The sequence below is a fragment of the Prionailurus bengalensis genome, chromosome B1, assembly GCF_016509475.1.
Source record: "Prionailurus bengalensis isolate Pbe53 chromosome B1, Fcat_Pben_1.1_paternal_pri, whole genome shotgun sequence".
Lineage (NCBI taxonomy): Eukaryota > Metazoa > Chordata > Mammalia > Carnivora > Felidae > Prionailurus > Prionailurus bengalensis.
Genome location: NC_057344.1, coordinates 52,833,229 through 52,946,520, shown reverse-complemented (window position 1 = coordinate 52,946,520; position 113,292 = coordinate 52,833,229). Strand labels below are relative to the sequence as shown.

The 113,292-nt window shown below is 45.4% G+C and overlaps 1 protein-coding gene across 3 annotated transcripts; it reads right to left on the bottom strand.

Moving 5' to 3' along the window:
* Positions 1 to 1,859: 1,859 nt before the first annotated feature.
* GATA4 (GATA binding protein 4) lies at positions 1,860 to 82,339 on the bottom strand. 3 transcript variants are annotated; one of them, XM_043565258.1, is made up of 7 exons: positions 82,144 to 82,339; positions 50,547 to 51,683; positions 12,054 to 12,223; positions 10,190 to 10,315; positions 6,953 to 7,040; positions 4,932 to 5,080; positions 1,860 to 3,697 (listed from the first exon to the last, which is right to left on the bottom strand). In XM_043565258.1, exons 2-7 carry the CDS (start codon positions 51,160 to 51,162, stop codon positions 3,515 to 3,517), a joined length of 1,332 nt encoding a protein of 443 aa, XP_043421193.1. In that variant the 5' UTR covers positions 51,163 to 51,683; positions 82,144 to 82,339; the 3' UTR covers positions 1,860 to 3,514. The 3 variants fall into 3 exon arrangements, with proteins under 3 accessions (XP_043421193.1, XP_043421187.1, XP_043421201.1); XM_043565252.1 differs by lacking the exon at positions 82,144 to 82,339 and adding an exon at positions 55,399 to 55,518; XM_043565266.1 differs by lacking the exon at positions 82,144 to 82,339 and adding an exon at positions 55,399 to 55,518 and having other exon boundaries at positions 12,054 to 12,220.
* Positions 82,340 to 113,292: the final 30,953 nt, after the last annotated feature.

The following is a 113,292-nucleotide window of genomic DNA, read 5'->3' as shown; positions in this document are numbered from 1 at the left end:
CAACTCTTGATGTTGGCTCAGGTCATGATCTCAGGGGCGTGAGACTGAGCCCCACATCAGGCTCTGTGCTGAGCATGGAGCTTGCTTGAGATTCTCTCTCTCCCTCTACCCTTGCTCACACTGTCTCTCAAAAAAAAATTTTTTTAAGTCAAATATTAAGGATTAATGCTCTCCCACCATTAATTTAAACTGTGCTTCAAAAGGTTTTATCATAAGGCCCCCTGGGTGGCTCAGTGGGTCAAACATTTAACCCTTGATTTCGGCTCAGGTTGTGATCCCAGAGTCATGGGATTGAGCCCCATGTAGGGCTCTTAGCTGGCAGTGTGGAGCCTGCTTGGGATTCTCTCTCTTGCTTCCTCTCTCTCTGCCCATCCTCCATTCACGTGCATACACACTCTCTCTCAAAATAAATACACTTAAAAAATAATAACATAAAAAATAATTAAAAATTACAAGACTGTTTTGCCATAGCAAGAGGTGAGACTCTAGGGGAATGTGAAGGATTTTGTAACCTGGACACATGCATTGTTGCTTCACTCACCACACCAGGCCAGACACTTATTCTAATGACACCATCATTGCTAGTGACCAACCCCCCGCCCCCCACCCACCCCAATCCTTCCACACCAGCCACTTTCCGACCCTCTGGGAATTGCATCCTTTAGAATATCCTGATTGGTAATAACCTGACCTCCTTGGTTGGGGAAGCAACCAAGTCCAGTGAGCAAGGAGGCTGAATCTAGCTTGATTATACCAACTAGGATGAAGCCCAAGTTATGACTATACAAGGAATGAGGTTGATCTGGTGTTGTATATAATTCTGTTCTGAAAGCCATTCCTAAAGAGAAGTGGCAAATGTCTTCAACAGAGACTTCATCGTCAGAAAACATGTGCTTCCCAGCATAAATCCTGGTAGGTTTTATTTATGGTTTTGAATCTCTTTTGTTACTCTTAATTGTTAGTTATCTGCTCCTTGTCTTTCTGAATGGTAGCTACATTTAATAGGTTTGGCTATTCCTTAGCAAATTTCAGAGCTTTTTCTGATTTTATGTAAAATAATGGTTGTTTCCATTTTTTTCTTACCTGCTCAAAAATAACAGGGGTGCTGTGAAAGGTCAAAGGCCACCAGTTGCCCAGTGGGCTTGGCATAAGCCAGTTGAGAGAAGGCAGAAGGCACCATGAACAGTTCTGAATGCGGGCAGGTTTGCTTGTCTGGGTCCCATTCCACAGGTGCTGCGTCAGAGGGTGGCCTCAGGACCACTGCCCCCACTCCCACCCCGCTTTTAAGATGAAGCAATGAAGCAATTCTGTAGCTGAAGATGGTGAAGACAAATGGAAAAAGGAGAAGATTTCCTCTCCTCTCTAGAAGCTTGCTTGGATCAAACCATAAAGGAGAAGTGGAAGATGGCAAGAACAACTCAGGTTGACCCCCCAGGATATGTCTTAAACCAGGTGGGCTGGACAGACCACTGCCCTGCACTCTGCTCCATGCCCCAGCCCCTGCTGGCCCCGAGGAAAGCCCTAGAAATGGCTCCCTTCATTGGGCAACAACTGTTGGGCCATAGGAACTTTAATTATTGAGGGCTGGTTGGCCCAACCCTCTCTTGGGAAACCAAAGCCTAGAGGTTACCTGTCAAAGTCGCAAACTAGTCAGTAGCAGGGCTGGGATGAGTGTTCTTTTCACTAGCCACCATCACATACAGAGGAAGTCTTGGCCAACTGCCATAAATGACTGAAGGGAGAAAACGATTTTATGCGGCCTGTGAGCAGATCGGCGAAGGGGCCTCCGTGGCTCAAGATTGCCTGGCAAAGGGCAGCATCGAACCTCCCAGTAATGACTTCTGAGGGAGGAGAAGGAAAAGAGGAGTACAGATAAATTTATTAGTTAAATACTGATTTTACAGCCATTTCACCTTAAGACAATGTTAACAGGTTTGTGGGTCAGGGAAGGTATATGAGGGTGGCCTTCATGGAAGAAAGCAACGTAATGATGATTAAAACAGAATCTTGGTTTAAAAATATTCTCTGCTACAGCCAGTAGGATTTGGGGGTTGGGAGCTGGGGATCTGGGGGGAAGATGTGGTAAGGCCACAGTCAGCTACAGGTCTGTTGACGATGAGGACGAGGAAGGAGAAGTCTTTGCGAGGAGCTCCAGCATCTCGGGCAGAAACGGCAATATGAAGAGGAGAAGAAGGCCAATTCCAGGACAATACAAGGGCCGGACACTCCCTCAAGGCCCACCCTCAGTGTCTTCTCTTATCGGTTGTTGTCTTTCCATTAAGTTTTTGTCATGTTGTGTTTGTTTGCTTTGAACGTATGTTGCAAGATCTCTAGCTTTTTGCCTCCTGGACAGAAGATGTCTTCTGGGGAAAGGATGTAGGTAGGTGCAGGGGCTCCGCATCCCTTGGATGAACTTGGCCTGCTGTCTGAACAAGAGACACAGCTCCGCAGAACTAGAGGGTCGTCCACGAGATCCAAGCACAAGAATTCACGGAAACCCCCTGCCCACCCCCGGGGCTGGTGTCCACCAGACACGCTCTTCTGAAGGATCTCAAGTCTTAGGTGAGTGTTTGTCAAACTCGCTTTAGCAGCAGAACTTTTTTTGTACTTACTTGGGACCCACCTGTGTGTGAAGGGGTGGATGAAGGATTTGGGGGGACAGGCGTGGGGGAGGCTGCTGTGTGGCTAAGCTGCCAAGCTCTTGTTTTGTGGAGGGAGAGACATGTTCAAGCTGAAGGCAGAGCTGAATCACTCAGCAGTGGAAGGGATTTTTATTTTCAGAGGCTTTGGGGGTGAGGAGAAGGAGCGGAGGCTTGAGCCTTGGGTCAGGGAAAGGAACTTGGGGGAGGCGAAGTTCCAAGTTGCAATTTTGCCCAAGCCACACGTGGCAGTGGGTGAAGTGGCCCTCTCCTCAATCTCCCCCACGAAGCCCTCAGTAGCATGGGCGCTATACGCAACGTTTCAGGAGCCAAGATTCGGTATTGAGGAAAGCAGGAGTATGCCAAACCTGAAGGGGGAGTGCTGGACAAGGGCAGCAGCTGCCCGGAGGGGCTTGTCGCATCCAAATTCAGGCTGGACCAGGGGTCCCAGAGCCTTCACCCACCCTCAGAGCCCCGGTGCTAGGAACACCATGGAAAAGCCACCATCTTAGGTCATGGTGGTGGAAAGGCAGAGGAGAAAGATATCTCGTCTCTTGTAGGGGAGGGGTAGGGTGGAAAATAAGAAAGAAGTCTCTTACTCCACACAAGGGACTTAAATGTGCTTGTAGTGAAGGGTGGGTTCTTCCAGATCAGAGTCTGGGTTCTTTCCAGTTGCCTACCCTTGAAAAGACATCCGATAAAATCCAATACCCACTTCCCCTAAGCCAAATTGTCAACTTCAAGTTTCTTCCCGGTTGTTCTTCTGGAGTTATTCCCCAACAGAGCAGGCTGGCCCCTGGGAGCCCAGAGCCTCATCTCTGCTGTCCTCCAAGTCCCAAGTCTGTGCCGAAATCTGAGGAGGGAAGGAGGTGACATTATGCAGTGATTATGTCCCCATGACTGTCAGCCAAGGCCAGGCTGTTCCAAGGGTCCTGCTTGGAGCTGGCCTGCGGTGACTGGCTGACAGAAGATGCGTAGCCTTGTGGGGAGAGCTTCAGGGCCGAGAGGACTGGGTGGATGGAGGGCCCGTGGCCAGACATCGCACTGACTGAGAACGTCTGAAAACAAAAAGCGCAAGATGAGCTCAACAGAATCACTCCTGAGGGCTCAGGAGGGGAGGTCCGGGCTGGAGAGGGGAGCCCTGGTACACAGATGTCCCCCAGCTGGCTCCCACCCCAGGAAAGGGATGAGGGGAGAGGGCCCTAGGACAAGGGCAGGACAAGACACCAAGCAACATTTCTCTCTGTTTTTCCTAACCCCTGTGCTGTGGGACCCAAAGGGTCTGTGTGATTCACCAGCTTCTGAGCACTGTGACCCAGTAGAGGTTTGTAGATATTCTGGTTTCTCAGATGGCTCGCATAGTTACATGAGACATCTTCCACAATCTTATCACCGTCAGAAGAGGTGATCCAGATCCACGCCAATCTTATCCATGCCCAGAAGAGGTTCCTGGCTCTCCTGGTCCTATGGGACCCGGGTTCTTTACCCTGACAGTAAAAAGCTCTTTAGGACACAGACTCCCTCAAGTGCATGCAGACGACAGATCAGAGTTAACGGTAACCAAGCTTGGTTACTGCTTAGAAACTGTAACCAAGCTCAGAACTTCCCTAATCCCAAATAGGGGAACCAAAGAGGGAAGGGGTTGGGGAGTAGGAATGCCATCATATTTGAAAGAGGGAAAGGACAGGACCAGACTCATCTTCTGGACACACGTGAAGCTGGACCTGTAGCCGACCCTCATTAAATGGCAGCCTGCCTGTGACCTCCTCACCAACCCCCTGCCCACCCACCCTGCCCTCCCCACAGTTTCCACACCTCTGCCCACGCCAGGAGGGTCCTCTTCCATCCCTTCCCAAACTTCAAAGAGAAGGTCACACCACCTCTCACTTAGGAGACAGACTTGCTCAGAAAGCCCATGCGCCACCTCCTAGAACCTTCTACAGTTGTACCTCCCTCCCCCAAAGCATGCAGTCTGATTCACGTTGTGGCTGTGCCATAATGTGTCCCTCCCCACTCCTGGTCTCTGAAGGTCCTGGCACAGAGAAGCTGCTAATCATCTGTCTGTTGTAGTTGTACGTCCAAATCACTGTAATGTGATCAGATGTGCTGAAATAGACCCTTGTGCAGATAGCCCCTATAGGCCCTCAGGTGGGACCCCAAAGGCACCAGGCGGCTCCTGCTGCCACCTGCTGGGGCCCTGCTGAAGCGCGTGTTCCAGCGCTGACCCAGCCACCTGGTGGTCTGAGGTGTACTATCGCACAGGCAGCCCTATCTCCCCGCCCAGGGACATACCTGGGCCATGGAGCTGCTGTGTCCATGGTAGGCTGATAGCCCGGGCTCTGTCTTGATGGGGCGCATCTCTTCGCTGCTGCTGGTGGCTGCGTTGCTGGAGTTGCTGGAAGCACTGGTGACGGGAGGAAGGCTCTCACTACCCGAGGGACCTAAAATAAGGCAGAGTCAGGACACCTAGACCAGGGACAGGGGCGAATGGATGGTGGTCCTTTGAGACAGCTAGGGTAGGTCTGTGCTAACAGCTTTATTTCTATTTGCTGGGGAATGAAGCAGGGCCCTTCATCAGGGCAGGGCGACAATTCTCAAAACGGGACAACTGAAAATATCAGAATTTAAGCGACGGGCTCACCACCCCTTATTCAAACCCTTGAGACTACATGTTTCAGGACTCAGAAGTTTTTGGATTTTAATACTGTATATTATAGAATACTCCCAGCGGAGTTTGAGACAATACTCCGTAACTAAGCACATTAATTGTTCTACAGCAAAACATGTGAATATTCACACATGGGATAAATAAAGACTATAAATAGCCTGAGTCTGTTCAGATTAGGTTTTGCTGCCCAATCTAGCTCCCTACACTGGGAATTTTGGATAGGGGGGCCCTGCTCACCTGAACCAAATGCTTGCTCTATCACTGCAACATGTAAAGAGGTGAAGTTACCTAGGGGAATGTGCTGTGCTTCTAAAACAGTGTGGACACAGGGAGAAAGGCTGAAGACCACTGGCATGAGACACAGAAAATAAGATGTAATAATAAATAAGATCTAAAATAAAATACCTAATCAGATATACTGCCAGAAGGGGTAAGCCATGGTTGAATCTGGGAAAGGAGGACTTGGGTCATGTTCTCAGTAGTGGACAAGGAAAATTTATCTGTTTTTCATGCCTTAGATTAGAAGATAAACTTTGCACTGGATCAGCCGATTTATTTTTTCTGCAACTGCAGCATTTCCCAGTGAAATCTTTGATTTGGTAGCAGTACTGAAGAGGGAATGCTCTTAATAGGAGCATAAGTAGTCCTCATTCTTAATCTAGAAACTGAAAAGGCAAAGTGGCATACTAGACAGGATATGGAGCTTGAAGTGGAAAAACCTGGGTTTTAAGTCCAAGTCTATCCACTCACAGCTGTATGACTCCGGTTAAGTCACTGCCTTCTCTGAGCCCCGGTTTGCTCATTAGTAAAATGCAGGTAATTGGTCTCAAGGGGGTCTTTAAGGACCAGGGAGATACTAACTGTAGAGCAGCTTTCTAGAATGCTAAGTACTACGTGATGTTAACTATACTTTGGCTTACAAATCAATTTGTGGATTGAAATTAATGGAATCCTGTCCTCCTAGATCCCTGTTATCTCAAAGAGAACATAATGGAGCTGAGTTCTTGAGTGGCCGCAGTACCAAAGATGGAGGGACCAGTAATGTTCTTTTTCTCTCTGGCCCACAACTGGTCCAGCTGGCCCAGTGCAGCCTTTGCAACTGGAAAGAATTGTGCAACTTGATTTGAGCCTGCTTCAAAAGCTCCCAAAATTTTGCGTGGTGATGTTACTTTTCATTGGGTTATCATTCTCTCCTGAATAGCTGGGATGACGCTTTTTGTGTGTCTCGCGTCCATGAAATACAGCCAGACCAACACTAAACCATCCTACACACCCAGAAAACTGATTGGGAGATTAACACAACAATCTGCACAACCTGAACCACAGGATTCAGCAGGTACGCGACACGAAGAGCTGAACTTGGGGAGCAAGAAGCCCTGAAAGGTAGGGAACCCCTTTTGCAGGCGGAGAGAGGACGGAGACTGGGGAGGGGAGGAGCATACGGGAAAAGCACCCCTCCCCAAAAGCAGCTGGAGAGAAAGTGGAAAATTGGAAACAGCCGCAGGGACTAAACTGAATAGCTGGGATGGACAATGCTATCATTATGCCTTGGTAGCCTGAGCTGACGCACTAAGAATACATGATTTTTACATATTCCAAGGGCCACTGAGTTCTTAATATAATTACACACAATGCTTTTACTCACCTGCTGGTGTCTTAGATTTATTAAGGTTCTTGGGCTTCCGTTTTCTGGTTTGAATCCCCTCTTTCCGCATTGCAAGAGGCCTGGGGACCTAGAGAGTTACAAATCAATATATATGGTTTTCTACTTGCACGTGATCTGCTACCTTATTTAAACACGCACTCACACTATGAGAAGGCAACATCTAAGCAATTCCTCTACAAACCTTAGGGCTGGGACTAAGTGAATCAGCCCCTGGAGCTCTTGCTGAGAAAGAAACCAATGCTGTTCAAATATACTAGCATACTGTACTATATGCTGTGTACTATACTAGCTCTGGAGAAATGGAAGCTTAAAGACACCATTCCTTTCTTCCAGAGCTTCACAGTTTACTGGGAAAGACAGACAAGTAGGAAACAACCAGACTCATAGATGATGTGGGTGAACAGAAAAGAAACACTAAGCTCTGTCCTCGGCCCGGGAGGAGGGGAAGAGGCACATGACCACATCAAGGAAGGCTTCGCTGAGGAGGTGATGCCTAAGTTGTGGGAGGCTGTCGAGTAGACAAGAGGCAGGCATTTCAGGCAGCAGGAGCAGTATGTGCAAAAGCCTTTAGTTTATCAGCAGTATCAGGACACTGTGAAAGTGAAAACGGGGTGCTATTAATAATTATGCCAAGAAAATAGGCAGAAACTGGTGCAGCTCAGTGAATTGAGATGTGAAGTCACTCTAAATAGAGCAGCTCTGCACTGCACTGAGTCTGGTTGGAGCAAATCGTAGTGTTTCCATGGGTGGTGGGGAGCAACCAGAGATTATGTTGGGGAGATGGCCCTGAGGCCAGGTCCTGAGATAAACTATCCATCGGGAACACTTTTACGGCACTGACTTCTCATAAACAAGCAGTGACTGTCAAGCATCATGCTCCTGAACCGTTCACAGATGCCTAAATAAGTGTCTGGGGAGCAGGCTTGCTGGGTCATCTATCTAGTATTTTTAAACATGTGCCCTCCTCACAGCTGGTTTCTCTTAGGCCAGGCCAACCCAAATCTTTTAGTTCCTGGTCCGTGCTTTTCTCCTGTATGGGACTAATAAAGGCCATCCCTGAAATACTGAAGGAAAGCAATTGCCACTTGAGAGATTAAACATGGAATGGTTAAGAGAGAAGGGTATCAGATTACGTGAACTTGAACCTGCCTTCTAGTCAACTGAGAGGTCAGTGTTCCCACCTTTGGAGGGAAGTAGCCTCTCCTCCCTCCAGCACCCAGCCCCACACTTTGGCCCACTTGAAGCCATCCTGACTTCAGAAAAATACAGCCCTCATGTTTATCCCCATCAACCTCAGTACTTGTTTTAAAACAATCATGGTAAAATACACATAGCATAAAATTTACCATCTTAACCATTTCCAGTTGCGTTAAGTATATTCACATTGTTGTGCGGTCATCACCACCATCCACGTCCAGAACACTTCTCATCTTGCAAAACTAACACTCTGTACCCGTTAAACACTAACTTCCCATTTCCCCCTCCCCTTGGTCCACGGCAGCCTCCATTCTACTTTCTGTCTCTATGAGTTTGACAGCTCTGGGTACCTCATATGAGTAGAATCGTACAAGATTTGTCCTTTTGTGACTGGCTTCTTTCACTTATCATAATGACTTCAAGGTTCATCCATCTGGTACTATGTGTCAGAATTTACTTCCTTTTAAAGGCTGGATAATATTCCCTTGTGTGGACAGACCACATTTTACTTATCCATCCATGGACCCTTGGGTTACATTCACACTTGGCTCTTATGAATACTGCTGCTGTGGACATGAGGGTACAAGCATCTGTTCAAGACTCTGCTTTCAATTCTTTTTTGGATATACACCCAGAAGTGGGATTGCTGGGTCATATGGTAATTCTGTTTTTAATTTTTTTGAGGACACAATCTGTTTAACACCTGCATAATATTCCTTTATCAGTTTCTTTTACCATTCCCCTACTGAAGAACAAGAATTTCTTTATCCGTTTTCCTCCTGAAGGTTGTTTTTCCCCTCAATTTGCACTATTACAGTGATTCAACAAACATCCTTGATACACTTCTTTGCAGAAGGAAGTGTATTTTCTTATGAATGTTCTTAAGTATACTTTTGGCTATTTTTTTCTCACTATAATAAGAAAACATGGTACACTTCTTGCAATGAGCAGTGAATAATGTATAGAACTGTTGAATCGCTATATTGTACACCTAAACTGAATATAACATTGTATGTTAACTACACTGGAATTCAAACTAAACACCTAATTTAAAAAAAAAAAAAGAAAGGAAACATGAAAAAATTCATGTTCATGAAGAATCTTTTCTTAGATTCATGAGACGAAGTTAGTAACAACCCCTCCCACTCCACTACCATCAATCCTGTCCCCATGGGGCGATTGAAATACCAGCCTGTTATGTTTCTTACATTTTAAAACATTCTCAAACAGGTGTGCACATGTACATATCTATACATGTATGTATGTGTGTATTCATTCACCCACCCATCTGTATCCGTGTGTGTGTTTCACTCACCCTTACTCCCACAGTAAGGGGTCATAGTATGGGGTCATACTATGTACATTACTTTGCAAATGTGTTTTGTTACTCCAGGTCAAGATACAGGGCTTTGACTTAATTATTTTTTAAACTTCTGCACAATATTTCACACTATAGTTTGTGCCATAGTTTAGTCAACCATTCCTTTAGGAGGCTTTATGACTGTTTCTTGTTTTTGCCACTACAAATACCGCAGCAATAAACAGTTCACACATCATTAGGTACTGATTCTTTTATTGTTTTATAGACTACTTTCCCCAAAGCAGAGCTGCCAAAATCAAAAGATACGTGTGTTTCTTGTCCTTAATAAAAACTACTAGGTTAATTTCCTAATGAATACTTGCAGTAATTCACATGCAAACCAATGACATAGGAGAGTATTTCCCCAAATCCATACCAGCATTTGACTATGCTGGCACCTGATCTTGGACTTCCAGCCTCTAGGAATGTGGAAATAAATTTCCGTTGTTTATAAGCCATCCAGTCTGTGGTGTTTTGTTACAGCAGCCCCAATGGACTAACGCAGCCTGGAAGGTCCCTTCTAAATCTAGGTTTCTTTGCTAAGAAGGGAAAAATGGATTATGATCTGAAAGTTGGAAGACAAGTAAGAAGTGAATAACGGAAACAAACGTGTGGCCGCTGGTAGGCTGCTCACCCCGCCTGGCGGTGGGGTTACTTACGCCATGGAGCTTCATGTAGAGGCCGCAGGCATTGCACACGGGCTCGCCCTCGGCGTTGCGGCGCCACAGGGTGGTGGTGGTGGTCTGGCAGTTGGCACAGGAGAGGCCCACTCGGCGGGAGGCAGACTGCAACAGAGAAGGCAAACCCTTCAAGTCCAAGTAAAAGGCAAGTGCTGCTGCTTCTACTTCTCAGGGAGCACCGAGGGGCTGGCCCTAAGTGGGTGGCAGGGTCAGCCATCGTAGCCCTGTATAAGAATCCCAGAGCACGGCGGGGGGGGGGGGGGGGGTCCTGGATGGCTCAGTTGGTTGTGTCCACCTTCAGCTCAGGTCATGATCTCACGGTTCGTGGGTTCGGGCCCCACATCAGGCTCTATGCAGACAGCTCATAGCCTGAAGCCTGCTTCAGATTCTGTGTCTCCCTCTCTCTCTCTGACCCTCAAGTTCTGTTTCTCCTCTAAAAATAAACCAACATTTAAAAAAAAAAAAAAAAAAGAGAGAATCCCAGAGCACGAGGCGCCTGGGTGACTCAGTCAACTTTGGCTCAGGTCATGACCTCACGGTTTGTGAGTTCGAGCCCCGCATCAGGCTCTGTGCTGACAGCTCAGAGCCTGGAGCCTGCTTCAGATTCTGTGTCTCCTACTCTCTCTTCTGTTCCTCTCTCCCAAAAATAAAAAAACATTAAAAAAAAAGGAAAAAAAAAAGAAAAAAAAGAGCCTAAGGGTGGGGTGGTGAATGAGAACAAGGACTTCAGCTGTAGGAGAAGTAGAGTGAATTCTTTTCCTAACTGTAGCATTAGTGGCATTATCAGTCATTCATCAAAGACCCCAGCAAGCACTGGGCACTGGAGGCAGAAAAGCTTTTCTCAAAAGTAGAATAAATGTGGGCTTCCAGTACCAGCCATGGGTGGTGGGTGAACAATTACTGTATTTGAATACATCAAAGACTGAATGGGCCTTGTGACCAGAGAGAAAGGGAAGCATCAGGACTTAACCCCTCTATTTCTCCCTTCCTAATATACATGAAAGCTAGTTTGTGTTGGTCAAAAGAAAATTCTACTAGAAAAGACCATGGAGGCACGAGCCAAAAACCCCATTACAAACACTTTTCCAGCCAGAGGGCCTGATACACCCTGCTTAATCTCCCTGGGCTTTGGGTTTTATCAACTGATCAGTTGAAACAGGGTAAGGAAGAGTCCACCTTGTTCATGGGATAGATGAGAAAACAGGAGATGTAGGAGGCAAGGCTGGACTGGGAACAAGGAAACCTGGGCCCTGGTTCCAGATAGGAGACTCAGTAGCCATGTGACCGTGGGCAAGGCTGTTAGCTTTTCTGAGCCTCACTTTTCACTTCTGCATAATTAAGGTGTTAAAGTAGATGGTCTGGAACATCCTCGTAGCTCAAGCGCACTCTAAAGGGATGAGACATTACTATGTTGCCAACCACCCACCCAACTCCTCAACCCGCTTCCTTTTCAAGAGGACTTGAAAGGGGCTCCTGGGTGGCTCAGTCAGTTGGGCGCCTGACTCCTGGTTTCAGCTCAGGTCATGACCTCACCCTTACGTGAGTTCCAGCCCTGCATCAGCTCTGTTGCGGACAGAGCAAAGCCTGCTTAGGATTCTCTCTCTCCCTCCTTCCTTCCCTCCCTCTCACTCCCTCTCACTCACTCTCTCTCTCTCTCTCTGCCCCTCCCCCACTCCTGCTGTCTCTGTCACCCTCAAAAATAAATAAATAAACTTAAACAAACAAACACGACTCGAAGTCCAGAATTCAAAACCTAGGCATTTCCCACCTAAGTGTGAGCCCGAAAGCTGGGGGCCAAGAGGAGGAGGGAAGGGCAGACTCGAGGAGCCGGGCATTTGCTTACCAGCCGGCGCTGGGGCTTGATAAGGGGCCGGTTGATGCCGTTCATCTTGTGGTAGAGGCCGCAGGCGTTGCACAGGTAATGCCCCGTCCCGTCGCGCCTCCAGAGCGGGGTGGACATGGCCCCACAGTTGACACACTCTCTGCCTTCTGAGAAGTCATCAAACATGTCTACTGGGTGGAGAGTAACACAGAGGATTCATTCTTTGTTGGGGCCCAGAAATCTTACATTGGGAAATCTAGAAATAATGTCTTTTCCTTGCAAGAAGTAAAGAGATGGATCACTTCAGGCTGCCTCCCATTTCCTGACTCTGGCCTCAACCCCTGGAGTGGACAGTTTTACTCCCGGGCATCCCAGACATCACAAGGCTCTCCCCAGTCACGAGAAAAAGAAAAGTCGGGCCGCGACCACCAGCAGCCTGGATTTTCATCCCTATCTCTCTTTCAGAGCCTGTATCCCTGAAGGTCTCACCCAACACTGAATTCTGCCCAGACCTTTTTCCTCCCTTTTCCCTTCAAAATGGAGATCCCTTTCCATTTCAATTAAAAAAAAAATTTATTCTGGGAAGTTAGAAAATAAAATGTGTAAAGAAAATACAAATCATATGTAATCCTATGACTGCAAGATCACCAGTGTTATTAACATTTTGTTCTATTATATCCTTTGCAGTACTTTATACATTGACGTATATTTGTGCCCAGTCAAGGTCAAGCTATATAATTTTGAGCCAACTGTTTTCACTTAATACCAAGGCATTTCCCACATTAGACATTCTTCATAAACTTGGGGTGCCTGGGTGGCTCAGTAAGTTAAGCATCCAACTATTGGTTTCAGCTCAGGTCATGATCCAGGGTCATGGAACTGAGCCCCTCGTTGGGCTCTGTGCTGGGTGTGAGCCTGCTTGGGATTCTCTCTCTCTCTCTCTCTCTCTCTCTCTCTCTCTCTCTCTCTCTCCTCTCTTCTTTCTCTCTCTCCCTCTGCCCCTCTCCCCTGCTCTTGCTCTCTCTCTCTCAAATAAAATAAAACACATGAAAATTTTTAAAAATTCTTTGTAAACTCATTTAGCACAGTATATTATCCATCATACAAATGTGCCATCCTTTATTATTATTATTATTATTAAACTTTTACTCAATCACTATCCAGCTTCCGATTTTTGTTTTGTAAACACAGCTCATTTGGTGCACAAATCTTAGCATTTCTGCTTATTCTTTTAGGGTGCTCCCCTAGAAGTAGAATTACTGAACCAAAGGGACTACATTTTTTGAAATTTTGAAATCATTTTCATCATTTCATCATTTCAGTATCTGTTTGATATGCTGTATCCTGGTCTGACATGTTTTCCTGCCTACTGCATAAAATGAAGGCCCGCACTGCAAGCAACTGTGACTTAGTGTTGCTCACAGTCCCACGGGCACGTTGCCATCATGGTCAGTCTCCCGCAGTCGTTGACAAACCCGCTACATCACCATCTTTACCGTCCAGGTCTACAGAATTTGACAATCGACAAATTTCACTCTGCCCATTTCAGTTGCCCTGGTGAGATAGGCTGGGGTGGGCTTCTTATTCCCTATGATCTGTATAAAGCCTGGCTCAGAACTTCCAGAAGTCTCTCTGACTCCATGCACCTGCTTCCTATTTTGAAAAATATTTTACATCCTATCCCGATTTTTCATCCCTAAGTACAGCTACCCTGGTATTAGGGTAGTTCTTGTTCTACCTCCAGAGTGGGAGTGGGATCTTCTCTAGTAACAGGGGGATATTTGGAAGGGAGGGTTTTTAAGAGCTCTCCCTCCACGAGGACCTAGCACTGAGGTTTAAGATCCCACATTCTCTAGCTCTGTGGCCCAGCTACTTGCTCTAAGGGAATGCGGGCTGAAGAAGAGCATGGTGGGGGGCCCTCTCCTCAAGTCTGGGTATACAAACAGTCATTTGCACCTGCAAACAAGTAGCTGTGTGTCCACAACGAGTCAACAATGTGCAGGTGTGAGGGGCTATTTGCTCAAGCCAGGGAGCTGAGCACACACAGTCACGAGAGGCTATTTTTGTACCTGGGTCACACTGAGAACCCTCCAGGAAGGTCACCTGCTTTCAGAGCCACACACAAAACGGCAACTGTTGTCCACAGTTTGCTTCCCCATGCCTGGGGGAGGCAAGCAATGAGCCCGCACACCACCCTCACTACCATCACCGCCATCACAGCCACCACCACCTGCAAACTGGCATGTGCTGACCTTGCCCTGAGCCAGTAAACCCTGTTCCCTTGGCCCAGGCCTTCCCACAAGGGAACTGGGAAGGCCAAGGGAGTTCACAGAAGGACCTTCGAACAAGTAGGGGCTTTGGCAATGTCATCCTTTTGGTGGGGATCTGCTGTAAACACTAGATGGCGCTACAGCCTCACAATTGAACCAAGACAGTCGTCTAGCCTAAACCATGCCTTGGGAGTGGAGGACTTTTCTAGATCATTTTTCCAGTCCAAACCTAATGCAACCCTCTTACTCTATTTTTTTTTTTTTTTTATCACAGAAAGAGCTAAACATACTCAAAAGTGGACAGAACGAACTCTTATTTAATTATCAGCCAGCTTCCAACAAGCTGTGGCCAGTCTGGTCTCATGTATCTCTCTACTGACTTTCCTCTGTCTTGTATAACTAAAGAAAATCCCAGACATTCTACCATTTCGCTCATAAATATTCCAGTATGCAGCTCTCACAGATAAAGATGCACTCTCCTCCTTTTAAAGATAGGCAAACCAGCTTCTTTCCTATGTTTTAGTTTATCTAAAGAAGCCTCTACAGACAAAAATCTCATAATCTGTTCTCTCTTTTGGAGGGGAGATGTCCTCTTCTCATCACACTTAAGGTATTACATGCAGGGACAGAATCTCATTGAAGGAACCATCCTTGAAATTATAGGTCTCTTGGGTGGTGGTTACTGGCCTTATGCTGCATTGAGACCCCAACACAAAAGTTTGCCTTAGAAATTCCTTCACATTTGCCTCACAGAATTGGTTACACACTTGAGCAACTATTTTACTAGCCAGGGAAAGGCACTGGAGGTTGGAAAATAACGTATTTACCACCAACAAATGTTTACTGAGCATCGGCTTTTTAAGCCTTCTGATAGATGTCACAGATGCTAAGAGGGAAGCTTATTCTCAGAATGCTAATAACCTAGTTGGCAAATTGAGCCAAAATATCAATAATGGGTAACAGTATTATTCAACTCATATTCAGAACATACCTTAACCTAATTGGGGATTTGGATGGCAAATACTTCTTGCCTAGGGTAGGAAATGCAGAAGTCAGACCCAGATTGAAGGGTCAGGTGTTAACAACGGTAGCCAAAGGAAGAGAATGGATAGGAGGTCAAGGCCATGCTTCCTAAAGATATGCTCTCAGACATCCCATGTCTCTCTACAATCCACTACACCTCCAAATCTACAGAGATTTCCATATTTTCTACCAGAAAGTCTTGTACCATCCAACCTACTCAATAAGATGTTATACAATTTTAGATGATTATTGCAAAGACAATGTAACAATAAAGGAAAAGGCTTACCCTGCATGTTAAATGAAAAATGCAATACACAAAATGCCATATCCATTGTGATGGCAGCTAAGCCCACCAGGAAGGAAGTTTTTCTTGGGCCAGTTATTATGATATGGGCTTTTCTTTCTTTCTTTTTTTTATTTTATTTTATTTTTAAAAAATTTTTTAGGGGCGCCTGGGTGGCGCAGTCGGTTAAGCGTCCGACTTCAGCCAGGTCACGATCTCGCGGTCCGGGAGTTCGAGCCCCGCGTCAGGCTCTGGGCTGATGGCTCAGAGCCTGGAGCCTGTTTCCGATTCTGTGTCTCCTCTCTCTCTGCCCCTCCCCCATTCATGCTCTGTCTCTCTCTGTCCCAAAAATAAATAAACGTTGAAAAAAAAAAATTAAAAAAAAATTTTTTTTTAAATATATGAAATTTATTGTCAAATTGGTTTCCATACAACACCCAGTGCTCATCCCAAAAGATGCCCTCTTCAATACCCATCACCCACCCTCCCCTCCCTCCCCTGCTCCATCAGCCCTCAGTTTGTTCTCAGTTTTTAAGAGTCTCTTATGCTTTGGCTCTCTCCCACTCTAACCTCTCTCTGGGCTTCTCTTTCTTAAAAATGCCATTCTGGGTGGCTCAGTTGGTTAAGTGCCCAACTCTTGGATTCAGTTCAGGTCATGATCTCATGGTTTCATGAGTTCAAGCCCTGCATCAGGCTCTGTGCTGGTAGCACAGAGCCTGCTTGGGATTCTCTCTCTCTCTCTCTCTCTCTCTCTCTCTCTCTTTCTCTCTCTCCACCCCTCCACACTCACACTATCTCTGTCTCTCTCCAAATGAATAAACTTAAAAATTAAAAAAACCCACCATTCTGTAATGTCATATTGCCTATTTTTAAAAACCTGATTTAGGGGCGCCTGGGTGGCGCAGTCGGTTAAGCGTCCGACTTCAGCCAGGTCACGATCTTGCGGTCCGTGAGTTCGAGCCCCACGTCAGGCTCTGGGCTGATGGCTCAGAGCCTGGAGCCTGTTTCCGATTCTGTGTCTCCCTCTCTCTCTGCCCCTCCCCCGTTCATGCTCTGTCTCTCTCTGTCCCAAAAATAAACGTTGAAAAAAAAAATTTTTTTTTAATAAAATAAAATAAAATAAAATAATAAAAAATAAAAACCTGATTTAAAATAAACAAAAACAGGGGTGCCTGGGTGGCTCAGTTGGTTAAACCTCCGACTTAGGCTCAGGTCATGACCTCACAGTTCATGAGTTCAAGCCCCAAGTAGGGCTGTGTGCTGACAGTTCAGAGCCTGGAGCCTGCTTCAGATGCTGTGTCTCCCTCTTTCTCTCCCCCACTTACTCTCTCTCTTTCTCAAAAAATAAAATAAACATTAAAAACAGAAAACATAAAACAAAACCAGAAAAATTTTTGATCACGTTAAGCAGCTCCCAGTCCACTATGGGGGTGGGGTGGAGGTGGGGACTATTCTCTCTTGCATCTGACACACACACACACACACACACACACACACACACACACACCCTACCTGGGACAGAAGGAAGGAGAGAATGGAGTTCAAACCTTGCTGCTTAGCAGCCAGGCTGCCATAAATAGGAGGTAATAGGCAGTGAGGGAGCCCCACACCAGCCTGAACATCTGGCAGCATGGACCCTGGTAACAACCATCTCTTATTCCTTCATTAGAAGTGCACTGGGGGGTGGGGTGCCTGGCTGACTCAGCCAGCAAAGCCTGCAACTCTTGATCTCAGGGTTGTGAGTTGAGCGGAGAGATTACTTTAAAAATCTTGGGAAAAAAATTAAGAAATGCACTGGGTGAAACTTCCCAAAGGGCCAGCAGGCGGTGGTCTGAAGCCAGTTTATAAGCCAGATTTCCAGGGGCATAGCTATGACCTTCACTTATGAAAGCCCCACCTACCCAGTGCTGAGCATCATGGGAATGGGTCCAATCACTTAGAGGGCAGTGGGAATTCAACTCTCTCGGAAGTGGGTCAGCATTACCCCACTTAGAGAAAAGACTTGTAATAATAGTTGTAAAGTACTTTGCAAATGAGAGGCAAAACTCACAACAATGGCTGTAAAGTGATTTGTAAACACCAAATGAGATAACAATGATGGATGATTGTTAGGTTTGGAGGGGTGGAGAAGGAGTGGGAAGGCCAGGGACAAATCTTCAGAAGGGATTTTTGCAGGAGGGAGGGGATAGATAAAAGAGCTAGGAGATTTGGGAATCTGACCTTTTCTCAAACCACTGGGGCCATGCTCAGAATTGTAAACTGTGTATCACTCCCAGACTTGACCAAGTTGGAGGCTGGTGGGCAGGGAACAAACTGGCAACGTGGTTCACAGGGGACACTTATGAGGTCACAAGGCTGCTGTTCATAGGCAATAGTAATTAATGACTCTTAGCAATCAGAAACACAAAATGAATTGGGTCCTAACCCCGAGAAAGGGGATCTAACTCCTCACCTCCATCCATGACCCACTTCAGAAAACATGGTTTTTAAAGAGGGCAACAAACTCAGCCTGATTTCGTAGACATCCAATTTATTACGGGTGTTCCTAGGAATCACTTCTCCCCAAGTGCCTGAAAGAAAAATGTGGGCCAGGAGGTTGAAGGATCCCACCCCTGACTTCCCCACAGAGAACTGACACAATCAAAGGCAAAGGCTTCGACCTCTCCCCTGACCTGCTCCATCCATCTTGGGGAACCCACCCACAGGCAGGGCTAAGCAAGCCAGGGCTGGTGAGAGAGGGTTTCGGCGGCCTCCATTTTGACCTCAAACTTTTTAGTTGGATTCTTCTTTCCAGCTTGTCTCTAGACGCAGGCAGAAGACCCTGAGGGTAACGCCTCCCTGCTGGGAACTCAAAGGACCCCCTCATCAGGGACTACCCTCAGCCAGCAAGACCCTGCCCAGGACTGACTCCAAGACAGCGATCGGTCTGACTTTCACTGCCCACCTGCACAGACCCACAGACCTTTGCCCCACGTTTTCCTTATATAAACCTGGAAGTGTTTTCAGCACTTTGGAGACCGCCTTTCAGATGCTAGTCCACTGTCTTCCCGGGTTGGCCTCACCGAAAGAAATTCCTTTCTGGTTTTGCCACCATTGGTCTCTCTGCCTCTGGATTTTGTCAGTGGGGAGTGGCCAAACCTGGTCTGTTTGGGGCCCCCAGACTCAGGTGAACTTGCACCCCCGTGCCCTAGATACACTGGGAGAAAGAAAAAAGGAAGAGGGGGAGGGGCAAAGTACGAGGAACAAGGAAAAGGAATCAGAGGTCGGGGTCATGGTTGGCAGCACTAGGTAAGCACTGCCCGAAAGCTGGCTTTGTCCCCCAACTGCCGGAGGTCAAGCTCAGGCCGGTGGGCACTGCCACATGAGTGCCAGCCCACTGGGTTGGTGCCACAGAGCCTGGTTCTGCTCTGCTGTAGAGGTGCCCCTCAGGCTTCCATCTTTTGAGGGATTTCTCTTGCTAAAGAAAGCTGGGTCTTGAGCCAGAGCCCATGTTGAGCCCCTTCCTTCACCCTCAGATGCGGAGACTATCTGACCTCAGGCCCTCCACTGTTTCCGTGGGGGGCACTGAAGCCCCAAACATTTGCCATCTGTCTACTCTGCTGACCCCTGTAGCAAGTGCTGGACATGGAGATCTAGCAGACACAACTGGGGCAAGACCCCTGCCCAAAGTTGTTTTCGTCTGGCTGGGGATACACAATTCAAAACAAGGAATTCTATTAAATGTGACAAACTGCAATGGCACCTAGGCTTTTTCACTCACCCCACCTCTCTGGGCACATCTTTAGCTGTCCTAGATCACTCCACAATCTGAGGAGAGAAGACACATAAACACAATGGAAATTGCCCATGCTCTGGGCAGCCATTCAATGCTATAAAACTACATCCAGAGGGGATCCAAGGCCTGGGTGATGCCAGAGGAGGTACCTGTCCAGAGACTTCTCCAAGAGCCAAAGGGGCTTCAAGAACAAAGTCCCTAGCCCCACCCATATGTCCCTTGCTGAACCGCAGCCCTGCTGTCCCATCCAAAGTTCACCAGAGATTGTGTATGGATTTCCTGACAGGCCTGGATCTGTCCCCGGGACTGGCGCCTGGGTCTGGGGCACAAGGAGCAAACAGATCCTGAGGTTTTTCTGGCAGCCTGAGCCTTTGGTCTTCTGGGCTTCGTCAGGCTTGGCCTGTGACAGGAGGCTGCCAAGGGGAAGGCGGACACAGCTCCAGCAGCATCCAGGCTGGCAGGGATTAGGTCACCTATTCTGAAAGCTGAACAGAAACGGTTCCCGCCAGGCCTGGCAAGAGTGGGCCATTAGCGTCTGCGGCCTCTGCTTCTGAGCGCTGAAGGACAAAGACGCCAGAGATTCACAGAGATAATCAACTACATTCTGACTGCGGTTTCATGAGATGCGTAACATCGTTAGAATCTTACAAACAAGGAAATGGAAAATAATCTATATGAAACATTTAGCATGCTACATTTCTTAATAGTGGCTGAATAATAGGAGAGAGAGACCTTTAAACTTTTCTCCAGGCGAATATTGTAATTGCACTGGAAATAAACTTTCACCTTTACACACACACATACACACAAACAAAAAAACACTGTTGTTCTTCTAGGAGCCTGGCTTCAGGTTTAGAAGGAAAGTTAAAGAACGTGACTCAGGTTAAAAAAAAAAAAAAAGGAGAAAGAACATTCTGAGAGGAAGGAAAAAGCATCAAAAACAAGAAGGGAGGAAGAGAGAAGGAAAGAGAAAGCAAAAGGAAGGGGCTAAAGAACAAACGAGACTGAAGAAAAATATTTAGAGCATGTTGCCAAGAGTTAATACCTCCCTCATACGCTAAGAGAAATTGCAAATTACAAACAGAAGGACGAGAAGAAGGCTCTACTCGGTGATTGGTGCCCCATCACTGAAGGGATTATATGGAAAGAGTCAAACATTTGTCCTCCTTTCTGTGACCAACTGGCCCTCCCCTGACATCTAAAAGCCCCCAAATATCCACCTCCAGGTCTACCTGGTGTGTGTTCCTAGTAGGGGCAGAGTGGAAGGTTGGCCCAGGAGGGCAGGCAATAGAAGAATGTTAACGTGGTTCATGTGGTTCGGAAAAGATCTTACTGAATCAATAGCAGAACTGGCATTACAAACCCACGCTGACTGACCAGCTGGCTCTTAACCGTGGGCCTAGAATCCCATGAGCTCCAGCTCCGGACTTCACCATCCTGCTGGGGACCCAATCCTTTCCCCAGAACCAGACGGTGTCAACCTAAACAGTTCAAAAATCGGTACATGAAAGATCGTTTAGGGTCACAATATAACACGTCAGCAGCAAGGGCTCTAAGAAGTCCAGGACCCACATATGCTCTGTCTTCCTGACTCATATGATCACAGAAGCATCTGAAGGCGCATCTGATTCAATGCTCTTTGGCATACCAATTGAGAAATGCTCCCTAGCCTTCATCTTTGGGAAGATTAGATGTTGAGACCTTCAAGAATCCCCACATGGGAGACTGTAATTACAGTATTAAAGATTTCCCCATGAAATGCAGGGTCACTCACTAGCTCCAGGAGAAATTTCTTGGTGCTTTACAATTCAAAGTTAATCCTCAGCGATGACTAGGTCCTGGGCCTTCAGCATTGTACACAGTTAGGTCCATTAATGATGTAGATTGCCACAATGCTAGGAAAAGTTCTATGGTGTTAGGTGCTGAGAATATGACTTCCTTTGCCACATCTGGAAATTAAACATACACACGTAGACTCCCAGGAGAGGGTCCCCACAGCCCCTTCCCACCTACAGGTGATCTACAGGCTGGAATAGCATCTTTAAAGTAGGCAAATAGGGGGCGCCCGGGTGTCTCAGTCAGTTAAGTGTCCAGCTCTTGATTTCAGTTCTGGTCATAGATCTCACGGTTTGCGCTCTGACATCGCAGAGCCTGCTTGGGATTCTCTCTCTCCCTTTCTCTTCCTGCCCCTCCCCGCTGGTGCTTTCTCTTTCTCTCAAAAATGGTAAACATTAAAAAAAAAAAAAAAAGAAAGCAGGCAAATGGACAAAGCAAAGAAGGGAATGCTCAAAGGCAGGGTTGTGTTATCATTTCTATTTATAAAACTTAACCAAATGTTGATATTTTGTCCTTCTAACAGTAAATGCTTTTGCAAACGCTGTTTTGCCCAGTTGTCTCCTCGCGTTATCTGGGTTCCCTCTCTGGGCTTCCCTCTCCCTGCCTCCTGTCCATTACCCCTCAGTGAAGGAGAAGTCTAGGTTCTTCCCTTTGGGTCCTCAGAAAGAAGCCCACGGAGCGTGAGCTCACGCTACTTAGCATGCAGAAGCCTGAGTCTCTACAGGCTGCTGTGTCCAGTGGACTCCCCGTCCTGAAGCACACCCCCCATACCGACCCTCTTAAACCTGGAACCACTGGTGCTCCTCTCTTCTGCCAGGTCTGACCAGGATGCCACATAATTCATCCTCCAGGATGGGGCGCTTCTGAGGGAAAGGGGCATATTGCTAATTACTCCGGAACAACAGATTTAAAATCAGGATGTGTGGCCACTCTAGGCAGAACTCTGGCTGTGAGACCTGCATCACTGATCCTTATGCCCTCTGCGGTCCCCTACAGCCATTTTTCTCCAGTGTCATCAAGTGACTTGAACTGGGCTGATTTACCACCTCCCAGACAGGGTGCATGCAGGATGCAAGGAGAGGAGTGTGTAAAATCACTCTAAAGGCTGGGTTTTCTAGTTGGCCACTGCTATCTCACAGCTCCCTGGCTTCCGCCTTTGGCTCAGTGACAGCCACGGGAGCCCTGACCAGGCACCAGCAATTGAAAATGTTTGCCACTTTCTGGACTCTGGGTACTGAGTCCAAACTGTACCCTCCCTTCTCTGGACCCTGCCTTATATAGTGACTATAGCCACTGCTTAGCTCTGGACATCCCCTAATCATTGGTCCCCTGTGTGCTGACTTGTCTCAGTTAAGACTCTAAGTCTCCTGGAGGGTAGGTGGCACACAGTCATCTTAAAGACTGGAAGCGATGTTTGGGTGATTCCATGAACATTCAGGAGAAGAAACCAAGGTCCAGAGAAGGTGAGTGACTCATGTAAGATTCCAGAACATTCTGTGACTTGATCCTTGCCCTCCCCAGCACCACGCTGCTCTTAGGCTGAATCACTCTATCGTGCTGGGCATACAACGGAAACTCAATGCACATTCATGATCAGATTTCAACAAAATGCAGAGCCCTAAAGTGTCTAACAAGGCAGCAATAGTGCCCATGGAATGGTATTAATCTGAGCGCTCTGCCTGACAGCCTGGCCACCGAGATGCCATGTTCCTGGACACATATAATTCACCTGAGAGTTAACTATGCAGGGCCAGAGGCTTCTCATATGTGTACCGTGTGTGTGTGTATAATTATATATAACAGATGGATGAGATATGGAAAACTACTCCATGATTCAGTGACAAAACTGCTCTAATAATACCCTGGAACACATCAAAAGGACACCCCCATCCCCCCCAGAAAGAAAGAAAGAAAGAAAGAAAGAAAGAAAGAAAGAAAGAAAGAAAGAAAATATTCATTGTTAAGATGTTCATGGCAAAATACTGGTAACAAGCCAAATGTCCATAGATAGGGAAATGACTAAGAAAACTGAGCTGCAGTAAAAAAAATATAGGAAAATTTGAGTTGATTTTAAATAATGACAATTATATGAACTATGTTAAGATCTCCCCCTCCTTTAACACAGCTTAAGTTCATTAATTAAGCATTTAATTAAACAAGCATCTCTGTATCTGGGGAATATGTAGGAGACACTGGGAACAGCAGTGCAAAGGCACTAAACTTGGGGGGAAACGAATGGTTAAAAATAACGTCGGAGTTAACAAAACAAAACAAAACAACTAAAACAAAACAAAACAAAAAAAGCCCGCCTGGGTAGCTCAGTCAGTTGAGGATCCAACTCTTGATTTCAGCTCAGCTCTTGACTCCAGGGTTGTGGGATGGAGCCCTGTGTCAGGCTCCAAGCTGAGTGTGGAGCCTGCTTAAGATTCTCTTTCTCTCTTCTCTCTCTGCCCTTCCCACACTCACTCAGGAGTGTGCGCCCTCTCTCTCTCCCTTGCTAAAAAAACAAATAACAAAAAAAGTTATAAAAATAATACCATGCACCCCGAAAGGCGGCAGTCCAAGAAACCACTGAGCATGTGGTTCCATTTATATGAAATATCCAGAATGGGCAAATCCATAGACAGGAAGGACACAGACGGTGGTTGCCAAGGGCAGGAGGAAAGGGAATTGGGAGACTGTTCCTAGGCAGAGGTTCTCTTTGGAATGATGAAAATGCTCTCAAGGGTTCAGGAGATGCACGCACAACTGAGTACACTAAAATCCACTGCATAGTACACTTTTTATTTTCTAAGTAGGCTCCACGCCCAAATGTGGTGCTTTAACCCACGACCCCCAGATCAAGAGTCACATGCTCTCCCGACTCAGCCAGTCAGGCACCCCTGAAGAAGTTCACTTTAAATCAGTGAACTTTACAGAATGTGAAGTATATATTAATAAAGGTGTTACAAAATAGTAAAAAATTAAGTTAAATTTTGAAAAGCCATCTCTGCCTAAGAGTCAGAGGAATGGAGAGGTCTACTTAATTTCTTCCACTTCCTGGGATCCTCTCATTCCAAAAAACAAAGTGCCTTCTCTATCTTGGGCCCAACTGCCTCCCCTTCCACAGGGGAGCCTCCTCTAAGCTCAGGTATCCAGCCTGGCACCGACTATTCTTTCTACCCCACAGAAGGAAAGAGAAGGCTCTTTCCAGGGTGGAGGACCAGAAAGTGTGAGGATGTACACGATGAGCTAATCAAAAGCTGTCTGCCAGTCACACTGTGGGCAAAGTCCAACGCTGGTCCTGCATCCTCCCTCTGAGTCAGGAGTCACGGAGGGGAGGGGTGAGTCAATGTCCCTCTCTAGGCCTCCTGCCAACCTGCCTCTGTCATTTAAATGTCAGTCCCCACATTGTGGGTGAGGGTGACATGGTTCAGCCCGGGGCTGGGGCTGGGGGGGCAATCTGACCATATCTTAGCGAAAGCGTGGGCCATTCGATCTAGAAATTCCACTCCCAGGAATTTATCCTACAGATTCACTGGCACTTGTGTAAAATGGCTCACATATAAGAATATTCATTGTGGGTTTTTTTGTTTTTTTTGTTTTTTTTTTTTACAATAGCAGAAGATTGAAAACAACTTGTACGTTCATCGGTATGGAACTGGTTAACTCAATTAAAGTACACTATGTAGCCATGAAGAATAAAGATCTTTCATATACTAATATGGAATTTTTCCCAAATATGCTGTGAAATATTAGAAGCAAGGTACAGAACGGTACATATGATATTCTCTTACAAAAAGAAGGGGAGAAGAGTCTGTACACACATTTATTTGTATATACAATAAATATCTCTAGAAGGACAGACAAAAAACAGATAATATTGATTGCTGCCAGGGAAACATCCTGGTGGCTCAGGGATGCTTTTGACCACATGTTCATATGAATCTTTTTAAGACTGAACTATGTTAATTTATTTCCTATTTGCAATAAATAATTATTTTGTATGTAAAATAAATAAACAAATATGCCCTAACATCACCACTGTTTCATATACACTATTATTTTTTTGTTGCTGTTATTTTATTTTTTATTGGGGGGGGGCAGCAGGGAAGATGAGCTGAGGGAGAGAGAGAATCTTAAGCAGGCTCCACACTCAGGGCTCAATCCCATGACCCCAGGTTCATGACCTGGGCCAAAATCAAGGGTCGGGTGCTCAACTACACCAGCTATGCAAGTGGCCCTGTAGTACTATATTTAATTTAGAGAAGGTTCCATTTTCTGATTTCCCACAAAGGCATCTTATGGCCTCCCATTTTCCAAGTGGGTTCTCAGCCTCACTGACCCACGGTCTTCTCTCACAGTGCCTTAGCTCCTGTCTCAAGGGGTCCCCAGACAGGCTTTCACAGGCAGGCTCAGGCTCCAGCCTCCACTGCATCTGGCTTGGTTTCTAATACACAGTTACACACACACACACACACACACACACACACACACACAGCCTGTTTAAACTTCATTCTTTTTATTGTAATTAGGAAGACTGAGCGGGAGCTTTGGCCAGACCCTCTATCGGGGCCATTTGAGAAGACTTAACCCAGGTCAGTCTGGGCCTGTTGGACTCTGAAACCCCTCTCCAGCTTGTTATAAGCTGGCGGGATAGAAAGGAAACACTGAACAAATTGCCAGACCAGCTCCCTCAGGGACCAAGACAATGGGTCTGGAGGGAAAAGGCTTTTTCCTTCCAGCCCAGTGGCTGTCAAGAGGAAACAACTTCCCTTTCGCCTCCTGGAATGGCAGCAGCCAGCCAGCCAGTCAGCCAGGGAGATTTATGGAGTTATAATGTGACCTCTTTATTGCTCTGAATGCTAGGGAGGCATTTCAGGGGAGATTTACGCCTTTTAGAAGGGGAGGGGAGCAAAGGTATAGAAACATATACACGGGGACTATTTTCCCCTCTGGGGGTTTCTTGAGGATTACTTAATCAATCCACGGTTAAATTCAATCACCACCACTTTACATCTTCTGCTAATCCACCTAGTTTTCCTGCAAGCTTTTTGCATGAAGTGTGAAGTCTAAGGAGAATCAGAAGGGCTCTGCTTTGAATCCAGTTAAGACAAAACAACACGGAAAACCAGGGTAAAGACCACATAGAGCAGGGCTAGGAGACTATCCCTCCCTACAACGGACCCTGGGCTATACACATTTTACCTGCCCGTGCCTAGGATCTTCTTTGTAAATGAGGGTGTTAGACCAGATAATCTAGGTCCTTCCTACTTTGAAAATTATCCAGATTAATTTCAGATCAAATGTATGAATTACTCTGCACTGGTGATTTTTCTGTCATTTGCTGTTTTGAGCAGTCTTCAAAGAAAATTTATTTGAGGAAGCCAGACATAGAAAGGCAGAAGAGTGCAGCTAATTAGGTGAAAAGATATCCCAGACTCTTCCCAAATCCCCCTCTATGGGCTGACATCCATACCCTGTGGTCTCGAGGAAGGTCCTCCAGCCACTAGAGGGAGCTGGAGCATAGCTGTAGGAGTGTTAAGGGTCCATCCATTGCTTCAATATCACAAACCTACATTTACCAAACTTAAAGGCTGGGAGCAATAAGAAACAATTTCACAAGCTATCAGGAATGGAAATGTTTACCAAAGTAATGCTACCTCTCTTGCTCTGGTCTCCACAATTCAAAAATGGAGTATTTGAACAAGATGATTTCGAGCTCCCTCCTTTCAAAATCATCCAATTTGGCACTACATTGTAATTCTTCCCATTTATGTATGTTAAGAAATTTCCCCCCTAGTTTAAGTTGTATAATTCATAACTGCTATAAAAATTCAAACACTACCGGAGGATGTCACATGAAGAATAAAGTCTCCACCATTACCGATACCATGCTCTCTAGAGGCAATGATGGCTAGCAAATTTTCTACATTTTTAGACATTTTGTATCTTGTTAATTATGATTTTTAGAAATTTAGAAATTACATAAAATACCAAGAATAATATAATAATCCCTTGTATTCCTTGTCACGATCTCTTACCCAATCACTATTTTGAATTTAGAAGATACCCTTCCAATTCATTCTTGTATTTTTACACACATGTATATGCACCTCTGAACTTTATTAAGTCTGGTTTTGTGTTTTTTTAGTTTACTTGAATGCCTTCACACTGTAAATCACATGAACAAATTTACTTTATTACAAATACGAAGTATTTCAGTAACTGAGAAAAAAAGAATATAACAACACTCTTAGACTCACCACCTAGCTTTGTCAAATCTTAATATCTTACCATATTTGCTTCAGATATTTTTTAAAGAAAAAGACATTGCAAATACAGTTGATTCCTCTGTGGAATTCTCTCTCTGCCCCTTCCCCTGCACAAAATAAATAAATGAACATTTCTTTTTAAAAAAAAAATTCATGAATAGAGAGTAAACTATAAAAATTCTCTCTCCTCAAGACCACATTCTGTAGCCTTCTCTGAAGGTGTAAGCAGTATTAATGTAATATCTGCTAGTACTGTCCCTCCTGAGTTTATTGTTTAAGATTGTTTTCCTGCAGCAGCTTTACACTTTTCCTAAGATGTCTGCCAAGTAAGTGAAAGCTGTAAACAGATGCATTGAACTACGAGACCTTTGTTATCAAATATGCTCGAGAAGTGCGGGGACTCAACCGTGGTATTGTGCGTGGATGGGAGGAAGACAGGCTGAGAGCCAGGCTCTGTACAGTCTTCGATGCAGGGAAATCTCCACTCCTAGACTAGAGTGAAAAAGGACAGAGAAAATAAAACTAACTGAATAAACAAGGTGTGAAATGTACCCTTATCTCTATGTGCTTATAGTTTGGCTTAGGAGCAAAATGGAGTTTGGTAGGAAAGAATAAAAAAACACTGAATGATCTAAATGATATTCCATGACAAGGATAAAGTAGATAAAATTTGGTACTGCTGTGATTAATTTCCAAGTATACCCATGGAAACACTGGGTTAGGCTAGAAAGGCTAGTGAGAGGAAGAGGGACAGGTGGTGACAGGATTTGAGAAGGGTGTATGGTGAAGAAGGGGGTGGACACTTCCTGTGAAAGCAGAGGAAAGGGATGCTTTCTCCTGGACCTCCCTGAACACCAGTCAATCAAATTAAGAAGAAAGAAACAAAAATAAAAACCAAACTCCCAAAAATAAAAGTTTCATCTCCAGTGAAACAAGGAAACAATTCTTACCCTCATCTACAGAGATACTGTCCAATGCGATGGAAATTCAGATCACATTGAAGAGCCATACCTCTCAGACCTCCAGCAGGTTGTAAATTTCCCAGGTAAGAAAATAAATGGGATTGGAAAGAAACAGGCAACGTTTTCATTATTTGCAGATGAAAGAATATAAATTTGTTTTGGTAAACAAATTTGTAAGACCACTATGGAAAAGTTATCAAAACTTTGCTAAAGTATGTATAAGATGACATGACTAAATGGGAAAAGATACTCTATTCTTGGATTGGAAAATAGAGTAGTATTCTTTCTTCCAAACATCCCGAGCAAATCTCTCATTTTAATACAGTCCCAGCAAACTTCCCAACAGGATTTCTTAAATGCAACTGGTCAGGCTGAGTGGCAAATTTATAAGGAAGAGTTATTGTATAAGAATATCCAAGTTAATTTTTATAGAAAAAGACAGAGGAGATGTTGCCCTGTCAGAAATCAGAACAAATGAAAGTAAGCAGGTAATGGCACAGAAATTAATGTAATGATGTTCATTACAGCCTTCTCATGCGCAGTAGTGAAAAACTACCTGCAGAAATACAGCCAAGGCATAAGAAACGGGGAAGCTGTAGTATAAAAAGACTGGCATTAAGCATTAAATCCTTTCAAATATCAAAGTACAGCTAAACAACTGTAGGAATTATGAAATAGAATGTAAGTATCACATGCTTTTTTTTTTTTAAACAAACTCTACGCCCAACATGGGACTCTAACTCACAACTCTAAGATCAAAAGTCACATGCTCTACCAATTGAGCCAACCAGGTGCCCCATAAGTGTCATGTACCTTTAAAATGTAGAACTAATAAATCTTCTTAAGAGAGTGAGGTAGATCTGTACTGATATGGGAGAATATCCAAACAGATGTGCTTCCACGGAGAAACTAAGCTGCAGAAGAGTTCTTATGGTATGATCCCATTTGTGTGCAGGCAAATGGCAATGTTCTTCCTGGGAGGCCCTTCCTGGGGGAGGATCCTATCATAAACTTAAACATAAGCTTGCCTGTGATACTTGCTTTGATTAATGACATGTGACTAGAAGTGTATAAGCTACTTACACAGCTTCCAAGCATAGGCTTCAAAGGCCACCATGTGGTTCTGACCTAGCTTTTTGCCCCTGCCATGAGGCTGGCATGACCCAGGTAGAGGTTACACATTTAGCCTGGATCCCAGAGCGAAGCACACACATATGACAGACTTGCAGCTGACACGTAATGTGCAAGGGCAAAAAATACATCTCTAAGATAGTAAGCCACTGAGATTTGGTGATATGGAGCAAAAGCTGACTGTAACATTGTTAAACAGAACCAAAAGCAAACATCAGTGTTTTATAAATATATCTTTGAACGTATCGATAACATGTCTAATATATCCTAGAAAAACTTTTCTTATGTATATAAACAGATATGTACAAGGATGCCTATTGCAACATTGATTATAGCAAAAATTGAAAACAACCTGAATATATATCAATAAGGAAATTAAAAATTGAATATGATATATTAGGGTAATTGGAAAGTTATAAAAGTAACTCAAAGTACCTCCATATTTATCAACATAATTAAAACTCAGAAACATATCAATAGTCAAAAATAAAACTTGGAGAAAATTACATAGCATGTTGTTTCTTCTTTTTCAAGTTTTTTTTTAAAGCTTATTTATTTATTTTGAGAGAGAGCAAGCAAGCGAGCATGTGAGCTTGACTGGGGGAGAAGTAGAGAAAAGGGGGGAGAGAGAGAGAGACAGAGAGAATCCCAAGCAGGCTCTGTGCTGTCAGCGTGAGCCCGATATGGGGCTCGAACTCACGAACCGTGAGATCATGACCTGAGTCAAAATCAAGAGTCAGAAGCTCAACTGACTGAGCCACCCACGTGCCCCTGGCAAAGCTTCTGCATGGTCTCTTTCTTTATTTTTATTTTCAGCTGCAGTAAAATATATGTGACATAAAATTACCATTTAATCTTTTGTAAATGTACAGTCCAATAGTGTTAAGTATATTCATACTGCTGTGTAACCATCTCCAGACCTCTTTAATCTTCCTAAACTGAAGCCCTGTTCACATTAAACAACTCCCTTCTCCCTGTAGCCCCTCGTTACCCCCATTCTACTTCCTGTCTCTGTGGCTCTGACCACTCTAGGTATCTCACACAAGTGGAATCATACAGAATTTATCTTTGTGACAGGCTTATGTCACTTAGCATAATGTTCTCAAGGTTCATCCATGTTGTAGAATAGAATACGTCAGCATTTCCTTCCTTTCTGAACAAATACTCCATTCTATATACATATATACCTCATTTTATTCATCCATGGGTCTGTCTATGGACGCCTGAGTTGCTTCCACCTTTTAGCTACTGTCTCTGTCTCTCTCTTTTTAATCAATAATGTATTCATCTTTACAAAAAAAATAAAAAATCAAGAACAAACGCAGAGCTGTGCATTAAATAGCAAAACAAAACAATCAGATCTTGATCCCTATGGCTGCTATTTATTGACCCAGCTGGGGAGATTCCTCATGGCATAGTCTTTGTAAGACTCAGTCTTCTAGGAAGAAGCTCAGAGGTAGCAGTAGCTGCAGAAAAGCCAGGCTGAAAGGAAAATCCTGCGGCAGCAAGGTCCTGAGGGAAAGAAGACTACCCAAGCAGCCCAGACCTGACAGAGCTGTTCAGGAGCATGTCTGGTGGCCTCCGTGCATACAATTCCTTGAAATGGGAGGACTCGTACCATCGTACCATCGGTGATACGGGGAATGGGAAGGGCACCGGCCCAGGCAGTCAGGCTGACCTGAGTCCCACCAGCCTCAGCCCCTTTGTGGCCTTGCACATCCCACAGCCTCAGTTTCTCCACCTGCTAATGGACATTGCAACCCCTTCCTGCAGGACAGTTCTGGGAATAAATAACAAAACAATGCCAGAAGACAGCAGAGAGTGTTTGCTGGGCCATGATGCTACCACAAATCTCTCCAAACTGCCCAATAGCTGGGCAGCCTGGACAAAGCTGTGAATGGAGACCTAGGCTTCATTTTCTGCCTATATTTCTAACCAGCTGCCATCCTCAGCCCCTAATTGAGGACCAAACAAAGGTCCCTGCTCCTGATAATAATAGCACAAGTAATTCCCTTGTTTCTGTTTTTCACATTCTATTCCTATTTTTGGTAGAGTCATTAAAACAACCTCACGAGTCTTCACCCTCCCTGACTCTCACAGATGGGCAGAGCTGGAAGGGCCCATAGATATAAGAGGTGTCCTATTCCCAATTCATTCATTTTCACGAAAGAACTGGAAGCCCAAAAAGCCCATATGGACAGTGCAGCTTCCACCAGTACTCCTGAAAAGACAGCCTGATCACTTCTGCTAAGACGGGCACCAAGTCCACGCCACTCCTCCAGGAGAGACAGAGGCATAAAGAAACCTAGATCTGTCTCCAGAGCATAACACACGCCAGAGAGGAACGCCCAGGAATATGTTGGGTTATTACAACAACAACAAAACAAACTAATAAGCAACTCCTCCTTTTCTTCATAGCTTTCGCCAAACCCTCTCACACTGTGGCAGCCACCAAGGATTAGATACCTTTTCTGGCAGAAACCCACAATGCAATCGACTTGCCCCCTGGTTCTCAGCAAACACGATATAGCACCATGAGAATGTTAACCATTTGGTTAACAGTCGGACCCTAGGAAAGACCCTAGGAAGCAATTCATGGTGAAAGGGGGGTGTCCCTCATTCTCAGAGATTCCCAGGCACAGACCTTGACTGTCAGGGCTTTCTCAGAACATGCACGCCCTCCCCAACAGCAGCCATACCACAACCATTTCTTTCTGAGCACAACCCAGTGGTTATTTTTCCTTTTGTTTAGGTCTCACTGGATGCAGACAGCTGGTTCCAACTCCCTTAGAACGAGTTTTAAAATGTTCTAAAGCTATAACAAAAGTCACTCTTGAGGTAGCTACAACCCTAATTAGCCTCTGCTTATGTAAAGGGCCCCCCTATATAGAAGGAATTATAGACACTAAGTTGGATGTAGAGTCTATGTTCCTGAATGTAGATGAATACTGAGAATGAGAGCAAATTCTAATACAAAAACCCTCATTTAATTCAACTTGGCAGCCACCTAACCCTCTATTAGTGGAACCAACAAGATCCTATTTGAATGATCCCTTTAATGATAACACCAAGCGTTTACTAATGAATGACTAATGGCTAACATTTAAAAGATACTCCCTGAATGTCAAATACGACGGTTTATGAACATTATTTCCTATTTCTCACAGTAACACTATGAAGTATCTTCTATTCAATCATATGGACATGAAAACTGGGGAACACAGCAAGAAGAATGGCTAGAATTTTAAATCAGGTGCTGACTCTCGATCTTAAATACAAGATTCTTCTGCCCCTCCTACTATCAGCTGCCAAACGGTAAAAAGTTGGAGGTCCCAACAAGGAACATAAGCAATAGTTCTGGGGTGCCTGGGTGGCTCAGTCGGTTGGGCGTCCAACTTTGGCTCAGTTCAAGATCTCACGGTTTGGGAGTTCGAGCCCCGCATCAGGCTCTGTGCCGACAGCTCAGACCCTGGAGCCTGCTTCGGATTCTGTGTCTCCCTCTCTCTCTGCCCCTCCTCCGCTCATGCCCTGTCTCTCAGAAATAAATAAAAATGAAAAAAAAAAGTATTAGTATTATAAGCAATAGTTCTGAAAATGATGGAAGTAAGCCTGGCTAATGGGCTCTGCCTTCACCACGAACAGCTGGTTAGATGGTCATCTCTCCCCTCCCCTGCAGATCTGTCTTCTTTGTCCTTTTCCCCCCTCACTGCCCCTTCTGTTTTGTCCTGGGGAAAGGGTCCCCTTTATTAATGCCATTCCTGGAGATGTGTTTACACAGGGCAGGAAACTTAATATCAACATTCCCCGAAGGAAAGTGTCTTGTCACTTCTGTGAAGCACTTCAGGCAGGGAGAGACCAACCTCCTGCCCAAATCAAAAGGCACTTACACCCTTTAAACAGAGTCTGACGGGAGAGTTTGTTTCTACAGAGACTCTTTGAGTTCCTGAGCTTGTGTGTTAGGGTGAGGTTGAGAGGCAGTTACTCATATACACAAAACTCTCCCTGGTGCCTCAAGAGGCTCTTTAAGAAGGATCTTAGGAATCTATGTAAAGTGGGGAGGAGGGAAAACAGTGGATTCAGGACAAACTCGATGACCAAAATTCTACAAGTGTCTGTAAACTGGCAGGGAAAGATTATAATCGGTCTGGCTCTGAGGCCAGAACACTGATAGGGTGTGAAGACTTTGGGGGGTCCTTAGGAAGCCCAAGGGGGCACCATCAGGGCCCAGCAGAGCACCACAGGATCAAGGAAACAAGCCCAGGTGGCTTTTACAAAGTAAAACATGGAGGGCACCTAACCATGTTTTTAGCTTCCTTTCTTGGCATCTGTTACGCTGTACTGCCCCTCACTCCCCTCCTGCCTTCAGTAGAGCTTCTCTGCCTCTATCACTCTCCCTAATACCCCAAGGGCTCTCTCCTGTTCCCAAGGCTTCAGTAAGAGTGATGACCCCATAGATTTGAGCTCATACAACCTGCCTCCTGGAAATCTCACCTGTATGTCCCTCACTCAGGCTTCAGACCCACCATATCCAAAATGATAGTCGCACCTCTATGTGCTCTGTTTCCTTGTTGTTAGCTCCGAGAAAACCATTGGGGTCTTCTGTGCTCTTCTCTCTCCTGGCCTTCTAGGTTTTGGCTGCCTTTGCAAGATTCTTACAACCCCTCAATCTCCTCAGTTCCCCTCCAACCCATCCCGGGTCCCTCTCCCTATAAAATTGGACATGCTCATTCCTAGACTTCTGTCTCTCAGATTCCTTTTACAGGGATGCCTCCTCTCCTCCTACTCTAAGTCTCCATAGGGCCAGCCTGCAGGTATGAGTATGTGAGCCTGAGGGCCCACACATCTAATTTTTGATGAATTCCAGGCTTTGTCTTTTCAGATAATGAACATTTATTATCTACCATGTCATTGTAACTTGGGCCCCAAAATGAATGACGTATATCCTGAAAACACTTCCAGGCTACTGAACTATAATCCAAATAAAAAGATAGTACCATAAGATACAGGGAGAACACTGGCCCTGTTTGAACACTGACAGTTCTGCCCAGAGACATATCAAAGGCTGCCTGCAGAGATAAGCCCACTGCAGAGATTCCAAAGAGAGATCCCACTCCAGATTTCACACATTCACAAGATCGACCTTCTGCTCCCTCTTTGCTTCCAACAGGCAGTACGAACCTACATTCTTGTTTGTTTCCAGTTCTTCCACAGGCAAGTGAGTGAGAACAGGAGAAAAAAAGTTGTCTGCATAAAAAGCCATTATGGAATTATTAGGGTAGGAAGAAAAAAATTAGCCCACCAGATAACTACATGGTTGCCAAGGTGCTGAGTAAGAATCACTAGCCATCGTGACACTCCCAGTGTGCCAGGGCTCCGGTGTCTATGCTCCTCATCACCATTACAGAGAACAGCAAGGCTGCCCCTCCAGAGTCAAGAGCTCGATTCAAATGTTCCAATTATCCTGGCCTTCCCATCAAACACCAAGACCTACTGAGCCTAAGCGGTAAAACCCAAGGGACTTTCCAGAAAGACAGAATTTGCTCTTCTCTTCATAGGAAAGCAATCAAATAAGAGACTCCCAGTTCCTGCCCAGTGCCCTTCCTAGAAGTGCCATTTATTTTCCAGGCTGACCCAGCAGTCAGAGGCTGCCAGGCAGAAGGGGAAAGTGATGAATCAGATTCCCCAGTCCCTGGGCCACGAAGGAGGCTTAAATGGGACTATGGGGTGAGGAATTGTACTCAACAGTTTACTGACTTTTTCAATCCAGCAAATCAAGGTACTGGGCAAACAACAACAACAGCAACAACAACAGCAACAAAATGGTATGTGTTTCTGATGGGAAGTAGACCCCAAAGAAATAAAGGAATGACTAGACTTGGTCCACATGACTGGTCAGTGATGTGAGACCTCAAATCCAGGATTTCTGCCTTGATCTTGTGTCCCATATGCTACTATGTGTCCCCTCCTTCCCACCCCCACCCCCCACCCCCAGCAGGAGATTATCAGCTAAGCAGAAAGGATATACAGCAGGAGTGACCCTCTATGACAACAACATGGAAGAACAGCTCAAAATCCCAAAGAAATGAGGCAAACTCAAATTCAATTTCCAGGTGGGTTCAAGATGACCACCCCCGAGGTACATGGAAGTAGGTTTACGCATACTTCTCACACCTCTTTCTCCTTGAACTATGGCTATAGAGACTCAAAAGAAAGGTAATGACCACTGTTTTCCCCTATACCCTTCTTCGGCCAATTCGGCCTGGTGATTTCCTCTTGCCTTTCTTTCCATGTCTTTTGCCTCTACTCACTCATTCTCCAGGCTAGAGAGTACTTCTGACAGCTTCTCACCGAGTCACCTGCTTTTTGTCTCCATACTAGCCAGCCAACACACACACACACACACACACACACACACACACACACACACACGTGTACGCACACACACGCACATACACACACCCCTCTGTGTGTATTCTCAATTTACTGATTCAATATATTTGCCCTCTATTCATAAAGCCCCAAACTCCTCTGCCTAGATTTCAAGGCCCTGCATATCTGGTCCCAACTGTGTCAACCTTATCAATCCCTAAAATGGAAGCAGGCTGCCAGAGTGCTGGGAAAAGTTTTGAAATATGGGTGATAACATCCAAATGTTTAACATGGCCATCTAGGGTGGAGCCCTGTATCAAGAGGCAAGAGGAAGGGGGAGTCTACCAGGAGTAACACAGCTCATGTAGTTGAAGAGAAGCACAAAGCCTAAAGCTAGAAACACTGGAGGTAACCCTGAAGTCAAAAGGCAAGGAATGACCAAACAGACAAAACTGGTTTCGGTAACAGATTGCCAGTCAAAGTGTCGATGTTCTTTTTCTGAGACTCTGTGGATGTCGTGGCATAAATAAAGCAAATGTGAAATGATGTTGGGTTATTGAGAATGTAATTTTTGGTGTGGATGAAAAGATTTACAGCTAGAAAGATGCATGAAAGATGTAAAAAGCTACAGCTTCCAGGGAAAACAGTATGGTGGTTCCCCAAACCATAAGGAATTACCATATGATCCAGAAATTCCACTGCTGCGTATATGCCCAAAAGAACTAAAAACAGGGACTCGAACAGATATTTGTGTGCCATGCTCACAGCAGCATTGGTTCACAATGGCCAAAAGGCAGAAGCAACCCACGCGTCCATCACAGAGGAATGGATAAACAAAATGTGGTATATACATACAATAGGATATGATTCAGCCATTAAAGGAAGGAAATTCTGACACAGGCGACAGCGAGGATGAACCTGGAGAACATTATGCAAAGTGAAATAAACCAGACGCAAAAGGACAAATATTGGATGAGTCCACTTACATGAGGTAACTAGTATCAAATTCATAGGGAAGAGAGAATAGTGGCTCACAGGGGCTGGAGATGGGGAACGGATACACAGATTCAGATGGGGAAGAAGTTCTGGAGATGGTTGGTGATGATAGCTGCACAACAATGCGGATGCACTTAATGCCGCTGAACTGTATGTACACTTGAAAATGGTTAAAAGGGTCAATTTCATGGTGTGTATATTTTAGCACAGGTTAAAAAAAAGATGCACAAAAGGAAGTGAAAACTTTTTTTTTAGTCCTTAATTTCAATCCGAAGTATGGTATCGACACGTGACTTTTTTATCTTATCTTTGGGTGGGATGAGGGAAGTTTTTCCAAACTTTCTACTGAATGACTAACCCAATAACAAAGAGCACAACTAGCAGAGCTGGCTCTAGGAGTGGTGTCCAAATTAAAAGGAGCCAGGGCTTCCTAGAGAAATGGCTACAGCAAGGTCTAGGGGGAGAAAACGCTAAGAAGAGCTTGGAGTATTTTGTGTTATGGAAAGCACGAAAGGATTAAACTACGATTTTGTCAAAAGAACTCAGGAGCCCAATTTAGACAGGTCCCACTGGCAAAGACGGAAAAATCTGAGCATCAATTAGGACACTAGCTAACACGGATTACAACACATCATATACATTTAAATCTCTGAATTCTTAACAATACTAAAAAAAAAAAAAGTCACTGGTCAGGGAACTAATTCATTATTTTGAACACTGAAAAGTAAAGTGAAAGAAACAAGCATTCATCCTGCCTTTCCGACACAAGCTGTATCTCAGGGTGACCAAATAATTGGGAAACTGAAGTATTCTTTAGTTGTTACAGATATATTCCAGCTAGTAAATGAAGAAGGAATGAGAGCATTAGAATGTTACCATTTGCAAGCACTAATGGAATCATGGACTTAGGCACTGTCCATCAATGGCTGCTGAATGTGATCAAGCCTATTTTTCCAATTACAGATTTACATGAAAAACAGGGCAGAGGGGTGCCTGGCTGGCTCAGTCGGTTAAGCATCCAACTTCAGCTCAGGTCATGATCTCGAGGTTCATGAGTTCGAGCCCTGCTTCCGGCTCCACATTGGCAGTGGAATTCTTCCTCTCTCTCTCTGCCCCTCCCCAACTTACGCACGGGCTCTCTCAACATTAAAAAAAAAACAAAAAGACAAAAAAACCAGGACAGAGGAACATGTTAAATGTCGTGAAGGAAATGCAATCAACAGAATCTAGGCTGGAGAGTGGGAAAACTCTACGGGAAGAGCCTAGTTTCTTTAGCGAATATACCATAAGAAAAAGAAGAAAGGATGAAAGGAGAACGTACAGATTGAAAGAATTTGACAGACATATCAACAGAGGCAACATATGGACCGGATCTGAGCAAACAATCTAAGAAAGTTAGACAAGCGGAAAATCTGAACACTGGATAGTTAATGATATTAAGGAGTGACAGTTAATTCAAATCAGAGTGATACTGCCATTGGAGCTACATATATTTTTAAGTTTTATCATATCTTTTAGAGACACATACAGAAGTACTTATAGATGAAGTGGTAAGTTATCTGGAATTTCCTTCAAAATAACATAGTATGGAGGGAAGGGGGGGCATACAGATGAAATACAGCTTGTCATGAGGTGATATTGTTGAAGCTGAGGGCTGAACAGTGACCCTCTACTTCTGCATACACTTGAAACTTTACAAAATTTGTTTAAAAGGCAAGAATTGAAGTTAAAATCTTCATCATCTTCACCTCTAAACTTCCTGGGAGGTAGGTGCTCTGGCTAATCCATCCTATGGGGTCTAGTGATGCATACCTGCATAAACAGTGTTGTTCTGTGGAATTACCCATATTCTTATTGGAGGCCACTCCTGGCACCGACTTCTCTAGGGATAATACCAGAAGCAGGCAGGAGGGATTACAAAAGAGGGTGGGGATCCCGCCTCCAGGGGCAGAGTAGCCTAGTCCCTCTTCTTCCCAGGGCAGGGAGGGATCTGGCTTAGGAACTAGAGCTGGCCTGGCGTTTTGCCCTTCTTTCCACCTCAGCCCAGACACAAACCACACAGCCACGCTGTGCCCTGCTGCTAACGCACATACACGTAACTCCTCCAAACCATCCTGCTAGCATGTACCTCCTTCCCATCAGAGTTCCTTCTCTAACTGGGAATGCGTGCAAAAACACAGAGGGAAGGCAGCCATCACCTTGCCACAGTGAGGCAAAAACAAAACTAAGAGCCACTATTTTCAACCTTTCTACACTATAACCGAAGCGATACATCCAAGATGCTACTCGGGTCCTGCCTCTGTGCTGCTTTCCTTTCAAGTCTGCTCTCACCCAGGCCAAGTTCGAACTCTACACGCCTCAGCTACTTCCTGGCCTCCTGGCCTCCTGGCCTCCTGGCCTCCCACCTACATGGCTGAATAGCCAGACTCCAGACACATCCTCAGCTTGTACTATCCTTCCCTGCTATGTAGCACCCCCCTAATCACTGTTTAGGACACAACACAGGAGTTCCCTCCACCAGGAAGCCTGGTCTGAGGTGACAGGGCCAGTTTTGGTACCCTAAGGGCTCCCAGGGAACCCAGATTTACTCCACTAGAGCTCTCCCTACACTGAAGGGGCACAGTCACTTCTTACCTCTCCCTACCACACTGTAAGTGGCTGGAATGCAGAGACCATCTTGTTCATTTTTGATCTCCAATGCCTAACGAGTGCCCTGCTCTCAGGAGGCAGGCAAAAATATCGGCTGGCTGGTTCACTGGTGTTTGAAATGGAGCCCTACCTTCTGTGGATCTCCACAGGCTCCTAGAAACTCAGACACAGGCATGGGTTTAGTAATAACAGAAAAGCAAAACCAAAGGAACAATAAACTAAGACCAACTCTGAGGTAACTTAACCCATGGTTTCCAAAAGTTGTTTTTACATCTTAGTAGTTAAGTATTTTATTATGTATAATAAAAAATAAAACTGCCCATCAAACCCCAAATGTCATAGATACTGTTGCTTAAAATGAGACAGGTAACCACGGAAACCTATGTTACAGAGACTGCATGCATTTGAGTTTGATGCCCAGGCAAGCTCGGGAAGGTTACGAGTTACTATGATAGCTTTGGTATGACAAAGACAAAGTCAACATGAGCTATTATCCTGGGGGCTGCTGTAATACCCAGGATTTTAAATACCCCAAAGGGCGCCAGAGGAAGCCCTTCTCACCACTCCTTCCCCTGGCCTGATATCTTAGTCTTATAATGCAGGTACTCAAGCGGAGAGAGGCACAGTAAGCTGTTCACAGTTGTACAGCAGGAAAAGAGAGCACAGGACAGAGTCCTAGGGGCCCTTGGTGCCAGACTCATGTGCTTTCAGCTCGTTGACTTCCCTTTCTAAAAAATGGGTTGAAAGCTACTGCTCACATTTATTATACACAAAAATCAGAAGACTGAAAAACTAAGTTTTTACACACAGCTCTCCCATTTGATTGGCTAGCGGTTCTTTTTACCAGTTTCCCATTGTTGCTCTACTTCAGGGGTCTGACTTGAGGAGTCAGTCTGGATCACTGATCTTTAAAAACTTTCTTCAATGCTGGAATAACTAAACACTAACTTTTATGACTGTTTAAGTATATACGTATACACATGCCTGCATACGTATGGTAACTAAGAAGTCAAGGATTAATGCCTAACAGTGGTTATCTCTGGGTGCTAAGATTACAAACTATTTGTGCACTGGTTTATATGAGTTTTTCATTTTTCCATATTACATGGAGTTTAATAAAAGAAGGATAATTTTTACTGATACTATTTGAAAAAAAAAAAAAAAACTATTTGCTTTTCTGAGGCCAACTTTGACCTGGAAAACAATTTGCTTTTCTCAAATCAGCTGTATTTTCCTATTAAGTGTGTATTCCGTGAGAACCACATTCTTTATTTAGGGTCAAGTTAAGTTCTTTCTATATGCTAGGGAAAGGTTTTATTTGTTGTTTGTTTTCTCCCCGCCTAGTCAATTTCGAGGGGTAACTTGTATTATTGCCTCTCTTTACCAGGTTTGATTTATGATCTTGGAAGTCAGGTCATTCTTTGCTAGGTCGAAGAGAGAAAGAAAGAAAAAAAAAAAAGGTTCCTCCACCTAATACCTGATAAAATATCTGAAAAGGTCATTGCAGACCTTGACAGAAACATACAATTTCAACCTGATCTGATAAAACAACAACCAGAAAACTTTTATCAGAAGAAAACATAACTTGCCATTTCCCAGCTCAATTGACTGAACTTTTTTTTATCTGCAATGACAGACCTCGTAAGATAGGAAAAGCTGCAGATAAGAAACCAAATTGAGTTGTCTTGAATCAGATCCGATTGTCTGCCCCTGGTTCAAACTCCCACACCTGCTCTGAATGGGTCAATGAGAGTCTCTTGGCACGGTCCCCGAGGGGTTTGGAAACATTGCAAAAGTGGTGAACTTTGAGACTTCAGCGTTTATTCTGCGATTATAATTAACCTGCTCACCAGTGGCTATTGATCAATTCTGAATGGAGGTGATAAAGTTTGACTGGATTTCTAGAAGTAAAAATGGAGCTTTAAACCGGGAGGAAAAAGGGAAGATTCCAAAATAATTTAAGGACCAAATTCAGCTTTAAGATCTGCAATTAGGAAATCCCAACGCTTATGGTTTAAGAATCCACCGAATTCTGGTGGTATCTCCTTGATTTCTCATCCACCAAAATAAAGTATGTCTGGGACAATTCAACAGAGTGAAAAACTCACAATCCACTTGGAACAGCTCTTCAATGACTTTAAAAGAATGGAATGGCTTACCTGTCTGGATTATATTCCTCCTTAGGCAGAAAAAAAGATACTCTGAGCCATGAGGTCAATTTTGGGATTCCTGCAAAATGCTGAAGACCAGAAAACCAAATTCCCTTCATTCAGATAAGAGGCTTGAATATCCTGGCTCAATTCTGATTACAGAGCAGTAATAGATAAAACCATAGGCCCCCTGCCAGAAATGAGAAAGCTTCCACTGGCGGCTTCTGTGTTCAGCTCAGCCCAACTCCATGGGGCTCTTCCAGCCTGAGGTTTTATTCACTGTCCTCATCCATCCCCCTATCCCCTATTCTCATCTTCACTAAAAGCATAATTACTATAGTGCTTTTCTCCTGTCCTTTCTCTGCTCCTACCACAAATACATTTGAATCTTCAGAGAAAAGGGAATATGGAGATGGTTCTGGAGATGGTTCCCCTAAAAGGGGAAGGATTTTTGAGAAAGCCATATGGTTTTGCTCTTCTTTTGCAGCCAGCAATCCCCACTCCTGCCCCAGAATAGGAGAATCCTCTAGTTTGGAGGGTCTGAATTCTGGGAAATGTCTCTTCAATTCTCTGCACAAGAGAATCAGGAGCCTGAAAAGGAAGTTGATGCAAGGCAGGGGTTCCTAACACTCCCCAAGTGCAAGGTGGGCTGTATCAGAATGAGATGGAAAGCCACTAGAGAAGATGTTGTACCTGGAGAAGCACTGAGGAAAAACTACACTGGGGAGAGGGAGCAGGGGGAGACCAAGTAACAGAAAATACTAACATCTGAGTCCTTCAAACACAACACACCTTCTCATCCTGAAGGGATAAGCGCCCTCATCTTGGCAAATGCAAGAGGTAAATGAAAGGAAAACATGGAAGTCCTGGAAGTGGGACTTACCTGAATTCTAAGCCAGAACTCTTGCTTACTACCACGGGGAACTTGGGCAGATTACTTCATTTTTCTGAGGATCAGTTACCTCTTCTGCAAAATGGAGATTATGTCTGCCCTCTCAAGGACTTAAAAGTCCCTATCACAACTTCCCCATTTACCCTTGATAAAGGGTCCAACTCACTATCCATAAATTGCATTTATATAGTGCAAGATTACAGGCATATATGTAGCACAAGACATAAGCTACTGTCCCTAAAAAGTTAACTAGTTTCCAAACATTAATGTACCCAAACTTGTAAATTTATTTTGTACAAATTAAAAGAGATCAGAGGCCATTCCTATTATAATCCCACTCATATTATCTTCTCTACTTTCTTTAGAAGGAGACAAAGAAATAGCTATATAGATAGCCAATAAAATGTTGAAATGATCCTTCATGGAATGTGTTACAGGAGCCCAGGTCATGGTCCATGGAAGGTCAATAGAACAGAGTGATACCTATTCTCAAACCACGAGAGGTCTTTATCACCTGCACCTTATTCAGGATGAGCAGACCAAAAAAGTCACCAGCAGACAAATACTTTCAGGTGTCAAAAAGGCCCCTTCAAGTTCTTAAAGCAGCAGTATCCAGAGGCCTGCAAGAATTGCCCTTTGCTAAGAGCAAGGCAATGGAAAAACCAGCACACCTTCCTCTTCCGTATGCAAACAAAAGCAGCATACATTTGCAACTGGCTTCAGCTCTAAATTCAGAACAACTCAATCGCCTTAAAAGGACAGGCAGAAAAGAATTGGTTAAAAGACTTACCTTGCCTGGGGGGAAGGTAATTTATTTTTCTAACATAATCCCTATCACTGCCAAGGTGGTTTCTGGTTCTAGTCCCAAGATAACCTGAGGGAGAACTACCATACCAGCCAAGAGCACCTATGTATGTGCCCCCAAGGCCAGCAACCTGACAATTGCTGAGATTTGCTACCGAGAGACATTACTGAGAGTGGAATAAGCTTTTTTTTTTGTCCCTTCAGTAAAACAATCTCCTGTTGGATGAGCAAAAACCAAAAGCTAAATGCAATAAACAACAATTTATATTATAAAGTACTTTTCCTGGACATCCATAACTCTAAATATAGAACCCTGTTTTAGACAAAAAGAGGGAGAGAGACTCTCAGGAAGTTAATTCATGAATGCTGTATGTCTCTTTAATAGCTGGTTTAATATGTTTTAATTGGTAATATATTCACATGGCTCAAAATTCAAAAGGTTCATTTTCACATCAATATTCACAGCAACATTATTCACAAGTGAGGGAAACAACTCAAGTGTCCATGGTGGATGAATGGATTGAAAAATGTGATATATACATCATTCAGTGTTAGGAAGGAAACCATATGACATGTTACAACATGGATGAACCTTGAGGACATTATGTCAAGTGTAATCAACCCTGAAAAGATGAATACTATATTATTTCACTTATATGAGGTACCTAAAGTAGTCAAATTCATACAGACAAAAACTAAAATGGCAGTTACCAGGGGCTGGGGAAGAGGAAATAGAAAGCTGTTGTTTAATTGGTTTAGAGTTTCAGTTTTGCAAAATGAAAAGTGTTTTCACTGAAAACCTGTTTCACAATGATGTGAATATACTTAACGCTGCTGAACTGTATACTTAAAAATGGCTAAGACGGTAAAGAATAAAATGAAATAAAACTAGGGGTGCCTAGGTGGCTCAGTCCATTAAGCGTCTGACTTTGGCTCAGGTGATGATCTCACAGTTCATGGGTTCGAGCCTCACATAGATAGGGCCGTGTGCTGGCAGCCCAGAGCCTGGAGCCTGCTTCGGATTCTGTCTCCCTCTCTCTCTGCTCCTCCCCCACTTGTGTTCTGTCTCTCTATCTCTCCAAAAATAAACATTAAAACATTTTTTTAATAATAAAAAATAAAATGAAACTTAACCTTAACCTCCATATATTTTTTTAATTTCCCTATATTTTAAATATATTTTCTTATTATTTAAGTGGCTAATTAAGAAGCATAGAAGTGACTATTAAAAAGTGGTTAAGTTGGTTAAAAATTCAAAAGGGTCTAAGGCATATGTGGTAAAAATGTTTTCCCCACCCTTATCTTTCACCTACCCAGTTATCCCTTCCATGGGCAATTGACGTTACAAATTCCTTGCAAATATTTCCAAAGATAAATTAAATATGTTCAAATGCATACACTCCTTTCTTCTCTTTTTAATGTTTATTTATTTTTGAGAGAGAGGGGTGGGGGAGGGGTAGAGTGAGAGGGAGACAGAGAATATGAAACAGGCTCAGGCACTGAGCTGTCAGCACAGAGCCCAGTGTGGGGCTCAAACCCACAAACCATGAGATCATGACCTGAGCCAAAGTCAGACACTTAACTGAATAAGCCACTCAGGCACCTCTTCCCCCGCCCTCTTTTTTTTTTTTTTTTTACACAAGTAACATGCAATATAGATATCCTGTACTTCTCTTGGAGACAACTCTATTACCATTACATAATGAATTTCCTAATTTTTAAAGCCTACGTGATATCCTATCGTTTGCACATACAGTATGTATACAAACACTCCCCTGATAATGCACATTTAGGTTATTTCCAATTTCTGTTATTACAGACAGGGCTATAACTGTGCCGGTACATTTGCAGAATAAATTCCTAGAAATTAAATTTCTGGGTCAAGGGTATCTACTTTGTAATTTGTTGGATACCATCAAGGGCTCTCCAGAAAGGTTGTACCAATTTACACTCCCACCCACAGGTATCAGAGTTCCTGTTTCCCTACACCTCTGAGTATGTTTGTTTTCTTAGCTCATTAGAGTTTAAAAAAAAAAAAAGGAAAGGATACAGAAGAAAGTGTTATCTAAAACTGTCTCCTGTGCATCATTCCACCTGAGTGCTTAGAAAGAAAGTGCCTAGCAAATGTGGCCTGACCTTTTGATGGGACACAATTGGGCAGGTGGCAGATCTCACTGGAAGCAGTGACACACCCCTGGCCACCCCACACACACCTTCCCTATTTAATTGGTTCTCAATCTAGCACCACAGACCAGCCCCAACTCGGACTGACCTGCTCAGGGTGGTAACCGGAAAGTTAAACAACTTTGGTTTTCTCAAAGACTGACAAATCATTCTGTGGCCAAACAAGCTACTTAAGAGTTGATCTCACAAAGTTCCCTACATAAATGAACTGGCTCTGAAAGAAACTGGCTTAATTGATAAGCAGTCCCCAGAAGATCCAGAAAACACTTTAGAATTTCCTACCAACCTATATCATAAACAAACTCTCGAAACACCACAAATGAGGCAAAGCTTTTAAAGAAACCATTCGGGTAACACTGGGTGATATACATGTTTTCACTGTGTTATTTTTTTAACCCTTAAAATTATTTAACAATTTTGAGATCCTTTGATAATATTATAATTGCTTGTTTATTACCCAAAGGAATTATTTCATAATAAAACATTTTCACAGCTTTCCAGTAACATCTACCACAATGCTATTTACTTCATCGCATATTTACACATAATTCCCATTGTCTCCTTTCTGCCTTAGATACTTGCAAGCATTATTATAAAAGTCAACTTTATTGTTGTATAATGTACATACAAAAAAGTACTCCTGCTTTTTTATTTTAAAGATTTTATTTTTAAGCAACCTCTGCATTGCACATGGGGCTCAAACCCACAACCCCGAGATCAAGAGTCACAGACTCTTCCCACTGAGCCAGCTGGGTGCCCTCATGCTCCTTTTAATAGTACGTTTCCATCATGAGTTTTGAAAAATTGATACACCTGCGTAACTACCCTCATTGGGTTCTTTAAAAGGAGACAGTCATCTTACCTGCTCTAGCCATTTCATGTGCACACAAACAATGGACCCTAGCCCTTGAAATGCAAGAAATTCCCTGCCCAGCTCCACTGGCAGATGGCAACACCATACCTCCTTAAGCCCTTTCAGTGTCCAGGGGGTGTTATTAAGATAAGTCATATTCCAGATTCCAGATTCCATTTCAACAACTACAATCACGTGTGAAACAGTGTTCTTGCCAAACCTAATGTCCGCTCGCCTGGAGGAACACAACGTTAAATAAAAGGCCTTTAAACGTTAAAGTACCTTTTAGGTATTTTTACACGGTCCTTCTCTCTCTCTCAACCACCCTGTGACTTCTCCTCCCTAAACAGTTCTGGGGGGGGGGAGCACGTAGATGGTCACAAGGGTTGCAGAACCCTCTCCCACCCTGCTCACTGTACCCAGAGGCTCTCCAATGGACCTCTGAAGCAGCCACTGTGTGTGTGTGTGTGTGTGTGTGTGTGTGTGTGTGTGTGTGTCTGTGTGTGTGTGTGTGTGTGTTGACCTGGGCCGAGTACTGTGGTGAGTACCTCCTAGATCTCTACTCAAATAAATATTTGCCAAGTGCTCAGCATGTGCCTGGCACTTAAATATGAGTAAGACTCTGTACCTGCCCTCAGTAAGGTCACATAATTCCATTAATGCAGCCTCATTAATGATTTCAACAGTTGTTTCAGGGTCAGGTTCATATTGAACTTGGAATGAATTGAAGTTCATATACATTGCCATCAAGGCAGAATAATTCTTTTCAACCTAAGTGCAGGTCTTTATTGAGGCCCTTGGTAGCTTTCATCACTTTGATTTTTGTCTTTTCCAGTAACCAACATAAGATACTAACTCTTGTTAAAACTGAGGCAATTAATACCTCATGAAAAAAATAAAGCTGTTCTCTTAGTTCTCTTCATTGAAATTGAAAGCAGTTTCTGAGGTGAAGAGTGAGTTAGCCTCTGTGGTTTTACCTCTGGTCGTAAATATATTATTTACACAAAAACCAAGCTGTGGTGGGTCATTTCATGGTACCACAAAATGTGATGGCAAATGAGGGTATAACTTTTTTCCTTTTTTTCAAAAAGCAAGTGCCTGGCTTTTCCTGGCAAACTCCTACTTACCCTTCCAGACCAAATGCAGATGACACCACTTGGGTGAAGACTTCCAGATTCCTAGACAGAAGAAAGAACCACTTCTGTCTTCTCTCCTTTTCTCTCAGCTCATTCCTGCAGCATGATACTGGGTCATTTACCCATTTTCATGTCTTTAGGGTGACCAACCATCCCCATTTATTGGGGACTGTCCTAGGTTTAGCACTAAAAATCCCAAGTCCTGGGAAACCCCTCAGTCCTAAGAAAATCAGAAAAATACATCCCTCTACATGATAGTGAGTAGCTATTTAATAAAATAGCCATCACTTATGAGGAGCCAAAACCAACTACTTCACAAACACTGCCTTATTTTTCGAATTTAAGACAACACTGAAAGCAGTTATGATTATCACATTTTACAGAACAAGAGAGGAAACTGAGAGGTAAGGAACTTGCCCAGGATCACAAGGGTACCTGGAATGGAATCCAGGCTTGCCTGTCCCATACCACCACACTGTATTACCGTTTGAGAGTCCAATGGCAGCTCCATACAGCAAGCTCTCGATAAATCTCATGGAATCAGTAATCACTTATCACCATGCTCCTATCACTCAGCATCAGCTAATGTGCCGGTGTTGGTCCTTGAGACAGCTACCAGGCATTTACAGGAGGGTCCATGTGATAGGAGGGGCATATATAAAAAGCATATTTATTTACATGCACTGCTTTTAACTTAGCTGGCTTTTATGTAAGTGCCACCTGCAGAACACGCGAAAGACGTGCATGCCAACATGCTCTGCATGCCTCATGTTCCCTCACAAAGATAACAGGGAAGCTTTCCTGACTTGACCATTTAACACACTTGGCTCTGTCCAGGCAAGCCAATCCAGCTGCTAGGCCAGACCCAAGGGCTGTCTTCAGGTGGGACCTCCTGAACCAATGGCACAGAGCAGAGTACTGGGAAGACAGGCCACACTTCTCCATGATGAAGTGCTCCGTGGAGGTCAGCTTACCATTTGTTGACCCTTTAATTTGGGAAACATTACTGACTTCAGCACCCTCCTAGCTGGTATGGGTTACATTTTAGAATTTAAGTACTGTGTGCATTCACACAGTGTGTGTGTGTGTGTGTGTGTGTTTAACATTGTTGCGGTTGTAACTCTCCCGATCAGAAAAGCATCCTCCATTTTTGTCTTTTGACTCCAGGTGATAGGGGTTAGAAAGCAACCTCTCCACTCCCTCCCACAAGTTCAAAAAGCAGAACTATGGGGAGGGACCATTTCTCCCTGTTTTAAAACATAAGTTCTAAAGAAAGTTTTATTTATTTCTAATATAATGTATTGTCAAACTGGCTAGCATACAGTGGGTACAATGCGCTCTTAGAGTTTCAGAGAGAACGCAAGAGTTCCGAGAACGCGGGGCCACAGCGCCCCACCCCCTCCCCAACACGCCCACCTCGAGCTGCCATTGTATGGAGATACTTCAGGCCAGCTATCTCACTCCGGGCCTCCCGAAAGGCTCCGGAGCCAGTTGCCCCTCCTCCCCCAGGGGGTGCCGTCTGGCTCCCCTGAGAGGGGGAGGGGGAAACTAGGAGCTATAGACCCAGCCCCGGCGCCACTTCCACGGTTAATCAGTTTACCTGGGATGTGTATTTGGCTGCACCCCCCTGGGGACCTTCCCTGGCCACCCAGGGTCAGAGGATAATTTAAAAAACTCTTCAAAGCCGGGACCCTTCTCGGAGCCAGCTTAAGACTGGAAACCTGGGAGGGACAGGCTTTACTCTTCAAAGTGAGAACAAATGCGAAAAGATTTAGCACTTAGTAGGTAGTCAGTAAACGTTAACTTTGTTTCTCGGGTCTGGACTTCACCTCCCCCCCAGAAGCCATCTCCAACCAACCCGATCCTGTCCCTTCCTGAAATTCGACAAGACCAGAGGTGTTTTTTGTTTTGTTTTGTTTTGTTTCCATTTTGAACTAGTGGTTGCCACTTCCTTTTCTCTCCCAGCGCAAAGCACCCGGACCCTTTCTCAGGCTTCATTTTGTTCAACTGTAAATCGGAGCGGGGTAGCACAGGCTTGCCGTCCTTGCCGGGTCTGACATTCACAGGCAATATTCAGTCGTGCCCGTTAGATTATTTCTAACCCCGGCCCTCCGAACAAGAGGACGCTCCACTTATGGAAGCTGCTGCAAAGTGTCCATTTAAGTCAGGTCTTACAAAGAAGCCCCTCTGCGCTTCCCGAGTTCCTGGACGCTGACCAGGCATGCGCTTTCAATGCACCCCTCACAAGTGCGGCGGCATACCAGCGCAGTGCACAATATGTGCACAGAACGCCGTGGCCCCGAGGCACCCACAAGGTGCTAGCCTCCGTTCAACCCATCTCCGCTGCTCCAGTCCCTCCTTTGTTCCAGGTGTGAAATCCCGACAGGAAAATCATCTGCCACTCCGAAGGATCTTCCAACTGGGCCGCCAAATGGCCCAGAAGATCTTGGGCCCTAGCCAATGTAATCAGTTCCCTGCTGAGGACCCTAAGGGAGGGCCCAGAGGAAATGCGAACAGAAACGCCGCGACCGCTAGTGCTGTCCATCAAGGGCTGCCGGTGCTGCTCCTCCCAGCTCTTCGTGGAGCCGGTCGGCTTCCAGCGCTCACCTACGGCGCACAGACATACCCGACGTCGGGGGCTGCTTGGGGACACACTCAGACCCTGCACCCTGCAGTCCTCTCTCGTTCAGAAAAGCATTTAGGAAGCAGGCCTGCCCTCACCTAACAGAATATGGGCTTCTTGGGGCTGTGACCTTCACCACCACCAACGTGCCGCGGCCGCCAGCTTGTTTTCCAGTTTGCTTTCCTTGGAAACTCACGCATCCTGCCCCCTCCCCACCGCTCCCCACCATACGCACACTTGCGGAAAATTAAACGCCCCCAAGCAGTGTTCGGGACAGCCTGTTCCGGGATCCAACGGGCCCGGGTACTCGCGCTCAGTACTCACCGAGGTTGGGGTGTCGAGCGGCGGGGTTGGCCCTGCCGGGCAGGCTGTGCAGCACCGGGCTGTCGAAGGGACCGGCGGAGGCGGCGGCGGCCGCGGCCCAGGACGCGCCCACGTCGGCCATGTAGGCTGGGTAGGGGCTGGAGTAGGAGCCTGCGAAGCCCGCACGCCCGTACTGCTCGCGGCCGGGGAGGCCCGCGCCCGCCGCTCCGCCACCACTGCTGTAGGCCGCGGCTTCCCGGGCGGCGGCGGCGGCGGCGGCGGCAGCCAGGGACCCGGTGGTTCCCGGGAAGGAGAAGCGCGGGGACACAGGCGGGGGCGTGTAGGCCGCTCCCTCGGCCCCCGCCTGGCTCCAGCCCGGGCTGCTCTGCTGGGTTCCGGGCCCGGCGCCCGCCGGGGCCCCGCCGGAGCTGCCGCCAGAGGTGGCTCCGGACGCGGCGCTCCCGCCTCCGCCCTGGAGATAGGACAGGCCCAGCACCGAGGAGGGCACCCGCGGCGTGGGCACGTAGACGGGAGAGGAGGCAGCGCCCGCGCTGTGCATGAAGGCGCCAGGGCCGCCCGCCTCGTAGGCCCCGGGAGGGGGGCCGTGGTTGGCGGCCATGGCCAAGCTCTGGTACATGGCCTCTGGGAGCTCTCCGCCTCCGAGTCCTCTCTCTCACTCGCGAGTCAAGGCGCAAGGCAGGGAGAGAGTAATATAATAATAATAATAATAATAATAATAATAATAATAATAATAATAATGTACAGGTGACGGCTGTCACGTAAATGAAGGTCCAAAATCAAAAGTAAAAATGCAAATCCCTCAAAAATATATACGTATTAAATCCAGCATCGAGCAAAAACACTCTAGGCTCTTGTTTACAGGAAAATCCCAAATTGAACTTTTGGTTCTTCCTGGAGGTGCTGGAGAAGGGGCGGGATCTACCCCAGGGACTAGAGGTCCTGAGCGCCTACACGAGTGGCAGAAGACACGGGGTAGTGCCTGGGCGCCGGTATGGGGCACGGGCCTTCGGGTCACGCCGGTGGCCGTGGCTGCGCACCCTCTTCAGGACACCCGCAGACTCCGGCTCTGGGTGCCGTAGGCTGGCTCCGATGCGGAGGGTTGGGTTGGCTCCTGTCCTCCTCGCCGCAGCCGCGGTCCTAAAGGAAGAACGACAAAAAGGGACACAAGTTCAACCGGAGCCCACTTTCCTTGTGCTCGGCTGCTTCTCCCGCACCGCAAACCAAAGAAATCGCCACTTTCGGCGCCCAGCCTTGGAGGCCACGAAGTTCCGAAGGAAGCTGGGGTCTTTGTTTTTCTCAGCCCGTGGGGTCTGACTGCCCCAGGGAAGCCTAGGGAGGGGAGCCTTAGAGAAGTGGGGCTTCACGGTTATTAGACATGTAATTATTGACTGTGACCTAGTCAATTTTTTTGGTATTGCTTGTCAGGAAAGACTCTTGTCACAGATAAGTTTAAGGGTTTCAGTTTTCGCCGGAATGCCTGGGACCCAAGAAATATCGCTCATCTTTGTTCCCCCACCCAACCCTAAACGTCCCTGGCCATGAAAAAACTTTAGATTGCCCATGAAACACAATGACAAACTTTAAAAAAAAAAAGCAACCTAAGAAAGTTTTGTTTGTAATCTTTTTATTAAAACTAGAGGTAGAGTCTAAATGTTTACACATGAGCATAGTGTCTGCTAAATCTCTGTGAAAAGGATTGTGAAATCTCTTATCCATCCACACACTATACCATATGGAAGTCAAATCAGACAAGACATTTGTTTCTGGCAAATAGTTATGTTTTAGTGATTCTGCAGATTGGATATTAAAACCGGAATAGTGAGGGAAATGTACAAGTTCGCTTTGTGGAACTACTCACTGGACCATTCAGATTCACTGAATGGGTTTTTTCCCATATAGAATCACTGGTCCACCCGTGGAGGGAAATCAGAACGCCAATGACAAACTGAAGGGGAAGAACAGTTCGTAGGGCTTGGTTATGCCCTTGTATCCTGTGTTCCTATTTTCTCAGGCAATTTTTCTGATAAAATAAGAGCTCAGTGTTCTGAAGCACCTGCTCTGTCTCAGGTCTTTTTTTTCTCCACAGCTCCTCAAATAAAAGTGTGTCTCCTGATTTTACAAAAGAGGGAACTGAAGCATCGTAAAGTTTTGAAACTTGCCAAAGATCAAAGTACAATTAAAGGAGCTGGGGGACAGAATCCGTGGGTCTCCAGGGATTTGAGGCTGACCACTACATTCCCGCTTGTCTCCTTAGGAGACAGCCACTTTTTAACACTGGTTTCTTTTTCACTGCCACAGAATTACAAAAACACCAATTGACCTTTATTATACTAAACCCAGGCTCTGTCACTTACTGAATAAATGACTTTAGACACATTACTTAACTTCTGTGCCTCAGTTTCCTCATTTGCAAAAATGCAAATGTTAAAGGTGCCTATCTTGTGGAGTCATGGTGAGGACTGTAAGGATTGTAAACTAATATATGTAAAGCAAGTATAATAGGGTTTTATAAAACTTATAACAGGTACAAAGTTCTATATAATTGTTGGCTATTGTTATTATTATTACAGATTTCTAAGGTACCATAAGACAATGCCTCAGATATAATCATACTATAATGAATGGTCATCTTAATTATTGTAAAAAATTCTGAAAATCTAATCTACACTATATCTAATATACCTATATAATGCTTTTAACCATCTTTGCAACATCACTAATGATAATGGAGTTAATAGAACTGTATTCTATAGTCACATGTCAACTTCTAGATGGTTTATCATTTGCTTTCAAAACTATACAACAAATTATTGGTTTGTTGGACATTTCCTTCCAGGAAGAAGTTTGGCTAGAGGGTAGATACAAAAAATTTGATCTGAGGGGCACATGGCTGGCTCGGTCAGTAGAGCATGCAACTCATGATCTCAGGGTTGTGAGCTCGAGCCCCACAGTTGGGTATAGAGATTACTTAAAACTAAAATATTACAAACAATTTTTAATCTGAAATCACCAACTTCACTCTTTGAAAATGAAGGCAAAAAATTAGTACCTTATAGGAATCTGTGCGCTTCAATAAGTAAACACATAGGCTTACCTTGATAAAATATTCAGTATTTAATTTTTAAATAAAATAGTTCACCTATTTCATTGTATTTTCTGTAATACTCAACTTCCGTAGTTCTAATGCATAACATCATACTTTTTTCTCACATAACTGTAGAGAAGGAAGATTTATAATTTTGCAAGCCAACTTACACACAGATGCTAATTTACCAGCTTTAAAATGTAAATGCTAAAAATGCCATAAATCTAACACTCATCTTTACTAAATTCTCGGCCTTTTTTAAATGGCTGGTATATTACCTGGGCATTGGATTACTGAACAATAGAAGGTGGAGAAAATACCCCTCTACACCTTTCTGAAAAGACAAGAAATCATTCTGCTTGCTTCTGTTATTAAGCTTCGGTTCAGGCGTCTGACCGTGGAGGAAGCAGAGAGAGCTACTGAGAATGGCAGAAGAGATCTGGCCTCATCATGGGGACTCAGGCCTGATTCCCAGTTTTTCCCTCTCCTCCAGATCACTCATTTCAGTTCACCTCCAATTCACAGACCAAATAGGAGATGCTTTCTTCGTGATTTAGCCCCCGGCCCTTTTCCGATCTATTTCTGAAAACTTGCCCTAATGTCTGTGTTTATTTACAGGTCACTCCTGCTCTTTGGGCTCAGCCTCTCGCCTTCACTCTCGGCCTGCTGCGCAGAAAACTGTCACACACGAACGCACACACTAGCCAGCAGTAATATAGCTGTCCGCTGCTGTGGAACGTGGAGACTCAGAAGTTTAGGGGGGGACGAGGCACCACTCCGTTATCCCAAATGAAACCCTACTTTAAAAGCCTGAAACCTGCTCTTGGCTGTCCATTCCATTTCTGAGAAACACAGGAAATACTTGCCTTCGGCGCTTCCCCAACCTTCCCCGAAAAGCCGTCCGTGCGGCCCCAAATCCCTCCAGCCTTGGGTCCTCCACCCTGCTTCCCAACCGAAAGGCCTCCTCGTTCCCTCAGCCTGGTGGCAGTTCACCATCCGGGCATCCTCCTCCTACCTGAAGGACCCCCCAACCCAAAGCCAAGGGACATAATACTGTGGATCGGGGCAGCTAACCGTGGCCAGCGGAGGAACGTCACTGCCTTCCTCCCGGGTTCCGGCCCTCAGCTACTTTTACCCAGAAGCAGTGTGGGTGGGTGGGGTTGTTAGCTTCGTGGGTGGCGTTCTGACTCTCTGGACCCCAGACAGGAAGGCTAGAAGGCTGGCCAGAAGGGCATAAAACGTCCGGGCGCTCAGTAGCCATTCCCGGCTTCGAAGCGCCTCCCCGGGGCCCAAGGCCCAGTTACGCAGCCTCCCACAGCCACTCTGAGTCCCCGGAGTCACCGACCGGCGACACTCCTCGCCTGAGTCCCTCCGTGCGACCTGTCCCGGGTCAGTTGATCAGTGTGATTCCGCACGGCCATCATCACCATCCAGGCCCTGGCCTGGGGAGGTGCAAACAAGGGCTGGAGAATATATACGCTGGGGCAGGGATTAAAAACGTTCAAGTTCACACACACACACACAAAATCAAAAAGCACTTCGAATATCCCTCTCCGCTTTCCCCGCAAATCTTAACTTTGCTTTAAAGAAACTGTTAAGCCAAAGCGAAAAGTTAAGCGGGCTTTGGCCAGTTTGGGGAGGAGAGAGTGATCAACGTCTCCTTTCCACCCACTAGTTACCTCTCCACTCCCAGGCAAACAAGCGCGGAGGAGCTCTGGGTTTCTCAAACGGTGGGAAAGAGCAAGGAGAAGACAGAAAACGCAGTACCTGGCGGGACTTGAGCTTCCTGGAGGGCCGGCGCACGCTCCCCTGAGCGCCCCGGGAGCTTTGGCAGCAGCGGTGCCTCTCGCGGCCACAGTGCCGGCCGCCTCCGAGTCCCCCACCTCCCGGCGCTAGTCCCCTCGCCCCTGCGCTCCAGCTCCCGAGCGCTGACTGGCCTGTGGGAGTCACGTGCAAGGGCGGGGGGCGGGGGTGCGCCGCAGAGGCTGCACCTCCGCTCGGCGCCGGGCTTCGGGGCTGTTCAAAAAACTCCCCCAGCAGGCAAAGTCCAGGCGCTCGGATCTCGGAAAATGCTAAAGTGCCACCGATCGGGGCGCAGGGCTTCACCCACCGCCCTGCCAGAGGTCAATCCGGTTTGCAGTTTTGCCCAGGGTCAGCTTTATTCAGGAGTCCCCTCTCCTACCTCCCCCCTCCACCCCACCCCCCACCTCACCCGCCTCCCGGTGGTCCTGGTCCAGCCCCAGCCCGGGACTCGCGAGTCAAGGGGCGGCGCTGATAGACGGGAAGGTGACCTTTTTGGGCGAGACCCCTGACCGGCTGTGGAGCACAGGGTTACCAGGGGTGCCCGGCTAGCTGCGAGTCTCCAGGAGGTAGTGGATAGTGGGGTTCCTGCTAGCCCCGAAGTGCCGGTGGAAAAGACACCAAACCTGGGACAGGCCCACTCAAGTCAGAGCGCAGAGACCGAAGTTTCCCTTCCGCCTTCCCAGCAGCCTGGGGAGTCCGCAAGGCGGCCCTCCAGCCCTCAGTTTTATGTATTTATGCAAAACGTGCACCCCTTCCCGGCGACGCTTCCCATCTCCTGTGGCCTCCTCCCTTCAGATCTTTCCGTTTTCCCAGCAGCTTTCGGCGCCGCTGCACCAATCCTAGGGACGTGGCGGGGTCCTGGGAGGCTTGGCAGTCCAGCGGGAGCAGGCTTTCCCAGCCGAGAGGGCTCTTCCAAGGCTCCTCAGCCCCCTCCCTAGGACTGGGGGCGGGGAGGGTGGCAGGCCTGAGTCTGTAGTCGGCGTCAGTGCCTAGAGGCCCCAGCGCAGCGGGGCTGCGAGCCGGAGAGTCCCTCAGACAGGTCTAAAGGTTAATAGAGCAATCACAGGGCCCTATTACCGCGTAAAAATAACCCATCGATTACCGCAGCCTTCAGCCCCAGATAACACCCGGCCGGTGGCTCTCACCCTTTCGGTTAAACTCCCCCCACCCCGCCCCACTAAGGCCGAGTTTCTTTCCCTAGAGCAGGTTTTTCATACCAGATTAGAGGGGTCGGGAGGGGGCCGGGGTACCATCCTACACGAAACTTGTGCGGCTGCGAAGGAAGGGTAGGGGGCTACGCCAGCTTCAGCTGTTGGTAATCAGTGGTGGATTCCTGGCCTGCGCGAGGGCAACCTGAGCGCTGAGGACGAGAGTAGGACGCAGGGCTGATTGGAAGGAAAACCCCACAGGGATCGTGGCCAACTCGTGGGGATTCTCAGGAAAATCCCGGAGGAAGGACTGAGCGCGGCTGCGCGGGGAGTTCTCTTTCCTGAGCTCAACGTTCGGAGGTCCGGAGGGGCCGGAGCCTAGGAGAGAAAACTGAGGCGCCCGGCGGAGCGACGTAAGGTCTGCGCTGCGGCTGGACGCACCCACGCCTCACCGTCCCACCCCTAGGAGCTGCTGGCCCAGGACCCTTCGAGCCCCGGAAGCTTAGGGCGGTGTGTTTAGAGACCCTTCTCCAGCTTCCCTCAACTCCTCGCCAGCGCCTCTGCAGAACTTGGCGCAGCAGATTCCAGGTGTCTAAGGAACTTAAGAGGGAGGGTGTTCTGAGGACCCCGGAGGCTGGAGCTGGGGAGAGGCGGTTTGGGGGAGGACACTCGGCGGGCGCACGCATATTCAGCCGAATGGTGGAAAAGGGTGCTCGATCTCAGCGCAGTCTGAAACAACATCCCCATTGGCCTACGAGGGCTTTCTGGAGAGTTAAAAGTCTGGGCTAGTCGAGCGGCAAGTTGTTCTGGCCTTTCTTTTCTCAGTGGGGATTTGTGGCTCCAGCGATGCCTTAGGTCTCAGAGCTGCCTTCCACACGCGGTCCTCAGCGCCGAACCTTCGGCCTGGGCAGTGAATTTTCTTAGCAACAAGCCTTGGGCTTGGGGCTTAGCGTCTGGTGGAGTGGCCATCCAAGCGCCCTCACCAAAGCCAAGGACGCAGGCCACTCCTAGGCAGACTTCTTCCAGCAGCGCAGGATGTGTGCTGAGTTTCACATTAGCTGGGTGCCCAGGGGCGAGCCTCCCACATCACTGCCCCCACACCAGACCTCTCGGACCTTCAGTCTCCTCCTGGGGGGGGGGGGGGGTGGCAGGAAGGGTGCACAACAGGCCCTGCCTGCTCTTTGTGGCTGTTGTGAGACCCTAGATAGAAGAGCCTGCTTTTGTTAAGCGCTCGCTTGCTAGGAACCCCGGATTCACGGCTGTGGGGGCGGGGTGGGGGCGAATCTTCTGACAAGGGACATGACAGAGCTCTTTTACCCACGCCCCCACCCCCACCCCGCTGGCGCTCTTCAGGTAGGCTGAGGTCTGGGAATCTTGAAAGATTCCTTGATTCTAAGAATGCGCCTGGGATGGAGAAGTTTGTGTCTCTTTCCGGTGGCCTTCTTCTCTGGGCCCGGCGCCCCAAATTTTCTCCCCAAAGGGCTCAGCTCAAGGATGGCCCAGAAGGTGGTTGGCTAGCGGTCTGTTCCTTTGGGGGTGTTTCATTTTGCCTCGTTCCCTGCCTCCATTTTCGCCCGGCCCCCTCCTTCTCCCCTCTCTAGGACAAGGCAGGAGCCCCCGCGGCCGGCCGCTGCGCGTTGCCAGGAGCGGGGAGCATTTCAAGGCCTCGCTGGCTCGCCGGCTGGAGGAGGTTTATCGGCTGCCGCTAAGTTCCCAGGCTTCTCTCTCGCTCAGGAGGCCGCTGGGAAGGGGAGGGGGTGCTTTGAGGTTCGGAGTCTTGGCTATTTTTAAGGACATGTCCCTGGGCTGGCCTGGGATGGTGGCCCAACACCACTCACGTTCTCTTTTCTTTTCTTTCCCATAGTCGAGAGGGAAAATTTGACACTGCAAATTTTTTTTTACTAAGGGCCTGGGTCTAATGAAGAGTCAAGTCCTGAGATTTTTGACAAATAAGAATTATTTAGATGTACTGCACTCTTAAAAACAAACAAAAAAAAAGTCTCCCCGGGGCCCCTGGATGGCTCAGTCGGTTAAGCCTCCGACTTGGGCTCAGGTCATGATCTCACTGTTCGTGGGTTCGTGGGTTTGAGCCCCGAGTAGGCTCTGTGCTGACAGCTAGGAGCCTGGAGCCTGCTTCAGATTGAGTCTCCCTTTCTCTTTGCCCCTCCCCTGCTCACACTCTGTTTCTCAAAAATAATGTAAATTAAAAGAAATTTTTTTAATCTCCCCAGGACACAAGAATAGATTGCATTTTCTTGCTCCACTAAGGTCTCCCGGACGCGAGCTGGTCCAAACCCTGGTAGAGACACAGTTGTGTTTGGACATAGTGTACAGAGGAAGCTGAACTCTAGTTCCCTGAACAAAAGGGTTAATAAACTGGGCGATGGAATTCACGGTGACACCAGCGAGGGTCTACCCTCACGGGGTAACCGGATTTCCTAGCCGGAGCCGAGCCATCTTATTTTAAACGGAGCGCAACCTCAGGTGCCACAATCTCAGATTTGGGTTAGTAACGCCGTTTGGCAACCTGCGGCCATCAGCCTCCGCGGACAGCACCCGAAAACCAACCGCGTCTGAAGAAACACGGGGCCCCCAAAGTCTTCTAATTGGAACAAGAGACCCCCATAGGGAGAGAGGACCAGAGGGGCGACAGGAGTCTCCCCTCGCCCTTTATAACGAATCCCTCCCAGATGTAGAGGCTTCTTATGGACTAGAGCGCCAGGGCTCATGACAAGACATGCAAAGTGACCCGCGCTGAACGTAGGCTGGCTCCGGTTCCCACAGGGCCCTCGAATTCCCCCACCGGGTCCACACGTTTCCTCCTCCCTCTGCGACTCCCGGGCCTTGTTCGTGTGGCCCACCTTGCTCCCAGGGCAAACCCACGCCCCCACAAGCGGTTGGAGCTGGGAGAACCAAATTGCGGAGCAGGGCCGTTCCCGCTGATGCAAACACGCAGAACGAATTAAGCTGCAAAGCTACGGAGACCTTCTTTCTCTCCTAGAGCCCGGTGTTCCACACCTAGAATTCTTTGTGAGGGGCGGGGAGGGAAGGGCGTCGGGGACCTAGAGACCCTTGCCCCCTCCCACCGGGAACCGAGCTCTGCACCCCAGGAAGTGATCATCACCCGCTGGCAGATGTAACGGAGCAAAGGCAGCAACGCTTTCCGATTCTGTCTTGTTTTTAAAAATACTATTCGGTGTTGCAAAGTGAAGCCACGATGTCACTCACAGACCGTGGCGAACGCCTCGTTGGTGCTTCGGGCTGTGAGGATTGGAGTTTTTGGCACAGCTCCTAATATTTTATAGTCATTTCAAGATTATAGAACGCTCCCAGATTTCATTTTTTTTTCTCTTGAGGAAACAACATCGACGAGCGAGAGGGCGGAAGAGAAGGTGTTACCGTCTCATAGGAACAGGAACTCAGAGACCGGAGAGGTTAAGACACCTGTCCCAGGTGGCAAAGACTGTGTGCTCCGCAGCAGGTCTTGAATCTAGATTCCTGAGTCTTAGTTCTTTTTTCCACTCTAGTTAATATTGAGTTTATGTCTATAATGAAACTTTTTTAAACCTGCATTTTGTTTTTCAAATATTTCTAAATTTGCTTTAATGAATACGCCCAACACTTAAAAATTAAAATCAATTTAAAACAAAGCAGGTCGTGTCTCATAACCTAAGAGCCCGTGGGAAGAGAAAGAAAAACAAAAACGAGGCCCCACATTTTCATTAAATTCGGGAAGGATGCCAGCGACTTTTTAAATGGGGAGGGCGCTCCTTAGGTCCCGGGGCCGCAGAGGGCAGAACTGAAACCCAGTCTCTGCGGCGCCCGAAAGTCCGGGCACTTGGGCCAGCAGGCTGCGGATCCCGGATCATTCAACTCACTGCGGCCACGCTGACGCCTTCGCACAGACCCCTTTCCCCCTTCCCAGCCTGGCTCCTTCTCTCCCTCCTCACCCAAGAACCTTATGAAAACAGCAGCAAACGGGAGCTTCCTGTACCCACTGTCCAAGCTCCATGGAGACTCCTTGCCTGCAGACTCTGCGCTGAGGGGAGGGCCTCTACCCTTTGGGGACCAAAACTGTCACCTCTGGGATCTCTCTTGGTGACATGGGCCTCAATATGTTCACTTGTGGGTCCTCCCCCTTCCCTCCCTGGCAGAGACTTTTAGAAACTACAGTGCTGACAACACCGAGTCCATAACAAGAACTCCATAAATGTTCTTGGAATACATAAAATATTAATTTGCTTTATCCACAGGCCTTATGTTCCCTGGAGTTATAAATTCATTTATCTGTGGTTGGTGATACTACAGCCCTCCCCACACACACCCCAGAAGGTAAGCTCCATGAGGGCCGCGACTGTGGCTGGCACACAGTAGTTGCTCAATAAATGTTTGTTGAATGATTAAAACTACAAAAGGGATTGCAATGGCATCTCCCAGGGCTGCTGGCAGTTGGAGAATGGAGCACTCCCCTCAAAGGCGAATGTGTCCCCGGGCACATAGTAGGTGCCCAGGGTCACCACCAGTTCACAAAGTAACTCACTGAGGTCCAGGCTGGACACCAAGAGAGTAGCACAGTCTGGGTTACTGGAGAGCATTTATCTGCAATGCTCAGCCCCACCCTGGCCAACTACAAATCTGCCCAAATCTAGGCTGCCCCTAGGGAAACCCCGGAGTCCCTGGACTCCGGAATCTGCAGGAAGAAGGGATTTCCGGGCACGGAGCGCAGTCAGGATTTTGGAAGTTGAGTTAAACTGAAGAACCCGATTAGGCGCTGAGGCCGTGGCGATTGGCAAGGGAGGCCTCGGGACTCCCCGGAACAAAGAGCAAAGACAGACAAGGGTGCTGGGTGCACCGTCTCCGGAGCACGGAGGGCCCAGACCCACAACTCCTGAAAAGGTGGAGAGAGCCAGGCAGACACTAGGACCCAGAAAAAATGAAGGGGGCTATGGAGAGAGTCAGAAACAGGAGAAAGGAGAGAAGGGGGGGAGGTAGACAAGGGAAGGCAGGCCGAGAGGAGCACAGAAAAAAAGTAGGGGGCAGCAACTGAGAGTGAGAGGGGCCTTAGCAAGCCAGAGAGGGAGGGACGGGATCACTCGTGCATTCCTCCCTTCCTCCTTTCCATATTCATTGAGCACCTACTCTGTGCCAGGAACTTTCCCGGCACTCGGATTCGGCATGGAACAAAATAGAGAAAACTCTGTTTCCAGGAGATTACATTCTAGAAGAGGAAGACAGACAATAAAAAAGTCAAATATATTGAGTATTAATGGTGGAGCGTTATGGGAAAAACAGCAGGGAATAGACTCGCAGAGAGAGCAGAGAGGAATTAAAGACGGAGACCAGAGAAAAGAGGGAGGGGAAGATGGGAGAGAAAAGCACAAATCTAGAGAAAGAAGATGAAATAGGAATCAAGAGACCTGGCGACAGAAATAGAGACAGCTCGAGAAAAAGCCAGCAAGAGAAATGGGAAGGAAAGCGCCAGGGCTCGATCGGAGGAGAGGGACCAGATAGGGACGAGGTCAATCCGGAGTCGAGGGCTTACCCCGCCCCCCACTCCCATCCCCCGCCCAGCTGCCAGGGAGGGCAGTGGTGGTGACGAGGACACCAGCGGCTGGAGCGCTGCCAGTTGTCAGACCCCGACGCACATAGCGGGGGGCTTGTGAGGCCACCAGAGACGTGATGTTCCGATCGCCAGCTCGGGTGCGTTTCCGCACAGGCTGCCCCCTCCTCCGTCAGCCCCTGCACCCTTCCCCTGGCCACGGAGCCCGAGGTGACCCGGAGTTGGAGAAGACGCCCAGGCAGGCGCCGCGACCTGGCGCGGCAGAGCGAGAGACAGGAAAGTGTCAAGGAAGCGCGAAGCCCAAGTGCGAAAACAGCGGCAGGGGTGGGGGGCGGGGCGGGGGCGGCTGGGGGTACTGGCGGCTGGAGGCCTTGAGGTCCTTCACGCCTGTGAGGACCCACTCCAGACAGGCCTGGGCTTCCCTGTAAAGGACAGTAACGTGGCTTTACGTGCCACCAACCCACAGTTGTAGCAGGTGCCCATAGAGAGTGCTCTGTTCATTCTTGTAACACCCATCTGGGCTTGGAGGTACTCATTGTTTGGAAATAATTCGTTTCTTGCAACAGCAGGAGGAAAGCAGAGGCATGCAGCTTCCAATAACTACACCGATCTATTTCCCTCCAAGGGTATGTACTATACTCTGACCTGAGAGAGTATGAAGACTGGAAGATCCTTGGCATTCCTTGTCTTTTCAACCAGTTTCAACTCCCCCTCCCCCCATTCATTTGGTATCTGTGAGTTTGGTTGGAAGACACAGGTGCTCTAGATTTAAAGTTTGCTTTCTTCCACAGCCCCAGGGCCTCTTCAGCAGAAGCACTAATAAACAGCAAATTGCCACAGGGCAAGAAACTACAGGGAGACAGAGCAAGAAGCAGAGGTCTGAGTGAAATGGACTAATCAGCACCTAGAAGAAGGGGAGCTTTTCACTCTTGGAGGTGCAGAGCTAACCCCAGGAGTCTCTGCTAACCTCCCATCCTCCCTCGGCCATCTCCTACCACCTCACGTGAGGAGCTGGAGCCTTTCCCTGGTGAGGGGAACGAATCTCCCACCCAACCCCTTACAAAGTCTCTGGAGAAGTCCCACTCTGCTTGGGGGGTGTGGTGGGGATAAGGCAGAAGGCTGAGAGCAGATAGTATAAGACAGAGCCTCATCAATCAAAAGTGATCAATTTCTCAATCACCATGTGAGAAATGTCTTTAGTCCACTTCAAAAGCCCTAAATTTTCCTCCCCTCTCTCTCCCCTCCCCCAACCCCTCCCTGCTTTAGTAGTTAGCACACACTCATTCCTCGCCATATTTATTCATTCATTTCTTTATTTTCTGCTCTCTTCCTCCCCCACCCCACACCTCCATATGCCACTATTGTTAGGGACTCTGACATCCTCACCCCAAACTTGTTGAACGTGGCTCCTGAGCAGATGTATTGTTCCCAGTATGCTTCAGGATAAGAACAGCTAAATTTAAGTTAGTTAGTCTTTAATCTGTAAAAGAGGATTGCTGGGACCTTCAAGCCCTACAGTTGTATACATGACTGATCCAAACTTGAAATCACACAAATGATCCTGAACTGGGGAATAGATACAGGGATATGTATCCACACAACAGAATACTACTCGGGAACAAAAGACAATGAGATGCAAACACGTGCAGCAACATGAGTGAATCTCGGGCACTGGGGCTGCACGAAAGAGGCCAGACTCAAAAGACTAAATGAATCCATTCATATGGCACAGTCACACCGGCAAAACCATAGGGACAGAAAACAGATCAGTGGTTGTTGCCAGGGGCAGGGGGGTGAGGAAGAGGTGGCTACAAAAGGGGAGAAGGGAATTTTGGGGAGTGCTGGAACTGTTCTATATTTTGATTGTGGGAGTAGTTACACCATTTGTGTGTTTGTCAAAACTCAAAGAACTGTACACTAAAAAGGATAAATTTACTGGAAGTAAACTTCATCTCAATAAATTAGTTTTCTCGAAAAGCAGGGGGGAAACAGTATGGCTGGGGTAGGATAAGATTCTTCAGCCCTTATTTTATCTCTCTCCCTGCCCTCCCCCCCACCCCATCCCTGTGCGTGCAGCTATCCCCAGTCCTTAGCGAGACGCCACATCCCTGGTACATGTTCATCTCCCACCTGAAACACTTCAGAAGAGTGATTTATATACAAAAGAAAGCCTTGCATCTCTTTCAAAAGGATCCAGTTTCCAAGGCTGGTCCTACCTATTGCTCATCCTTCCTCCAGATCCACGGGAAATGCTATGGCAGTTCCAGTGCCTGGTTCCTACATGTCCCACACTTGCACCTAGTTTTCACAGTGGGCTGCAAGGAGGGTGACGCATGAGGATGGGTTATTCTGTTTTCTCATCCCAAGAGTCCTGGAGCCAGTCATCAGAAGCTCAGAAATTTCAAAGTCACTTCCCAGGCAACCTGCTGGCAGTGGAGTATGCAGAGACCCAGCTGACCAGAACCCGGTCTCCCCAGGCAGACTGGGTTTCCTCCAGCTAGTCCCACGAGGCAAGAGGAAGCCAAGGCCTGGCCTTGAAAAATTGAGTGTACCCCGGAGAGGAGGGCTGTATTTCTGAATGGACTAAAGGGAAAGCATTTGCTGGACCGCGGCCTTTCCTGCACATGATTGTGGTCAACCCTCACAACAGCTCTGCGGGTTAAGTTGTTTTGACTCTGACTCTCACATCAATTTTCATTACACTTAGCTGCAGTTTATGATGTGCACATGGATTGGCAACCATCGGGTGGATGGTAATGGGAAGAAAGAGTGCCCGGTGCCAGATAAAACCACACTTTGTACCTGTATTTACAGAAATCATAGTCTAGTGGACATCACAGGGGAACCCAAATGCCACTGATTACCTCGGCCATAGAACGCCTCTGCTACATTTCCTGCTCAATAAAAGTGTGTGTATTGATTTCTATCCTTTCCCAGAGCTGTGGATAATATCCTTGTTTCCAACTACAGTCAAAGCACTGTGGTCAAGGAGGGAAAATGAATAATGTTAAGGTTAACAGACACCCATTGCCATGGGCTTTAATCTTATCCTTTTCACTTGAATTAAAAAACCAACAATACCATCATAACACCATAATATAGAAAAACAGAACAAAACCCCACAAAATATTTTGTTTCCTATTAGAACCAGAGCAAACAGGTTGGTTTTGTGGATTTCCCTGTTACTCTAATCCCCATCCTTGGAGAGCTTGCTAATTAATCAGTGGAAGAACCAAAAGGTGGGAAGGCAAGGAAAGAAGTGAAAAGGGCGCAGGAATCACAACTAGGAGAGCATGATGGCAGGCAATGAAAAAAAAGGAAGGAAACCCTGGGAACCACCGAGCATCATCGACTTTACCCCCTGGGAAGCCTTAGGTAAATCAAGGACAGGGTTGTGGACCAGTCTTCCTCTTATGAAAGGAACACCATGATCTGATAGTTCTTTCAGCCTTGATGTCTTCTGAACTGGAATTATTTAAATTCTCTTACAAGTGTTGAAATTCATAGATCAAACATTTATTGAATACATACTATGTGCCAGGCACCCTGCAAACTTTGGAGAGATATAAGGAGGAACACAACGAAGTCTCTACACTCAAACTATTCAGATCAGTGAGAAAGAGTACAGCAAACAGGCAACGGGGAGAAAGTTCTGGAAATAGACGAATGCATGAAGAGAAACCATGTAAACTCCTTGCGGCGGGCGGGGGACGGGGGGGCGGGGAAGGGTAGGTGGGAGGAGGAAGTAAATGGATTCAAGGAACTATATTATTTGTATGTGTAGGTGTCTCCCACTCCCCATACTTTTGCCTCATTAACTATTCTCTTTGCGGACCTAGGGATGCGGTGGCCTCGCTTGGGAGCAGGGATTGTGAGGACCCTGCATAGTTCCTGCACTGACAGGCAGACGAAACTCAGAACATGCACGACTTCCCCCATTTCATACATTGGAAGCCACACATGCATACGGGTCATGGCTCCTGCAGAGTTCCACTGTGGCCGGAGGCGCCTGGGCTGGGAGTCCGGGTCAGGCGATGTGGGCTCTAGTTTCTACCATCACCCGGTCGTGTGACCTCCCGCATGTCCAGCCTCCCACACCCCCCACCTGGTTCTCAGTTTCCTCATCTGTGAAATGGACAGGTTGTGCTACATCATTTCTAAGCTCCCTTACAGCTCTTTAAAAACAAATGAACACATCCTAAAAAGACAACTAGGATTAAGGGGTGGACTAACGTCAAATATTTGTTGATTGATAGACAAATGCTTCCCGCGACCACGCGGGTCTGTTTGGGGCTTGCACGAAATCGCCCGGCCTCTCGGTGAACACCGGCCCATCCCGGGTCTGGCTCTTCCGGGGGGGGCCGCCGGCTCCCGGCCCCCACCCCCCCGCGCCCGCCCCCCGCGCGGGTGCCCTTGCGCCTCCGCCCGCGCAGCCCGCGCCGAGCCCGCGTGATGGATGGCTGCGGAGCCGGCGGCCTGTCAGGGCTTATTGATGAGGTGCGCGCTGACGGCCGCCGCGTAACCCGAGGCGGCAGGAGGCGAGCGCGGCGCGGCCGGCGGCCGCAGACTCGGCGGCGCTCGGGGTCAGCCCCCGGCCGGCCGCGCCCGCCCCTCCGGCGCGCCCCGGCCCGGCTCCGCAGAGGGGGCGACGGGTGCGGAAGCGTCTCCGGGGCCTGGCGCCCGAAGCGCGGGGCCCGCTTCCTCCCCGCGGCCGCCGCGCTTCCCGCCCCCCGCACCCCTGCCCTCGGGGCCGCGGCCGCACACCTCCCCTGGGGGCCCCTCCTCTCTCTCCCGCTCGGCCGCTGCCGGGACCTCCGCTCCTACCCCGGCGAGGCCGGCGCGGGCGTCCCGGGCCGCGGTGTCCGCCGGCGCTGCTCGGGGAGAGGAGCGGCTTTCCCGAGCGAAGGGGCCGCGCCCTGCGAGGCGGGACTCGGCCGCCGCCGCCAATCTCACGTGCAGCACAGTTTAGAAGGAGTTTCACGGCAGCCACGCGGGGCGTGAGAAAAGCCGGGACACCGGCGACTATTCCATTCGTGTTCTTCAGAAACGTATACAGTTATCGATAAGTAGATAAAGTACACCTACGGGTAAAGTTGGTGATGCCCCACGTGGCATTTCCCCCATTTTTGTACGCTTACTTTCTGATTGAGCAAGCATTCGTTTCCAACAGCAAAGGCATTTTACTTGCTCCTTTGGGATACACTGGAGCTGAGTTCATTCTCGCGCCGCCCTCCTAATTCCTCCCAGTTCCTCCTTCTCCCACCTTGCTTTGCCTCTTTTTCTTCCCACTGCCCTTTCGGAACGAGAAGAAGGCCTGCCCGGCCGATGTGGGAGCGCCTGACGGGCTGCAGAACACGGGCAGGGTGCCTTAGCTCCTCTGCCTTTCTAGCGAAAGCCCCCAAGGCCACCTTCTCTGTTGGTGACACTAACGTGAGAACCGTGAACGTAACCTGCAAAGCGCTTTACTTCATAAGGATGAAAGGAGTAAGGCAATACCGGAGACAACTTAACTCCTAGCGCTGAGGGGTACACGCTGTTGTTTTCCCCACTTGGAGCACGGGCTAGCCCTGACAGGTAAAGGGCCCTACTTCTGCGTTCGATGAGACTTAAGAACCAAAAAAAAAAAAAAAAAGGCAGTCTTTTCTCGGGGGCTCAGTAGAGAGAGTGGATGTTGGCGTGGCTCAAGACACTTATTGGAGAATGCAACTTAAGCCAGGAGGGGCAGGATCTGGGCAGCCAATGGTGGACGCTCGTTGATCTGGGCGTCAGAAGTCTTGGGTTCTAATCCCGGACACTTCCACCCAGCGAGTGGCAGGACCCCAGGCAAATCACTTAACTTGTCTAAGCTTTAATTTCCTATCAGATGAAGAGAATGGACACCTTCTTACGTCAACGTTTGTAACTTGGTGGGGGGGTCCCCAAGTGGATAGCACCAAATCGTGCCATTCTGTGCCCCCCAAAGATCTGATACCAAGAGGTTCATTCCTGGTCCTGCACAGTGGAAGGGCGGGAATGCCAGGCCTCTAAGTCTGAACCTAATCTTAGCCGCAGATAATGAGTGTGTTCAGCGAGGAACCCAAAATATGAGGCCCGACTGAGTGTGTATGATAAAAGACTTGGACTGCAGATGAAAACTTCAATCCATTTACTAGACAAACATTTATTGAGGAACAGCTAACACTGGGCACTTACTATACGCCAGGCATGCTGCCAAGTATGTTGCATGGATAGATTAGCTCATTTAGCCACACAATCACTCTGTTTCCATTTTACAGATGAAGAAACTGAGGCACAAAGCTATTAAGTAACTCACCCAGCTTGATAGGTGACAGCCGAGATTTATAGGCAAGTAGTTTGCTTTCACAATCCAAACACTACCGCTATGAACAAGGCATTGGTACCAGGAGGGATATAAAAGGGGGAAAGCAAGGGCTTACTTCTTATGTATCTTCCTTTAATTTTTTAAAAATATATTTTAACCCCCCATTCCCAGAATCAATCCCTTTTCTCCCTCTGGTTTCACAGCCTTTTAACACGTTGTATTTCAGTGTAATATCTCCACGTGCCTGCCTGTCTCTGCATGCCTCTCTCCCCAACTTCACTCTTCTTGAGGGCAGAAAGCCTATATTTGGTGCCTTTGTATTTTCCATAGTTTCTAGCATGTAGTTGATGTTTTAAGAAGTTTGTTGAATTAAATTAAGAAAATTGGAGTTTCAACTTGTCCTTATACAGTGTAAAATCCCTGTCCTTTATGACTGAGGATGTACTATCAGGGATGTGGCTGAAACACATGTGCCGTGGTCCCTTCCACTGAGTGCGAACAGAAAAACGCACATACAGGAGATGCCATGTGATGCCTCACTAGCGTCTTAGCTCTAGTGCACCTGTTGGTGGCATAATTAAGGCTCCATGTATGGAGCTCCATGTATGTAAGGCTCCAAAGGTAACTTTGGCTCAGTTATTGGTCACAGGACAGCCTCTCTCTGACTGATATCGATGTAGTGTGCTGGAGTTGCAAGGCATCACAGAGATTCTGGTCCAAGGACCCTGAAAGGTCTACATACTTACTCAGAGTCACACAGCTATTTCATGGCAAAGCTGGCAGCAGGGGATCTGGGGCCCTGGTCATACCCTGTTCTTCTACTTCAACATGCTGCTATAGGAACTGCTATCTCCCCTCTATAAATCTGAACCCCAAGGCCAAGCTTTCCTCACCCTGATACAATCACCAGGGTGAGAAGATTAGTGATAAGGCAGCACTGAGCTCTGGGGTAGTCTGGGAACCTGGTTAGCACTGCTCAGCCTGCCCTTTGTAGGAAGGTGGAAACAGTCACCCTGGCTCAGCCCCAGTGGGGGGCCAGTGGGGGTATGAGGATGTGACACAGGGTCTCAAGGAATCATAGACATTCAAAACTCTAGTCACTCCATGCCCCTCTTAAACCAAGGACAAACCAAGCCAAAAGGGGCACTCGCTATATATTATATTCCTAGACTGAATATCTTCTGCATATCCTGTGGACTCATAAATAGTCCAGCCTTCCAAATAAAGAAAATAAGACAGCAAAGTTGGAGGGCACATAATGGGCAGAGTTCTGGACTTTATCGTTGTTCCGATTCTCATCATTTCATAGGGTGATCCCGTGTTCCAGTTTATGCCTGCTGTCCTGGGTAATTATTAGCAGCGCACACAATCAGTTTCACACAAATTAAATGGTCACTCTTTGTCACTCGAACTCTCTGAGCCTTGGTTCCCCATCTACAAAATAAAGGGTTTTGAGCATATATCTTTCAAGTTTTCTTTTCAATGTTTTGAAAATGCTTCAATTTTATGAATGTGGGGCTGCAAGAGAAGCTTCACGGCTTCTTTTGTCTGGGCAGCTGAGAGCAAAGTCACTAATGGATTGGTGATTGCTCTGTTATTGACATTGAACTTTGGGCTTCAGGTTCACCATTGACAAACTGGGATTGATTAAAAATAATAAAATAAGCCAGCCCTTCTGAATAATATGTGGGAATTAATTAGCACTCACCTCCCAAATAAGCAGATCATGTTAATATTACTCATTAGAACTGTATTACAAATATTACAACTGCTGTTGCACCCTATCAGTTCTCCTTTCTCTTCTCCACCAGTTTGTTTGTATTTAATACCTAGCTAAATGGAAGAGACAGGATTTGTTTTATGTGGTTCTCAATTGGGGCCATTAATTCACCGTCTCTTTTTATCCTCCCCCCCCCCATCCCATAATGTTTCCCAACACCATTCTCATGATAAAGAAATGGTGTTGGGGAGAAGGTTGTGGCAAGGCCACCTCCTCAGTGTGGTCCTTGTTGTGGCTACCCCAACAGTCAGGCAGTCTCCTCTTTCCTCCTATTTCCACATAAACATTCCCTTTATACCAGCTGACTCTGAAATTCAAGTGTGTGTGTGTGTGTGTGTGTGTGTGTGTGTGTGTGTGTATACATGTTATTTTGTCACTTTGTTAAACTTAAAAAAAATCCCTGATGTCTGGAATAGTATTTAGGAATTCTCCAGATCCCCCACAATGCCCTGCACATAGTAGGTGCTCAATACACACTCAAAAGAATGAATTAGTGACTGAACGAATAAATCTAGAAACTGAATCTGGAGTTCTGTATAAGAAATTTCCTATTTTTGAAATGCAATAATTTGTGCAAATTTCTTTCTCTTTTCACACTTCAGGAAACCTCAGTCACAGCCACATTGTAAAAGTATGGCTTTGTAAACCACTTTATTTTCACTGTTTTGATCTCATATGTGTGGGGGCTCTTAAAGTGCTATTTGCTTCACTTTATAGCTTGCACCTTGGAGAGGCTGGTTGATAAATGAGAGATGAATAATTCCTTATTGCTACTTATCTGCTAAATCTATAAACTAGTGTCAGCATTTACTCAGTTGGGTTTAAAGCTATGTCTGGTATACTTATTAACTTGCTTAAAATAAGCCATAAAAATGGGCTTGGTAGGCAGTTTTTTTAAACTAATTTTTAAAAATCACAGTGGTCATTTTCCACTAACTCATGAGATGACCTTTGGCAAATCACTTAACCTCCTTGGGCCTCACCTGCAGAAGGAAGATGGTGGGGGGGGGCGGTGCTAGATCAGCTCTAAGAGCTTTGCTGGTCTTAGAGCCCTTGATTCCATGATTTTCAAAGGAGGAAATTAAGGGACCCTGATAATACCTATTAGAGCAATTAAAAATCGGTTCGTATAGACTATCTCATGAATCCTTGGCATATCCCTGGTGGGTGGGGAAGGCAGCACTTGGTAGTTAGAGCAGGGCATTCTGAGTCGTATTCTGTTACTTATTAATGGTGTGACCTTTGGCAATGCAACACTTCTGAGTCTCAGTTTCCTCATCTATAAAACGGGCACAATACTCCAGTAATACACTGATTACTCCAAAGAGCAATAAAATGTGAAGATCAAATGTGACATACATGTGAAAGCACTTTGATAAATGTTATTCATTGGCCCCAATTTAGAGATGAGAGGACCATTTGAGGTACCATTTGGTTAATCAGTTTGTAGCAGAGCCAAGGGAAGGATTGTTTGACCTCTCTTGTTCTATTTGGATTACATATTGAAATTTATTTAAAAATTATATAAATAGATTATATAATCTTTATACAAAGATTATATAAAGATTGAGTGTTCAAAAGAAACCTGTGCCTGATGAGAAATTTCTGGGAATGCTAAATGACATATTGATAAGAAAATCAGTTAATATCTTACTGGCCCACAAACCTAGGAATTCCCAGCTAATAGAAAATAAAGCATTTTCTGAAGCCTTTGAAAATATGCACCCTTTCCAGCTCTGGTTCTCCTTGTGTCTCAGACCCCTTGCTTTGGGGTTCACCCTGGCCATGTGAGAAGTACTTACAGTCTGCCCAAGGCTTTGGGTTTAATTCCCTAGAGAGATGTGTGCAGAGAAAGCAGTTGTTGCTGAGAATTGTTGTTGTAAAGAAGTCAGCAAAAGTGTCTGGAACACAGCCCTGTGAGAATTATTCTTCAAGACAGCACTCCCACCATGTCTGTACAGTGCTAGGGGGCTAGCAAATGTGGCATGACGATAAATATGTTGCTTGACTGGGTCCTGCTTACCTTGTAGTGGAGAAGGTCAGAGATGAACAGTCAACAAAACTAATTCTACAAAAACTAAAATTCTGTGGTTCTATCAAAATTCTATTCATATTTCCTACTGCCAAACAGTCAACCAACCAACCAACCAACCAACCAAATAGACAAAGGCTGACCTCAAAGTTAAAAAAAAAAAAGTATAGAGCACAGAGAACGAGAATAAGAGTGGTATTGTAAGTCTATACTTCCTAGGTACTCAGACTACAAGTTTTTATCTGCTAAATGTTTATTTGCTAATTAACAGTGATGAAACTGATCTTTAGTTTGATGTTACTTTTACCTTCTCATGACCAAATGAGTTACACATTAAGTTAAAAATTTCAGTGCAAAGGTTTTTGAAGCTTCCTTAAGTTTTAACGTTGTTTTTTTTTTAAAGATTTTATCTTGGGGTGCCTGGGTGGCTCAGTCGGTTAAGCAGCCGACTTTGGCTCAGGTCATGATTTCGCGGTCTGTGAGTTCGAGCCCCGTGTTGGGCTCTGTGCTGACAGCTCAGAGCCTGGAGCCTGTTTCAGATTCTGTGTCTCCCTCTCTCCGACCCTCCCCCGTTCATGCTCTGTCTCTCTCTGTCTCAAAAATAAATAAACATTAAAAAAATTTTTTTAAAGATTTTATCTTTAAGTAATCTCTGTATCCAATGTGGGGCTCGAACTTACAACTTGGAGTTCAAGCATCACATGCTCCAGCCACAGAGCCAGCCAGGCTCCTGAAGCCTCCATAATTTTATGGTGGGATTTTGTTTCTTTTTGTTACCATTCTCTCCCTCACCCCATCTCACACCTGCTTATAAAGGGGGGGGGAAGCAACCTTCATCTTTATAAACTGCTACTTATTTATGTACAAATTAAAATGATTTCAGTTTCAATAATGGCACCTGACATTCATTAATACTTGTCTTGTAATTCATTTGATCTTCAGTCCCATTCTTAGTGATTAACTTTCTTGCTTTCACAAAGGTCTTTTCTTTTGAACACCCTCTCCAGCTTTTGGGCCACCACTAAATGTCTGTCTTCCCTCCCCTGTCCAAGCTCTCCTCCTCTTCTCCCTAGTCTGAATAATCAGCTTTTATTTGCAGCTGGACCAGCACCTGGCCTTACATTCCAGCACATCCTTCTGTCAGCAAAGGGAGTTTTGAGAAGAGGAAAAGTTACAAGAACTTAGACTTGTTTTCAATTTCAGAAACACTCAAGGTTACAAGTGAAATTCTGAGACAACTGTGAAAACATTTCGAAAGGGACATGAGGGGACCTCTTTGTGGAAAACTCACTCCCACCAATTGTAAATGTATTTAGCCAGGAATCAAGAGTCCAGGGCTATTCTTGGAGTTTTAGGAAGTCTAAAGCTGAATTCTCTAAAATGGATAAGCTTTTATCAGAAGCACAATAGTCATGAAATCTGAGGAAGAAACAGATCTTGGATCTGGTCAATCTTCCCCACCCCTCTCAAAACATCTCATTTTCTAATTTCAAAGAGACAGGAACTCCTTGTAGTTCATTTGGAAAATACAGGAAAGTATATCAAGAAAAAGAAAATCTGTCCTAATCACACCGCCCAGAAAGAACCCCTGAGAACATTAGTGTTCTCCCTTCCCCAAACTCTCTCCACCAGTTTCACACTGAATAGAGTGATTTTGCAATCTACTTTTTATTTTTTAAAAATATGAGACATTTCTAGGTCATTAAATATTTCAAGGAAACAATATGATGGCTACATACATTGCACTGTTTATGTACATAAATTCTTACTGTTCAGAGTTCATGTTATTTTCTACTTTTCACTGTTATAAATAGAAGTTTGATGTGTCCTTGTCAAATTGACATAAATTTTGGTAAGGAAAGCACCTTGTAAACCTCTGACTATTTCCTTGGGGTAAATTTCTATTACTGGAAAAAGTGAGTCAAAGAATATGAACACTAGTAGGGTTTTGCATCCATACTGCAATGTTGCTTTCTAGAATTTTTGCATCCAAAATTCCTACTACCACCAGCAGCACTCAATTTTGGGTAAGATAACTCAAAAATAGATCTGACAAAGTGTCAGGTAAATTTCCATCCCTTGTTAGGCAAATTTAATTTCTGGAGCCACAGGTAAGAAACAAAACAAAATGCCAAATGAAACCAAGGGGAACATTGATGCCAAACTGAATGAATCACACTTTGGAGATTATTTCAGGGACTGGTGAGAGGTCCTGTCTGTCCTCTAAAGTTTGTAACCACTTCAAAATATAAGAAACTGAAGCACAAAAATGTTAAGAAAGTTTCCCAAAATAACATAGCCAGTAAGTAGTACAGATGGGATTCAAATCACATTATTATCACATCGGAGTCCAAACTCTTACCACTGACCAAATTTGAATGTAGTATCTCGGCAAATCTAAAGTCTCCAGAATGTTCTTTGTCATGAGTTCACTGCCCAGAAGTCGCCTTTTGTAGCTTTTAAGGTTTTAACCAGTAAATGAGAATAATCTCAGATTATCTATGAAGGGAAAATTTATCTGTGAAGAAGGTGACACTCATCTATTAAGAAGCACATTCATACATCTTATTTCTAGGATATGCCAGAAATAGAAGAGAAATAACTTGCCTGAGGTCACCCAGTTTGTGGGGAGTTGCATTGGGACTAGAATCCAAGCTCTTGTGATTCTTTGGCTACTGCCTATAGTGTTTCTTCTGCCAGCAAATACCCTCTGTGGGCAAATGAGGATTGACTAAGACCCATAGAGCCTTAAAGTTTCACGGGGGTTCCTGTCCAGCACCCGGGATCTCCCTTTCCAAGAGAAGTCTGAAGGGGAAGTGACACAGCTGGGTTGGTGGGGGTATTGTGGGTCACAGCAGCATAAGGGACTTAGCACCCTGAGCTTAGGTATGGGCAAGCAGAGGTGGTCTTCTCCCAGGGAAAGACCTGCCAGTCCTATGAGCCACATTCAAGTGGAAAGCTTAGGCAGGAGCGATTGTCACTGCACCAGTAGAGGGTAGAGACTGTTGCTGGCCTTCTGGGGAGGGGATTCCTGCACTGAATGGAAGGCTGAACCAGATAACCTCTGGGGCCCTTCTAGCTCCCGACGTCTCTGATTTGTATGTGTTGGAGTAAAGAAGTGAGCAGTCACGGGACTGGAATAGTTGATTTAGGGTCCCACCCCGGTCACCAGTGAAGTTCTCATCTTGGGCAAATAATTTAACCTGTCAGTACAAGGCACAATGCCTGGTGCAGAGAAAAGCTTTGTAAATGTTTGCTGAATGAATGACCGAAAGAAAGGTGGATGGATTTAAGCCTCCCAAGTCCCAAGGAATATTGGTGATTATTGGATTCTTACAGTGCCCTTTGACTGGTGTGGAGTTTGAATGAGATAACGTAAAAATATTCTGAACTTCTTAAAAGGAAATGTGATCTGCCAAACCCAAAGGGATTCTAGTTCGTCCTTACACTGACAATGGGTAGAGTTATAATTTACCAGCATCAGCAAGCATATTATTCAGTGGTCAGTTTTGAGTCCACACAAAATTCTCTATTTCATTAATCCCTCCTGTCGCCAATGGGTTAGCTCAAAGCCTCCCAGAACCGGGTGGGGCAGCCAGACCGCATCCCTCCCTCCACCCCCGCCCCGGATAAATGCTGAGGTCTAATGGATTGTTCATGCTGCTGTCCAGATTAGATAGCAAGCCCCTCCGTTATCATGGCTGGAGCAAACCCGGGCGGCCACTCTGGTGAGAGCTTTCTAAGGCAGCCCCGAGAAGCCTGGGGAATCTAGAAGGCAAGGGAGAGCAGAGAGCTGCTAACAAATCCTGGGGCCCCAAGGCTGTTTCCACGTAGCGCCTCTTCTCAGAACTTGCTCAGGACCCTAAATCCTTCACTCCCTCCCCCTATAGCATTTAAGTAACTACTGAAGTGGTCGGTAGTTACTATTTGCTGAATTCTGGGGAGCAGTTCTAAGACAGTAACTCATAGATTCTTCTTGTCAACTTCTGAGAAGCTGGAGACACTTTGACGATAACACCCTCCCTCCCCTTAATACCAGAGAGATGCTTTTGCACAGCGACTGCTGCATGAGACCAGGAAGGCTGTACCTTTCCTAATTTTTGTTGTTCTTGCATCGTTGCAGAGGAAACATAGCTGACTTTCTGACCTCCCTTCCTAATTCTCCATGGTCAAGTTTTTACCTGTTAATGATCCTGTTTGTTAAGGAAAAGTTTCTTTAGAGTTTTCTTTAAGTTCCTTAAATAAACCTTAAGGATTTTTTCCCCTACAAGTGATTTTTTTTTGTCTCCAGTCATTATCTAAAAGCAAAAAAGGATCTACTATTTATCAACACTATTATAAAAAAGTAAGAATTTCATGTATGCTCTAACAACAAATTCTACATAAAACAATGATAAATGCTCAAAATCATTATTTATCTACGAGGAGAGACTAATTGTTCTATCATTATTATGATAGAAGTACTGTGATATAACAGAAAGCAAATAAAGTCTTAGCTGGTGAACAAGGAAAAGTTATCTATTTATACCATATCAATTTCCTGTTAAATCTTGCAGTTAGTGAAAAGCCATAATAAATGGTGTGGCAGGACAAATCATCTGGCTCAGTAGGAAATGTTTCTACAACATTAAAAAAAAAAAACAACAAAAAACCCTGCATCATGTTTTGTAGTGAATCAATCTTGGTAGACTTCCACTTAGCCACTGGAAAATGATTTTATAGTATGCTATTTATTTAGAGGTGGAAAATCAAGAAATTTCGTAAGGACAAACGGCACAGCTACTGTGTAGATTAATATCCAGACATCAAAATAATTCGCCAACAGAAGGCTTCTGATTCACCCAAGAAAACATCTTTATCCAGTAAGTTCTGCACGCAAGTGGTACACCCAAATTAATAAAAACGAATTTATCACGAGGGGGAAGGGTCTATGGTTGGGATGAGAAAAGATCAAGCCAGACACAGGGAAATTTTAAATGTGGGACGTGTGTCTGGAAGCATCCTGCGGTCACTATGATCAGCCTGGTCTGCAGCCGCCAAGGACCGGGCAAATAGAAAGGCACGCAGTTTAAAAAGAAGAGCACGTTTTATAGATAAAGAACAAAGTAAGGGGGAAAGATTTTGATTAAGCAAGAAAAGGAAACTCAGGAATTGAATTAGAGGGAGGGGAACGAGAATCAGAGAGGGAGGTGGGGGTGGGTGGGGATGAACGAAGGAAAGGAGAAAACAGGGAAAGCTAAGACAATACTAAACGAATAAAGAAAATCCCTAAGACCGGTGGGTAGGGTGGATGAGGGAGAAACGACACATCGCGGCATCTAAGAAAAAGCAGCAGCCATTCCAAACTCCGCCCTGCCAAACACCGACCCGGTAAAAGCCGCGCCCGGCGCCTGGACACCGGCCCCCTGGGGCGGGCATCTGTGCGCAGGATTGCCACTACTGACCCTGGGTTTAGCGAAACGTGATTTGGGAAGGGTCTGCCAGGAGTCTTTTCTAGGCTCAGAAGGAGGGGCGCTGAGGAACTGTCGAGTTTGCGGCCAGAAATGATAAAAAGGCAGTGCCCTTCCCCAGAACTTCAGCTTTCCCAGGCCTGGGAATCCGGTGGCCTCTCCGCAAGTCCCAGGTCCCGAAGCTTCGAGAAATCTCTGCTTCCGGCCTCCGCGCCGGCAGGAACTGTGCATGAAATATTAAGGCTCTTTGAACGCGGCTGAGGGAGACTCTGAACTCTGCGTCCGTAGCCACTAAGCCCGCGAGCCAGATCCGGGTGCCATCCAAGTCCCTTAGGAACCCTCCAAACCCGGCCAAGGAAAGGATTGAACCAGTGCCTTGCGGACTGGAGTCGGGTTCGCTGCGCCCTCGACTAGGGTGGGAAGGAGGTGTCTATCTGCAGGGGGATGTTGAAATGCGGAACAGCCTAACTGGGGGTGGGTGTGTGCGTGTAAAAATACACGTTTTGATAAAACTCCTACTGTAATTCTTGGCCTGTTTCGGGACCTTACGTGGGCGTTAGAGACTGGAACGACAGCGGAAGGATGCGGCTTCGCTCCCCTCGTCGCTGCCCAGACCTTGATGGCAGCGGCGTTGGGGCGAGCGGGTCCAGGGTCGCGCCAGCCCCTGCCCTTGGAACGGCGCGCGCAGGCGGATCTCCTAGGCTCCCGGGTCCATCTGTGCGTTGAGCATTCCCGGGGTCTGAGCTCCCCAAGCTCAGATCTGGGAGAGGGCGATCCGGGACGCGTTCTGAGCAGCACCAGGCCCCGGCACGAGGTCACACGACTGACCGCGACCTGGACTCTGCTGTCTGCGGCCTGGGCTTTCTCGCCCATAACCCCCGCTCGGGAGGCTGGGGGCCGCCGGAGCGACACCCGTGTGAGGTGATCTGGCCTATGTGGCGCCCTAATGGTTGAATGCGTCCAAACCAACCTAACCTCAGCCTCGCCAGGAATAGAAATGATAAGAGGAGGTTCCGCTGCAAAGTGGCCAGGAACTCAAGCGGTCTAGTTGTTTCTTTGCAAAGATCCGCTGGTCTAGAAGGTGTGGTCGCGCGCTCGGGGTTTCCTCCGGGCCTCCTGTTGCTGCAGGCAGGAGCCCTCTCCACCACCACCGCTTCGTTTTCCCACCTGGCCACTCGGACTGTGCACGAGCGGCTCCCCCAGAGGGACCAGGGACTCGGGTCGTTAACCCAGCCTACGGGAGACCAGCGTCCCTTCGGGTTTCCATTGCCCGGGTTTCCGCGAGGGCTGCGTGCTTCTCACGGGGCTTGTTCCCGGGAAGATCGCTCCTGATGAGGAGTTGTTTGGCAAAGGGTTCGAGCCCCTTTGCGGTGCACCCAGGCGATGTAACTTTGGGCAGAGTAACTGCTCCCAATCTTTCTTCCCGTCATGTAAGGTGTGGGAGAAACAACACCTCGATGTGAAGTGAATTTGTAAACTTTTAAGCTCCACCCAAAAGGGATTAATATTGATCACTAATTAATACGGTCTTCTTCCTCCCCCCCCCCCCCACTTTAGGGGCATTTCTCTGCCTCTTTGAGGGGTCCCTGAAGCTTTATTGAGTGTTCCCATTATTTGGGAATCTCCATCGCCCCTTCCTCCCTTAAATTAAAAAAAAATTACTTTTCGTTTCCTTCACCAAACTCTCCACGGGGTTAGGACTGTTCGCCCCAGACTCGTCCCACTAAGGCCTCCCCGGGGACACTTTTAAGGTCGTCGCTATTCTCGCTGGGCCGCGCCGCGGGGACCCCACCCAGTCCGCCTGGCCGGCTCCTTTTCCCCGGCTGCGCGCCCGCGCTGAGACCCAGGGTTCCGGCCCCGCGCGCTCGTCACTGGCGCCCAGATTTGGAACTCAGCCGTCCTCGGTTCTTTTCATTTTTCCGGCAACCTTAAGCCTGCTCCCTTTTCTCTCCTGTCCCTTCCTACCCTCCGCCAGAGCCTGACGCCACTTGGTTTATTGACCTTAGATCTGCTCCGCGGCTTTATCAGGCCCCGCGGAGCGTCCCGCGGGGCACGTTCCCCCCCCCCCCTCGCCCCCCAGTGGCGCGGTGGGAGCCCTTTTTAAACTTCTCTAAAAACCTCTCATTTGGGCCCCATCCCGACTCAGCTCCCAGAACCTACAGAAACATCGCCCCAATTCCCGTGATCGTGGAGAGAACCGGGGCAGGGCCTTCAGGGCCACGAATATTTGCCTGTGTCGCCCCTTTATCTAGATAAGGTAGGTGAAAGTGCCCGCCTCCCCCCTCGCAATTATTCGGATAATTGTCTCGAATCTCCACTTGGTGCTGTGTTTAGACAGTTGGAGATTGATCGTTTGAATTTATTCAGTGTCTGTGCTGCCCCAGCCCTCAACGCCGTCTTCTCTACTGTCCCCAGCCTTAACACATCTCTGGACTTACACATGCAAACTGTAACTTTACGTCCTATAAATCACTTGGCAAATATAACTAGGCATTAGAAAGTCATTTGAAATGGATATTTTATTGGGCTTGAGAAATAGAGCAGGGATAAAGAGCAACTTATTCCCATTTCCTCAATACCAACCTCACAAAACTGTCTAAACGTCCCACCCTGCCCCTTGAACTCGTCAATGAAAAATCACTTTCACAAATTCTTCAGAAGAAAGAGGAAATGTCTACATCACTAAAAACGAACTCCAATGTGTTCTGTAAAAAACAAAACAAAACAAAACAAAACAAAAAACAACTTCATAAATTGGGACTTTCAAATATCTTTTTACTCTAGGTCCATTTATCCAAAGAAGACTAACAGAGACAAAACACTTAATCACTACTACTAATAAAAGAGCCAAGCCAGTTTTGTGATGATAGGTTGTGGGATTCTAGCAGACTTTCACAGTCATGCTTCCCCTCATTTCAGATATTGGCACTTCCTTAATCCTGCCCAGCTAAAAGCCTTCCAGTTTCCCTCCATCTTGGTGAATCCGCAGGAGAGTGAGTGTGTGGGGACTCAGGGGAAATGAGGAGGGCCAAGGCAAGCTGGAGCTGGGCAGGGGGAAAATAAAGTTTGAGACAGCTTTTGAATTTATCCTGGTGGAAGCCAGCAAGGCTTTGGGAGAGGGAAGCATACACGAAGGAATAATTTTCCATTCTCTGTTTTGCAGAACTGGTATTTGTAATAAGTGCACAGACACCAAGAGACTGCACTAAATCCTACCCGATTCCAAGAAAGGGCTCACCCAGTCCTCCCTAAGGCTGCAAGGTTAAAATATGCCCTTGTCTGTTTTCAACCTTTGGGCAAGGGGAGGAACTCAGACAAACCGGCTGCCTTCAAACTCTCCCAGAGCCTTAGCTGTTAAGTAACGCTTCACTCTGGACTCAGGATCTTCTCACTTTCCACCTGTGTTTTCTCAGAGCTGCCCCCCTTTCTTCACCTGTGTCTCTCCTTTTGGACTCGGCTCTTTTCTCAGCTACAAATAAGATTCAAAGCTCATTTGCCCAATCTCAGGATTTATAGAAAGGGAAGGTCATTTTGTCTTGTATGCAAAAGCATATGCAACCAAGCTCTTCAAAGCACGCAGTGGGCTTGGGGAAGAAAACCACAATCATTGCAGTGCACCTGCAAAACCCACCTCCACTCCTCCTTCCCATCACATGTCTGGCTCCAGAATAAATGAAAAATTAAACCCTACACCTAGCCTGGCTGACCCTTGGCCTGTAAATAGGCAAAGAAAAGTATCAGATCCCGAGGGCCCTGAGGCCTATTCGCTAATTCACTAATGAAGCCATAGGAAACACGGCTGAGACTTTCTGGCCTGAGAGCCTACCGGGCTGGTCTGACAGGGGTCAGGAAGGGTTTTCTCAAGGGGTTCTCAAGACTGAGCATCAACAGCGTGGGCCCAGGGGAAAGGCATGGATCTGACTGTGTTGGACCGAGCAAAGACAAGCGGGCCCAGGGGCACCTGGTCAGATCCGTTTGCATTTTTGTGTGGTATGTATTTATTTACTTTTTACTGAGAGACTGACCATCCCCACCAATTTCTGATTGTTGGAGTAGGAGGCTGAACCCGGAAATAGAGACACTACACGCTACCAAGTTGGGAGAAAGGGAAACAGAGAGAAAATGTAGCACAGGGAAGAAGTGGGAAAGGAAGCCTTGTATCTGCGGTTTGGTCTGCCAAGAATCTCATCCTTTCTTCCTGTCCTCAAAGGTCTGAGAGCCTCTTGCCCATCCTCACTGGCAGGTCTTCTCCCTGCCCCTATCCCCGCACCTCCCCTCTGCCCAAACCTGAGAGTCAGAGATCACTCGGCCTTCTCTTCCTTCCGCCCTGCTCCTCCTGGCCTTCCTGGCCTCCCAGCTCCCTGCCTCTCTCTCCTCCCGGGCGGAGGGTCCCCAGGAAGGCCAGGAAAGGACTCACCCTCGGTGGGAGCGGTGTCCCTGCAGCTCCTTGAGGCTGGTGTGAGGCAGTCTCTCAGGAACGGTCGGTCTCCGTCCCTCCCTCAGTCTCAGGGATTCCAGGCTGTTCTCAGCGGGGTGGGAGGGAGGCGTTGTGAGCCGAGTCTCCCAGCTCCCTCAGAGCTCCCAGCTTTCCCCTCAGAATTAGATAACAGGAAAAATAGATAAGAGAAGTGGTTCATTAATTCAGCAAGCCTTTTTTTTTTTTTCGGTATGTGTACAAGTGGAAGGAAACCCTGTTAGGGAATGAAGCCCTAGTTGGACGTTTTTTTTAATAAGTCAGTGTTCACAAGGTTCCAGAGATGCTTCCGGAAGGTCACTCAGAAGGACTGAGACCTACAGGAAACAAACCTAAGGAGTCACCATTTGTGGGGGAAAAATGCTGACTTCACAGCATGAGACTTCTTCCCCCCAAGTCTCTCAGAGGCTAGTCCAGACTTTGGTGGTGCTGGCCTAGGTGACATCGTCCTCTGAGGGCAGAAATAACAATAACAGCAGCACTGCTCTTCCAGTAGGCAATAAAAAATAACACTTGTTCATGTAGTATTTCCTGGGCTCCTCACAACAGGAGCAGCAGGCAGCTTCTAAAACAGTATGAGATCCTTGAGCTTGGAGAGGTTAGAAATGTGCCGGTGGCCCAGTCACACAGCCTGGAAAAGGATAGAGCCCATGTCGGATTCTAGATGAATTGCTCTCTAATGTAGCAATAAAGAAATCAGTGAATTCTTAGGATTGGAAGATACCTCAGAATTCCAATCTCTTACCCAAAGCAGGAATCCCCATGAGGTGATTAGCTGTACTCTGTTTGAATACTCCTGCCTGCTATGGGGAGCTCATCACTCTACAATGCATGGAGGTACAGCTCTACTGGCCACCGTACTTCCCTGCCCCACAAATGACCCAAGATTGCAGGGCTGTGCCAGGCACATGGGAAGCAACAGGGAGCTGCAGCCGGCCGCGGCCTGATTGGAGTCATCAGTCGAACGAGCTGCATGGAATTCTTTCCTCTCAGGCCCGGCCTTATTTAGGGCGAGTCTCCTCTGTGGAATCAGCATCTCCCAGAGGCGGTTCTTTTTTTTTTTTTTTTTTTTTTCCAACGTTTATTTATTTTTGGGACAGAGAGAGACAGAGCATGAACGGGGGAGGGGCAGAGAGAGAGGGAGACACAGAATCGGAAACAGGCTCCAGGCTCTGAGCCATCAGCCCAGAGCCCGACGCAGGGCTCGAACTCACAGACCGCGAGATCGTGACCTGGCTGAAGTTGGACGCTTAACCGACTGCGCCACCCAGGCGCCCCGAGGCGGTTCTTAATAATAAGAAGAACAACAATACCTTTATACTTTAACATAGTTCCCGCTTCCCAGACTCCCAGGATCCTTACAACGGTCTCTGCCAAGTGAGGAGAGGACATACAACCTACTACCTTTTTTCCGTATGTAGACCAGGAACCTGAAACAGAAAAGGGAACTGAACTGCCAGAAATCAAAGAGCAAATGTGTAGTGGAAAAGAAATTAGAGAGATGAAGGCCTGGGAAAAAAAGGAAAAACAAGGGGAAAATGAATATTTTTCCCTTCTAAAAATTTTTAGTTACGAATATTTTTATAAGTGATGAATAAGGTGTCTATTACTGTTATCTGCCTCTACACTCTTCCCCCCGCCAAATAGCTTGTAAAAACTATGCCACAGGAAGATTTTAGTGTAAAACTCCCTGTGGTGTCAGATCATTAAAATTCCTAAAGAGTGAGCTGAACAGTATAAGACAAGGACGCAGAAGCTTGGGTCCACCTTCTTTCTCCAGGGGAGCAGCGCGTCCGATATTTCACCAGAGGACTGTCTTGCTCCCAAGTAGCTTCCCTTTATGGACTTTATAAAAAATTATTATGGTCTGGAGGGGTGTTGGGGGGTGGGATGAGCTAAATGGGTGAGGGACATTAAGGAGGGCACTTATTGGGATGAGCACTGTGTGTTATATATAAGTGATGAATCACTAAATTCTATTCCTAAAAAAAAAAAATTATTATGGTAAGGGGCACCTGGGTGGCTCAGTCAGTTAAGCGTTTGACTCTTGATATCAACTCAGGTCATGATCTCACGGTTCCTGGGATCGAGCCCCGTGTTGGGCTCCGTGCTGACATTGTGGAGCCTGCTTGGGATTCTCTCTCTCTCTCTGCCCCTCCCCCACTTGCGCACACACGCTTTCTCTCTCTCAAAATAAATAAACACTAAAAATTATGGTAAACTATGTATAACATAAAATTTACCATCTTAGCCACTTTTAGGTATACAGTTCGGTGTATCCATATTGTGCAACCATCACTACCGCCCAGCTCCAGAAATTGTTCATTTTCCCAAACTGAAACTCTGCCCCCTTGAGCCCCAACTCCCATACCTCTTCCCCCAGCCTCTGGCAACCCCCATTCTACTTTCGGTTTCTATGAATTTGACTACTCTAGGTACCTCATTTAAGTGGAAACATGCAGCACGTGTCCTTTTATGACTGGCTTATTTCACTTAGCGTAATGTCTTCAAGGTTCATCCATGTTGCAGCGTGTGTCAGAATATCCTTCCTTTTTTAAGGCTGAATAATATTCCATTGCGTAGAGAGACCACTTTGGTGCACCCATTCACCCCCGGATGGATGATTTGGCTATTGTAAACAATGCTACTCTGAGCATGTGTGTGAGAATACCTGTGTCTCGTTCCCGCCAGGAAGCGGTATTGCCGGATCATAAAGCAGTCTGTGTTTAATTTTCTGAGGAACCGCCATGCTGTTTTCCACTCCTTATGGAGTTCTGATCTAAAATTTGGAGAAGAGGCAACTTCCACTTTTCCTACTTAGGGTTCTATTCAGGGGCAGATTACCCTGCCTGCTCAGAAGCTTGTAAGAGAGAATGATTTTGCAGTAGGAAAGAAGGGAGTCCATGAGGTTCTCTTGGGAGTTACATTGGAGCAGAGACAGCGCTCATAGAAATGCTTCCTTATTAAAAGATTAAGGGAGGTAACTTCTGATTAAGGTGCAGAGACAGCAGCACCTGTGTTGGAGTCCCAGCACTGACATCTCCTTGCCTCGGTCTTCTACATATGACCGCAAGAATCTGGGAGCCTCACAGCATAATGGTCGGGGCTAGCTAGGGATGCCCAGGGAAGAAATGTGCAAGCTATAGATTGCATGTGTTTTCTGTGTTCGGAAATTTGAAAACTTAAAACAATCATGGGGGAGTTAACGAACCTTTATGTATTTTCATTTCTCCCTACGTTCCAGAATTTTTTGTGAGGTGGAGGGAAGCCCATTTTTATCCCCTGTGGTTTCAAACTTTCCAGAGGTCTGAAGATATTTTGGGGAACCTGAAACTTCGCCATCCTGAGGCCTAACTTGGGGCTCTATCCATCAGGTCCAGACTAGCACCAGCCTTTCCTGGGAGGGATAGGAGCCCTGGGCCCCTCACTGACCAGAATGGTGACAGGTGAGGTGGTGAGACCCCAGGGACCCCAGGTGTGCTTTGGGCCCAGTTAGCAGAGCCTCCTGCCGGCTCTTGCTTAGTGTGCTGGTCCGGAAAAGGGCTGAACGTCATATGTGCTCACATGCTTGTCCTACTCGGTCAGAAGGTAACCCCCAGAGATGGAGATGAGGGTGCTGCTGATAAAAGCAGCCAGAACTCTCTAAAAACCACACAAAACCCACACCTGGGAGACAGCTAGAGAGAGACTTTCTGAGGAACACTTGGCTTTTGGTGTGTTTTCCCTATTTTTTATTTTTTTTATTTTTTAAAATTTTGATCTTTATTTACTTATTTATTTTTTTAATATGAAATTTATTGTCAAATTGGTTTCCATACAACACCCAGTGCTCATCCCAAAAGGTGCCCTCCTCAATACCCATCACCCACCCTCCCCTCCCTCCCACCCCCCATCAACCCTCAGTTTGTTCTCAGTTTTTAAGAGTCTCTTATGCTTTGGCTCTCTCCCACTCTAACCTCTTTTTTTTTTTTTTTCCTTCCCCTCCCCCATTGTCTTCTGTTAAGTTTCTCAGGATCCACATAAGAGTGAAAACATATGGTCTCTGTCTTTCTCTGTATGGCTTTTTTCACTTAGCATCACACTCTCCAGTTCCATCCACGTTGCTACAAAGGGCCATATTTCGTTCTTACTCATTGCCATGTAGTACTCCATTGCGTATATAAACCACAATTTCTTTATCCATTCATCAGTTGATGGACATTTAGGCTCTTTCCATAATTTGGCTATTGTTGAGAGTGCTGCTATAAACATTGGGGTACAAGTGCCCCTATGCATCAGTACTCCTGTATCCCTTGGGTATATTCCTAGCAGTGCTATTGCTGGGTCATAGGGTAGGTCTATTTTTAGTTTTCTGAGGAACCTCCACACTGTTTTCCAGAGTGGCTGCACCAATTTGCATTCCCACCAACAGTGCAAGAGGGTTCCCGTTTCTCCACATCCTCCCCAGCATCTATAGTCTCCTGATTTGTTCATTTTGGCCACTCTGACTGGTGTGAGGTGATATCTGAGTGTGGTTTTGATTTGTATTTCCCTGATAAGGAGCGACGTTGAGCATCTTTTCATGTGCCTGTTGGCCATCTGGATGTCTTCTTTAGAGAAATGTCTATTCATGTTTTCTGCCCATTTCTTCACTGGGTTATTTGTTTTTCGGGTGTGGAGTTTGGTGAGCTCTTTATAGATTTTGGATACTAGCCCTTTATCTGATATGTCATTTGCAAATATCTTTTCCCATTCCGTTGGTTGCCTTTTAGTTTTGTTGGTTGTTTCCTTTGCTGTGCAGAAGCTTTTTATCTTCATGAGGTCCCAGTAATTCATTTTTGCTTTTAATTCCCTTGCCTTTGGGGATGTGTTGAGTAAGAGATTGCTACGGCTGAGGTCAGAGAGGTCTTTTCCTGCTTTCTCCTCTAGGGTTTTGATGGTTTCCTGTCTCACATTCAGGTCCTTTATCCATTTTGAGTTTATTTTTGTGAATGGTGTGAGAAAGTGGTCTAGTTTCAACCTTCTGCATGTTGCTGTCCAGTTCTCCCGGCACCATTTGTTAAAGAGACTGTCTTTTTTCCATTGGATGTTCTTTCCTGCTTTGTCAAAGATTATTTGGCCATACGTTTGTGGGTTTAGTTCTGGGGTTTCTATTCTATTCCATTGGTCTATGTGTCTGTTTTTGTGCCAATACCATGCTGTCTTGATGATGACAGCTTTGTAGTAGAGGCTAAAGTCTGGGATTGTGATGCCTCCTGCTTTGGTCTTCTTCTTCAAAATTCCTTTGGCTATTCGGGGCCTTTTGTGGTTCCATATGAATTTTAGGATTGCTATTTATTTATTTATTTATTATTTTTTTTTTTAATTTTTTTTTTCAACGTTTATTTATTTTTGGGACAGAGAGAGACAGAGCATGAACGGGGGAGGGGCAGAGAGAGAGAGGGAGACACAGAATCGGAAACAGGCTCCAGGCTCTGAGCCATCAGCCCAGAGCCCGACGCGGGGCTTGAACTCCCGGACCGCAAGATCGTGACCTGGCTGAAGTCGGACGCTTAACCAACTGCGCCACCCAGGCGCCCCTATTTATTTTTTTAATATGAAATTTATTGTCAAATTGGTTTCCATACAACACCCAGTGCTCATCCCAACAGGTGCCCTCCTCAATGCCCATCTCCCACCCTCTCCCCTCTCCCACCCCCCATCAACCCTCAGTTTGTTCTTAGTTTCTAAGAGTCTCTTATGGTTTGGCTCCTTCCCTCTCTAATTTTTTTTTCCCTTCCCCTCCCCCATGGTCTTCTGTTAAGTTTCTCAGGATCCGCATAAGAGTGAAAACATATGGTATCTGTCTTTCTCTGTAGTTCCCTATTCTTTTTTTTTTTTTTTAATGTTTATTTTTGACAGAGAGAGAGAGAGAGAAACAGAGCATGAGCGGGGCAGGGGCAGAGAGAGAGGGAGATGCAGAATCCAAAGCAGGCTCCAGGCTCTGAGCTGTCAGCACAGAGCCTGATGCGGGGCTCCAACTCACAAACTGTGAGATCATGACTTGAGCGGAAGTCAGACGCTCAACCGACTGAGCCGCCCAGGTGCCCCTGTAGTTCCCTATTCTTTAAAGCACGTACACACACACACACACACACACACACACACACACACAGAGTTTTATTCATTTTTTTATTATCAAAGTGTTACATATTTATTGCTAAAATTAAAAGTACTATAGAAGGTAGAAAACGACAGTCTTTCTTACCACCTGCCCCCCTCCTCTCACCAAATAACTCTTAAATTCTCACTTCCCTTCTGAAGCCTGTTCTTTCTCTGAGATGTTTAACATCGAGCATATGATTAAGAGATAGTCTCCAGAAATTACATTTCTTCCTCTTGTGTGAGCAAATTAATTAGCATCTTTAAGCCTCATTTTTCAAATTTGTAAAATGGGCAGAATAACAATTCTTATCGCATAAGTTCAATGAGATGGGAATCACTGAGTGTGAAGCCTGGCATTAAATGAATGAATGAAAAGAGGCACCTGGGTGGCTCAGTTGGTTAAACGGCTAACTCTAGATTTGGGCTCAGGTCATGATCTCACGGTAATGGGATCAAGCCCTTGGTCAGTCTCTGCTCTGAGGGCTGCTTGGAGCCTGCTTGGAACTCTCTCACTCCCTCTCTAGCTCTGCCCTCCCCCCCTCTCTTTCTCTTTCAAAGTAAATAAATAAACGTTTAATTAAAATGACGGACTGAATGGATAAATACATAAACACACTGTTTTTAATATTATTAGCTGGGGGCAGAAGAGGAGGCTTGCATTTCACCCAGTGACCCTGCTCTAACCACCTGTGCCTACCTGTGTCCAGGCAGGAAATCCGTGAACAATTGCCTGGCAAGTGTCGGCCAGCTGTCCAAGAACTCTTCCAGGATCAGGATCTCATGGCTGTGCCATGCTTAGCAGGTAGCAGCCCCTTCTATTGTGGTGACATAACTGTAGGTAAGTATCCCCTTGGGACCAGGAAGCCCTAGGGGACTAGCTTTAGGTAAGGGTGGGCACTTTATGTGGGCCTGGGTCTTAAGAAGAACTCATTGACTCTAGAAGTCCCTCAAGTCCCTGTGGCATGGGCAGAGGTAAAGACAGAAACAAGTGGCCTGGGCGGCAGGGGGAGGGGGGAGCAGGTTCTGACTTAATTGCATTTCCACCCTGTTTTGACCTCTTTCTCTTCTCTAGCCTGTCAGATTTCAATTTATTTTAAAAAATTAATATATAATTCACATATCGTAAAATTCTCTCTTGTAAAATGTGCAGTTCAGTGACTTTTAGTGTATTCACAAGGCTGTGCAATCATCACAGCTATCTTTTTTTTTTTATGAAATTTATTGACAAATTGGTTTCCATACAACACCCAGTGCTCATCCCAAAAGGTGCCCTCCTCCAGTGAAGAAATGGGCAGAAAACACCCGAAAATCATCACCGCTATCTAAGTCCAGAACATTTCCATCACCCTGGCTGCAATTTGATTGGATTCAATAGACGTTTCCTAAAAGTTCCTTAAATAAAATCCCAAGCTCTCTAGCTAGAGTAGTCCTTGGGTCTTTGTTAGTTTCACTTCATTCTAGCTTCATCTTCTGTGTCTGCACCCGCAGCTCAGTCACACTCTCTCCCTTTTGCTCTGCACATGGACCTGATGAACCAGGACCATAGCTATGAATGGTGACCATTGCTTGGGCTCTCATCGTGTGCCAAGCACGACACTGAACACTTTATGTGCATTTTCCCTTATCCTTTTATCTAATGTCACAGAAGGGCCTTGAACTCAGGTCTGCTAGCTTCAACCCTGTTATTCTTCTTGATGGGCCAATGGACTCTGAACCATGCATTGGGCTCTTCCTCAAGTTTGGGATGTTCTCCCCATGTTGTCTGCTAAATAACACTTGTGTAAGTAGTTTACAGTTTAGCAAGCATTCGCCTCTGTTCTCTCATTTGACCCATTAACCTTGTGTGTTCAGGAGCCAAAATGCTTCCCTTCCTTTGAAATTAGATCCCCCCCCCCCATACCAGATCCATCAGATTCCAGGTCCTCCACTCATGTCCAAGACCAGCGCAGCAGTTTGTTATTCACACTTTCCTGATATCCTACTCAGATCAGTCTTTTAGAAAGTTGGGGTTCAATGCGTACATATTTGCAAGCTCCTGTCTCTTGTGTTGATATACAACTTGGGTATTTGGGCTTATCTTATTTCTCCTTGTGGAACATAAAGTCTTCAGGAGCACAGACTGCCTGAAAATTCCCTTTTTAAGGGCAGAGAGGGCTTTTTAGGAAGGATGGTCCCAGCACTTGGCCTTTCTCATCCCTTCTTCAAGTGGCAGAATCCTCTTTCCTCTGGGACATTTATTTTTTGGTGGCTTAGTTGGAACAAGTGTCCCAAGTTGGCCAATTTGAAGATGCATTCAGGGTTTTCCTGGGACTTTCCAGCCAAGGCTAATGATGAAAAACAAGCCATCTGTCCACTGGGGCTCCAAAGTTGGTGGGATGTGTACTTGAGGCTCCACATGTGAAAGAAAGTCTGGGAGGTAATGAGGGCCCTGATGACATATTTTGAACCCCTAGATTCAGCTATACCCTTATTAAGCTAGTATGATTTTTTTTAGACACGTGCAATGGAGGAATACCAACAAAGGGCTGCACACACAGAATAATTTGTAATTCCATTGACTGGCTGGCCTATATAAATGAGGGGACTATGGAACTGAAGAGACTGTATCCCTTTTTCTCTCATGGTTTGACAGTTTCTACAAAATTCTTTTATTATTAATTAATTAATTAATTTTATTTTGCACTTGATCTTAGCCAAAAGGCTGAGAAGTGATTATTTTTATTTATTTTGAGAGAGAGGTAGAGGGCAAGTAGGGGAGGGGCAGAGAGGGAGACAGAGTCCCAAGTAGGCTCTGCTCTGTCATGACCATGAGATCATGACCTGAGCCGAAGTCAAGAGTTGGCTGCTTAACCGACTGAGGCACCCAAGCACCCCTCAAATTCTTTTTTTGAAAAATAAAATTTGTTTATTTATTTATTTTAGTAATCTCCATACCCAGTGTGGGACTTGAACTCACGACCTTGAGATCAAGAGTTGCACGCTCTTCTGACTGACCCAGCCAGGTGCCCCAATTTCTGTTAAGTTCTAAGTGATTAAGCCTACCTTTGACATTACATACTTTAAAAGGAAGACGGTGTGGGGCGCCTGGGCAGCTCAGCTGGTTAAGCAACGACTTCGGCTGAGGTCAGGATCTCTGCTGCCAGTGCAGAACCTGCTTTGCTTTGAATCCTCTGTCCTCCTCTCTCTCTGTTCCTACCTCACTCTTGTGCGTACATGCTCTCCCTGTCTCAAAAATAAAAGGAAGGCAGTGCAATCATTGTTCTTATCCCTGACCATCATCCATAGCTTGTTAAAAGAGATGTGTGCAATTAAAATATGAGGAAAGGACTCATTATAACCCAAATGCTCTTCCCTTTACAGGCCTTATTCATAGGAAGGTCTCTTGGCTGCTAATACACCACTGAGTATATATAATAATGTAATGTATTAATATAATACACACACACATATTCACAGAAAGAAGCAAAGACAGTACAGAGACATTCCATATGCTCTACCCAGTTTCCCTCCCTCAGTGATTACATCTTTCATGGTTATGGCACAGTATCAAATTCAGGAACATGTGTATGTGTATAGTTCTGTGCCATTTTATCATATGTAGATTCGTGTAACCATCGCTGCAGTCAAGATACAGAACTATTCCATTACCACAAAGACTCCCTCCCCCTTGTACTACTCCTTTATAGTCACACCCACCCCCCTCCCTAACCCCTGGCAACCACCAATTTTCTCCATCTCTGTAATTTAGTTATTTTGAGAATGTAATATAAATAGAATCATACAGTATGTGACCTTGTGAGATTGGCTTTTTATTTTTATTTATTTTATTTTATTTTTTAAATGTGCATTTAGTTTTGAGAGAGAAGGGCAAAGAGACAGAAAGGGAGAGAGAGAATCACAAGCAGGCTCTGTGCAGTCCACGCAGATCACAGCACGGGGCTCAAACCCACTAACCGTGAGATCATGACCTAAGCTGAAGTCAAGATCAGATGCTTAACCAATCGGCTGAGCCACCTAGGCACCCTGAAACTGGCTTTTGAAAATCAGCATAATATTCTTGAGATTCATTCAAGTTGTTGCAGGTATCATTAGTTCATTTCTTTTCATTGCTGAGTAGAATCCCATGGTATGGATGCGCCAGTCTTTATTTAACCATTAACCTGTTGAGGGGTATTTTGGTTATTTCCAGTTCTTGGCTATTACAAATGAAGCTGCTAAAAGTAATTGTGTATAGGTTTTTGTGTGGACATAGGTTTTTATTTTTCTGGGATGAATGCCGGGAATGTGATTGCTGGGTCACATGGTAACTGTATATTTAGTTTTGTAAGAAACTGCCAAACTGTCCTCCAGAGTGACAGTATCATTTTATATTCTGCCACCAATGTGTGAGAGATCCAGTTTTTCCACATCCTTGTGGAGTATTTGGTCTCTCACTATTTTCAATTTTAGCTCTTCTGATTGGTTTACAGTGATATTTATCATGGTCTTAGTTTGCATTTTCCTGATGGCTAGTGACGTTTATTGAAAATCTTTCCATGTGCTTATCTGCAATTGTATATTCTCTTCAGTGAAATGTCTCTTCGTGTCTTTTGCCCATTTTCTAATTGGGTTGTTTCTTTTTTCACTGTTGAGTTTGAGTGTTCTTGATATATTCTAGATGGGAATCTTTTGTCAGATTATTATACGAATATTTGCACTATTATTACAACTAGTTATTGCAAATATTTCAAATATTTTCTTCTTGTCTCTGACTTATTTTTTAATCTTCTTAGGAGGGTCTTTCACTGAGAAAGGTTTTCAATTTTTATAAAGTTCAAGTTATTAATTTTTCTTTTATGGGTCATACTTTGGGTGTCGTGTCTAAGAAACATTCACCAAACCCTAGCTTCTGAAGATTTTCTGTTATGCTTCCTTCTAAAAGTTTTATACCTGTATATTTTGCATTTAAATCTGTGGTAATTAATTTTGATAATTAATTAATTATTAATTATGATAATTAGTTTTGTATAAGGTGTGAGTTTAGTTCAAAGTTTATTTATTTGTTTTACCTCTGGACATCCAGTTGCTCCAGCACCATTTGTTGAAAGACTATCCTTCCTCCATTGAATTGGACCTTTGTCAAAAATCAGTTGGATGTACTTGTGTGAGTCTCTTTCTTGGTTCTCCATTCTGTTTCAATGGTCTTTGTATCTACTTCTTTAAAAATACTATACTTTCTTGGGGCACCAGGGTGGCTCAGTCGGTTAAGCATCTGGCTTCGGCTCAGGTCATGATCTTGCGGTCTGTGAGTTCGAGCCCTGTGTCGAGCCCTGTGTCAGGCTCTGTGCTGACAGCTCAGAGCCTGGAGCCTGCTTTGGATTCTGCGTCTCCCTCTCTCTCTGCTCCTCCCCTGCTCATGCTCTATCTCTCTCTCTCTCAAAAATAAATAAAAATTAAAAAAAATACTATACATTCTTGATGACTATAGCTATATAATAAGTCTTAAAATCAAGCAAAATGATTTCTCCTATTTTATTCTGCTTTTTCAAAATCATTTTAACTACTCTAATTCTTTTGGCTACCTACATAAATTTTAAAATAATCTTGTCTGTAGTTATAAAAAAGTCTTACTGAGAGTTTCACGAGAGTTGCATTAAATCTATATATGAATTTTGGGAGAATTGACATCTTTACTGTGTTGAGTCTTTCAATCCATGGACATGGTATATCTCTCTATTTATTTAAATATTTCTTGATTTCTTTCACTAGTGTTTTATAATTTTTAGTATATAGTCCTATACATGTTTTGTTAGACTTACTCTTAAGTATTTATTTTTTGAGCAATTGTATATATTATACTTCTAATTTCAGTTTTCTCATATTTGTTGCTAGCATATAAAAACATAATTGTTGATCTTGTATCCTGCAACCTTGTTGAACTCATTTTTAAGTCCTAGAAATCTTTTTTGGTGATTCCTTGGGGTTTTTTATGTAGATTATCATGCCTTCTGCTAATAGGCATACTTTTATTTCTTCCTTTCTTATTTGCATTACTTTTATTTTCTTTATTTGTCTCATTGTTCTGACTAACCTTCTAGTACTGTGTTGAACAGAAGTAATGAGAGTGGATATCCTTCTCTAATTCTCAGTCTTAAGGAGAAAGCATTCAGTCTTTCACCATTAAGTATAATGTTAGCTATAAGTCTTTTGTAAATAATCTTAATCAAGTTGAGGAAATTCTCCTCTTCCTAGTTTTCAGAGAGTTTTCTTTGTGAATAGATGTCAAATTTTGTCAAAAGCTTTTTTCTGTACCAATTGATATGATCATATGATTTATCTTTTTTGGCTTATTAATGTGGTGGGTTACATTGATTGATTTTCAAATATTTGACCAGATTTGCATCCCTGGAATAAATCTCTCTAGTCATGATGAGCAATTCTTTTTATATATTTCTGTATTCTATTTACTAATATTTTGTTAAGGATTTTGCATTTATATAAAAAGATATTGGTCTGTCATGTTCTTTTTGTGTGTTTCTTGGTGTTGCTTTGGTATCAGGGTAATACTGGCCTTATAAAATACACTGGGAAATGTTTCCTCCATTTCTGTTTTTAGGAAGAGATTGTATAGAATTGCTGTTATTTCTTCACATTCATAATATTTGGTAGAATTATCCAATAAAATAATCTGTGCCTGGATATTTCCTTTTTGGGAATTTAAATTACAAATGTAATATTCTCAGGAGTTACAGGGTTACTAAAATGATCTACTTCATATTAAGTAAGTTGTGGTAGTTTGTTTTTTGAGGAATTGGTCAATTTCATCTAAGCTGTCAAACTTATGTGTGTAGAATGGATCATAGTACTCCTTTTTTGTCTTATGATGCCTGGAGGGTCTGAAATAATATTCCTTGTTTCATACCTGATCTTGGCAATTTGTATCTTTGCTTTCCTTTTAAAATTTTCAATTTTGCTAGAGTTTTGTCAATTTTATTGATCTTTTCAACCAGCTTTTTGTTTCATTGATTTTTCTCTATCATTTTTTCTGTTTTCAAATTCATTGATATCTATTATTGCCTTTTTAATTTCTTTCCTTCTACTTTCTTTGGATTTATTTCACTCTGACTTTTCTAGCTTTTTGAGGTGGGAGCTTAGATTATTTAGTTGAGACTTTTTCCCTTTTCTAATACAACCATTTAGTGTTATAAATATCCTTCTTAGCACTGCCTTAACTATGCCTCTCAAAATTTAAAAAATTTTTTTAATGTTTATTTATTTTTGAAAGAGAGAGACAGAGCACAAATCGGGGAGGGGCAGAGAAAGGGAGACACAGAATCCGAAGTACGTTCTAGGCTCCAAGCTGTCAGCACGGAGCCCTATACAGGGCTTGAACCCACAAACCAAGAGATCATGACCTAAGCTGAAGTTGGACACTTAGCCAACTGAGCCACCCAGGTGCCCCCCACATTTTAAAAAATTATGTCCTCCTTTACAGATTGCAAAGTTAAATCAGAACAAGATTATATGTTCAAAGAACACAACTAGGCAGTGGTAGAGAAATCCCTGTCTCCTTGTGGTTGGTATAATTGAGATATAATGTATGTTTCAGGTCAACAATGTAAGAATTTGGTATTTGTATATATTGTGAAATGATCACCATAAATAAGTCTAGTTAACATCTATCACCATACATAGTTACACTTATTTTCTTGTGATAACAACTTTTAAGATTTACTCTCCAAGCAACTTTCAAGTATGCAATATAGTATTATTAACTGTAGTCATCATGCTGTATATTACATTGCATGACTTACTTATTTTATAACTAAAAATTTGTACCTTTTGACCATCTTCACTCATTTTGCCCACCCTTCATCCCCTGCCTCTGGCAACCACCAATCTGTTCTTTGTATCTATGAGTTTATTAAAAAAAAATCCATTATAAGTGAGATCATATGGCATTTATCTTTCTTTTTCTGACTTATTTCACTTAGCATAACGCCCTTAAGGTCCATCCATGTTGCCGCAAATGGCAATATTTTATTCTTTTTTTATGGCTGAGTAATATTCCATTGTACATATACCATATCTTCTTTATCCATTCATTTCTTGGTGGGCATAGGTTTTTTCCATGTTTTGGCTATTGTAAATAATGCTGTAACAAACATGGGATTGCATATATCTTTTTTAATGTTTATTTATTTTGAGAGAGAGCTAGAGAATACAAATGGAGGGAGGGGCAGAGAGAGAGAGAGAGAGAGAGCAGAGAGAGAAAGAGAATACCAAACAGGCTCTGCACTATTAGCATGGAGCCCAACCTGGGGCTCAGACTCACTAACTGTGAGATCATGACCTGAGCTGAAATCAAGAGTCAGATGCTTAACTGACTGAGCCACCCAGGTGCCCCAGGATTGCATATATCTTTTTGAATTAGTATTTTCACCCCTCAAATTTTTTATGTTGTATTTTCATACTGTTTTATGTATTTTATGATTTTACTTGAAACTTACTCTTTGAACCATGTATTATTTAGAAGTGTATTGCTTAGTTTCCAAGAGTCTACAGATATTCCAGTTCTTTTTCAGGTATTGATTTCTTGTTTTCACTTTATTGTGGTCAAAGAACACATTCTGTATGATTTCAATTCTTTTAAATTTATTCAAGTTTGTTTTATGAGCCAGGACATGATCTGTATCAGTTCCATGGATATTTGAAAAAAAATGTGTATTTTGCTGTTGTTGGGTGGGATGTTGTACCAATATTGATTATTTTTTGTTGGTTGATGGTGTTCTTACAGTGTTTTTGAATGTGTCTCTTTGTACAGCTTTTTTAGTGACATAAGCTATCACTATCAACTGGTATTGATACCACTTTGAGTGAAGGAATGAAGTGTAGGAATCTTACCTCCCTTTATGTTCCTCTCCTATTTACAGTGTAATTGTCTTAAGCATTTCCTCTGCATACATTGAGAACCATATCAATGTTAAAATTGTTGCTTCAGAGGCCAACTATAATTTTAGGAATTCAAAAAGAGAAGGAAAAATCTATTTTATTTACCAATATTTTCCTATTTATGTTGTTCTCTCTCCCTTCCTGATGTTCTAAGATTTTTTTTCTTTTATTGTTTCTTTTCTGTTTAGAGAATTTCCTTTAGCCATTCTTTTAATGTAGGTCTTTAGCAACAAGTTCTATTAATTTTATTTCATTTGAGCATGACTTGGTTTACCCTCATTCCTGATAGATATTTTTGCTGAGTGTAGACTTCTGAGTTGGCAATTTTTTTTCTTTTAGCACTTAGAAAATATTATGCTACTTTCTTCTGGCCCCCATGGTTTCTGCTGAGAAATATGCTGTAATTCCAATTATTTTTCCTCATAGGTGGGGTGTCATTTTTCTCTCACTGCTTTCAAGACTTTTCCTTTGTCTTTATTTTCCCAGAGTTTGGTTATAATGAGTTTTGAGGCGAATTTCTTTAAATTTATCCTGTTTTGAGGTTTACTCAGTTTTTTTTTTAATCTCTAAGTTTATGTCTTTTGGCAAATTTGGAAATTTTAAGTCTTTTTTTTTAATACTTTTTTAACCTTGCTCTCTTCTGGGATTCCAGTGACTTGTTATTTTTTTTGTTATTATCTCATTATCTCTGACGTTCTCTTCATTGTTAAGTCTATTTTCTCTCCGTTGTTTAGACTGGGTAATGATTTCTACTGTTCTATTTTTTGTCTTATATATTTTATTTTTAAGTGATCTCTATACCCAACATGAGGTTTGAGCCCACAATCCCAAGATCAAGAGTTGTGTGCTCCACCAACCGAGCCAGCCAGGTGCTCCTTGTGTTCTATTTTCAAGTTCACTGATTCTTACTCTTGTATCCTCCATTCTGCTGTTGAATCCATCTACTGAATTTTTAATTTTGGTTACTGTATTTTTTTAGTTCTAAAATTTCCATTTGGCTCTTCTTTCTCTGTTCTTCCTTGCTAAGAGTTTCTGCTTTTTCATTTGTTTCAAGTGTGTTTGTAATTGCTTCTTGAAACACTTCTATTATGACTTCTAGAAAACCTTTCTCAGATAATTCTAACACATGTGTCATCTTGGTTGAATGTCTTTTCTTATCAGGATGAATTTTCCCTGGTTCTCAGTATAAGGAATGACTTTCAGTTGAAACCTGGACATTTGCATATTACATGACAAGACTGGATCTTATTTAAACCTTCTGTTACAGTAGGTTTCTGACACTACTGGAAATTCAGGCTCCCCACTAAGCCTCTACTGATGCAACTCTCCCTGAGATCATCGGAGGCATCTTGTTTCTCTCTGTGTGGCCTCTACTTATGCCATGAGAAGAAGGATGGCCTCATTATCAAAGTGTGGTGGTGAAAGTCCTGACTCCATTCGGTTTCTCTAACACCATTCCAGCTGAGAGTGTGGTTGCTACGTTGCTACTGGGTGGGGTTGTGAGACCAGGCTTCCTATGTGGTTTTCGCTGACAATGCAGAGTGAAGGATTTCACAAAAAAAAATGTTAAACTTTATTGAGAGAGAAGGAAGAGGTGGAATAAATGGAGAAACACACTATTCTGTTAGATGAGAAGACTCAATATTGAAAGATACACTGATATTTTAGAACTTCATAAATTTATCCTAACATTTATTTAAAACAATAAAGGGATGAAAATAGCCATGAAAGAAAAGTAATCATAGGGGACTTGACCACTAAATGTTAAAATGTATTATAAAGCTATAATCATAGCACTGTGGCACTGACTTAATAATACTAGATAGATCAATGGAACAGAAATAGGTAGTCCAGAACTATATATAGAAGTTTATTACATTATAATGTGCCATTTCAGAAAGAACAGATTATTCAATAAAAGTATTTGGATAACTGCTAACCATATAACAAAGTATAATAACAAATTTTATCTCACACAGTACTGTATGTATAAATTTTAGTTGGATTAAACATATAATTAAAAAAAATAAAACCACACCAGAAACCATAAAATACCTAGGAATAAATCTAACCAAAGAGGTGAAAAATATATACACTGAAAAATATAGAAGCTTATGAAAGAAATTGAAGAAGACACAAAAAAATAGAAAAAATTTCCATGCTCCTGGATAGGAAGAACAAATATTGTTAAAATGTCAATACTACCCAAAGCAATCTACATATTCAATGCAATACCTATCAAAATAACACCAGCATTCTTCACAGAGCTAGAACAAACAATCCTAAAATTTGTATGGAACCAGAAAAGACCCCGAATAGCCAAAACAATCTTGAAAAAGAAAACCAAAGCTGGAGGCTTCACAATCTTGGACTTCAAGTTGTATAACAAAACTGTAATCATCAAGACAGTATGGTACTGGCATAAAAACAGACACTCAGATCAATGGAACAGAATAGAGAACCCAGAAATGGACCCACAAACGTATGGCCAACTAATCTCTGACAAAGCAGGAAAGAATATCCAATGGAAAAAAGACAGTCTTTTCAGCAAATGGTGCTGGAAAACTGGACAGCGACATATAGGAAAATGAAACTGAACCACTTTCTTACACGATACACAAAAACAAAATGGATCCTCAAAATGGATGAAAGACCTCAAAGTAAGACAAGAAGCCATCAAAATTCTCAAGGAGAAAGCAGGCAAAAACCTCTTTGGCCTTGGCCACAGCAACTTCTTACTCAACGCATGTCTGGAGGCAAGGAAAACAAAAGCAAAAATAAACTACTGGGACCTCATCAAAATAAAAACTTCTGCACAGCAAAGGAAACAATCAGTAAAACTAAAAGGCAACCGACAGAATGGGAGAAGATATTTGCAAATGACATATCAGATAAAGGGTTAGTATCCAAAATCTATAAAGAACTTATCAAACTCAACACCCAAAAAACAAATAATCCAGGGAAGAAATGGGCAAAAGACATGAATAGACACTTCTCCAAAGAAGACACTGAGATGGCCAACTGACACGTGAAAAAATGCTCAACATCACTCATCATCAGGGAAATACAAATCAGAACCACAATGAGATACACCTCACACCAGTCAGAATGGCTCACATTAACAACTCAGGCAGCAACAGATGTTGGCAAGGATGCGGAGAAAGGATGCACTGTTGGTGGGAATGCAAGCTGGTGCAGCCACTCTGGAAAACAGTATGGAAGTTCCTCAAAACACTAAAAATAGAACTACCCTACAACCCAGCAATTGCATTACTAGGCATTTATCCACGGGATACAGTAATGCTGTTTTGAAGGTGCATATGCGCCCCAATGTTTATAACAGCACTGTCAACAATAGCCAAAATATGGAAAGAGCCCAAATGTTCATCGATGGATGAATGGATAAGGAAGATGTGGTATATATATACAACGGAGTATTACTCAGCGATCAAAAAGAATGAACTCTTGCCATTTGCAACTACGTGGATGGAACTAGAGGGTATTACGCTAAGCGAAATAAGTCAGTCAGAGAAAGACAAATATCACATGAGTTCACTTATATGAGGACTTTAAGACACAGAACAGGTGAACATAAGGGAAGGGAAGCAAGAATAATATAAAAACAGGGAGGGGGACAAAACATAATAGACTCTTAAATACGGAGAACAAACAGGGGTTGTGGAAGAGGGGATGGGCTAAATGGGTAGGGGGCATTAGGGAATCTACTCCTGAAATCATTGTTGCACTGTATGCTAACTTGGATGTAAATTAAAAAACAAATAAATTATTAAAATAAATAAAAATAGGGGCGCCTGGGTGGCGCAGTCGGTTAAGCGTCCGACTTCAGCCAGGTCACGATCTCGCAGTCCATGAGTTCCAGCCCCGCGTCAGGCTCTGGGCTGATGGCCCAGAGCCTGGAGCCTGTTTCCGATTCTGTGTCTCCCTCTCTCTCTGCCCCTCCCCCGTTCATGCTCTGTCTCTCTCTGTCCCAAAAATAAATAAACGTTGAAAAAAAATTAAAAAAAAAATAAAATAAATAAAAATAAAACCGAAAAGTTGTAGAAAAAAAATATACTGAACATTTACTTATATGATCTCAGGGTAGGAAAGACCATTCAATGCATGACATCAAAGGTAGAAACTATAAAGGAACATATTTATAAACGTAACTAGATAAAAAATTAAAACTCTGTATGGCAAAAAATTACTATGAGACATTGGAAGAAGTTATCTGCAACTTACATGTCAGACAAAGGTCAACTTTTTTTTTTTTTACATAGGCTTTACACCCAACATGGGGCCCAATGTGGGGCTTGAACTCACCACCCTGAGATCAAGACCTGAGCTGAGATTAAGAGTCAAATGCTTAAACTACTGAGCCACCCAGGCACCCACAATGTTTTTAATATATAGAAAGCACTTACAAATCAGTAAGAACAAGACAAGGCTTCAGTAGAAAATTAGATGAAGACTATAACTAGACATTTCACACAAAAAAGAAAAATTGCCAATTAATGTGAAAAAAGTGAAACTTCACTAATAATTTATATAAATGCAAATTAAAACATAAATGCAGCATCATTTTTGTTAATTGAGTTAACAAAGCTGAAAGATGGTCAATGTGGCTGAAGAGCAGAGTAAGGTGGGATGTGATCAGATCAAGACCAGCTTGGGCCACTTCATGGCCTTGCAAGCCATGCTAGGATTTTAGGTTTTATCTCCAAGAAAATGGTAAGTCTTTCAAGAGTTTTAATCAAGAGAATTACATCATCAGGTAGATATTTTGAATAGGTCTCTGTAGCTCATATAGATGGGTAGATAGATACTATTTATTTAGGTATATAGCCATGTTATCTATTTGTGTTGGAAAATGTCTGGAAGGAGATACAGTTAATTCTAACATTTTAAAAGTGGTTGGTTTTGGGTGATGGCATATCTGGTGATTTACATTTTTTTCTTTTTCCTTTTTTTTGTTTTAGTGTTTATTTTTAAGAACGAGAAAGAGAGTGCGCCCCTGAGCAAGCAGGGGAGGGGCAGAGAAAGAGAGAGAGAGAGAGGGAGACACAGAATCTAAAGCAGACTCCAGGCTCTGAGCTGTCAGCACAGAGCCCCATGTGGGGCTCGAACTCACAGACTGTGAGATCATGACCTGAGCCAGAGTCAGACGCTTAACCAACTGAGCCACCCAGGTGCCCCAATTTTTTTCTTTTTCCTAATCCTTACTTTCCCACTTTTATGGAAATATTATGTATTACTAACTCATTTTTTGCTTTTAGACTAGGGATGTGTGGAGATAAAGAAGCACAGGATTTAGAATTAGATGACCCTGATTTAACACCCGTTTTTGTTTTTTTTTTTTGCTTACCAGCTGTTTGGCAATTGAACAAGATACTTATTCCTCTGATCTCCTCTTGTCTGGCAGACGCCCTGTGAATAAAAACAAAAATAATATATCAAAGTTTTACGCTTAAAAATGGTGATGGTAATAAATGGTTATCTCACAGGATATTTATGAGCATTATATTCAATTGCACACATAATTGGTAAGTATTTTATAAACTACTAACTATATAAATGGTAGTTGAGATGATGATGATGTTTAGTATAACCCACAGGGTTACAACACATGGTTGAAATATGATTGAGATATATCTGTAATTTATTTCAAAGACTAAGTGAGGTACCACTGTACCTGATTAAATGTGCAAAGGAATTATTTTGAGCTTGCACATTAAAAAAAATATGTTTATTTACTTTTGAGAGAGAGAGAGAGAATGCATATGGCAGAGAGAGAGGGACAGGAGATTCGAAGTTGGCTCTGGACCAACAAGCAGAGAGCCCTATGTGGGGTTCGACTCATGAACTGTGAGATCATGAACTGAGCCAAAGTTAGATGTTTAACTGACTGAGCCACCCAGGCACCCCAAAATATGATTTGTTGTTTATATGAAATTCAAATTTTACTCAGTATTCTATGTGTTTATTTGCTAAATCTGGCAACTCTAAATATGGAGAGCCCACTACAAGTGTTTTTGGGTCAATAGATGGGGGCATGTGTTGATGGAGATGGCCTGTGAATGAGGGTGTCCTTATACTTGGAGGGTACTTAGGGCATGGCATTATGAAAGTACCCTGTTCCAGGGGTGCCTGAGTGGCTCAGTTGGTTGAGTGTCTGACTTTATATTTTGGCTCAGGTCATGATCCCAGGGTCCTGGGATTGAGCCCCACGTCAGGCTCCGCACTGAGCTTGCAGCCTGCTTAAGATTCTCTCTCTCTCTCTCTCTCTCTCTCTCTCCCTCCCTCTCTCTCTCCCTCTCCCTTTGCCCCTCCCCCTACTTTGTCTCTCTTTCTCTCTCTCAAATATAAATTAAAAAAAAAAGAAAGTACCCTGTTTCAAAATTTGGATTAGTACATTATGACAACCCAGAGTTAAGAATAAATGAATATTTAATGAAAGTTGCATTTGAATTAGGTCATGAAAGATGGTGGATTTTCTTAAAAAAATTTTTTTTTTCCAACGTTTATTTATTTTTGGGACAGAGAGAGACAGAGCATGAACGGGGGAGGGGCAGAGAGAGAGGGAGACACAGAATCGGAAGCAGGCTCCAGGCTCTGAGCCATCAGCCCAGAGCCTGACGCGGGGCTCGAACTCGCGGAACTTGAGATCATGACCTGACTGAAGTCGGATGCTTAACCGACTGCGCCACCCAGGCGCCCCAAGATGATGGATTTTCCAGGAATATTACGCATGTACATAACAAAATATGTTGGACATAATGCCTGCCTGCTCCACCTGCTATTCCCATAATTCCTCTTTTATGATTTGTGTTTCCCAAATCACTCACGCACACTGATTCCCTGATGTCTCAGAGCCTCACCTCCATCAAGCTGGCCTGTGACTAAGCTGGTGGGGACTGAGTCCACAGACTAATGCACTTGGTGCTTTCGGGCTGAAGGGGAAGAAGCTGGACCAGGAGGAACCGTGCTGAGTTTGTGTTTTTCTGGGAGTAAAGTCTCCTCTTCAGAAGGTGAATGAACTCTTTTCTCATCCTGTTCCACTAGTCACCTTTTCCTGGTCCTTTGGTGGAGAGTGTACCCTCCCCCCCTTGATGGCTTATAGTCACAGGGCGATTCGTTCTGTTGTCGAGTAGGGTGACACCTGAGAGTCACCACCTCACACCATTTTCATTAAAAAAAACACACACATAAATAGAAACATTGTGGTTCAGGTTTGTATCTGAGAAAGGTCTGGAAAGACGCTGCAAATATAAAGAAGTTACCCTGGGAGAATGGAATTAAGAGATTGAGGAGTGAGGGTGGTGTGGGCACTTTTACTTTTTATACCTTTGTATTGCATGCAAAAAAAAATTCTTTTACAAAGAACGTAATAATAGACCAGTAACAAAGCGGTGAAATTAGAGACCAAATTCTAAACTAAAACTCACTCCCAAACAATTATTTTCATTCATTTTGAGATATGTATATTGTAGTACACAGTGTGCTACTTTGTATTCTGCTACGTTGCTCAAAATTTTGTCACAGCTGTTTCTCTGCATTGCTACTGTGTCACTTTTCAGGGCTAGAAGGGTGGACTTTGAGTTACCAGTGATTTGCATCACCAACCTGTCTTCCCCAGGTACTGACCTGACCAGCCAGCTGAGGAAGGTGTATGTGTGTGTGTGTGTGTGTGTGTGTGTGTGTGTGTGGAAGGGGGTGGTGCATGGGGGATGGTTCCCTGTTTTTTTTTCTTTGTTTTTTTTTTCATCTGGAAATAGAGGTACCGGAAGCAGGTTTTCTCTGGGGTCCCTTCCAGGTCTCATCTATTACCTTCATGAAGCACATCATCAATAATGATCATTTGGACATAATTCTTTGTAAATCTTTATTTAATCCACCAGCCTCTCTGTTTTAAGATCACTCGGTGTAAGGCAGCTCATTTATCCTCATGATAGATACATGGTGGTAGATATAATTTTCCCTTTCGTAGATGGAGAAACTGAGTCCAGAGGTGTGGGATGATTTACCACAGCATTGGCCTCTTATCAGGGCAGCCCCAGGATTCGGCTTCCCCGTGTTATGGGTGATGGATAGCAGACGAGATCTCCGAAGAGCAGACAATTCGAGGCGGCTTAGGTACGATTATTAAATGGATCCATCATTCTCCTGTCGTCTCCCTTTTTTTCTCCTCTTTAGATTCCAAGTCATTATTTTTCTGTGCCATTTCTTTGGGACATATTCATGAATGGACCCTTGGAACACACACACACACACACACACACAGCAATTTGGTCACACCTACGAGGCAGATAAAGCTGAAGGGAGCCTGCAAAAGGATCTGTAGATAAAAAGTCCGGTATCTGGGCAGGTAACACCCAATTACAACAGAGCAGTGTTGACTTACACTTTTCCTTATCGGGGGAATCAGGTATTTGTGTAAATCAGAAAAGGATTTGATGGATGCTATTTCAGTGGAGTTTCCAGCCAAAGGACAGGTTTGGTTAAACAAAATATATATTCTCCTTATCTACAGTGGCAACTATCATGCAACTCCCCGTCTCCTTTCTACTCCTCCAAGCCTTATAAAAAAGAGCGCCTTATCTAGAGTTTGTAAGAGCCTAATGTCGAGCAGGGTCTGTGCTAAAATCACTGACCGCGCTGCACCTCAGGCCCGGCCCGAGCCATGTGGGCAGACAGATGATCTTCCCTTATCTCCGACTGTCTTGGCAATCAGTGTCTTTTTCTTAAGATGCCTGTTTAGACTACCCCAGCGGAAAAGAACAGGTACCATTCCGCTTGATGGGAGAAGATTTGGAGACTCGCTCTGTGGCGGTCAAGGGCCGTGGTGGGAAAGAGCGTAGTTCAGAGGAGGAGGCCGGCAGTCGCGATGGCTGCCAGCTCATCCAGAAAGTAGGACGCCTCAAACAGTCACGGGGTGGGGAGCCTCCGGCGGGGCAGGAAGCCTGAGTGTTGGTAATAGAGACGTAGGCAGGGGGCCAGACGCAGACGGGGAAAGAGGGTCAAAGTGGGGAGAGCGACTTCCATTAGGTAAGATGGACTTGCTCAGATTTTGGTGCCACTTGTCGAAAAAGCTGGTGGCCTTCAGGCTTGGTATCAGGCACCAGCTGGGGGAGGTGAGCGGACACAGTGCGGAGTCAAAGACCTGCGTGAGGCTCGGCCTCTGACCTGCTGGGAGGCCTTGAACAAGGCCCTCTCCCTCTCTGGGCTCCCGAACTGGTCCTTTAGAAACGTGTTGCGTTGGGCGCCTGGGTGGCTCGGTCGGTTGAGCGTCCGACTTCGGCTCAGGTCACGATCTCACGGTTCGTGGGTCCGAGCCCCGCGTCCGGCCCTGTGCTGACGGCTCAGAGCCTGGAGCCTGCTTCGGATTCTGTGTCTCCCTCTCTCTCTGCCCCTCCCCCGCTCACGCTCTGTCTCCCTCTGTCTCAAAAATAAATAAACATTAAAAGAAAAAATTTAGAAATGTATTTGGTGGTGCCAGGTGCCCCAAAGTGCAGGAGGGCAGCAACCCCTGCCTGCATTGCCAGGGCTCCAGGTGCGTGGCCGTGGAACTCGCACAGGGTGGGCAGGGAGCCTTTTCCACGGAGCCAACCTGAGTTGGTCTCTCCTTTCACTTCCAGGTACACTTGAGTTTTGGATGCAAGTAAGGAGCTTGTCGGTGTGAAAATCCTGGGACGGCTCCGAGTCGCCCAAGAGCATCCTGTGAGAACCTGTACATCATCTCCACCTTTCCCCCTGAGAAAGGTGTTGGTCTAATACTGTGCTTCGGACGCCCCAGTGACACGGATGCCTCGCTCTTGTCACAGCTGCACGGGCCTGTCCACGTCGTTCCTCTAGCTGTTTAGTCTGAATATTTCCCCTTCTCAGTTTTGATTTGCAGGTCCCTAACGATTAGCATCTCTTCGTGTGCTTATTGGCCTTTCGTATGTCTCTCCTTTCGAGAAGTGCGTATTCAAGTCCTTTGCTCAGTTTTCACGGGGTTATTTGTTTTTTTCTGTTATGATTGGATTGTAGAAATTCTTGAGATATTCTGGGTATTAACCCTTTATCAGATAGAGGATTTGCAAATGTTCTCTCGCATCCTGTAGAAAGCCTTTTTACTCTGTTGATCGTGTCTGTGGCTGCACAGAAGTTTTAAAGTTGCTGTAGTCCAATTTCTTTCTTTCTTTCATTGCCTGTGCTTTTAAAACTCACTCTTTTTGGTCTGTAAGGCAATCAGGGCTTGGAACACTGGCCCGGCTTGGAGAGAGGGGCTTTCTGTCGTGTATCTCCGTGACTTACTGCCACGTACATGGGGGGACAGATGATGACAGCCCAGGACTGTCCTCTCTCAGAAGCCATGGACAAAATTTGAGATTCATGTTTGGTGTTTATTTCCTCTCTGCTCAGCCAGCTCAGCCTTATTGCAACTATACGCTATCATCTTTCTTTCAAAAGCCATACTTTTCTGGATTTTGTGACCCCTTGCCTTCCTGAGAGGCACACAACATAGAGACCATACTTGTAGACAACTTCAGGGTTTTTATGGTGTCAAATGGACAAACTATGAGGGGCACCTGGGTGGCTCAGTCAGTTAAGCAACCGACTCTTGGTTTGGCTCAGGTTAGGATCTCATGGTTCATGAGTTCAAGCCCCGCATCAAGCTCTGCACTGCTGGTGTGGAGTCTGCTTGGGATTCTCTCTCTCTCTTTCTCTTTCTGCACCTCCTCTGCCCTCTCTTTCTCAAAATAAATAAACTTTAAAGAAAAAATGGACAGACTATAAGATGTGGGCTGGTGTTAGAGAGCCAGAGACATGAGATTTTCATGAACACAGGGTCCCAGACAGTGGGGAGAACAGAGCTTCACAGCCCAGTACTCTCCTTAGCCCTGCAGCTCTTGATATGTGTGTGTGTGTGTGTGTGTGTGTATGTGTGTGTGTGTGTGTGTGTGTGGTGAAGGTGTGGAGGGAGGGGAGAAAGGGAGAGTTTGTAGCTATTTTGTTCCTTCCTCATGGAAGAGGCAAACCCTTCTATTCCTATTTGGGTCAGAATCTGCCTTTTCTTTTCAAGGCTGACTCTGGTTTGAGACTCTCTTAACCTGTTATCTAAAGTGACCATTTTGTCTAACTCCAGATACCGGCCTGTAATTCATTTTGTTTTTGCTATGAAAAATTCTATTTTAATTATGAAATTAATTCACTCACTGGACACATTTTGGAAAATATAAACAATATACAAAGAAGAAAACAGGAGCCTCCTGTAAACCCTCTGTGGAGATGTAGACTCGCATTACATCCAGGCTGATGTATTTCTGTCCAGGCTGATAGAGGGAGAGGGGGTTGGTATACAGAAAGACAGTTAGACAGACAGACAGACATAGCCACACAAAAATGGGTGTGTGTTTTCATAGTTGATGTCATCCTATTTGTCATTCCTTCTCTCTCTCCAGACCTCCGCACCACCTCCTTTTCCTCTCTTTCAGCTTCTTTTTCTTAATGTTTATTTATTTATTTTGAGAGACAGAGATAGAGAGTGAGGGGGCAGGGGCAGAGAGAGAGTGAGAGAGAGAATCCCAAGTAAGCTCCACACTGTCAGTGCAGAACCCGATACAGGGCTCAAACTCATGAACCGCGAGACCATGACCTGAGCTGAAATCAAGAGTCATACGTTAAATGACAGAGCCATCCAGGTACCATCCAGGTAGCCATCCAGGTAGCCATCGACTACTTATCTCACTGAGAAGACAGAAGCCATCCGTGTGCTCCTATCCCAACATCTGCCCACCTACCTTAGGATCTGTCTGGGACCATCCTTCCCATCTGTGCATGGCCATGCTGCCCTTGTTCATCTGTGAGGCTACTCCCTCTTCTCCTGTGTACCCCATTCCTTCCTGATGCTTGAGGGTGGCCTCTACAAATCTCCCCTCTCTCCTTTGACTCATCCATTCTTTCTCTCCTGGATCATTCCTGCTACCCATCAGACACCGCATAATAACTGCTTTCTTTCAAAACCAAATTCTCTCTTAGTTAATTGCACATTCCCCGGAAAGCAGGGGATAAGCCACACATGTTCTATGAAAGAAGAGTATGTTCATTCGATTGTGGTGGAAGGTACTTACACTGAGGTGATTCTGGAAGGGGAGGCTGGGGCCAGAGTGCTCAGGGCTTCGAGTACTTTGTTCTATAGAAAATAAGGAAGCATTTAGGGTTTTTGAGGAAGGGTGCTGTGGAGGCTTCTGGTGTTGGCTTGCTGAGGCTGTTCTGTAGCAGTGGGGAGGGGTGGGGAGAGCTGTTGGGTGGTTGGTGTCCCAGCCCAGGCTGGAGAGGACCAGGTCCCTAGTGATGGAGGCAGCTACGGAACCCAGGGGAAATGTGCTGCAAGAGACCTGGTCTAGCATGAATTTTTAAGTCACAAAAAAAGGTTGGGTGTGAGTGGAGGAGGGAGCAGTCAAAGATACCTCCAGTCATGGGACTGAATGTTGGTAAAAAAGGAGTTCTCTCACATTTATTTATTTATTTATTTATAATGTTTATTTTTTTCCAATATATGAAATTTATTGTCAAATTGGTTTCCATACAACACGCAGTGCTCATCCCAACAGGTGCCCTCCTCAATACCCATCACCCACCCTCCCTCCCTCCCCCCCTCCCTCAACCCTCAGTTTGTTCTCAGTTTTTAAGAGTCTCTTATGCTTTGGCTCTCTCCCACTCTAACCTCTTTTTTTTTTCTTCCCCTCCCCCATTGTCTTCTGTTAAGTTTCTCAGGATCCACATAAGAGTGAAAACATATGGTATCTGTGTTTCTCTGTATGGCTTATTTCACTTAGCATCACACCCTCCAGTTCCATCCACGTTGCTACAAAAGGCCATATTTCATTCTTTCTCATTGCCACGTAGTACTCCATTGTGTATATAAACCACAATTTCTTTATCCATTCATCAGTTGATGGACATTTAGGCTCTTTCCATAATTTGGCTATTGTTGAGAGTGCTGCTATAAATATAATGTTTATTTTTGAGAGAGAGAGGAGAGAGAGAGAGAGAGAGAGATCATGAGCAGAGGAATGGCAGAGACAGAGAGAGAGGGGGACAGAGGACCCAAAGCGAGTTTGGCACTGACAGTACAGAGCCCGATGTGGGACCAGAACTCATGAACTGCGAGATCGTGACCTGAGCCAAAATCGAGAGTCAGACGCTCAACTGACTCAACCGCCCACGTGCCCTTCTCACTTTTGAAAATAGGCCTGAGAGGAAGATGAAAAGGCAAGTGATTTCTAAAATGTGGAGCTGGGAAGCCAGAATGCTTCCACCATAGAGAGAAGTGATGAGGGTTTTGTCAGCTGGGCCTTTCCACGTGTCGGCTAGGGTGACTGATGGTGGGTGAGAGGTTGGAAGAGCTCTCTGGGGACTGCAGGCCAGCCCTGCCTCTCATCAGTGGGACTTCCTCTGGGCAGCAGCAGGGGCAGGTGGTCTGTGGTGACAGATGGTGCTGAGGAGGTACAGAGGGTTCTTCTGGGGGAGGGTCCTTAGTTTTATTCTCTGTTTACAAATAAGGTGAGAGAGGCCCTATGGAGGGGGTTTGTTGGGGAAGCAGGAACAGGGTTTTGGTGAAGGGAGAAGTCTGGGATCCAGGAGGGAAAATGGACAGTGGTGAAAGGTTCCGGTGGGGATTGGGGGCAGCTCTGGACAGTTACAAGGGAGAGGACGGCTGGGAGTGAGAAGGTGGGAGACAGGATAGGAGATGGGACGAGGTGCGACATGTAGACACATCCAGAAGACATCACTCTGGGAGGAAGGTCTTCTGGAAGCAGACAAGACAGGGCTCAGAGGGCAGCTGTCGAGCTCTGCAAGGCCTCTTGGGTTCCTCTCCTTATTTAGGTGAAAGGTGCTATTTTCACTTCTGAACTTGGACAGTAGGACCCCTCCCAACCTCTCCCCAGAAAAGGGAGCGCCAACGGCCAATGGGTTATTTCTTTCTTTCTAATCCTGTAGTTTTATGGGGCCGTAAATGAGGAGAGCAGGGAATTAAAGAAAAAGGTGTAGCCAAGACAAATAGCAGAGTCCTTGCCCATGTGGCACTTGCAGTCTAAAGGTGTGCATGACGCAATCCATGGCCGTGTGTGTTCCCAGGAGGTCAGAGTGAAGCTGCCCTGGGCAGTCTGGGGCAGCCAGCAGGTGGTTAGGAGGGACAGGTTGCCTCAACCCTCAAGGAATGACTGAAGGAAGGTCTTTTCCTGGGGCAGTGAGGGGACAAATGGTAGGTTGGCACAGGTGGGCACAGGCAAGGAGCAGGACGGTGGATGAGCTGGAATGAAGCGGAGGGGGAAGGACCCAGAGGCCAGCTTTATTTTGGGGTTGTAATTGAGTGGGGAGAGCCAGTGAGCAGAAGACTAGAATAAGGCCAGCAGGTGCCCAGCTGTATGGCAGAAACCAAGAACCCCCAGCCCCACGAGGCAGTTGCTGATTCTGGATGGCTTCCCTGAGGGAACCACCCCTGGGGCATTTGGGGGTCTGTCTAACCCTGATGAGATTAGGAGCCTGTGCAGCTGTGACAGGGAAGCATCCCCCCAAAAAAGTTAGTGAAAAGTGACCTGGACATCTGGGGACTTTAGCAAGACCTGGAAGTGTAGAAATGGAGAAGATGTTCCCCTAACATGGCTTTACTGGAGGTACGGTCCATGGGCAGAAAGGCCAGTGTGGGTTTGTTAGTGGTTTTCTAGTGCAGACCAATTGGCTTTAGATTCCTCAGCAGAGAGGGGTGACTTATGAGGCCACAACACGTTGTGCAAAGGATCTTATAATCCATACATTCAACCTTGAAGACATTATTCTAGGTGACATAGGCCAGCCATTAAAGGACAAACACTATGATGCCACTTACGTGAGGTTCCCGGAGTAGTCAAATTCATAGGGGCAGGAAGCAAAATGGTGGTTGCCAGGGGCCAGGGGCAAGGGAGAGTGGGGAGTTGGAGTTTACTGGGGACAGAATTTCAGTTTGGGAAGATGAAAAAAGTTCCTGAGATGGATGGCAGTGATGGTTGCCCAACAAGGTAGTGTACTTAATGCCTCTGAACTGTACGCTTAAAAATAGTTAACATAATACATCTTATGTATAGCTTACCTCAATGAAAAATGCATTTAAAACTCCTAAAGTCACTTGGCATGGACTTTCTTCATATCATTCTGGTTCTGAACCTGATTTGACTTCTGGAGTCAGTAGACGGTACCCGATGGGGACCGATGGGGGCAACGCTTCACCATCTGGTCATAATAAATGGATAAACACTACCCTGTTTTCTTTTTTTCTTAAAAAAAAACAAGTTTACTTATTTATTTTGAGAGAGAGAGAGAGAGAGAGAGAAGGGGAGGAGAAGAGGGACAGGAAGAGAGAGGATCCCCAGCAGGCTCCACACTGTCAGCACAGAGCCTGGCATGGCGCTTAAACTCACAAACCATGAGATCACGACCCAAGCCAAAATCAAGAGTCAGATGTTTAACCAACCGAGCCACGTAGGCGCCCCAACACTACCTTGTTTACAAGTTGGTCTCTTCTGCATGGTGGCCAACCTTCTGAGACTGCTCGCCTCTGGGAGGAAGGCGAAGGTCCACCCCAAGCCTGCAAAGTCGAGCCCCAGGGTCTGAAGCCACAGCACTCCATCACCTCCTTCTCTTATTCCCCACCCACAGCAAAGAGGCAAGGAAACAGAGCCAGATGGTGTCGGGCAGCAGCAGCTGGCTGTGTGGAACCACAGTGTCTGGAGTCTGGCATGTCTGGGTTTACATTACCATCACTAACGGGCAAGCTGCTGACCACCTCGCCCCCATAAGCCTTAGTTTCCTGACCTGCAATATGGCCTCAGTATTATTTATCTCTCAGGAGTTTGAGAGTTCTGTAATATAAAATATAAAAAACACAGAGCATGGTTCTTGCCCAGAGTAGCTGTTCAACCTATACTATGTACCTTCCCTAGCCTTCTCCCACCTCTTTTTAATGGTATGTGTCTTAGGGGGCTCAGGCTGCTGTAACGGATTATCACAGAAAGG

What these genes read in the sequence shown, in the direction of transcription:
- GATA4 (XM_043565258.1), bottom strand. Translation starts at nt 51,162, where the DNA reads ATGTACCAGAGCTTGGCCATGGCCGCCAACCACGGCCCCCCTCCCGGG. An exon ending in CGCTCGACACCCCAACCTCG is followed by an intron (nt 12,224 to 50,546) that starts GTGAGTACTGAG and finishes CTCTCCACCCAG; the next exon opens with TAGACATGTTTGATGACTTC. An exon ending in TCAAGCCCCAGCGCCGGCTG is followed by an intron (nt 10,316 to 12,053) that starts GTAAGCAAATGC and finishes TCTCTGTTGCAG; the next exon opens with TCTGCCTCCCGCCGAGTGGG.